The sequence below is a fragment of the Mesoplodon mirus genome (assembly GCF_964341445.2).
Source record: "Mesoplodon mirus genome assembly, chromosome: 20".
Lineage (NCBI taxonomy): Eukaryota > Metazoa > Chordata > Mammalia > Artiodactyla > Ziphiidae > Mesoplodon > Mesoplodon mirus.
Genome location: NC_138996.1, coordinates 33,378,550 through 33,522,728, shown reverse-complemented (window position 1 = coordinate 33,522,728; position 144,179 = coordinate 33,378,550). Strand labels below are relative to the sequence as shown.

Sequence of the window (144,179 nt, the reverse complement as noted above, 5' to 3'; positions counted from 1 at the left end):
GAGTCCGCCTGCCGATGCGGGGGATACGGGTTCGTGCCCCAGTCTGGGAGGATCCCATATGCCGCGGAGCAGCTGGGCCCGTGAGCCATGGCCGCTGGGCCTGCGCATCCGGAGCTTGTGCTCCGCAACGGGGGAGGCCACAACAGTGAGAGGCCCGCATACCGCCAAAAGAAAAAAAAAAAAAAAAAAAAAAAAACCAGTACAAACTGTTAGTACATTTACCTCAGCTGGGAAATTGTTTAATCTCTTTTGTCATTATATCTCCAGGACCCAGCACATTGCATTGTGCAGTAGATACTTAATAAATATTTGTTGAATAAATAAGATAATTTTCTGTATCAGCTTGAGTTTCTCACTCTGAGTACAGAATGTGAGCAGAAAGTCTATTGGGGAATGTTCTTGGGAGAAACATCTGGAAGGGCGAGAGGAAGGCAGGATTGCGGGGGAGAGTGCTGATCTGACCTACGTTTGCACCTGAGGCCTCAGCCAATCCTGTAGGGAGCTCTGGAGTTGGGATGGTCCCAAATTAAGGCAAGGGGTCAGGCCATTTATCCTTGCTGGTTCTCAGCATGGACTACCATCTTGGAGGAAACGTAATCTTGGGTGAAGCTACCGAAGGCACTTTCCACGGAGAGGCAGCTGTGAGCCGTCAGCAGCTAATGTTTTCAGTGTCGGGGAGTGTGAGTGCGAGAGGGAATCTGGGTGCAGCACCACAGCACACATTCTTTTTTTTTTTTCCATTGAACTCTATCTTTTAACTGAAGTATAGTTAATTTACAATGTGTTAGTTTCAAGTGTACAGCAAAGTGATTCAGTTATACATATGTATACATATGTGTGTATATACTTTTTCAGATTCTTTTCCATTAAAGGTTATTTCAAGATATTGAGTAGAGTTCCCTGTACTATACAGTAGGTCCTTGTTGTTTATCTGTTTTATATATAGTAGTGTGTATCTTTTAATCCCAAACTCCTAATTTATCTCCCTCCTCCCATCGTCCCACTATCCCCTTTGGTAACCATAAGTTTGTTTTCTATTTCTGAGTCTGTTTCGCACAGTATACATTCCTATTCAACTTTGTTTCTTCCATACTTAGGAAGTTTTTAACTAGAGAAAACACAAACACAATACACCCATGATATGTTCTCTTAGTCCTAAATGACTGCCCTTATTCACTGAAAAGAGCTAATGCTTCCAAAGCAGACATGATTCTCCTTCACTGGAACACATAGGGATTGGAACAAAGGACTCTGGAATAGTGAGATATTCCGTACATACGTTCCAGAACATACAGCTGCAGGGATGAGAAGTACAGAATGCTTATCCAGGTTGACTCACTGACTTGTCAGCAACTTCACTTGCAATCCCCCATTTATTCGTATGTGAAGATTTTTCTTAATGGCTGCATAAAGGCATTGAAGGTGATCGGTGTTGAATGCAGTGCGTACCGTGCCCACAGATTACACATTATTGCTTCATGCACAGTCAATCCCCATTCTTGAAAAGCACCCCAGTAGAGCCCGTGCTCCAGATTGGAGCTTCTGCTGCTATGCCTTTAGCAGGTGGCTCTGACCTTTTAGCCATGTAGATTCAAGTAGGGATGTAATATAATCAGGTTTTCAAGTGGTGTGCCCAGATCATCTCTAATTATATATATATATATATATAGCATATATATTGATATACATATATAGACAGTTAAAAAAGACTTCTTAATTTGTGAGTGCTCAATTCAAGTATTAAAAAGCAATATATTTCATTTATTAATAAAATAATAAATAGTAACAGAGAAAAGACATATAGAAAAGCTGTCATTCATTGAACACCAGCTAGATATTGGGAATTATTGTGGTCATTTAAAATATTCACTCATTTAATACTCTACCTACGAGGTAGGTGTTATTATTATTACCTAGGTGTTATTATTATTTATGTTTTTTACATGAGGAACCTGGGATAAATTACCCATGTAGAATTAGTTTGCTAATAAGTGGAGTGGTTGGGAGAAGGGAAAAAAATGCTGCTTTCTAATTTCCTTATAATGCCCTGATCTAATATTGATCAGCACTTCTTTATCCTAAACATTTGGGGATAGATACCTTTCAGGATTCTTGACCTTCAAGAAAGCACTACAGTGTATATATCATATAAAACTCTAATAACCCCCCCAAATATGTCTGGGGCGGTACCCTTTAATCACATGCATTATTATGTCTACAATGGAATGCAGACATACATTATATTGGATAAATAAAGGCAATAAATAGCCTCAGAGCAAAACAGGTCCAGTCAATTCATGATGATATGAATTCTGATTTCAGAATGTTTTGGATTTTATAATTTTGAGTAAGAAATTTTGGTCCAAACTTATATGGAGTTTCAAAATCTATAATTTGTGAAAACTGTCTGGGGAAAGATGAGACTGATTTCTGCCAGAGTCTGCAGGCAGTAATAGTAGATATTCATTGTCCTGAGCCAGGGTTTAGATTGTTCTTAACATGGGCACTATAGACATTGTGGCCCAATGTGTCTTTGTTGGTGGGGTCTGTCCTGTGCATCATAAGATATTTAGCGACATCTCTTGCCTCCACCCACCAGATGTCAGTTGCACACCTGCCTTGTAACAAATGAAAATATCTCCAGACACTGCCCAGTCTACCCTGGGGAGGCAAAAACTGCCCACCAGTTGCAAATAAAATGTAAAAACATGTTTAATTTTAAAATGCCTGCTATTCCTTTTTTTGAAAATATTTTCCTATTACTTGAAATTTTTGTGTTCCTTTTCTGATATGAAAGCAATGGTACCCTCAAATTGGGATGTTTCATTTTATTTTTATGAATGAAGAAATACATGCTTTGTGTTGCATATGATGTTTAGAAATTTGTATTCCATGGGCATTTAAGTAGATAGAGTTAAAACGTCAGTGTGACTGACAGCAAATGAATTAAATGGAGTGAGAAAAAATCGAAGGCTAGCTTCATATGGGAATGCAAACCATGTTTCCTACATAATGGATTGTGTGATTCATTAACTCATTTAATATTGAATATTTGTAATAATCTCATGTTTTGGTTGGTATTACTTATCTCATTTTGCACGTGAAAGAGTCACTTCTGAGGGAATTTAAATAGGTTGTTCAGTATTACACACTAAGTTTTTTTTAAAGTTCCATGTTTTAAGCTGGCGAATCATTGACAGCAAATACCCTTATCGTAATTAGGTGTACAGCTCAGCCATTTTTACACACAGGTATTGACCTTTATAATCACCACTCAGACCAAATATGGGGCAATTCCAGCCCCCAGGAAAGCTCCCTCACACCCACACCCACTCAGTACAACCTCCCCATGGGTGTCATGGGGCGTCACTCTTACCCCTGTTACAGTAGATTAGTTCTTTCTGTTCTTGGGCTATATATGAGTAAAAGCACATGGTATGCACTCTGTATCTTACTTATTGTACTCAGTAGTATACCTAGGAGATACATCCATGTTGTTCTATGCTTTAGTATATTACTCTGCTATTCCACTGTATGACTATCCCATGATTTGCTGTTCTACCATTGATCATTGTTTGGATTATTTCCAGTTTGGGGCCATGACAAATAAAGCTAGTATGAGCATTCTTGTCCTTTGTACATCTTGCATTTTCATGGATGTAATCATTTGTCATGTATCACATAGCCAGGAGTGAAATTGCTGGTCTGTAGGTTATGGTAATATTTAGTGTTTTAGTAGACATTACTCACATTTTTCCAAATGCTTCTAACTACTCATCTCACATCAGAAATGTCTGAAGGTTCCCATGGTTCCACAGCCTTGGTACTGCCAGTCTTCTAAATTTCAGCAATTATGGTAGGATTAATGGGTATCTCATTGTTATTTTTAATTTCCATTTGTCTTATGAATAACGATGTTTAACCATATTTCATATGTGAATGGATATTTTGATAGTCTCCTTTGTAAAGCATTTTACCCAATCTTAATTAGTTTCTCTCTTTTTATAATTGATTTGAAATAGTTCTATATTTTGATGGATGTGAGTCTATTAAATAAATATGTTACAAATATATTATCCCATCTGGGGCCTGACTTTTTACTTACTATATGACATTTGTATGGGTGAAAGCTTTTATTTTTGAAGTAAAAGTATCCAATTTTTATTTTATACAAAGTGCTTTTTGAATTCTGTTTAATAAATCTACCTTAATCACGAAGTGATTCTCTTCGGTTTTCTTCTAGAAGCTCTAAAACTCTAGCTCTCACTTTTACATACATACTCCATCTCAAGTTAAATTTTGTTAATTTTCTAAATAATTGTGCAAGTGATTCAGTGCCATTAATTGAGAAGACCATGCTTTCTGAACTGATACGAAGTTATGCCTTTCTGAAATCATGTTAACTTCTGTGAGTGAATCTCTTTCTGGACCCTCTATTCTGTCCCCTAGTCTATTCGTCAATAACAAATGCTCTCCCGCTCTGGGGCTTTCCAGAAAGCTGTACTGTCTTATCATCTGGTAGAAGATTTGGTAGAGTAAGACCTGTAGCTTCCAACTTAAGGCTACCTATAGCTCTCCTTGGGTCTTCGTGATTCTGTATGAACTTTACAGTAAGAAAGTTAATGTACTCAAATCCTCGTGATTTGAATGACATTGCACTGAATCTGACAGTAAGTTTGGAAGGATTGATATATATCAAGTTTTCTGGCCTATGAAAACTACATTGCTCTCTCCATTGATTTAGGTGTTCTTAAATCTCTCTCAAGTACATTTTCCAAATTACAGTGTAGGAGTTTTGCGCATGCTTTAGTTGATTTATTTCTAGATGTTTGATCTTTTTTCTTCCAGTTTTATTGTATGTCCATCATTGGACATACAGCACTGTATAAGTTTAAGGTGTACAGCATAATGATTTGACTTACGTACATCATGAAATGATTATCACAAGTCAGGTGAACAGTGTCTCATATAGATACAAAATAAAAGAAATAGAGAAATAAATTTTTTTCCTTCTAATGAGAACTTTTAGAATTTACTTTCTTAACGACTTTCATATATAACATAGAGGAATGCTGATTATGTTTGTCATATTATACATTATGTCCCTAGTACTTGTTTATCTTATAACTGGAATTTTGGACCTTTTGACTGTCTTCATCCAATCCCCCTTCCCCTATCCCCCCACTTCTGGTAACCGTAAATCTGATCTATTTTTCTATGAGTTTGTTTGATTGATTGTTTTTGAAGTATAATTGACCTACAGAAACTGTTAGTTCCTGTTACACAATATAGTGTTTTGATATTTCTATACATTTCAAAATTATCACCAAGATAAGTCTTACCATCTGCCACCATACAAAGATATTATATTGGGTTGGCTAAAAGTTTCCATTTTTTTTTTCCCTAAGATGGCTCAAGTAGCACTTAGTTGTCTTTAACTTAATTCAAAAAATTTTTGTTAGATTGTATGTGACAGCTGTCATATCAGTGTGCATTTAAAAGAAGACTTATCAAAATTGGTGAATTTTTGTGTAGCCATTTTAATATTGAAGATGGAAGAAAAAAGCTACATTTTCAGCATATTATGCTTTATTATTTCAAGAAAGGTAAGAACACAACTGAAATGCAAAAAAAGATTTGTGCAGTGTATGGAGAAGGTGCTATGACTGATTGAACATGTCAAAAGTGGTTTGTGAAGTTTTTGTGCTGGAGATTTCTTGCTAGATATGATGATGCTCCACAGTCGGGTAGACCAGTTGAAGTTGATAGTGATCAAATCGAGACATTACTTGAGAACAATGAGCCTTATACCATGCGGCAGATAGCCAACATACTCAAAGTATCCAAATCAAGCCTTGAAAATCATTTGCACCAGCTTGGTTATGTTAATCGCTTTGATGTTTGGATTCCACATAAGTTAAGCAAAAAAAAAACCATTTTGACCATGGTTTCCACATGAGATTCTCTACTTAATGTAATGAAAATGTTCCATTTGTGAAACAAATTGTGACGGGTGATGAAAAGTGGATACTGTGCAATAACGTGGAATGGAAGAGATCGTGGGGCAAGTGAAATGAACCACCACCAACCACACCAAATGCCGGTCTTCATCCAAAGAAGGTGATGTTGTATATATGGTGGGATTGGAAGGCAGTCCTCTATTATAATCTCCTTCCTGAAAACCAGAGGATTAATTCCAGCAAGTACTGCTCCCAATTAGACCAACTGAAAGCAGTACTCGGTGAAAAGCATCCGGAATTAGTCAACAGAAAATGCATAATCTTCCATCAGGATAATGCAAGACCGCATGTTTCTGTGATGACCAGGCAAAAACTGTTACAGCTTGGCTGGGAAATTCTGATTCATCCGCCTTATTCACCAGACATTGCACGTTCAGATTTTCATTTATTTAGGTCTTTACAAAATTCTGTTAATGGAAAAAAATTTCAATTCCCTGGGCAGACTGTAAAAGGCACCTGGAAGAGTTCTTTGCTCAAAAAGATAAGAAGTTTTGGGAAGATGGAATTATGAAGTTGCCTGAAAAATGGCAGAAGGTAGTGGAACAAAAGGGTGAATACATTGTTCAATAAAGTTCTTGGTGAAAATGAAAAAAATGTGTCTTTTATTTTTACTTAAAAAACCAAAGGCACTTTTTGGCCAACCCAATATATTGATGACTATATTACCCACACCGTACATTTGATACCCATGACTCATTCATTTTGCAACTGGAAGTTTGTACCTCTTAATCTCCCCTCCCCTCTGGAAACCATCTGTTTACTCTCTGTGTCTATGAGTCTGTTTCTGTTTTGTTATGTTTATTCATTTGCTTTCTCTTTTAGATTCCACATATAAGTGAAATTATACAGTATTTATCTTTCTCTCTCTGACTTTTTTCAGTTAGCTTAATGCCCCCTATGTCCATCCATGTTGTTGCAAATGGCAAGATTCTTTTTCTTTTGTAATGACTGAGTAATATTCCATTGTTCTCACTCAAGAGCATTTTGCAGTTTATGGTGTGTGAGTCTTACAATTTAGTTGATTTATTTCTAGATATTTGATTTTTTAAATACTATCATAAATTATATTTTGTTTTGCCTTCCTCTGTCTTGCTAGCATATAGAAATAAAGTTGATTATTTTTCTGCTGACTTTGTTTCCAGGAACCACATTAAGTAAGTACATGTGCATTATTACATTAGCTAGGGGCTTCTGTACAATGTTGGATTGAAATGGTGATAGTACTCATCCATGTTTATACTCAACTATAAGGGAAAAGCTTTCAAAACTTTATCATTAGATATTATGTTACCTGTAGCTTTTATAGCATGTTCTTTATTAGATGAGAATGTCCCCTTCTATTCCTGATTTGCTACAAATTTAATTAAGAATTTTTTTAATTTATGAAATGTTTTTTATATCTATTAAAGTGATCATTATGTCCTTTATTCTAATAATGTGATGAATTATATTCATTATTTTCAAATATATTCAATCATCTCTATATTTTTGGAATGAATCTTATTACTTGAATCTTTTTTTTCCATTATTATGTATGTAATTGGATTCCATTTGCTAACGTTTTGCTTAGTATTCTTGTATCCATGTTCATGAGAGATATTGGTTGTTTATTTCCCTTAATTGGAATGTCTTACGAGACTTTGATATAAAGCTTCTACTGGTCTTGTAAACTATGTTTGAAAATCTTCCCTCTGCTTACTGTCCTCCGCAGTTTTCATGCAAAATTGGTATTATCTCTGTCATATATTTTTGAGACTTCACTTCAAGAACATTTGAGATAGCAGTTTTCTTTATCAAAAGGTTACTGATTAAGGATTCGCTTTCCTTAAAGATATAGGTCACTCATGTTGTATATTTCTTCTTGTGTCAGTTTTATGTTTATGTTTCAAAGGATCTGAAAATGTCGTCAAAATATTCACATTTATTGTCATAAAGTTCTCTATCATAATCCCATTACCATGCAACTGTCCATAGGGTCTGTAGTAGAGATCTTTCTTTCAGTCTTGCTATTTGTAATGATTGTTTGCCTTTTAATATTTTTTGGATTACTTATGCTAGTGGTTTATTAAGTTTATTAATATTTTCAAAGAATAAATTTCTGTCTGTATTGGATTTTGCTTCTATTCTATGTCTGTTTTCTATTTTTTTTTCTTCCTTTATTTGTATTAATTTTATCCGTCTAATTTCTGTGTATTTAATTTGCTGTTATTTTTCTAGTTCCTTAGCTGAAAGCCAAGATTCTTTATTTTAAGCATTTTTAAATTTTCTTTACCATTACATGCAATTTAAGCTATACATTTTCTTCTAAGCCACTGCTTGACTGTTTGTCGTATACTCATTATTACTTAGTTGACTTGCAATCATCTGTTGATCTTCTAGTTACCTTAATATTCTTGATTTTAATTTAATTCTACAGAAGTTTAAAAAAAAATCACTGAATTATTTAAATAATTAAAATATATGGGCCTTAGCTTTGTTGTCAGATACCCAGTCCATTTTGGTAAATATTTTATTTACACATTAAAAGAATTTGTATGCTGCAGTTGTTGGATGTAGCCCTTTATATATGTCAATTAATTCAAGTTACTCTTTATGTTTAAATCTTTTATAGTATGAATAATTTTTGTCTGCTCTTCTATCAGTGACTGGAGATGTGTGTTAAAAATTCCAAATATAATACGAGGATTGTCTATTTCTTTAATTTCTTTCAGCTTTCTATATATTGAAGTTACATTATTAGGGGTCTGTACTTATAATTGAGCTATACCTATATATCTATATATCTCAATTTTACATATATATATATATATATTTAATTTGAGCCACTTAACATTATTTTCATTATCTACCTTAATGCTTTTTGCATTAAATATTTTTTCTGTCTAATACTAATACAGCCACATCAGATATCTCTTTCTGGTTAGAGATTGCATGATATACCATTACATACTTTTACTTTAAATTTTTCTATCTTTATATTTGAAAGTATATCTTATAAATATTATATAATTGGGTTTTATTAATTAATCTAGTCTGACAATCGTTTTAATAGCTTTACTGAAGTATAATTGATATACATTAAACTACACATATTTAAGCTAAGCAACTGGTAAGTTTTACTATAATTATAGTAATGGAAAACAGATTAGTAACAATCTTTATTGACTTACATCTCCTTTTGTCTCCTTATGTTCGATTATTCAAATATTGTATTATTATTACTATAATTTTTATTATTATAAAATCCTTCTGTCCAGTTGTTGTGGTTACTCCACATAATAGAATAAACCCCAATCCTCAGGTTCGACTTGGATATGGAGACCAATGATGTCACACATGGGACAAGATATTTAGTATTTACATGTTAAGTCTTTCTTGTGAGAACACAGTGAGCTTCTAAACTGGTCTGAAGTGGCTTGAGAGAGCAGGGAAAAGGGACTGGCTTGGACTTTTATAGTGGTTAAAGGGTGGGGCTGGAAGGAGGGTTTCCACATGGGGGCTGGGTCTGCACAGTTGGATGTCCTGCAGCGTCAAAGGAAGAGGAAAACCAGGGTTTTCTTTTTAGCTTGCTGAGATATGGGCAGATGGAGAGGAGCAGAAAGAGGGATGGTGAGGCTTGAAAGTCATTACCAACCCAACAGGAAAAATGGAGTTGTACTGTTTATTACACCAGTATTATTTTTTTGGTTTAACAAACTTTCACAATATTAGAATAGTTTTATTTGATGTGCTACACTCTAATCTTTTCCCTAATAACACAAGAATCTCTCAAAAGTGCTTCTGGGTATTCAGAGCATGACACTTATGCCCAGGATATTATCTTTCTTGGACCTTAAGTGAAAACCTGTGGTCTCCACTATGGGGAATCCACTCTGCCCAAGTCTAAACACTGATATCTCCCATTCGCTGCACAGCTGCTGAAATCTCTACTCGGCCCTCACTGTCCATGTCTAGCTTAAGGGTCAGCCAGAAACCCAAGAGGAAACTTTTCACATATTTTAGGGGCTCCTTCTTTGTGTCTTTCTTCTCTCCCTTGGAAATTGCCCTAATGTGAAAATTGCAGTGAATAATGATGTTCGTTTTTGCACCCTGAGCCGGATCCTGTCTGATCAGTTTTATAAAGCCAGTTGTTTCATGTAAGTTGTCAAGTTTTTATAGTTGTTTACTGTGAGAAAGTAAGTTCCTTGCAGCTGGACTCTGAAGTTTGGATTTTAGATTAAAGTGTAGTTGAGTCCTGATATAATATGGCACCACAAAGATTCAAAGTTAAGTTCTCAACATCATTTTCAATACATCCACAGTCTAAATTCAGTTTCAAAAATCAGGGGAGTGAAATAGTGGAGGTAAAACAAAAGCCTGTCTTCCTAAGGGAAAAGCTATAGAAGTAGTAATTTTTCAGTGATATCCCATTTTATCCCTCTCTAGGGATATTCCTGGATTCCTCTTTACGAATACATCCTGTATATCTTTTGCTAGTCAGATGTGTTCACTGACACAGGTAGACTAAATCCTGACAATGACTAAATCCTAACAGTGACTGTGAGAAGAATATTCTGTTATTATTCCCATTTTGCAGATGAGGAAACTAAGCCTCAATTTATCGAAGGTCTCAAATAAGCAGTAAGCAGGGCTAAATGTGCAATCAAGGTGCCAGTTTCCAGACTCAGGTGCTTTCCATTTTATTACATCACTTCTTACCTCCCTCCTGAATAACTATTGTTTTAAGATTCTTCTCATATTGTTGGCAAAAAAAAAAAAAACCTCCTTGAAAATTTAGGCTCATATTCCAAATCCACTGATATTTAAAAGATAATTTGTAAGTAAATGAAGTAAATGAGAGTGCTGTTTTAATTTCATGATCCCCGTTTTCCTGATTTACGTGCATTCAAGTGTTTAGTCATTATCACTATGATGTTCAAGGCTGACTTAGTTTTTAAATTTAGGCTGTGTGGTTTTCCGAGTTTAAAAAAAAATCATTTGTCTAAATCAATATAATGTTAACATTTGGTTTGAACCAGATTTAGCCTGTGGTTCTCCATAATATGTTTCCTTTTTTTAAATGTTTTCTAGCTAAAGTAGATAATATTATAATGAAACTATTTTGAGGGAGGAATAGAAGATTAAGTTGGAGTGGATATAATGTTTTATTTTTTAACATGATAGATTACCGTCAAGACCCTTCATTAAGGCTAAATACACATCTTAACTCCCCCTGTCGTTCTCTCTCATCTTTCATTTCTATGTTCTAAGAATTGAAAGCAATGTGAAGAATAGGATGACTGGGAGCTAAAGAAATTCATAATCTAGAAATTCAGTAAGGTCTTCCTTCCCTGTGCTTCTCAGGGTGAATTTTAATGATTTTTTTGTCACTAACAGAAGGATAGTTGAATTGTCACTGAGACACACATTTCTCAAAGATATTTTATGTTAAATTGGTACATAAATTAACACCAGCCTTGGATTAATATACTGCCCCTTTACTGGACACCTGGAGGGTGAATCTCAGTTCTTTTAAAGATAAGTGAATCATGGGTAAAGTTAGTTACAGATTTTTTATTCATTTAACTCTGGTACAGCATGAAGTGTTGAACAGAATATAAATAAATAGAAAGTTCTGGGATTATTTCCAACTAAAATCTTTGGCAATGGTGGTCGGTTACCATGAGTACCCAGTGTCTTCTGTTCCCAGGAAACCTAATTCTACCACAGGCTAATATATTTATCTATATCTATCTATCTATATCTATCTATCTATCTATCTATCTATCTATCTATGTCTCCATTTTTGAAGTTGTAGTTACTCACAGATTTCTAAAGAGGAGGGGAGATTAGACAAATATACACTGAGAAACACAATGATGGTATTGTGCTCATGAATGTGATGCATCTGAGGTTATTTTTCCCACAGCTTCACATGGGCAGTGGTACCAAACTACCATGCCTGCTCTATTAATCCCACTTTTGAATCACACTGCATGGAATCCAGGGCTGAATGAGCCTTGGCTGTAGGAGGAAAGCAGTAAATAATCTGGCCCCTCAAACATTTCACACAGGAGCTCCCCTGGAAGTCTCCTTACAAATCAGCACACCAGCAAGTCACATCAGAAGCCTGGCAGCCGTGAATGACGGAGAAAGCCCTTGCTTGGGAATGTCTTTCAGAAATTGGTGCGCTGGCCTTCTACAGAATGTCATTTATGTCAGTCAACAGGGGAGAGAATTTATTTGGGAAGCAAGACAGATGTCAGCAGCCAAAACAATGGCCAACAGTTGTGTACTATAGTATCTAAGCAGGCATTCTAAATCTTGGCACTGGACGTAGTTGGTAACAAGTGCCACTTGGCCTACTGCTACCAAAGTCTGATACTCCTAAGCTAATGGCCGTTTCTTCAAATTGTGAGTAAATTAAGGCTAAACAGACAGTGAAATTTGGCTGGAATTATTTTTCCAATCCAGTATCGGAATCCACCACTAAATTGAAATGCTGCCTCTCTGGGTATCTTTTTTCACATATATTGCCATTCACAGGATTTCTTTATTCGTCTGGTTTCAGTTCCTAACATGGAAAAAGCTTGGAAGCTGTCAGTCACATCGTTACAAAAGGAAAACACCAAGCAAACTGAAAGTAGATGACCATTCCTGAGCATATCAAACAACTGTGGTTGCAGGTAAAGCACCATTCTGGAGGCACAGGGGACCCCAAAGCATCAGGGCTGATGTTTGCTTACTTGGAGCAGGAGCTTCAGGAGCCAGGAGCTGGTAGGAAGGCACAAAGAGTACATTTGACGAACTGCTGGACGCTGAGTGCGGAAAGAACTCCTGGGACCGTGCTCTCTGGAGGTGGCCCTACTCTTGTAGGTTTTACCTCTGGGAACTGTACTGGGTTTCACAATGAAGAACCAAGAGGAATCTCCAACTGACCCTGGAAGGAGGAGAGAAAGGGTTATAATTGTGAAACACACCAAGTGTGTTCTCTATAACAAAGACTTAATCTCTGGGGAAAGAGATTTAATGGAGCCTTCTCCCAGCTGGAGGGAGAGCACTGTTTCTAATCCACCCCCCTCTAGCCTTCCTCATTCACTGTAGAGGCTGAGGGAAAAGCCAGGACAGTGGAGAAACACTTGCGAAGGTCACAGCTCAGAGGCACAGACCCATTAAAAGACTAAATTTAGTTGTAAACTTATAGAACCCTTCCCCTCCACCCATTTCACCAACCTCCAACAGGGACCCAGTATAAGACAGTGGGTTAGAGTTGAAAGAGCTGTAAAACACAGATTCTCCAAGAAAGAGGGTATGCAAATGTCAACATTGTGGATGAAAACTAGGACACTGGAGGAAGTTGGTGTCTCTGATATCTACAGCTACGGCAAATATTGAACAAATACCAGAATAGCATAAAACCTTGTGCTATAGGCCTGTTCACCTTAGCTCCTATCGCCTGATACATCATGTCCAGGTTTCCACCATGAATTACAAGGCATACTGAAATAAAAGAAAAGATTAAAAAAAATTGAAGAGGCAAAGCAACATCAGAAGCAGACTCAGACTGCATGCATGTTGGGATTGTAAAACCAGATATTTAAAATAACCATGATTTATATGTTAAGGGCTTTAATGGAAAAACATGTAGACTACATCAAAGAACTGATGGATTTAAGTAAGCTAAGAAATGAACACCCTAAGAGAGAATCAAAAGGAAATGCTAGAAATCAAATGCACTGTAACGTAAGTGAAGAAAGCCCTTGCTGGACTCATCAGTAGACCAGGCACAGCCAAGGTAAGAATCAGTGAGCTTGAGGATAAGTCAATAGAAACTTCTCACACTTAACACACAAGGAGAATAAAGAATCCAAAAAATAAAAAATAAAAGATCAGAACATCCAAGAACAGTAGTACAATTTCAAAGGAGAACATATACATAATTAGAATACCAGAAGGGCAAGTAGGGGAGAGTGGAGTAGAAAAAAATATATATGAAGTAATCATGACAGGAATTTTAAAAATTAATGGCAGACACAAAACCACAGATTCAGGAAGCTCAACGAATACCAGTCCGGAAACGTAAAAGAAATATACTCCTAAGCATATATTCAGTGCATGTATCTTTGTCAATCTTTGTCAAAAGACAAAGGAAAAAATGTAAAGAAGCCAGACTTAACAGGTAGTTGTTTTTTTTTTAAGGACCCAAAATAAAAATAATAGCAAACTCTCATCAGAACCATACAAGGAAGAAAAGGGTAAACTAAAACATTGAAAATGTTGAAGAAAACAAAAACAAATGAGAATTCTATATCAAGTGAAATGAATCTTTGAAAAAGAAGGAAATAAGAAGAGTTTCTTAGACAAACAAAACTGGCCTGCAGGAAAGAAATGTTAGTTCTTTAGGGGGAAGGAAAATTACATAGATCAGAGTCTCAGATCTATAGAAAGAAAGGAGGAGCATCAGAAAGGAAAGTGAAGGTAAAATAGAAAGTTTTATTTTTCTTAATATTTTTCATTTAAAATATTTTTTAAATTGTAAAACACATAAAAGTTATCTTAATCATTTTTAAGTGTGCAGTTCAGGACTGATTGAGTATATTCACATTGTTGTGCAACCAATCTCCAGAGCTCTATTCATTTTGCAAAGCTGAAACTATATTCATTAAAAAGTACCTCCCAATCCCTCTCCCACCAGCCACTGGTACCCACCATTCTACACTCAGTCTCTATGAGTGTGACAACTCTAGGTACCTTGTATAAATAAAACCATACAGTATTGGTTTTTCTGTGACTGGCTATTTCAATTAGTATAATATCCTCATATTGTTTTTTCTGTGACTGGCTATTTCAATTAGTATAATATCCTCAAAGTTCATCCATATCATAGTGTGTATCAAAATTTCTTTCCTTTTTAAGGCTGAATAATATTCTGATGTTTGTGTGTGCATGTGTGTGTGTGTGTGTTTGCCACATTTTGGTTATCCATTCATCTGTGGATGGACACTTGGGTTAAGCTGCTTCCTTTTGGATATTATAGATAATGCTGCTATGGACACAGAACATTCTGGAACTAATAAGTGAGTACCGTAGGATCACAAGATACACAAAATAATATACAATAGTCAATTAGTTTCCTAAATATCATTGATAAACTGTTTGAATTTGAAACTAATAAAACATGATTTACAATAGCATCAAGAAGTGGAAATTGTCCTTGAATGGGATAATGGTTAAACAAACTGTGGCATATCCATACAATGGAATATTATTCAGTGATAAAAAGAAATGAGCTATCTGGTAACAGACATCGTGAAACCTTAAATGCATATAACCAAGTGAAAGAAGTGCTGCAACTGGAATGATTTGAGTATAATAATAATCACTGGATAATAACCTCAAGTATAAAATAAATATCTTTGCATCCATACTGTTATAAATTAAGGATCAAAGAATTAAAATACATGCTGAAAAAGGGACAACTCTCCCATGCAGAAGAATTCCAGATAATTTATGCATATTTTCTGCCCTAAAGGAGGTGGAACATAACTCCTCATTCCATAAATTTCACTTGTTTATAGTAATTTTCTTTCAAAAGGTGGAGTATTGAAAGTTGGGGGAAAAAGCATGACTTTTCAGTGGAGAAGCCTAACAAACACTCCTTCAGTCAGGTGATCAAGTTAAACATCAACTGTGATGAGTCATGTTGATGCTGTGTACCCTTGATGTGATGTGGTGAAAATGGCAAAATATTAACAATTGAAGACACTTCAAAAAGAGTATACAGGCAAGTAAAGGAGAGATTATTCTATGAGGCTGGTTAGACATAGAGAATGCCAAATATTTACTGTATGTAGGTTCATATTTTATGAAACTATTCTAGACTATTTCTATTCATCTTTTAAAACTATGATGATATGCAGAAATTTTCTAATTCATAAATATCCGTCTTCAGGGAAATAAACTGTTGTAGGTATGTCCTATAATTATATATAATTTTATATTAATCATGTAACAATATATGTGTGATGTCCACATTTTGAGCAATTACAGTATTATTTTTAACTTATTTACTAAGACACCCATCACTACCATTGTGTGGTCAGTAGCCCCTTATTACTCACTTTGTATTAAATACTTTCCCTTCATTTTTGTTTATTTTCAGGAATTCTACCAGATGATGTGTCTAAGCATTTAATTTACTAAAAGCTAGTATCAATTTGGGTGCTGTCACACTAATATGAAATTTTCAAATAGTACTTAGTTATTGAAAGTAAATGAAGTATCTTGTATTATGAGGGATGCAAGGACTTATAATCACACACGTATGGACTCATATCAGTGGTTTTCATCACAAAACATCATGAGTCTTATTCATTTCCTTTGCTCACAGTGTTCATCTGCTTGGAAAATATTTATTCTGCCAATTCAGTTTCATATATTTTGTCCATCCATCAAAGGTTTTTTCAATTTAATTTTTTTCATGTGAAGGATACCCTAACTACTTCAGGCTATAGGAATAGCTTGTTTCCTTTAACTTTTGCTGCACTGTCTTGGTCATTTATGTGGAGCTCAAGCTATGTTACCATATTCAATAATTTATATTTTTTACAAACATTTTTAAAACTCTGTTTTTAAAATCTCACTCTCCTTAGAGAGTATCCTTGGATTTTTGCTGATTTTAAAATATATGCAAAGACACATATGTTAATTTAATGTAAACTTCATCTGAGAAGCCCTTGAACTATTCACACAGATTCAAATAATATTACAGGTAAACAGTTTTTTGTATGATTAACAACGACAAAACCCCACAAAAATCTACTCAAGGATTAGCACTAATATGAATTTAAGTCAAGTAAATCATCTCATCACATGATTAAGCTCAAGAGGCAGCACTTCTGCCGTGTATATGTTTGTGTGCTGTTGTTTTGTTGACATCAAACTTAGGTGGTAAATCATCTTTGTTTTGGTGGTTGGGAGCTCTAAGCATGGGATTTGAATCCAGGTGACAGGGTATTAAACTCAGCACTCCATTTGCTTAACTCTGTGGCTTTGGATAAGTGACTTAAAATTCTTCCCATCTTGGTTTCTTAATTTACAAAATAGAGATAATAATAGCATATATTTTGTAAAGTCATGTTAATAATTACATAAGTCAACATATATAATGCTCAGGACAGTACTTCCCACACACACAAGGATTAGTTTTCATTATTGATGCCTTATTAGATTTTATTCGCAGAGCACAGGAGATCAGCTCGGTGCTTTGTGACCGCCTGGAGGGGTGGGATGGGGAGGGTGGGAGGGAGGGAGATGCATGAGGGAAGGGATGTGGGAACAGATGTATATGTATGACTGATTCACTTTGTTATAAAGCAGAAACTAATAAAAAAAAAAGAAAAGAAAAAGTAAAAAAAATAAAAAAATAAAAATAAATAAAATAAAATAGATTTTATTAACATTTTGGGCCCAACTGTGTGTTTCAGAAATTGTTCCTCCAAAAGTAATTATGGGATATCAAACCATCTAATTCACATAGTTTTTAAACTACCAAAATATTATGACTACTCTGGTTGGATCCTTCACTTTGAAATCCTTTATTATCAGGAAAACTTAATTTGGTATGATTATCAGACAAAGATGATGCATTTGAAGACTGCATGGAACAGTGGGTGTGAGTTCTAGTGAACTGAAAACAGAGACTCAGGACTTCTAGAGTTAAAGGAAACTTTAAAATAGATAGACTGGCTTTTTTTTCCCTCATTGAATGTTGATAAGTTGACTTCTCGCTATTTGAACGAAATTGTTTGCTGACCTGGTACTCTGCTGGCAACCAAGGATAAAAGACCTTTTGCCTTTTCCCTCTAATCTCTGTATTATGTTACTTTAAAATCCTGTGGAGTGCTTCAGAATTCCAAAATGGATCTAAAATTGAATTTTGTTCATTTACATAAGCTTTTATTTAGAAAATGTAATTTTTCACATAATCAAACCAAATTATTTTCTTTGTGACATAGAGATTTTTAGGGGAGAAAATCATGAGTTTTCATGATTTAGTAGGTTTTGCCATAGTTAGTAGCAAGATAGAGATTTCTTGCTCAAATGTGAGGAATTTGTATGTAGGCAGGATACCACCACTGCAGGTCTTACCATGCAGTTTCATACCAATACATAAGTCTATAAGCTATTGGAGGAAAGAGATAATTTTTATATCTCTCACATTACCTAGCAGTGTCCTTCTTTAAGTAGGTGGGAAATAAATTCTTATTTGGTGAATGAATCAGTGCATAGTCAAACAGTAGTTTTTGAGTGAAACTGTGGTCTTTTCTTTCAGTAGTCTTGGAGAAACATTTAATCCAGATACTATATAGTATGGAAATCATGCTGTCTATTCCACTTGGGTGCAGGTGTGTGTTTATATTTAAATCTGTCAGTTATCTAATCTGGTTATTCTTAATTCATAGCTACTGAATGCTAAAATTTCGAGTCTGAGAAAATGTCTCAAACGTGGCAGAGGGTACAGATTACACAGATGGAATTTCATTACAATAAGCTTATTGGGACCCCCCAAATATCTTCAGTGATATTTAATGAAATTTAAAGAAAACCACTTTTCCAGTGAACTTTTGGCTTTACTCCATTCAGGAAAAAAACAAAACAGAGGGTCAAAAGTTAGAAGGCAGGGTTGAACAGTGGTCCCTGTCACCCTAGTGCCTTCAGAGACCTCAGTCCTATCATGTCTATGCCATCCAGGAATGGAATTTCCAAATGCCGGAGACTCTTAATCTAATTAATTAAATTTAATTTAGCTCACCTAATGCTCTCCCATCCCTTAGAATATTGTTTATAAATATGCCACAGAGTTCTCATCTTGACATTGCGATGTGACAACTTACTGGCAGTTAACACACCACCCAATACTTTACAAGTTGAACAATCTCTAAGTAATCATTTGGCCCCATAAAACCATCAAATGTGAGGCAAATCTAGGACTGAAATCATGTAACAGTGCTTAGCTATACTGTAATTGTCTTTGTCAGTTTGGGCTGCTGTAGCAAATGCCATAGACTGTGTGGCTTAAACAATAAGCATTTACGTTTCACAATTCTGAAGTCTGGCACTCTAGGATCATGGTGTCAGCATGATCAGGTTCTGGTAAGAGCTCTATTCCTGGTTTTTTTTTGCATGGTGGAGAGAAAGAGAAAAAATAAAAAAAAAGCAAGCAAGCTCTCTCCTGTCTCTCCTCATAAGGGCACTAATCCCATTGTGAGGCTCCACCCTCCTGACCTAGTCACCTCCCCAAAGCCCCAAGTCCAAATACCATCACACTGGGGATTAAAGATTTAACATGTGAATCTGGGGGAGGGGGTACAGTATTCAGTCCTTAAGGGTAAACTCTAACTACGGTTAAACTTTTATTTTAAACCAAAATACAAATGTTTAAATTATTATATAGGACCCTAGTTTGATAAACACTGTCTGATAGAAAGAAATATAAATATAAATGTAATTTGGTCACTAAATGTAATTTGAAAAGCAAAATGTTTTATGAAGAATATTTTCATTGCATTTTTTTTTTCTTGTAGTAGTCATTGCAGCTTTTCAGCAAAGTCCAGTTTCTTTTCTATCTGGGACATGGAATACTGAAATTCCTAGACCTCTTGTGTTTCCTGAACCCATGACAATAGTTCTGGTTTGTCTCATGTCAAATATGTTTTATTTGTAGGAAATAAACCCCCCAAACGCTCTATTATTTCTCTGTTGGCCTCCTGGGGGCTGTCTTGCATTACTCATTTATCCGAAATTAACTGAGTGCCAACCACTCATTCAGGCATTTAATTAAATTTTATATATGTGTATATTTATATATTTGCTCTCTCTCTCTCTCTCTCACACACACACACACACACACACCATTCCTTCTAGGACTGTGCTAATGTTATTCTGTAAAATCTCTGATTTCTGTCCTTAAGGAGTTATGTTCTAGGAACATCAAACGAGTGTAAGCCTTTAGACAAGGATCCTGATGAATTACAAAGGGTGCAGTGATAGAGAATAGCATCGTGACCTTAGTTGGTAATACTACTGTATTGTATACTTGAAATGTGCTAAGAGAGTATAATTTGCGTCCTTACAAAAATTTTAAAAAAGGTAAATATGTCAAGTGCTGGATGTGTTAATTAACCTAATGGAGGAGATCCTTTCACAATGTACACATGTATCAAAGCATCATATTTAGACTTTAAATATAATGCCATTTTATTTGTCAATTATACCTCAAAAGAGCTTAAAAAATGAAGCAATGTTAAGAATTTACAGGTTTAGGGAATTCCCTGGCGGTCTGGTGGTTAAGACTCCGTGCTTCCACTGCAGGGGTCATGGATTTGATCCCTGGTAGGGGAACTAAGATCCCACATGCCACATGGTATAGCCAAAAAATTAAAAATTAAAAATAATTTAAAAGTATATTAAAAAAAAGAATGTACAGGTTTATATTAGAAGAAAAAATAGGACATTTAATTAATATTTAATGGTGGAACTATATACATTCCTTAGATACAACCTAATATAGTTTCAAAAAGCTATTTTTGTGTTATTTATAAAATTAGCTTCCTATGTGAAAAATTATATATAATAATCATAAGCTGGCTACAAATTTAATGGTCATACTCCCTGATCTGGATTTCATGTTTCCAGTTTGAAACTGTTTCCTGTTGTCTAATTTGAGATAGTCTATTGTTTTTAACAAAAACATTTATTTTTTGTAAGTATAGGCAGAATGAAAAGGGAATCCATCCCTTCAAATTCACCTCTGAAAGAAATACTTGGTAATTGTAATATTAAGAAATATTTTTATCCTATTGTTCTGACTAGGACTTCCAGTAATGTGTTAAACGTGGTGGGAGTGGGCATCCTTATCTTGTTCCTGATCTTAGGGAAAAAGCTTTCAAATTTTCTCTATAGAATATATGATATTAGCGGTGGGCTTGTAATACATGGCCTTTGCTATATTGAGGTATGCTCCTTACATACTCAGTTTGCTGGGAGATTTTATCATGAAAAGATGTTGATTTCTGTCAAATGCTTTATCTGTGTCTATTGAGAGAGGCATATGATTTTTGCCTTTCATTTTTTTAATGTGGTCTATCACATTTATTGATCTGTGTATGTTGAACCATCCTTGCATCCCAGGAATAAATCCCACCTGATCATGATGCATGATCCTTGTAATGTACTGTTGCATTTGGTTGGCTATATTTTGTTGAGGATTTTTGCTTCTGTGTGCATCATGGGTGTTGGCCTGTAATTTTCTTTTTGGGAGCATTCCTGTCGGGTTTTGGTATCAGGATAATACTGGCCTCATAAAATTAGTTTGGAAGTATTTGCTTCTATTTTGTTTTTAGGAAGAGTTTCAGAAAAACTGGTATTAGTTCTTTTTTAAATGTTTAGTGGAATTCAGTGAAGCCATCTGATCCTGGATGTTTTTTTGTTGGGAGGTTTTTGATTACTGATTCAATCTCCTTATTAGTAATTGGTCTGTTCTGTTTCTTTATGATTCAGTCTTGGTAAGTTGTATGTTTCTAGGAATTTATCCATTTCTTTTTGTTGACATAACATTTTTCATGCTCTTTACTTATGATCTTTAGTATTTCTTTATCAGTTGTAATGCCTCCATTACATTCCTGATTTTGTTTATTAGAATCTTCTCTATTTTAATCTTGGTTCATTTAGCTAATAAATGTTTTTCAATTTTATCTTTTTAAAAAATTCTTAGTTTCATTGAGCTTTTCCATTATTTTAATTTTATTTATTTATTATCATTATTATTATTTGGTTTGTATCTCTTGATCTCACTCACCTATTTCACTCATCCTTGCCTACCTTCTTTCCCTCTGGGAACTACCAGTTTGTCCTCTGTATCTATGACTCTTTTTCTGTTTTTTTATGGCTGGTTTTGCTTTTGTTTGTTTGTTTTGTTTTGTTTCTTAAGAGTCCACATATAAGTGAAATCATACAGTGTACGTCTGATTTATTTCACTTAGCATCATACCCTCTATGTCCATCTGTGTTGTTGCAGATGGCAAGATTCCATTCTGCTTTACGGCTGAGTAACATTCCATTGTATATATTTCCACACTTCTTTATGCATTCATCTATTGATGGGCACTGAGGTTGCTTCCATATCTTGGCTATGGTAAATAATGCTGCAGTGAGCATAGGGGTGCATATATCTTTTCAAATTGGTGTTTTTGTTTTCTTTGGAAAAATATCCAGAAGTGGAATTGCTTGGATCATATGGTAGCTCTATTTTTAGTTTTTTAAGGAACCTCCATACTGTTTTCCACAGTGGCTGCACCAATTTACATTCCCACCAACAGTGCACTAAGGTTCCCCTTTCTCCATATCCTTGCCGAAACTTGCTATTTGTGTGTTTGATAATAGCCATTCTAACAGATGTGAGGTAATATCTCACTGTAGTTTTAATTTGCATTTCCCTGATGATTAGTGATGTTGAGTGCTTTTTCATGTGTCTGTTGGCCATGTGTATATTTTCTTTGGAAAAATCTCTATTAGGTCATCTCATTTTTTAAATTGGGTTGCTTGTTTTTTGGTGTTGAGTAGTGTGAGTTCTTTGTATATTTTGGTTATTAACCCCTTATCAGATATATTGTTTGAAAATATCTTCTCCCATTCAGTAGGCAGCCTTTTCATTTTGTTGATGGTTTCCTTTGCTGTGCAAAAGCATTTTAGTTTGATGTAGTCCAATTTGTTTATTTTTTGCTTTTGTTTCCCTTGTCTGAGGAAACATATCCAAAAAAAATATTGCTAAGACCAATGTAAAAGGGCATACTGCCTATGTTTTCTTTTAGGAGCTTTATGGTTTCAGGTCTTAATTTAAGTCTTTAATCCATTCTGAGTTTAGTTTTGTATGTAATGTGAGAAAGTCGTCCAGTTAGCTTCTTTTGTATGTAGCTGTACTGTTTTCCCTATTCTTTTTAGTCTCGTTTCATTTATTTATGTTTGATCCTTGTAATTTCCTCCCTCTAACAACTTTTGGTTCATTTTTTCTTCCTTTTCTAGTTCCTTGGGGTGTAAAGTTAGGTTGTTTATTTATCTTTCATTTTTCTTAATGTATCAATAGATATTTATAGCTATAAACTTCTCCCTCAAAACTGCTTTTGCAGCATCCCGTACATTTTAGTATGTTGTGTTCCCGTTTTGATTTGTTTCCCTCCCTCCTCGGAATGCCTGAAGAAGGCAGTTTTGAATTAGACCAGACTTCCTTGTTTGTTGAATAGAAAGACCCATACTAACTCATATCACATATGCAGTTGGTGTTTTTCTGTCACTCAGAAACCAAAATGTGTCCTGCCTTGATAACGTGGACTCAGAGGGTTGCCGTTGGTGTCTGTGGGAGAGGTAGGCCAAACAGAATGTCACTGGCTGTGACTTCTTGTTTTTATTTGACGTTGGGTAAAAGCTACGATTTCTTGGAGTATGTGGCAATGCTTCATAGAGAAGTAGAATCCCAGGTCGTTAAGGGAGAGGGGATAAGAAATTCAGGATATTTCCTGCTTTTATGAACAACCTCCATATCTTAGCACAGAGGAAGTTTATTTTGCACATGCACTGGAGTTTAGCTGGGGGAAGGGATCTCCTCCACTCAGTCATTCAGGAGCTCAGGATCCTTGTCTCTGTGACCCCACTTTCCTTTATGGTCATTGAGTAGTCCTTCTTTAGCTGGTATTGGGTTGGCCAAAAAGTTTGTTTGGTCAGTAAATATGTTGTTCAGTAAAGTTCTTGGTGAAAATGAAAACTGTCTTTTATTTTTACTTAAAATGGAATGAACTTTTTGGCCAACCCAATAGATGGGAAAGTGAAAGCATGTAGGATTACCAAAGAGGTTTTAGGAGCCAGGACTGTAAGGGGCATTCCATACATAAAGTCTATGGATCTGACTCATTTACATGGCCTCGCTTGTGTGCAATAGAGGCTGACTCTGCAGAGGAGAGAGGAAATGGAATATGAGAGCAGTTTGTTCTGTATTACAATTAACAAAAGGAAGTAACTACTAAATACTCTACTTTTCTTCATGATATATGTATATATATTTTATAAATTTATTTTATTTATTTATTTACTTATTTTTTGGCTGCGTTGGGTCTTCGTTGCTGCACGCAGGCTTTCTCTAGTTGCAGCGAGTGGGGGCTACTCTTCATTACTGTGCACGGGGCTTCTCATTGCAGTGGCTTCTCTTGTTGCAGAGCATGGGCTCTAGGTGTGTGGGCTTCAGTAGTTGTGGCTCGGGGGCTCTAGAGTGCAGTCTCAGTAGTTGTGGTGCACGAGCTTAGTTGCTCCACAGCATGTGGGATCTTCCCAGACCAGGGTTCAAACCCGTGTCCCCTGCATTGGTAGGCGGATTCTTAACCACTGGGCCACCAGGGAAGTCCCTATATATATATATATATATATTTAACATCTTTATTGGAGTATAATTGCTCCTATATTTTTTAATTCTTAAAAAGAGTTAAATATAAATCAGTAGAGCAGAATAGATAACTCAGCAATAGATGTGAACGGATATGCCCAGCTGATTTTTGACCAAAGGGTTAAAACAATTCAATTGAAGAATAGCCTTTTCAGAATACAGTGCTGGAGCAACTGCATATTCATGGGCCAAAAAAACAAAAGAAAAAACAAACCTGGACCTAAACTTCACACTTTACACAAATACTAACTTAAAATGGATCACAGACTTAAATTAATACTGTAAGACTCTTAGGGAGAAAGGAAACAAGAATCTTTAAGATCTAGGGCTAGGCAAAGAGCTCTTGGACTTGACACCGTGTAAACAATCCATAAAAGAAAAAAGAAACAGGTAAATTGGACTTCCTCGTAATTTAAAACTTTTGCTTAGCAAAAGACCCTGTCAAGAGGATGAAAAGACAAGCTACAGACTGGGAGAAAATATTTGCAAACCGTATATCCGGCAATGCACCAGTCTGTAGAATATATAAATATCTCTCAAAATTCAGTAGTTAAAAAAAATTAATCCAAATAGAAAATGGGCAAAATACATAGAGACATTTCAATGAAGAGGACACAAAAATTGTAGATAAGCCCGGAGAATGATATTCAACAACATTAGCTATTTGGGCAACGCAAAGCACCACTTCAGTGAGATATCACCACACGCTTATCAGAATGGCTAAAATAAAAAATAGCAATAACGTTTAAACGCTGACAAAGAGGCAGAGAAACCAAAGCACACATGCATTCCTGGTGGGAATGTAACATCATGCAGCCGCTCCGGGAACTAGTTTGGCAGATTCTTAAAAAGCTGAATATGCAGTTACCACATTATCCAGCCATTGCATGCATGTATCCCAGAGAAATGAAAACTTATGTTCATACAAAAAAGAAACTAGAAAATTCGTGAATGTTTACAGCAGCTTTCTGAATAGACCTAACTGGAAACAACCCAGATGTCCTTCTACAGGTGAATGGTTAAACAGTCTGTGGTCCAACCATCCCATGAAACGTTACTTGGCAACAGCTTGTATGAATCTCCAGAAATTATGTTGAGTGAAAAAGTCAATATCAGGTTGTTACATGTTGGATAAACCCACTTACACAGTCTAGAAATGAAGGAATTGCAGAAATGGAGAGCAGATTAATGGTTCCTGGGGGTGAGGGGGAAGTGGGAGGGAATTGAGTGTGGCTTTAAAAGGGCAACATGGAGGACCCTTATGGTGATGGAAATGTCTGCACCCTGAGGGCATCAATGTCAATATCCTAATTATGATATTGTGCTATAGTTGTACAAGATATTACCATTGGATACAGAGTAAATGGAATCTCTTTTTATTATTTTTAACAACTGCATGTGAGTCTACAACTAGCTCATGTAAAAAGTTTAATTTAATAAAAGCTTACTTTGCTTTACTAGACAAACTTTTCACATGTTTTAACATGAAGGCTTTTTTAAAGTGCTCATATTTTAGCATAACTCACACTTAAGTCAATACTTGATCAAGATTAGTTGCCAAACATTTAGATTTTTCCATGTGTTTATTATCTTTTTAGTTTTAAATTAAACGGGTTAAGTTTCCATCTTTACAGTTATGTTTCTGAAGCACTGTTGTATGTGCTTTTCACCTGAATGTTATACACAATTTTAAATTTCTACTAAAATCACATGTTTCTTAAATAAAACCTAAGAAATGTCTTCTTTAATTTCACACTTAATATTTGAGTAATATTGAAAACAAATGGACATATATGTACTTATTCTTTAAATCCCAATGGAATATATATTCTTGAAATGCATTCAAAAATAATAAAATGGGGGGCATTCATGTCACATTGATCTCCCTTTTCAAAGTAAGTAGTTTCTCTACTAAGAGAAAAATATTGATATGAAAAGATTAGTTTCTCATTCTCCTAATATTATAATGGAATGTTTGCTCCATTAATTGTATAATTTCATAAAATGGAATCCTGAAAGCTCAGACCCTATTGGAGTGATGTTGCATTATCTGCATTCACAGGACAATAGATTTATAATTTTATACCCATTTTCACACAAAAATATTATATTCCGTCCTGTGCAGTTCTGCAAATAAACACATATTTTGTCACTTCAACATGGTCACAGTTGTTTGTCGTTATCAGTTAAAATTCAAATAATGTGAGAGCAAATTACTTTTCAAATCATAAAAGTTTATGCTCTTGAACGTATTTAGTTATACTTTCTCTGAAATCATCAACTTATGAATCTTGTGACTGAAGTTGGATTGATATTTGGTTTTATTGTTCACAGAGTTAATTGTCCTGCATTTAGCTTCTTTGTTTTCTTTTACTAAAATTGCATCTGGTTTATCTCTCTTACTTATATCAGTTTTTCTCTGAAATAAGGGCAGGGAAAGAAATTTCTGTCCATTTTAGAGAAACTACCCACATACAGTGGTATTTACATTCCGAGGCATCTCCATAAAAAAACAAAATGGAAGAAGTGAGTCTTTGGTTGAAGAAAAAAAATCTTTAGTAAAGATTGATGGTCATCAAATACAGAAGATTTGTCTTAAGAGAGTTTTATTGCTCAAGACACCAAAATCTTAGTCTCAAGACATGTTTGTGACTCTTTAGTCTGCAAAGCAAAACTGAGTCTTCCCATGTCCCATTGGCAGGAAGCAGCCTGGACCACCTGCTCGGACCCCAGGAGAGCTTCTTCTCTGTCGTCTACTGCAGATGTGGCCAAGGATGAACGTGGAAAAGTAAGGCCTCTCCCGAGGGCAGACCCTGGTCCCCTGAAGGTAAGCATCCGGTGTAACCAGAGAACATTCTCCACCCCAGCAGTGTCTCCCTGTGGTATTTTAGAACTGCCAGGGACTGGTGATATCTGTGACTCTTACATCTCTCCCCATTCCAAAAGGGAGGTGTTTGTTGTGGTGATCTTGTTACTGTTCTATTACTATGGGCTGTATGAGTGCGGGGGAGGTTTCTTTTCATTTTGGCTCGGCGGCTCTCTACCAAGAGCGGCACCCGTAGAATATCATACGAGAACAGAACACTGCTTCAGATCCCAGACTATGACCTTGACACACTGGCCTGATGGGAGTGATGATGAACATGAGGAGTGTATCTGACATAAAGGAAATGCTCAGAAGGCCACACACTGCTTTTTATTACTGTTGCTCACAAAAAATCATTTCTCTTTCTTCTGGGTAGATGATAGAAGTGCACCTCTCAACCTTCTGTGAAATTAAGTGAAATAATGTCATATTTTGGTCAGTGAAATATGAACAAAAGTACCTGAGTCTTTTCTGGACAGATACTTTAAAAGGCAGTGCAGGGGCTTCCCTGGTGGCGCAGTGGTTGACAGTCCGCCTGCCGATGCAGGAGACACGGGTTCGTGCCCCAGTCCGGGAGGATCCCACATGCTGCGGAGCGGCTGAGCCTATGAGCCATGGCCACTGAGCCTGCGCGTCCGGAGCCTGTGCTCCGCGGCGGGAGAGGCCGCAACAGTGAGAGGCCCGCGTACCACAAAAAAAATAAAAATAAAAATAAAAGGCAGTGCACAATTCACCTTAATAAGTGGATGCACTGAATGAGATAGATCCCCTGTCACCATGAGCCCTGATGACAGGGAGGAAGAGAAGGTTCCCGTCACCCTACATTAGCCGTGCAGGGTGAGTGCAGGTCAGGAAGACCTCACCTGTCATGATGAATAAACTCGGCTTACATATATATTGCACGCAAAGAAGAAGTGATGCAGTCGTTATTCTCATAGATGGAAATACAGTTATAGCAAATCCGAGAGACAGAGGTTTTTATTTTGAGGAGTTGGTTCCCGTGATTGGAGGGGCTTGCATCTCCACATTCTGCAGCGCCAGCCAGTGGGGCTGGGGGCAGAGGGAGAGGTGGATGTCAAAGCCCAAGTCTGGAGACAGAATTTCTTCTTCCTCTGGAGGAGCTCAGTCTTTTTCTTTGAAGGTCTTTTGCTCTTAAGGCTCACCCACAGTTTAAAGGGTAATGTGTACTCTCAAGGTCTACCGATTTAAATGTTAATCACACCTAACAAAATGCCTTCACAGCAGCATCTCGACCGGTGTCTGACCAAGTATCTGGGTACCACAGTCTAACCAAGTTGACACATACATCGATCGTCACGGGCAGAATGGGACTCATCTCTTTAAGACTCAGTGTTTTCTTCCCTTTCCTGTGTTTTAACAAATACCTGAGGTGGAGAGGTGGTCATTTCTGGGAGGTAAAAGTTTCTAGGTAGAAGCAGCACATTTCACACCTATAACTTCTATCAGCCTCAATGTGGGAGCTCACAAGAGAGAAGCTAGGGAGCTTCCTTCTCCATCTCCGGGCGCAGACCACCCATGAGAGTGACTGCGATTAGAATCTGGTGTGACGGTGCAGTTTCACCTTCCTCCTGTGTTAAGACTGAATGCCACAAGTCTGACTATGCACCCAAGAGTGCAATCTTTTCGTGAGAGTGTGTCTTTTAGAAGATGGCGTAGGACTCATGGCTCTTACTGGTTGGACTCAAGAACTTCACAAGTAGCTCTTCTTGAGGTCCAAGCGGTATTCCCGAAGGAAGAAAAACAAACAAATATCCAAACAAACAAAAAATACCTTGTTGTTTGTAAATGCATTTTCTCTCCTGGTCTAAAAAGATGCAAAAGATACGATCTTTTCCTTGCTGTCCTTCTTGTTTAATGAAGGGTGATTTTCACTGGAATCTACTATAAATATGAGATTCACTTGGTATATCATTGTGGAAAATAGTCATAAACCATCTGAAATGTTACCAGGTTGGATTTGGGTTATGATTTTCTTAGTTTGAATCCAGGAAGGATTTGGGCTTTTCATTTTCTTAGTATGAAATCCTGAATTTTTTTATTTTAAAAATAATTTTCAGAATAACTTATCCTATTGATGAAAGTAAATAAATATCCTTATAACTATAATCAAGTTAATCATCACTAAATCGATATAACATTTGAAATCCAAGTGATAGATGCATGTAATGACATATATCTATATACATGTATGTATATGTATACATATATACATATAATTCTATTCTGGATTGTGGCTATTTCTTAGCCTAGGTGTATCGATTTTGAGATCATAACTCAAGCTATACACCTGTAACTTTTATTCTATACTTCAATACTAAAAAGTCTAATCTATAGGACTGATTATTGTGCAAACAACAGTCTCTCACCAAATCACCTTTCACCCAGTTCCAACTTTGTTTATTGTCTCATTTCCTTGTTTTAGGTGGACTGTCTTGAATGCTTGCGAGCATCCTTCCTAGATGTCTTTTCTCCTGTCTCTTTAACTCTCTCAGTCTGTAAGGGCTGAGTCGTTCGCTCACCTTGTTCTTTTCTGCCTTTGCTCTCTGTAACGTTATGTTTTCTCATGTGACTGCACATCTCTGGTTGTTGTGCTGTGCGCCGTTGAGGTGGAAGGATGCTGTGGGTTTCCAGGCACAGACATAGGTTCACATCGTCTCTATGGACTGTGCAAGCATGCATATACCTTAAGTACTTATGTTGGGATGTCCACTGCAAGAATATAGTAACAAGTGTTCCGCAAAAGTGGAGATGGAATAAGACAGTAGGAGAGTGGGAATACTTCTCGAGATCTTGGAGTGAGGGAGCCTGGCTTGAGTGCGGAATCTGCTATTTACTTGGGGTGGAAACTAGGCTGTTCTTAACCTCTCAGTGCCCCTGTTTCTAAACCAGGCTAAGATAATACAGGCCAACTCTCTTGGGCTTCTGTCACTAAGTTCCAGAGACTGGATGGCTTATAAACAACAGAAATCATTGCTCACAGTTCTGGGGACTGGGGCGTCCAGGATCAAGGTGCTGACACATCTGTATCTGATGAGAACCCACTTCCTCTTCGTAAACATTGTCTTCTCTCTATGTCCTCACCTGGCAGAAGAGACACGGAAGTTCTGTGGGGTGCCTTTTGTAAGGGCACTAATCCCATTCACCATAGCCCTACCCCTCATGATCTATTCACCTCCCAAAGGCCTCACCTCCTAATAGCAGCACGTTAAGGATTAGGTTTCAACGTATAAATTTTGGGGGGACACAGATATTCAGTCTGTGACACTAACATTTTTGTCCTCTGTTTGTCAAGTTTTGTACTAACTTTTTTCATTAGTCCTTATTTATTTATTATTGTAAGAATATTAGGTAAGTTCTATTATTACATAGATTGGGGAACTTGTAATTAGAGAGATTAAAAACATTTCTCCCGAGGACGTGAAGAAGAGGGGTGAGAATTTCAGTTTCGATCTATGTGGTCCAAGAGTCTGTTGTTAACCACTAAGCTACACTGCCTCCGTTCATGAGGCTCTGTTATAATGGCATCAGCTCTTGTGTCTCCAGTACTCAAGAATCCAGTTCTGCTGAGGAACTAAAACTTGCCCTGACTTCAGTCCTTGAGCATTTCTCCCAAACTTTCTAATTACCCACCCCTATGACCATTCATAATCTTGGTACTTTTATATCAAAAACAAGGTCCCATTTTTCCTGAGTATTGTGAATACATGGATATATCACAGGTAGATGCCACTTGGGAGCTGGCCCTGTCTTCAAAATACTGATTCTTTAATTTACTCCATGAAAATTCCTCACCTGGTCTATGAGGGTTTCCTTAGTGTGATGTGGATATAAGGAATTTTGTACGAGAGTGAAATTGGTGTGACATATTAAATCCTGTACCTTTCATAGTCATCAGTTTTTGGATAAGTAGAATAAAACCTGACACATACAGAGATTTGAAAAGGAATGTTATGGATAACAGATTTTCTTAATGTCTCTGAAAATTTTGCAATGAAAGAATCCTGGAAGACCATTAGGTATATGTTTCTATAGATAGAGGAACTTTTCAGTATGGAGTAATAAATGGTAATATACCAAGTTAGCCAGTAAGACATGGATGATTAAGTATTCAATTGGATAAAAATGTACCCAAAACACATTTGGGGTTGTATTAAATGGTTATGGACAATTTTGAATTATCTTTCCCTGAGGACCAGTGGTAAAAGAGGTCCATTATATTGTGTGTGTGAGTGCGGAGGTGGAGAGATGGTTCAAAGAGCATGGTATGGACAGGTAATCTATGAAATTGGAAAAACATTAAAGTGCCTTTTAAATAAGGAAACAATCTTCAATAATATATTTTGAAAGAAATAGAAAGGTGCTAAAAGCTCAGGTATTAGCACAGCTGAAAATCGTAACAAAAGACCTAGAAGTCCCATTGAATGATTAATCATTCATCTCTTGTTCTTTATATTTCATATATTTTATTTTCATGGTGTATTCTTTGTTCCACCTTACTGTTGTTGTAAAAGGTATCAGGAACAGGTAAACAGTAGCTGACGGTGGTGGTCATATGTCTGATAGTTCCTCCTCTTCTCTTATGCAAATTCTTAACGCAAGTACTTGTTTAGTGCACATGATCGATAGTATCTAAATCATATCTGGTGTTCGTGATGGAAGGAATTCTGGTCAGTAGTAGTCACAGCATTTTAGAGTTGACACTCTAGAAAATGAATGGATTTGTGCTCAGAAAACTTAGTCACAATAGCCACATATCCTCCAAAAATATACCAGTTATCTCTTCTGGTGTAAGGAGACTTGATGGTGGGCCAGTTGGGGAAGGGTGGTCCTGCACATATTCTTAAAGCAGCAAAGTACATTTGAGAAGAGCAGCCACCTCTAAGATTATGCAGGTTAATAACAGGAGCACTTCCAGGATATGTATTTCCATAAGATTAAATACTTTTTGGACAAAGAATACAAAGTTATGAACAGAAAAGTGAATATTTACAATAAAACATATTAAAATGTTAATAAGCTATTAAGAGAGTAATAAGGGAATATCACAGACAACTTCAAGATGATAGATATAACAACATAGATGAAGTGGAAAACTTTCCTAAGGACACAGACTATCAAGGCTCACACAGACAGATAGCCTGAGTCACTCTACAACTATTAGAGAAAGGGAATTTATTGCTGAAAATCTTCCCCTGAAATATCTGTATATCCAGATGTCTTCACTGGTTAATTCTATAAAATATTTAATGAAGAAATAATATCAATGCTATACAAAAACCTTCCAGAAAACTGAAAAAGAAGGGAAAATTCACAGTTCATTCTATGATGCCAGAATTACTCTGATATAAAAACCAAAGATATAACAAGAAAAATACAGAACAATATGTCTCATAAAATAGATGCAAAAAGTTTTAACACATTTCCAACAAATCTAATACAACATTATATATGTATAATATATTATAATATAGTTTATATTATAATACAATATATATATGGTGCTAGCATTAAGATAAACATATACATCATTGAACAAAATAGTGATTCCAGGTTAACACCTACGTTTGTATGGTCAATTGACTTTTAATAAAAGTGCAGTAGCAATTCAGTGGAAAAGAAGATAATTTTTTTAAGAATCAGAGGCAAAAACAAGCAAGCAAACAAACTTTACTCTGTATCTCGTCCCATATACAAAATATTAATTCAAAATATGGCATAACTAATCTATAAAACCTCTAGAAGAAAAATATAGGAAAAAAACCTTTATGACTATAGGTTAGGCAAAGATTTTATAGGTACAATACCAAAAGAATTATCTATAAAAGAATAAATTGATAAATTGGAGTTTATCAAAATGAAAGCATCTCTTCTTAATAAGACTCTGCTTGGAAATGAAAAGACAAGTCAAGGACTTGGAGAAAATATCTGCAAATCAGACAGCTGATAAAGGACTTTGTATCCAGAATATGTAAATAATGATCTAAACTCAGTAATAAGAAAATAGCCCTATATATAAATGGGAAAAAATTGGAACAGACACTTCACCAAAGAGGATATCCAGATAGCAATTTAGTACTTGAAAGATACTCAACTTATTAGTCATTTTAGGTAAATGCAAATGAAGCCACAATGAGAAATCACTAACCAACTGTTGGAATAACTAAAGAAGAAAGAAAAGAAAAAGACTGTCCAGACTAAGTCTTGGCAACGATGTGTAGGAACTAGAACTCTCTCACAGTGATGGTGGGAATATAAAATGATACAATGATTTTTGGAAAACGGATCAGCAAATTCTTAAAAAGCTAAATACACACGTGCCAAATATTCAGTCATTCCACTCCTTGGCATTTGCCCAAGAGATATGAATGTATGTGTCCATATAAAGACTTAGACGTGAATGTGCATACCACCTTTGTTTGTGTTACCCAAATGCTGGAAATAATCTAAATGTTCATCAAGAGGTGAATGTTTAAACAAACTATGGCCAATTCACACAGTGGGATATTTACCAAAAAAAAAAGGAAAAAAGGAATAAGCCATTGCTACAACAACATGGATAAAAGAAGCCACACAAAAATGAGCAAATAGGTCATTGAATTTATGTAAAATTCTAGAAAATGCAAACTAATCAATAGTGATAGAAAGCAGATCAGTGGTTGCTTCGTGAAGGGGCCATGGGTAGGCAGGCGTGGGAGTCAGGTTCAACAAGGGTAGGAAGGTTTTTGAGATGATGGACCTATTCGTGTTTTGATTATGGTGTTGGTTTCATGGGTGTATATATGTATCAAAACATACCAAATTATATACTTCAGACATGTGCCATTTATTTTATGGCCATCACACCTCAATAAAGCAGTTAAAAAAGAAATCTGAAAAAATAATAAATTTAAAGAATTAACATGTCCATAAATACCACACACACACAAATATATATATAATTTCTGATATACAGTAATAATCTTTCTTATGTATTTTACAATTTCTTTGAAGTGTTTGTATGGTACTGATTTTGCTGTATTTTCTATAGAGAAAATAGAGATTACAGTTAGTCTGTACTATTACTGGTCAAAATTTATTGGGGATGCTTGGATTCCTAAAACATGCAACTTTACACTTAGTACCCTTTACTCCAATTACACTGTTCTCAAACGTTTCAGTGCTAATAAACTTATGTCATACAATCTCCAAAAAGGGAGTGATCATATTGGATCATTTATCTACTTCCATAACACTGCTGCATGACCAAACTATGCCAGACTTAGTGGCTTAGGTAAGAATTATTCATTCTCATGGATCTGTGGGTTGCCTGGTGCTTGGCTGGTCCAGGTGCCTCAGCTAGATGGCTGGGACAACCTAGCTTCTCACTGAAGTTCTGTGGGTCAGCCAGGTGGTTCTACTCTTTTTTTTCTAGAAATGGGAGCTAAACAGGGCATATTTTGCTCATGGCAGTTGCGGAGGTAAGGCAGGCAAGCAGAACTATGTTTTGGCTCTGAAAGCCCAGGCCAGAATGGACACATTGATATTTCCACCTCATTCCTTTGGGCAAAGTATGTCACTTGGAAGAGTGAAGAGATGGCTGAGCAAGTGTGATTTCCCTGTAATGAGAGTGTAGCGAACTGTGGATGGATAGAGACATGAAGAAATAAGGCTAGTTGTTCAATCCACCACCTGCATTTATATTGATTTATATACTGGATTACTAAGTATACTCCTTCTAGGAGGTATCTTCAGGTCTTCTGTCTATGGTTTTTACACATCTGATGATGAGAAGACTTTTGCAAGTCTAGCTGTTGGATGCACACATTTCAAACTTTGTTTTTTCTCTACTACCCATGTATTTACAATGCCAGGCTATGTCCAAACAGTGACTCATCTCCTTTCCCTGAAAATTTGTCACAGTGCTGTGTAGGTTGGCACCATGGGCTAAAGAAGTGTAGCTGGAAACCATTTACATAGTGGAAGAGTTGTTCACAGAAGTAGCTGCAAACCATGTAATCGGATTAAATGTGTTCTCCGCTCAACTTCCCCTTGACTGGATACTGAAAGTATCTGCATCCACTGCCATTTACCCAATAAAGGCAAAAGTGAGGCAAAGGACACATTGGAGAGGAAGTAGAAAGGCTTTTTAATCAACTGTGATTTTACAAATTTACAAAAATATATGACAGTGTGAAAGATGTAGTACATTCATCCAGGTCTTTAGAAATGCCTAAGCAATCGAGGCTCTCTTAAACTCAAAACTCATGCCTGGTTCGTTTCACAACAAAACAGTCTTTGTGTTAATTCCTGTCTTGCCTGTTTAAGCTATTTGCATATTGAACTCACTCATTAGTTCAATGAAAAGTCTGTGCAAACTGTTCCCCAATCATTCTTCAGCTAAAAGTATCAGCATAGTCTCAGTATATCAAACTTAGCAGAGTCAATTTAACTCCAACATTTACTAATAACTACTATATGCAGAAGCTGGGTAAATATGCAATGGTGACTAAGTTGGGAGTTTTGTCCACAAAGAGTTCACAGTCTTCGACAGTAAAGAAGAATGGCCCACCACAATTAGAAGACTCATCAAATTGTGTGCATTAAAGAGGTCCAGGTCTTTGTATGTTAAAAAAAAGAAGACATTTAAAAGCATGTTGTTAGGGCATAACAAAGTGTTGGTAAAAAGTAGAAAAAATAGGAAAGGGGATTTTTACTGACTGTCTAATATATGCTTTGTAGTGCGCTAGGTAGTCAACATACCTTATTTTATTTATATCTTCACAGCAGTCTTATGAGCTCAAGACTTACCTTCTATCAACCTTAGAATTATCTCACCTCTTGGGAAAGATCTTACCTTATTTTATGTGATTGCAATAAGTTAGAAACCTTAGGACAGTAAGAGTCAGTTACAAATAGAAGGGTGTAACTTACAAGATTCCTTATTGAATGAAATGTCCAGTATTGCTGGCCCCGTCATCAGTCTGAGGGTGGGGTTTGTCCCCCATAGGATAATTTGCTTTAGAGCTGGCGTGGCATGGCCCCTGTGCTCGGAGAAAGACAGAAGAGGTCATTTCCTACTTACTTCATTTTTTGTCGCTTTTGCAATCATTTCTTAACTTGGTACACTAGAAGACATGCTTTTATCTAATTTTTATAAAAATAATAAAACAAAAGTCACAGCTAAAAAAATTATTTGAGCAGAAGATTTGGCGATGACACTTGCTTTTCTTCCTTGTCTTGTTTGTCTGTGAGGACGGGCACAGAGGTCTAAGTGTAACTCACTTAAGGACACTATGTAGTCATAGTGTGCTGACCTCATCTGCTTTCAGTGAAAAGCGGGAATCATAACATGATGAGGCCAGAGCTCTTCAGGTATCTTGTTCGGAGTTTTCTGAGGGGCTCACTGATTTTTACATAAAGACCCAAGAATCCTGGAGATGATATAACTCATCCAAAGGCACACACAATGCATGTGACAGATCCAGAATCCAACTTAGGCCAAACCCTCCCAAATCATTAAAAAGAAGAAAAATACTTCTACTTGGGAAAATTCAGGAGGTGATTATGAGAAGATGTATTTAAGTGGGGCCTTGAAGAAAAAAATATATGATTTTAAGAGGTGGAGGTGATAGGAAGGGATGCTTTATGAGCTGGGAAGGAAGGAAATGTAGAGTCCTTTTCAAGAGAGAAAAGGAGTCCAGGGTTCAAGAATAAGATTGTTTTGGGAGGATGGGATTATGCGGGAAAAAAAATAAAGGTACGTCAAAGCACAATTATGGATGGTCTCACGCACCAGCATAAAGTGTGTGGATTTTATACTCCATGCACTGAGGAGACAGTGCAGACATTTTTATCAGAAATTTGACTTGAATTTACCTGGGTAAAAGGAGAGAGTCTTTGATAAAATGTGACAAGGTTATATAGAGATTTGAAAATGTCAGAGGCAGATGCAGGAGTTAGCTGACCTTCACAAAAATTAAGCAAAAGGAAGGGGGGAAAGTGGCGGGGGGAGATGATGGTGGTGGGGTGAACTGGGAGACTGGGATTGACATATATACACTAATATGTATAAAGTAGATAACTAATAAGAACCTGCTGTATAAAAAGTAAATAAAATAAAATTCAGAAACAAAACAAAACAAAATAAATAGTGTCAGAGCTGACGAGGCTTCTTCAGGATGAGCCGGGCCAGGCCAGGCTGACCCAAACCCTTTAAAGATCAGAGACTCAGAGTACCCATTAAAGCTGCACCAAGAGTACTTCATTGTTTATAAATAAAATAATAAATTAAGCAAGAGGCAGGGAATTAGGGCAAACTGGTACAGTTGAGACAGATGTAAAAGGTAAAAAAAAAATCACAAATAAAATTAAACAGAAAGAAAAATTACAAACTGATCTCACTAGAGACAGGAAGTCAGTGTAGTAAGCAGCTCCTGGTAACTGAAAAGGCAGAGAATATAGTTGTAACAAACATGGTCATCAGGAGTTCCCTGGCGGTCCAGTGGTTAGTACTCGGCGCTTTCACTGCCGTGGCCTGGGTTTGATCCCTGGTGGGGGAACTAAGATCCTGCAAGCCGCATGGAGCAGCCAAAAACAAAAAACCCAAACAAACATGGTCATCGTAGCCTGTGTGTTCTTCTGCCCTGTAGCTTGGGAACCTGCTACATTTCCTGCTTCACCTCTATGCCATTTTTTCCTCATCTGTGAAATGGTACCATAAATACTACATGCCTCTGGGGATTGTTATGGTAATTCAAATAAAGTATTTCACATGCTGAGAACAGGACCTGGTTCATAACTATTTTTAAGGGCCGGTTGGAAAAAGGGACTCGCCCATAGTGTGTACTCAAAACTCTTTTGAAAGAATGAACCCCCTTGCTCTCCTTCAGCCCAAACCATTTAATCTCCAAAATGTGTTGGTCCAGCGACCCTAATATTCTGTGTAGCGCCAGCTCAGATCTTGTGTGAGAGTTGATATCAAAGCGGTCCCAGTCCTCTTTGCTTTCCACCCAAGTCATCACGTTCTTTTTACATAAGGTGGAAATGACAGAGGTTTAGCGGCAGGATAGAAGTTATTTATTGAGCATATCCTGTGTCCAGAGAATTTGAACATTAATTTAATTCTCACATTGGAGTAAAGGGATGCTGACTTTGTGTGACTTAACAAATGAGGGAAGAGAGGTGTGGAAAAATTAAGGTACATGTCCAGAGTTGTCTACTTAGTAAATGTTGGAATTTTGGAAGGCGGTTTGAACCTAGATGTGTCTGGTGGCAACACCCCTGTTCCTTTTCTCACTGATCCATACAGCCTGCAGGGCCAGCTTGGGCTGGGAATTGCATTTGTGTTATTTCAGTGGCCATTCGATTTGTTTTCCATTAAGTTGCTTACCCTGAAAGAAGCATGCGATGTTGAGTTTCTTGCACGATGTTCGTATCTTCATGGAGGGTCATTTGCCAAACTGGGCTGCCTGATTTGCCAGAACAGGGCATCCAAACTTGAAAAAAAGACAGACAAACAAACAACAGGAACAACTTTTTTTTTTTTCTCTCTTCATAGAGAGGCATATAGTTGGAAGATGAAAACATGACAGAAAACTTTTCCAGAATGGAACAACGCATTATGTTAAACCATACTTTGTAAATTACTTGACAAGCTCTGTAATCATTCTCCCAGCTTATTCATTGAAGCCTTTAGATTGAGAATCTGTCACACGGAAAGGGTGGGCTCATGTGGCCAAAATGTTCACCAACACAACAGCCCTGAGGAATTCAGGACTTTTGTCAAATAGCAAAGTCTTCTTTGAGCCCAGTTCCAGAGACAAACCAGAAAGCTGGCCTGAGTCCTCCATGTCAGCTGGCCGGTCCCTTGCCTGTTCTGGTATCCAAATTTTACAGGCTGAAACTTTGTGGCATTTTGTCTAAAATGGGATGAGTATGGCTTCCTAGACGGTCTGGTCTTCGCTCTGGCATTTTAGTTGGATGTTAGGCGCTGTTCTTGTACAAACGGAAAAGTCACACCAGCCACTCCTGGAAAAAATGTTCCTGTGAGTAATTATGTTTATGAGCAGAAACCGTGTCTGGAGAACTAATACTACTTTCTGAACCATGCACTTTAAACCTTTGCATGACATCTTACCATTTACAGAAACTGTGGGAAAATATTTGGAGACCTGAAGGTTAGCCTGCCCCTAAGTTGACACTAATTACGGAACATGCTTCCCTTGATAAACTATGAAAGTAAGGAAGAGGAGAAAATCACAAACACAACCACACAACCACACATTGAGCATAGTATCCACTTTCCCTTACTCAAGAAAGCTGTTTTGAAACATAAGGTCTCACCTTTACATTTTCCCTTGTATCTTCATTTTTTAATATTTTTAGTAGGTTGTAAAGATACTTCATTGGTCTTAACTCAGGGCTCTTTTTCAAATGCCCATGTTTGCCCTTAGTGCTAGGTTGCTAACAGAAAGTGGTAAAGACTTTCAGTTTTCGTGGAGATAAGGTAGGTGTGACACCTATGTGTGATGTTCCTTTAATTCTCCTACCTCTTTTCCTGGGCTTTTGTTACATGTCAGAGGGAACTGATGGATAAAAGGCAAATGAGCATCAGAGAGAAGATGGTACCCAGAGTTAGATGGGATGACATTTTCCCAATGGGATAACAGAAGTGCTGAGCTCATAGTATCTTTGAGAGGATTGAATGTGTTTGTGCTCATAAAGGTCTTAGGTCAGTTTGGGGGTCATGGTACATGTCCGGTAGGTACGTGGCCTTAACTACCAACTACGAACACCAGCACCACCACCCGGCCTCCATCTCAGCACCATCTTCATCCAGTCATGGGAGTGATTGCCACGATGGCTTTCCACAGCAGCCAACGGAGACAGAACCCGAGGGCCGGTGGTCACATCCTGACGTTTACCGTCTCCATTGCTACAGACTGTATTGTCAGTCCTGTGATGCACTTTCACACATGCAGAGAGCACAGCCCATTTTTTAGAAATATTCTGAGGTTGATCCATCCATTTTCACACAGGGAGAGATTCCCTTATAGCATAACAGATTCTCCAGGGAGCAAGGCAAGCAGGTGCGCTGATGATCCCAGCAATGGGCCACCATAGGGTTCAGGAGATGCACATATTGTGAAGATGTTTCCAGAAGAATCCTTGTAAGTTCTTTCCCAGGAATGCCTGCCAAGCATAGGGCTTGTGCCTGTCCCCTTACCGGGAGTCTGTGATTAGGCTTTAGGCCAGCTGTGATGAGTGTCTGAAACTCATCACAGAAAGTGCCATGTCACTTAAATCCCCCAGCTGACCTGCATACAAGAAAGGTGTGAAAATTGCTCCAACTCCCATCATTTTGAAAATTGAGACAACAGAGAATTTGATTTACTCTCCCCCTTTTACGCTGCCAGGATTTTTCCTAAACTGCAGGTGGATGCTACAAGCCAAAGGGCGACACCTGAAATGCTCAAGCCGTGGTTCACACTCTGATGCTCTTGCACCTACAGACAGGCCAGCAGGGCTGTGTTGGTGGGGACATAGTGACCCCGACTCAGAGCTCTGTTTTCCCCTCTTGCCCTCCTCCACACTGCTGGAAGACACATTTGCCTCTTATTCTGAAGGAACAAAATTAAAATTACGGTAGGCTCCCATAAAAAAACAAAAACCTGAAATCTGGGGCTACAGGGAAATGAAATTTGCATTTATTCATAGGTCATGATCAAATAAAAATGTTTTCACAAAGCATTCATTTGAAATCCATGTATGATCTATTAAAAAGATAATTTTTCAGATCCTATTATTAAAAATTCCCCACTGTTTTGAAGCCATCTTTATCATAGGCAAGCTTCCTTTGTATTTATGACTGAATGGGAACTCCTTCCTTTGTATATAATCAGTTACGTTTTCTTCTTTCTGTGCTAATTTGTCACTGTTTTTAATACTGTTCCTATGAATGGTATCTTCTATTCAGGATGTTTTTGTAATTCATGGTTGGAGATCATCTTGTAGCTGTTGAATTTGCTGAACTCTAACTTGTTTAACATGTTTATCTGATGATTCTATTATTGTCTTTTCTTTAACAGTGAGCATGTTGTGTACACATAATGCCAATTGTTGATTCCCTTTTCTTCTAGCCTGGGATTCCCAGGAAGCAGCAGCTAATGCAGTGGCTTATGTGCTAATAACATATTAGAGAGGACAATTCCAGAAATAGGACTGAGGGCCAGGGAAGAGGGAAGCAGAGGACGGAGAACTCAGTCAAGCAGCTGCCCCCAAGTGCAACCCAAGGCTAATCCTTCACTTTGTTTACCAAGAAGTTGTTTGAATTGCATTTTAGGGCAGTGCATCCAGAGGAAGAAGGGAGAAAAATGAGCCCACTGGCTTACACCTCTTGCTTGGCTAAAGATTTACACCAATGTGCATTAACTTCCTTGAACTTATAAATTTCACCTCCTTGGGCACCAAACAAGCTTCATGCACCATCATAACCAGTAAAGGAAGAGGGAGGACTACAGTTTGGGCAAGCAACAAAGCCCTCCCCAGTTGTGTCTGAGTGGAAATTGGTTAAATCACAGGTGAGTCCATCTCTAGCAATGGCTAGAACTGGCTGTAGGTAAGGAAGGCCAAGAAACTTTGATGTGACTCGTGGGATGTGTCTGACAGACCCCGTCCTGGGCACCACTTGTTCCTTCCGCTAGAGCTGGCCCCCTTGTTGCAATATGGGATCTCCAGAGGGGTGAGAACAGGTTCTGTCACTCATTCTCGGAGAAGAGATTGAAAAGTTCAGTTTGTCCCAGAGCCTCCTCCAAGATGGCAGCCAGAGCCTCCTCCAAGATGGCAGCCAGAGCCTCCTCCAAGATGGCAGCCAGATGTAGATGCTGCAAAGATTTCAGACAAAATAGAGAGTGCAACAAGCTACAGGTTGTAACTGATGTTCATCCTCTAACCCTTCAACATCCATTTCGGTTTTGTCTCACCATTGGCCAGTATTTTGGCTGATCTTCGTTGCTTAAATGGTGGAGTAATCCAGCCTTCATCCCCAAGAGAATTGAGTTGTTCGTTATCTTGTTTTATTTGCCAGGTGATAGTTTTGCACATATATTCCTATTATTCACTGGAAAAACAGAAGAATAACCCCAGGGTAGATCTTCGGATCCATTGGTCCTACTATGAGCCAGGCCTTAGCTAAAACTCCATTGACCACATAACCTCCAGATGCCCCCACTCCATCCAGAGGATCACGGTGGTAATGACTATCTCCTGGTATCAGTGTCAGCTCAGGCTCCATTTCTGCTAACCCTCAAAATATCTGGGTATCCTTATCTCCATCCCCAGGGCACAGGTACCCAGAAAATCGTCATAGATCTCTTTGAGAAAAATTGAAGAAGTATTTGGGCATATACTCGTGGTGACACTGCAGAGAGCTTTTGGTCTGTGGACTGATTTTTATCTGGAAGCTTGGTGAAGAATCATGATTTTCCATTTGTCAGCTGATAATAGCCTTCAGTCCACCAGGCTGTGTAGGACATATCAGCACAGAAAAGTTCTATCTATCGATGAATCGATGGATAGATAGCTTGACTGAAGGATAGATCTATCCATCAATTTATCGTCCATCTCACCCTAATTGGCTGTCCATCTCTCTTAACCATGAAAACACTATGGTCAAATATCCATTGCCGGCCCATTAGCCTTACTCACCATTGCAGTAATTATGTCGCTTTGCCTCAGAACGTGTTGCGTGTCGCCATGCCATTTTTGGAATCCTATCACCCTCAGTGCTATTAGGGAACTCAGTCTATGGCAGCACATCCTACAGCCACCTTGGCCTACAAAAAATAGCCTCCAGGGCTTCCCTGGTGGCGCAGTGGTTGAGAGTCCGCCTAACGATGCAGGGGACACGGGTTCGTGCCCTGGTCCGGGAAGATCCCACGTGCTGCGGAGCGGCTGGGCCCGTGAGCCATGGCCGCTGAGCCTGTGCTCCGCAACGGGAGAGGCCACAGCAGTGAGAGGCCCGTGTACTGCAAAAAAAAAAAAAAAAAAGTAGCCTCCATTTCCTCAGATATTATATGACTTCTCTCAAAAGTATATTCCTTATTTCCTTAGTAAAGGGCGTGTCCTTGGACCATCTCGAGGAACATGGTTGGCTGTAGTTTCTCAGTTCTTACATAGTAAGTCTGTTCTAACATTCTCACTTCCCTGAGACGACTGATATTTCCCTCAATACTGTGCCAAGAAATTTCTGGCATATTTACCTTATTGACTGGGCAAGGCTTTGAGTGTCAGAGTTGGTTCAAGGAGCAGCTCAATGAACTGTTAGGATCGTATCATGGTGTATTCGCCAGAACGCCGAACCCTTGACCATGTGCCCCGTGACCTGCATACCCCGTGTCAATAAATGCACCCTATTTAAACGTCTCTAACCTTCAGTTCAATACCCTTAACATCCAGCCTCGTGATCCATATGTGCTCTCCTATTCCCATGGGTATCGATGAACCAGTTGCTTCAGTTTCTTTGGCCATATAGCTGTTTCCTCTCAGAGCAGAAACTATAATTCCCCTCTGTCTCTGCTGTGTGTCCTGCCCCGCGGTTTCTTGTTGATGCCAAAGCTGGGACATGATGGGACCCTACCTGGCAGGACAGTTGTGAAACTCAGAACTGTGGGTTATTTCATGTCCCGTGGGCCAACCCTTGACTACTGAGATGTAGGAGCCAGAAGATAAATTCTTCCTTTTTCTCATCTAGACAGTCTCTCCAGAGATGCAGTTTATTCCACTTCTTGGAGGATGTTGCAGTAGCTACTTCATTGCTTCTCCATATTTTCTCCTTCTCTTTGAGATTATATTCCCTAGTGAAGGAGCAGCATGGGAGCCTTTGCCTGAGATTCTTTCCGAGAAACTAAAGCTAAGACAGAAGTTAATGTTTGGCCCTAGAACACAGACAGTCACGTCGGGATTTTGCAACTGTGTTATTTAACAATCTCAACGTTACACACAAACCAGATCCTGGTGCAAATGTGACAGTGATAACTGCTGGATTAAGCAGTGTTGCAATTATGAAGGCTTTTATCTGTGGTTAGTTGCGGTGAGAAACAGGTAGGAAGTGAAACATGAGTGTACAATGGCACCTGAATAGCATGGAGAGCAAAGCAAAAAGCGAGGGTTGTAGAGTGAGTTGGTTTAGATTAACTACGTTTGGAATCTTGGACAAAAGAAAATAATAGGTTTGGGGCCGCGAACTTCCATCACAAGGTGCACCATGAAATCCATCCGAGGGACGTTTCATGACTGACTCAAAGAGCTTTTCTTGTCTGTAGGAGCGGAGCAGGCTGTGCTAAACCTCATGGGCAGAATTGCCTTGTAACTGTGGTGGTGAGGCTTCAAGGGAGACTCATACATAATGCCCACGTACACCAAAATGAGAATCATTTTGGGTGGATGAACCCATATCTGGGTGGATGAACCTGTGTGTCGTGAATCTTGAGATACTCTTGAAACGTCTGATTGGTAGAAGCCTTCTACTGATTTTTGGCAAAGAAAAGTAGCCTCATTTTACCCAGAGACGATGCAATGAATTCCAGACGTAGGGGTGTGCCCCAGAGACGCAGACTTTCTTTCCTCAGGATTTGCTACCCGGCTTCTCACCGCTTCCTGGCCAAAACCAGAGGCAGGTCACAGCTCATTCAGAGCGGGGACTAGCAGTCTCTGCTCAGGGAGAAAATAGCTGTATGGCCAAAGAAACGGAGGAAACTGATTAAAGGAGACCCATGGGCAAGGGTGAAGTTTCCTCAGAGAGAATTCGGTTGGAGTTCACACAAAATTAGTCACTGTGACAGTGGCTGGAACACAAGCCAGAAAAGGCTGGGAAGATAGGAAGGGTGTATACTAGGTGTCGGATACACCTACCTGTTTTAAACTTCACTTGTCTCTTTCTCTTGTTTTTTTTCTTTCTTGATTTTCTATTCTAGACTTATTATATTGGGTGATAATGGTAACAGTATGTGCTTTGTTCTGAGTAATAAAGGAAGCACAACCAAATTGTTTCTATTGTTTGTGAGGTTTGCTGTAAGATTTTTCTCATGAATTATTTTTTTTAAATTGAGGTATAGTTGAATTACAATATTGTGTTAGTTTCAGGTATACAGCAAAGTGATTCAGTTATGCATATATATATATTTTTTCAGATTCTTTTCCCTTACAGGTTATTACAAAATATTGAGTAGATTCCCTGTGCTGTACAATAAGTCCTTGTTGGTTATCTATTTTATATACAGTAGGGTGTATAAATTAATCCCCAACTCCTAACTTATCCTTCCCTCCCCCTTTCCCCTTTGGTAACCATAAGTTGTTTTCTATGTCTGTGGGTCTATTGCTGTTTTGTATATAAGTTCATTCATATCTTTTTTTTTTTAGATTCCACATATAAGCAATATCTCTCTGTCTGGCTTACTTCACCTTAGTATGATAATCTCTAGGTCCATCCATGTCTCTGCAAATGGTATTATTTCATTCTTTTTTATGGCTGAGTAATATTCCATTGTATATATGTACCGCATCTTCTTTATCCATTCATCTGTTGATAGACATTTAGGTTGCTTCCGTGTCTTGGCTATTGTAAACAGTGCTGCAGTGAACACTAGAGTGCATGGGTCTTTTTGAATTATGGTTTTCTCTGGATATATGTCTAGGAGTGGGATTGCAGTAAGATTTTTGTACATACTTTTTTTTCCATGTGAGGCAGTTTCTATTTTTTTCAATTTATATATATCTTGTATATTAATTTCAGTTTTAAAATTTACCAATAATTGTATGCATCTATTCAGATAATTATGTGATTTTTATATAGTTGATCGAAGTGATGGATTCAGTTGTTGGATTTTTCAGAAGTTTTATTAAAGTCTTGCATTTCTGGAATAGACTCATGTTGATTATGATGCTTTGTTATTTTTTAATGCACTGCTGGATTTGGTTAGATAATATTATACTTTGGATTTTTCAGAGCTATGCTGTGAATCTTTGCTCTTTATCTGGCTTTGTAATCAAGGTTGTATTAAACTTACAAAATCAATTGGGTGACTTTTGTTTCAGTCTATTGTGAGGAAATAAACCTTTTATGAGTCAGAGGGTTTTCCCTTCACGGAGGTGTTTGTTGAGCATTCTCAGGGAAAGCCACATAGGAGTGGAACTTTTGATGGAGTAAGGTCGTGCTTTGATCCTGGCTTAACATTTTTATCTGCAGTTGGTCCTTTGAAGGTTTTTACTTTCATTCACCAATTTTGACCTTTTTTTTCTTTTTACAAAACCTATTTTGCTTAGTTATGACCACCTGGCCCCCAGGGTGTATGGTGGAGCTCAGCAAACATCCTCACCTGTTAGCTGTGTCCTCGCCACCCATTCTCCAATGACCCCTTGACCTCTATTGGCCGCTCCTCTTTCCAAGGAACCATTTCAGCATCAATAAGAAAACAACAAACTGAATGTGTATTAAATTAAAAAAAATAAAGTAATGATTTTGTTATTGAAGAAGATTCCTGACAAGCATGTAACTTGCAGAAAAGATTTGTCGACATTTACCGTCTGCTCTGGTGCGCCAACTGATTGACACCATTTGCTCACCTAAAACCCAGAAGGTGCAAGTCAGAAGCAGCAGCACGTACTTCAACAGTGTGTGGTCATTTTGAAAAGTCTGTGCCCAGAGAGGTGGTTAACGTGTTGAGCAGAAGAACAGATATGGAAGGACCTCTCTGTGCATCATCAGTTTTCATTTAGATCAAATGACTCTTCTTGTCAATTAATTCATCTCATTTCCATTTCAAAGTGTGTGTGTGGACAGTGGTGCATACGTGAAAGGTCAAGAAATAGACGCTGGGGGCTTCCCTGGTGGCACAATGGTTGAGAGTCTGCCTGCCGATGCAGGGGACGCAGGTTTGTGCTCCGGTCCGGGAAGATCCCACGTGCTGCGGAGCGGCTGGGCCCGTGAGCCACGACCGCTGAGCCTGCGCGTCTGGAGCCTGTGCTGCACAACAGGAGAGGCCACAACAGTGAGAGGCCCATGTACCACACACACACACACACAAAAGCAGTAGAATGGTTAACTCTACTGCAATGGATTCTGTCTGTCTTCCATTGTTTGGCAATGTCTTATTTATTTCCATTACGTAAGGCTATTTTTGCTGCATATATAAATCTGAGTTGACGTTCTTTTTCTTTCAACAATTTAAATATACTGTCCCCATTGTTTTTAATGGGACATCAACAGCCATTCATATGGTATATTCCTGTATGAGATTTATTGGTTTTATTCTGGGAAGATTTATATGCAGTGAAATGCCCAGCTGTTAAACATGGATGAAGTTTTACAAACTTATACAGCCAGTTAACCACCACCTTATCAAGACCTAGAATATTCTACTCAATTGAGAAAGTTTATTTACGCTCTTCTTAAGAAAGTACTCACTGCCATAAGCCACTATACTGATCTGTCACCTTTTGTTTTGATTGTTATTCTATTGTTTTTATGCTTTATAATTCATCAGTTATTTCCCTTTATATTTCCATCATCCTGCTCACCCTGTGTTTAATTTGCTCTTTTTCTTGTTGTTATTTTACATTGAAGGTTAAGTTATTGATTAAAAATCATATCCAGTAGAATGACTATCATCAAAAAAATAAGAAATAACAAATGCTTGAAAAAATGTGGAGAAAAGGGGACCTTGGTTCACTGTTGGTGGGAATGTAAATTGATTCATCCACTATGGAATACTGTGGAGGTTCCTCAATTAAAAATTGAACTACCATGTGATTCAGCAATTTCATGTCTGGTTATATATCCAAAGAAGATAAAAGCATTATGTCAAAGTGATATCTGCATGTCCATGTTCATTGCAGCATTATTTACGATAGCCAAAAAATATATATGGAAACAGCCTATGTGTCCATTGATGAATGAATGGAAAAGAAAATGTGTATATATATATATGTGTGTGTGTGTGTGTGTATATATATATATATATATATATATATATAAATAATATTATTCAGCCTTAAGAAGGAGATCCTGCCACTTATCACAACATGGATGGACTTTGAATGTATTATGCTAAGTTAGACAGAGAAATACTTATACTGTATGATAGCTAGTCTGATATGTGGAATTTTAAAACATTGAACTCATATAAATAGAGAGGAGAATGGTGGTGGCCAGGGACTGAAGTGTGGGGGAAATGTGATGACGTTGGTCAGTGTGCAAACTTGCAGTTATAAGACAAGTAAGTTCCAGGGATCCAACATACAGCATGGTGACTATAGTTAACAATACTGCACATTTGAAGGTTGCTGTGAAAGAGATTTGATGTTCTTCCTCTAATAGCAAGGACAACATAACGGTAATTACGTGACATAAATAACATATTAATTAACTGTACTGTGGTAAACATTTTGCAGTATATATGTATGTAGCCCACCCTGTTCTCAATAAGTGTCTACCAACTGACACAGAAGACCATGAGGTCACTTCTGACAGGTGCTAGATCTGCAGTTCCTCAATAACTAGATTCCTTGAGGCTGAACAGCAATTTCTTTTTGTTGAGGAGAACCAATTAGCCTAGTTATGTGGTGGCCACATCTTGTGATCCAATGCCAAAATCTCTTTCTCGAACCTACAAAAGTAGGCTGTCTGGAACACAGTTCCTGGTTTCCAAGAAGGAGTACTTCTGCCCTGGGATTCAATTTGATTTTTATTGAACTCAAAGCTAAGAAATTCTACCTGGCCATTTTGTGCACCTCTTCCAGTGGACCAGCAAGCAAATAAAGGAGTTACTCTTTTTACAGAGTTCCTGCCTTCTCATGATTGATTCATAAGAGATTTTTACATAAGATACAAGTCCTTTGTTAGACACATCTTGGAAAGACAGTCAACTACAATGTGGAGACTTGGGTTCTCCCTAGCAGTATGTCTGCAAGCAAATAAAGGGATCATGACATAGATGAGGTACTTGGGTTATATCTTTGTCCATCCTTTTAACCTATTTGTGTCTTCATATGGAAAGTTAGTTTCTTGAAAACAGCAAATAGTTAAGATATGCTTTTTCATGCAATCCGACAATCTCTGAATTTTGTTGAGTTGCATAGACTATTTATATTTAATGTACTTATGCATATCTTGCTATCTGTTTTCTGTTTTTTCAAGTGTTTTTGCTTTTTTCTTTTTCTCTGCTTTTTTGGTAGATTGAACATATTTTCAGTTTTTTTCTTTACAATTGGCTTATTAGCTATAATTGTTTCCTTGTTTCATCTTGTTGTATTTTAATAGTGGCTGCTCTAGGATTTATAATATACCCCTTTAACCAATCACAATTCATCTTCAAACAACATTATACCATTTCACATATATTGTAAGAACATTATAGAAGCATATTTATATTTCCCCGCTCCCATCCTTTATGCTATTATTGTCAAACATTTTACTATTTTTACACATGTTTAAATCCCATAATACATTGATCTTATTTTTTCATTAAATTGTCAGTTATCTTTTAGAGATTTCAAAACTGGGGAGGAATGTATTTTATAATATTTAGCCACATTCAAAATATTTATGATGTTTTAATTAGTTACAACTTTTCATCCCTTAAGCTTTTTCTTTTGGCTTGAAGAATACCCTTTATGATATTCTTGTAGTACATGTGATGGTGATGACTTCTCTCAGCTTTACTGTGTCTAAAAATGCCCCTTTTTGACTAGTTTTTTAAATGTATTTTTACTAGATACAGACTTTTGTCTTTTAGTACTCTAAAAATTGTTGCTCCATTGTTTTCTAGCCTGTACAGTTTCTCATGAGAAGTCTGTGATAATTCTTATTTTTTTAATCTAAAAGTAAGTTATCCCCTCCACCTTTATACTGTCTGCTTTTTAGATCTTCATTTTTATTACTGTTCTTCAGCAATTTTATTCTGATACATCTTTGTAGAATTTTCTTATGTTTTTGTGGTTGGAGGTTGTTGAATTCTTGGATCTGTAGGATTATACTATTCATCAAATAAGTTTCTATCCACTATTTCTTTATATATGTATATATTTTTTGTTTTTAGCTCCTTCTCTCCTCCTAGGGCTCAAATTGTATGTATTTTTGACTGCTTTATATTTTACCATGGGTCAGTGATACTCTGTTCATTTTAATTCAGTCTTTTCTTTCTGTGTGTTTAATTTTTGAGAGTTTCTATTGCTATTTCTTCAAATTCACTAATATTTTATTCTGGGTTTTTAATCCTCTGTTCATCATACCCAGAGTACTTTTTATTTTAGATGTTAAATTTTCATCTCTGAAGTTCCACTTAGATTTTTATAAGTATGTTTTCCAATGTTTTTCCTCAACATGCTCATGTTTTCTTCTACATTCTTGAGCATATGGATTATATTTATACTGGCTTTGCTAACTGCCACATCTACTAATTTTATCATCTCTGTCATTTCTCTAATTTTATTACTGATTTATCTCCTGGTTATGGATCATATATTTCTGTCTCTTCATATGCCTGGTAATATTTTATTGGATGACAGACATGATGATTTTACACAGCTGGGTACTGAGTTTTGTTCTGTTCCTTTAATGGTGTTGAGCTTTGTTCAGAAATTCCGATAACTTAGAGTCAGTTTTACCCATGCAGTGCTTAGGTTAAGCTTCCTCAGGGCTGAGCCAGAGGACGCTTCAGCCTGGAGCTAATGTTGCCTGCTACTATCTTTGGGAGAATTCTGCTAGATGCTGTGTGTATTTCAGGGTCTCTACATTCTGTCTGGTTGGACACAGAATTCTTCCAGCTCTTTGTGGCTCTGGGGGTTTTTGTCTGCATCATTGAATTTCACCTCATATGTGCTGGATTAAATAGTCAGACAAAACTTCAGGAATTCTTTTGCATATGTCTAAGGTTCTCTTTCCGTCCACCTGTCTCCCCTCTGATGTTCTCATCCCCAAATCTAACAAGCTCTGACTCGGTGAATTCTGATCTCTGTCTCCTCGACTCAGAGAACTTTGGGCTCTATTAGTTTAGCTTTTTTGTTTTTTGGTTTTGTTTTTATTTTTCCCCATGTACTCTGGCTTTGAAGCTTTCTCCTAGCCTTAAGGGGCTGGCATAAGACTTATATCATTGGTTTCTTTTCTCTGAAGAATGATAACCCTGTATTTGTCTTTTGCCCAAATAATGAAAAAAATCAATTTAATATATTCTGTGTAGCTTACTAGTTGTTTACTACAAGAGAGCATTTTCTACCACAGATGATTGTTCAGGAAAGCAGAAGTCCATGATTATGTATTTTGATTTGACATATATTGTAAACCCTAATCAGATGTTTCAGTTTTGTAATTCAATATGCATTTAAAGTTTAGAGGGGATTTTTAGAGACTTTATTTTTAACGTAATTGACAAAATTGAGAACGTATGTATTTTAATGGACTTTGTTTTTTAGAGTAGTTTTAGGGTCACAGCAAAAATGAGCAGAAGGTGTAAGATTTCCCATACACTCCCTGTCCCCACACACATGCATAGTGTCCCCCATCATCAACAACCCCACCAGCTGATACATATTATTTTATAACCCATGAACCTATTTTGACACATCATTATCACCCAAAGTCCATAGTTTACATCAGTTTACAACATCTTGGTGGTGTACATTCTATGGGTTTGGTCGAATGTATAATGACATGTATCCACCATTACAGTGTCTTACATAATAGCTTCACTGCCCTGAAAACCCTTTTTTGCCCAGCCAATTCATCCTTCCTTCCCACTCCCCCACAAATCCTGGTAACCACTATTGCTCTTTTACTGTGTCTATAATTTTGCTTTTTATAGAATGTCACATAGTTGGTATAATACAGCATACAGCCTTTCAGTTTGGCTTCATTCACTTTGTCCCATGAACTTAAGCTTTCTCCATATTTTTTCATGGTTTGACAGCCCATTTCTTTTTATTGCTGAATAATATTCCATTGTCTGGATGTTTCATAGTTTATCCATCACCTACTGAAGGACATCTCAGTTGCCTCCAGGTTTTGGCAGTTATGACTATATCTGCTATAAACATTTGTGTGCATGTTTTTGTGTGGACATAAGTTTTCAGCACCTTTGAGTAGATACCAAGGAGTATGATATATTATATGATAAGAGTATGTTTCGTTTTGTAAGAAGCTGCCAAACTGTCTTCCAAGGTGGCTGCACCATTTTGCATTCCCACCAGCAGTGAACGAGAGTTCCCATTGCTCCACATCTTCCCCAGCTCTTTGTGCTGTCAGCACTCTGGACTTTGACCATTGTAATAGGTGTGTAGTCGAGTCTCATTGTTGTTTTAATTTGCACTTCCCTAAAGATGCACAGGAGCATCTTTTCCTGTGCTTATTTGCTTATTTGCCATTGTCTTTGGTGAGGTGTCTGATAAGGTTGTTAGCCCATTTTTAGTTAGTTTGTTTTCTTATTGATGAGTTGTAAGAGATCTTTGTATATTTTGGATAACAGTCCTTTATCAGATGTGTCTTTTGCAAATATTTTCTCCCAGTCTGACTTGACTTTTCAAGAAAAAATTATTTTTTTTGGAAATAAAGATACGGTTGGACATTTCATGTGCTATTATGTATAATAAATGTCCTAAAACTTCATCCATGGGCAATAGTTTATCTTCATTTTTATATATTTTTGCAGTTTGGTGCCCACTGAATTAGAAGGAAACATGACAGTGTCACACCTTGACAGTTTCTTAATTCTTCTTGATTGTATATGCTTAAGATTAGTTAGATTTGGGCATCCTATTACAAGTAGCATTTTTACACAGAGAACATAAACTCAGAGAAGATTAATCTACAAAGGTTTTCTCAGAAAACAGTGGCATGATTGTAACTTGTGAGGCTCAATAGACATCAAAAATAAGAATATAGCAGAGAGGACAACATATGGAAAATTCCCTTCTTGCTGCAGATACCTTTGAAAAGAAAACGCACATTATACATGAAGCCTAGGCAACTTTCCTATACCTATTTCTCACCCTCTCCACCATGAACCCCTCAGCACAGAAAAATATTCTCATAAATTCCATGTTTATGCTTCCCAAAAGCAAAATGCTTAAAACAAACCTGGGCACATAATGCTCAGCCAATGTTCTGGATATTTCACTATATATGTATTCAAAATATTACTTGATATTGTATGAGAAGTATGAAAGTTTCACTTTCCTCTGCAATTTACATATCCTTAATCCATTTTATGCACTTGAATTACCAAAACTGACAGTCATTTATAGTTTCCAACTTGTAACTGGTGCTCATTTTTACTTTGTATGAAATACCCACTTGTTTTTGCATTTTCCTGTTGAAAGACCTTGGATTGTTTCTTATTCTTGATATTAGAGACAATATTGCCAGGACCTTTCCTATGCATTTCTCGCTGGGCAGGTTTCTGAGAGTTACTCTTAATATAAAAATAATAAGTGGAATTTCCTGAGTGTGGGAGATAATCATCTTCAGCTTGACTCAGTGTTGCCAAACCGATCTCTAAAATGCCGGGCCTAATTCAAGTTTGCACGAGTTGAGTATGAAAGTGCCTGTTGCTCTATGTCATTGCCAAGACATTTTCAGGTTTGTGGAAGGATACCTGGGGCACAGGAATGGAGTGATTATCTCTACAGGTGGGTGTTTCCAAGGAGACTTTGGATGCAGCCAGGAGTAACTAAGGCAGAAACGCTGGGTCTGGAGAGGAGGACTTGAGACATTAGTAAGGTTGTTACTAAATCACAAGTTGATGCTAAAAACTGAAAGAAGAAGAAGGTAGTCCCTTTAAAAGGGTGAAGATACAAGGGCAGGGAGGTGGTCGTCAAATCATGTGAGTAAGGCGTGTAGGTGAGTGTGCGGTCACCAGTCCTCCACACTAGGAAGGAGGACCCGGGGCAGGTGCGTCCTGTGCTCAGAGCGGAATTTGTTTGTAGAATAAATGAATATTATGCATGAAAATCTTGAGACCAAGCATGAGTCAGTGTTCTCAGTGCCGTGAGTTTCTCTTCATCCTTCACGATATAGCCTGAGTGTCCCAGGCACATCCGTGCTTCTAGAGTTCATCCATAAACTTAGATCTTTCCTCAGGTTGGCCAGGGAGACTATTTCAGAATATTCTCTGGAAACGGAGAGAAGATCATGATGTGATTAATGAGATGCCATCCAATCTATACGTAGCACTTGAAGCTTTAAACCCACCCTTCAAGAGCTTCCCCTGTGATGGATGTGATTCACTGGGGAAACAAATAGAAGAGTGATCTTGCTACACTAATTACGTGAGTTCGCACTCTAATTACCATCAAATCATAAGTTACAGTAATGTCCTGTCTTCCACCTGGGAAAATGAAGTTACTTTGAATTATAATGGCAAATTAGATGGTATCATAAAAACAGGAGATGGCATAAGTAATTTGGGTCACTGTCATGTGTGTTATGTCCCCAAATGCATCCTTTTCATTTTCTGATTAAATAAATACCATCTATTCATGCTTGTATTTAGCCTTCCTCCCACCCAAAGTATAGTGGATGATGAGATTCAGGGAGTCACAGAAATAATAAAGAAGGGTTCTACCTGTTGGAAAAGGACAAATCTCATAAATGAGAAAGAGTGAGCAAGGGAGTTGAGTTTGTTCAGCCTGCAGTGTACGTGCTACTTTCATCTAAAGCATAAGCTTCAGATGCAGCTGGGGTGCATGACAAATAGCCCTGTTTCCATTCGTAGCAGCTGATGTAATTCTTAAAGTCTGGTCCAGCAGTAGCATTACCATCCGCCCCATGAAGTCTATGGAGCAGAGATCTGAGGCCTAATAGAAAGACAATAGGGTTTTTATTCAGAGAAACCTAAATTTGAATCCTGGGTATACCTGACTCTCTTGAGTTTTAAATTCTTTATTGATTAACGTGGGTATGTTATTCCCATTCACAAAGCTACTGGGGTAACTAAGTTACAACACACCAAGTGCCGAGCAGCAAGCTTATTCTTGCATGGTGTTTTTAATAAGCATTATCACCTCTCATGGTCCCCCAAAATCTCCATCCAAAAGGGGCAGGATTGCATAGTATTTTTCTCCTTAACAAAATCCCAGGCAGGATTGGGCTGATCACCACGCAGTCTTTTATAAAACACTTTCTCATTAACCACTCCTACTAATGTTACGAGGAGCATGTAAAATGGTTGTGGAAACTGTCATGTGCTTTATACCAAGAGTTATTATCAGATATTACATCCATCCCCCTCCCCCATGTTAACCTCCACGTGAAAGAATTCTTTACTCGGGTGCAAACAGAGGTTCAAAATTGAATAATATGTCCACGGTGACACAACTCTTAGACTAGATTTTGAACCCTGATCCTCTAAAACTTTTGTTATATACTACCCTTCTCGTCGACGGCTCTAGAGGCGTGCAGAATAGTTTCACCTGTGGATAGAAGGACACAGTTTTTTATTTATCACCATGAAATAGGGTTTTGGAAACTTGGAGACGATTAGCTTACCTGATCAAATGTGATGAAACATGAACACAGCAGATAAGATCAGATGTCCAAAAAAGTAGATGCCCCCCTTTCAGAGAATAGAATTATTGCCAGAAAAGATTTGGGACTTTATGTGTCAGGCCCCTTGTATCTAGTTGTAGTTACGTGACAAACTGTCAGCAAAGGAAGGTGAGAGTGACAGTGACTTGTTTCTCTTTTGGGTCAGGGCTTGTAAGAAAGTCTTTCTCTTCTCTTCTTCTCTTTTCTTTCTCCTCCTCTTCCAGAGTCAGCAGACAGATGGCAGTGAGGACCTTGGAGATGGGGGTGGGCATCAAACTGGAAAGACCCAGGACACTAGGTTGAAAGCCGCCACCCATGTTGCACTGTTGCTTCACTAAAAATAAGTTTCATACCTATTTCCAAGTTATAAGATAAAACAAATTTCCAGCTATTAGACAAGTAAATCCCAGGATGTAATATACAACATGATGACTGTAATTAACACTGCTGTGTGGTGAATTGGAAAGTTGCTAAGAGACTAGATCCTAAGAGTTTTCATCACTAGAAGAAAAAGTCATTGTTTTCTTTCTTTTTCTTTTTGTATCTATATGAGATGATGGATGTTAACTAATCTTATCATAGTAATCATTTCACAATATATGAAAGTCAAGTCAGTATGCTGTATACCTTAAACTTACACAGTGCTTTATGTCAATTACATCTCAGTAAAACTGGATAAAATAATGAAAAAAAAGTCCATTATCTTATAAAGTTAATTTGAAGTTTTTTGGTTTTGTTTTTAAATTAGCTAGCGTTTCCCTTGTATAGCTGAGTTCCACTTGGACAAAAAATCCTAAGCGGATCAATATATGTAATATGGGACGATGCCTCATTGTTTATAAATTACTGGTACTTGATGACTTATGATTTTAAAAAGATTATACGTTGTACAGGATTATTTTAGTCATAGTAAGATGGCATCTGAAGCTCAGTAACATTATTTTAATGTACTTTATTTTTTTAGTCGGTGGTTCGTAACAGACCTTCAGTTGTGTTACATTTTCTTGGGAAAGGAAACATATATTATAAAGAGCCATGTAAGAGGAACAAAAAGACCTGAGTTCATCCCTGGCTTTGAAACTTTCCAACCACAGAGTCTTAAACTGTTAATTCAATTTCAACCTCATTTTCTTCATTAGTGAGAAACTATAGGTGGATATATGTCCTTATCATGTACCAGTAGTGAGATATGTAGAAATTAGTGCCTATGCTCTAACTCACATAGATTTAAATTATTCATTTACTTTTGAAATATTATGACTAGTGGAACATTCTGTTTTATAGTCGTGTGACTGTTATGTAAATAGACTTTTAAAATATACACACGTTTGTGATGTTATAAAAAATACAGAATCTGCGAACTCAAATTCTAAGAACTTTGTGAAACATGTCGTATCATTATATTGTGCTAATATTTTGGTTCCACATTAGTTGCTTGGTATTATTAAGGCTTGTGAAGAGTCTTCTATTCTACCTCCTTCCTCTTCATCATTCTTCCTGAATTTGTTTATAAACAAGGGGAATTTTTCATTTGTATATTTTTTTCTTTCTTTGGAGTCATCCTTAGGTTATCCTTATGCAAGTGATTATAAAATAACTGTGTAGAGTTCAAACAAAAAAAAGACCCAGTTTGTTCATAAATCAGATTAAGATCCACTCTCAAATGTTAAAATGCATGATCACAAGTGCTAGATTACTCTCCCTGCTGAACAGGTATTCTCTGGATCCTATAATCATGGGCCTGTTATTGATAAGACTAATACCCTCTCCTTGATGACCTCTGAATGGTTTTGCAAGGTGTTTAGTCCACGGCATAGCCATGTGCTATCAATTAGAATCGGGCAAAGATAATTAACAGGACACACTTGGTCATTGCTGTGGGTTGATGCTTAAAAGATCTGAGGATCAAAATCATGCCTCCAGAGAGTTTATCTTTAAAAACTATGAATCTGTTAGCAATAAAGCCCTCAAGAATGTCACCTCATCGCCTAAGACCTTGCAGCTGTAGTGAATTAGCAATATATATTATAAATTATATATAACTATATATTTGTATACGAAGTTTATATATACATGTGTATCTAGACATGTCATGTACATAACCCTAGGGCCTTAAATTGACTACCACCCTGCTGTACTATGCATTTTCTTTCACCTGTAATGTATAATCTAGTGACCATGAAAGCTGATGAAAACCTGCCATCCTAAAGATAATGTATATATTCTGGATTACTGTAGAATATATTAGGGGGTGGAGAAATCTGTGTTAAGAGGGTAAAGGCAATCCTGGAATTATGAATTCAGTATCTGTTTCTGTTCATTATTATTTTTTTTTTTAGGATATAGCAAACAAGGTGACTTTATTATCAGAAATTAAACTCCTTGAACTATTGTGGTTTTTTTAACATCTTTATTGGAGTATAACTGCTTTATAATGGTGTGTTAGTTTCTGCTTTATAACAAAGTGAATCAGCTATACATACACATATATCCCCATATCCCCTCCCTCTTGCGTCTCCCTCCCACCCTCCCTATCCCACCCCTCTAGGTGGTCACAAGGCACCGAGCTGATCTCCCTGTGCTATGCGGCTGCTTCCCACTAGCTATCTATTTTACATTTGGTAGTGTGTATATGTCCATGCCACTCTCTCACTTAGTCCCAGCTTACCCATCCCCCTCCCTGTGTCCCCAGGTGCATTCTCTATGTCTGTGTCTTTATTCCTGTCCTGCCCCTAGATTCATCAGGACCATTTTTTTTTTGTAGATACCATATATATGTGTTAGCATATGGTATTTGTTTTTCTCTTCCTGACTTACTTCACTCTGTATGACAGGCTCTAGGTCCATGCACCTCACTACAAATAACTCAATTTTGTCTCTTTTTATGGCTGAGTAATATTCCATTGTATATAAATGCCACATCTTCTTTATCCATTCATCTGTCGATGGACACTTAGGTTGCTTCCATGTCCTGGCTATTGTAAATAGAGCTGCAATGAAGATTGTGGTACATGACTCTTTTTGAATTATGGTTTTCTAAGGGTATATGCCCAGTAGTGGGATTGCTGGGTCGTATGGTAGTTCTATTTTTAGTTTTTTAAGGAACCTCCATACTGTTCTCCATAATGGGTGTATCAATTTATATTCCCACCAACAGTGCAAGAGGGTTCCCTTTTTTCCACACCCTGTCCAGCATTTATTGTTTGTAGATTTTTTTATGATGGCCATTCTGACTGGTGTGAGGTGATACTTCATTGTGGTTTTGATTTGCATCTCTAATGATTAGTGGTGTTGAGCATCCTTTCATGTGTTTGTTGACAATCTGTATATCTTCCCGGAGAAATGTCTATTTAGGTCTTCTACCCATTTTTGGATTGGGTTGTTTGGGTTTTTTTGTATTGAGCTGCATGTGCTGCTTATAAATTTTGGAGATTAATCCTTTGTCAGTTGCTTCATTTGCAAATATTTTCTCCCATTCTGAGGGTTGTCTTTTCGTCTTGTTTATGGTTTCCTTTGCTGTGCAAAAGCTTTTAAGTTTCATTAGCTCCCATTTTTTATTTTTGTTTTTATTTCCATTTCTCTAGGAGGTGGGTCAAAAAAGATCTTTCTATGATTTATGTCAGAGAGTGTTCTGCCTATGTTTTCCTCTAAGAGTTTTATAGTGTCTGGCCTTACATTTAGGTCTTTAATCCATTTTGAGTTTATTTTTGTGTATGGTGTTAGGGAGTGTTCTAATTTCATTCTCTTACATGTAGCTGTCCAGTTTTCCCAGCACCACTTATTGAAGAGGCTGTCTTTTCTCCACTGTATATTCTTGCCTCCTTTATCAAAAATAAGGTGACCATATGTGCATGGGTTTATCTTTGCACTTTCCATCCTGTTCCACTGATATATATTTCTGTTTTTGTGCCAGTACCATACTGTCTTGATTACTGTAGCTTTGTAGTATTGACTGAAGTCCAGGAAACTGATTCCTCCAGCTTCATTTTTCTTTCTCAAGGTTTCTTTGGCTATTCGGGGTCTTTTGTGTTCAAATTGTGAAATTTTTTTTCTAGTTTTATGAAAAATGCCACTGGTACTGTGATAGGGATTGCATTGAATCTGTAGATTGCTTTGGGTAGTAGAGTCATTTTCACAATGTTGATTCTTCCAATCCAAGAACATGGTATATCCCTCCATCTGTTTGTATCATCTTTAATTTCTTTCAACAGTGTCTTCTAGTTTTCTGCATACAGGTCTTTTGCCTCCTTAGGTAGGCTTATTCCTAGGTATTTTATTCTTTTTGTTACAAAGGAAATGGGAGTGTTTCCTTAATTTCTCTTTCAGATTTTCATCATTATTGTATAGGAATTAGAGACTTCTGTGCCTTAATTTTGTATCCTGCTACTTTACCAGATTCAGTAATTAGCTCTAGTAGTTTTCTGGTAGCATCCTTAGGATTCTGTATGTATAGTATCACGTCATCTGCAAACAGTGACAGCTTTACTACTTCTTTTCCGATTTGAATTCCTTTTACTTCTTTTTCTTCTCTGATTGCTGTGGCTAAAACTTCCAAAACTATTTTGAATAATAATGGTGAGAGTGGGGCACCTTGTCTTGTTCCTGATCTTAGTGGAAATGGTTTCAGTTTTTCACCACTGAGGATGATGTTGGCTGTGGGTTTGTCATATATGGCCTTTATTATGTTGAGGAAAGTTCCCTCTATGCCTACTTTCTGGAGGGTTTTTATCATAAATGGGTGTTGAATTTTGTTGAAAGCTTTCTCTGCATCTATTGAGATGATCATATGGTTTTTCTCCTTCAATTTGTTAATATGGTGTATCACATTGATTGATTTGCATATATTGAAGAATCCTTGCATTCCTGGGGTAAACCCCACGTGATCATAGTGTATGATGCTTTTAATGTGCTGTTGGATTTTGTTTGCTACTATTTTGTTGAGGATTTTTGCATCTATGTTCATCAGTGATACCGGCCTGTAGTTTTCTTTCTTTGTGACATCTTTGTCTGGTTTTGGTATCAGAGTGATGGTGGCCTCGTAGAATGAATTTGGGTGTATTCCTCCCTCTGCTATATTTTGGAAGAGCTTGAGAAGGATAGGTGTTAGCTCTTCTCTAAATGTTTCATAGAATTCGCCTGTGAAGCCATCTGGTCCTGGGCTTTTGTTTGTTGGAAGATTTTTAATCACAGTTTCAATTTCAGTGCTTGTGATTGGTCTGTTCATATTTTCTATTTCTTCCTGATTCAGTCTCGGCATGTTGTGCATTTCTAAGAATTTGTCCATTTCTTCCAGGTTGTCCATTTTATTGGCATAGAGTTGCTTGTAGTAATCTCTCATGATCTTTTGTATTTCTGCAGTGTCAGTTGTTACTTCTCCTTTTTCATTTCTAATTCTATTGATTTGAGTCTTCTCCCTTTTTTTCTTGATGAGTCTGGCTAATGGCTTATCAATTTTGTTTATCTCCTCAAAGAACCAGATTTAATTTTACTGATCTTTGCTATCGTTTCTTTCATTTCTTTTTCATTTATTTATGATCTGCTCTTTTTGATTTCTTTCCTTCTGCTAACTTTTGGGGGGTTTTGTTCTTCTTTCTCTAATTGCTGTAGGTATAAGTTTAGGTTGTTTATTTGAGATGTTTGTTGTTTCTTAAGGTAGGATTTTATTGTTATAAACTTCCCTCTTAGAACTGCTTTTGCTGCATCCCATAGGTTTTGGGTCGTCGTGTTTTCATTGTCATTTGTTTCTAGGTATTTCTTGATTTCCTCTTTGATTTCTTCAGCAATCTCTTGGTTATTAAGTAGTATATTGTTTAGCCTCCATGCGTTTGTATTTTTTACAGATTTTTTCATGTAATTGATATCTAGTCTCATAGCATTGTGGTTGGAAAAGATACTTGATATGATTTCAGCTTTCTTAAATTTACCCAGGCTTGATTTGTGAGTCAAGATATGATCTATCCTGGAGAATGTTCCATGAGCATTTGAGAAGAAAGTGTATTCTGTTGTTTTTGGATGGAATGTCCTATAAATATCAATTCAGTCCATCTTGCTTAATGTGCTATTTAAAGCTTGTGTTTCCTTATTTATTTGCATTGTGGATGATCTGTCCATTGGTGAAAGTGGGGTGTTAATGTCCCCTACTATTATTGTGTTACTGACAATTTCCCCTTTTGTCGCTGTTAGCGTTTGCCTTATGTATTGAGGTGCTCCTATGTTGGGTGCATAAATATTTACAGTTGTTATATCTTCTTGGATTGATCCCTTGATCATTATTTAGTGTCCTTCTTTGCCTCTTGTAATAGTCTTTATTTTAAAGTCTATCTTGTCTGATATGAGAATTGCTACTCCAGCTTTCTTTTGATTTCCATTTGCATGGGATATCTTTTTCCATCCCCTTACTCTCAGTCTGTATGTGTCTCTAGGTCTGAAGTGGATCTCTTGTAGACAGCATATATACAGGTCTTTTTCTTGTATCCATTCAGCCAGTCTATGTCTTTTGGTGGGAGCATTTAATCCATTTACATTTAAGGTAATTATCGATATGTATGTTCCTATTACCATTTCCTTAATTGTTTTGGGTTTGTTATTGTAGGTCTTTTCCTTCTCTTGTGTTTCCCACCTAGAGAAGTTCCTTTAGCATTAGCTGTAAAGCTGGCTTGGTGCTGCTGAATTCTCTTAGCTTTTGCTTGTCTGTAAAGCTTTTAATTTCTCTGTCGAATCTGCATGAGATCCTTGCTGGGTACAGTAATCTTGGTTGTAGTTTTTTCCCTTTCATCACTTTAAATATGTCCTGTCACTCCCTTCTGGCTTGCAGAGTTTCTGCTGAAAGATCAACTGTTAACCTTATGGGGATCCCCTTGTATGTTATTTGGTTTTTTTCCCTTGCTGCTTTTAATATTTTTTCTTTGTATTTAATTTTTGATAGTTTGATTAATGTGTCTTGGCGTGTTTCTCCTTGGATTTATCCTGTATGGGACTCTCTGTGCTTCCTGGACTTGGTTGACTATTTCCTTTCCCATGTTAAGGAAGTTTTCAACTATAATCTCTTCAAATAGTTTCTCAGACCCTTTCTTTTTCTCTTGTTCTTCTGGGAATGTTCGTGCATTTAATGTTATCCCAGATGTCTCTAAGACTGTCCTCAATTCTTTTCATTTTTTTTTCTTCATTCTCCTCTGCAGTAGTTATTTCCACTATTTTATCTTCCAGGTCACTTATCCATTCTTCTGCCTCAGTTATTCTGCTATTGATTACTTCTAAAGAATTTTTAATTTCATTTATTGTGTTGTTCATCACTGTTTGCTCTTTAGTTCTTCTAGGTCCTTGTTAAACATTCTATTTCCAAGATTTTGGATCACTTTACTATCGTTACTCTGCATTCTTTTTCAGGTAGGCTGCCTGTTTCCTCTTCATTTGTTTGTTATGGTGGGTTTTTACCTTGCTTCTTCATCTGTTGTGTGTTTCTCTGTCTTCTCATTTTGCTTAACTTACTGTGTTTGGGGTCTCGTTTTCACAGGCTGCAGGTTCATATTTCCCATTGTTTTTGGTGTCTGCCCCCAGTGGGTATGGTTGGTTTAGTGGGTTGTGTAGGCTTCCTGGTGGAGGGGACTCGTGCCTGTGTTCTGGTGGGTGAGGCTGGATCTTGTCTTTCTGGTGGGCAGGACCACATCCGGTGGTGTGTTTTGGGGTGTCTGTAACCTTGTTATGATTTTAGGCAGCCTCTCTGCTAATGGGTGGGGTTGTGTTCCTGTCTTGCTAGTTGTTTGGCATGGGGTGTCCAGCACTGTAGCTTGCTGGTTGTTGAGTGGAGCTGGGTCTTAGCGTTGAGATGGAGATCCCTGGGAGAGCTTTCACTGTATGATGTTATATGGAGCTGGGAGGTCTCTGGTGGACCAATGTGCTAAACTCGGCTCTCCCACCTCAGAGGCACAGGCCTGACACCTGGCTGGAGCACCAAGACCCTGTCAGCCACATGACCAGGTATGTGGGTTTCTTGCCTTTTGGGAAGTCTGAGGTCTTCTGCCAGCATTCAGTAGGTGTTCTGTAGGAGTTGTTCCACTCGTAGATGTATTTGTGATGTATTTGTGGGGAGGAAGGTGATCTCCACATCTTACTCCTATGCCATCTTGAAGGTCCTGTTCATTTTTTTTTTTTACCCATTAAAGACAGTTAGAATCAGCCTGAAGTCAAAAGTGTACAGTAGAATATAGGATTAGAAGTCATTTCCCCCATAAAATTTCTCCCAGCTCAAATACTCTTTGTTATCAAAAGGGCTCATCAAATTTATTCAGGTACATAATTACTTAAAATTACATGGACACATCGACATATCTACTCTTGTAGAACTGAAGATTTTGACGTTTATTTTTTAGAACTCAAATTTTCTCTTTTACGTTGAACAGATCAAAGATAAACACTGGGCTGAGTTTTCTAAGACAAACAGGATCAGATCCACCTCAGTTTTCTCATCTGTAAAATTAGGACTACAACTTTCTCTAAAGAGTGTGGATTAAGTTAGATTTTAAAAGTGAAAACATTTTTAAGAAAAATAAGGGAAGAAGTTTATATATCTATATGTGTGCAAATATAATTATAAATAATATATAATAAAATGATATGTATATTTAATTGAAAAATCTGCGATTTTAATAGCTAAGCTAAAGATTTCATTTACAATAACAGGAAGAAAAAATTTTCTTCCCCAAAAGTAACAGGGATTCTGCAGGTAGCATTGCAAACTTCCAATACACATTCGAAAGTTTTTAAACTGTAGGTTATAGCTTGCATTTTGAAATGACAGCTCTTCCCTTGTGGCCAAGCTCTCTCTGTGGCAATGACTTTCTTGAAGACTCATCTCAGCAAATGCTATAATTTTCTCCCAATTTGCCATTTCCCATCCCCTTCGTGTGCACTTTTCTTTGATGGAAAAGTTCCCCTCTGTGGCACAGCCTTAGAGATTGAGTTCAGCTCCTGAACAATTGTTTCTCCGAAAATATTCAAAAATTCATTTTAAGATGATGGAATGTCTTTCTTCCATCTCCAGATACTAGACAGTGAGACAGACAGCCGGGGGGGGGGTGGGGGTGGTTACCAAGGGCTCAGCTGCTTTCATCATCAGAGTAGCTGCTGTTGGCAGTGAACTTGGGGCGGGCCCAGGGCAGAACTGCTGCTCTGTCTGCGTGGTTACCAGATGATGTAGTTAATGAGCACCTTTAAAGTGCCTGCCTTAGGACAGAGCAAACCTGTTTGCGTTTTAATTGCTCTCCTTGGTGGCTTAGATTTCCTCCTGTTGCCTTTCTTCTAACAAGATTTCAAGCTTTCCCGGCCCTGCATATAAGATGCCTATACAAAACCATATTGAGATATAGCTATTTCTCTGAGATAGCCTGATGGGTAGAGAGGAGACAGTAAAGGAATAAGAAGACCTGTGCTCTCCCTCTGATTCAGCCACATGGAAGGGGCTTATCACTGTATTAATACAAAGTACTTTGCACCTGAATCTCTGTTTCCTATCAGTGACATGAAGATTTTGAATTGGGTGGTTCTGAGATCACTGTTAGCTATAAAATCCAAGTTGCCTTTTTTTTTTTTACTGCAAAGCCATTAGAAGATCAGAATCTATGCATTCTCAACCCCACCTATAAAACTTTCCCTCCTATGTAAAATTTTAAATTATAGTTTATGACACTTCTGCAGAATTAGATAGCTCTAAGACCAAATCTGTAGTATACTACGTTTCAGGAAGTTAAAACTCTCCCTAGAATCAAACTACTGTAGTTTCAGTCCTCTTTTCTATATCAGCAGTCTTAACAAGACAGGCATCTTTTAAATGGTTGTGACAAGAAAATACAGATACTTAAAAAAAATGTATGAAAGGAAAGACTGGCTGATTGAGTCAGCTAAAAGGACAAAAAGTCTAGTATCGAGTTTGAGGAACTGTGAGATTGTGCTGTTTGGGGCACGCGGCCGCCCGCCCTGGTCGTAGTAAAAGGGGGTGGGGCGGTAGAGGAACATGCCAGACCGCGAAGGTGGCTCTGAGAGACTCCTCTGCGAATCCGTTCTCAGCTACCAAGTGGCATCTATGCTCAAACAGGTGGAACGTGTTCAGCAAGTTGCTCAGACGGGAAAACTAGCTGGTTTGGTGGAAGAGTTGGAGGCAAATGGGGGGCGATTTAAACCCATCGAGCAGTGCTGGGGTTCACACCCTCTTCAGGTTGCCCTTGCCTGGACGGTCACCTCTGGGGCACAGGCTGCGCAGGTCCAGTGAGGAACTTTTCTTACAGCGCACGTAGCCACGCAGAGCTTCCCAGCTCCATCATGGAATCGTTAACTCACATCCGTGCTTGGTTTCTCTGTATCTATACGTGCTTGGTTTCTCTGTATCTATCCGCAAGCAGCAAATATTTAAATGTGTGATCTTACAGGGAAGTTTTTTTGTTTTTTTGTTTAAAAGAGTATTGAGAATCAGATTTAGGCATTTGGCATCACAGAACCAGGAGGCTTGGGTTTAAGAGAGATTTATAAAGCTTCACAAGCCAGGACACATGCCAGACTTGGCCAATGGAATGGCATCCCTCCTTGTCAATTCATGCATTTCCTAGAATCCTCACCAGGCAAGTCTGAGGTCGGGATCTGGAGTTATAAAATACAGCATTTCTGACCTAAAACTGTTCTTTTTGCAGATGAATGTGATTTCAACTAAGGACCTGTCCAAATGAGGAATTTTTTTAACATCTTTATTGCTTTACAATGGTGTGTTAGTTTCTGCTGTATAACAAACTGAATCAGCTACACATATACATATATCCCCATATCTCCTCCCTCTTGTGTCTCCCTCCCACCCTCCCTATCCCACCTCTCTAGGTAGACACAAAGCACTGAGCTGATCTCCCTGTGCTATGTGGCTTCTTCCCACTAGCTATCTGTTTTACGTTTGGTAGTGTATATATATCCATGCCACTCTCTCACTTCATCCCAGCTTCCCCCCCCCCATGTCCTCAAGTCAAATTAGGAATTTTTTAATGTTTGGGATTTTTTTTCCTATTTTTAGACATCTGATTCTATAGATTCCATCTTTTTCTAACCTCTTTTAGGCATGCCAAATGCTGGCAAAAAGAATTGCTTTTTGAATGTTCAATTTCTGGTAAAAATAAAGCAGTGAGCAAAATCCTTTTAAACACAGAAATCCTGAGTTCATCTTGTTGGTGGGCTCAGGCAATTCTGTAGCAAATAAATCCTTTGAAAGAGCTCCAAAAAAAAAAAAAATTGTGCTCTTTGAAGCTAAGTGAACTATAAACTCATCATAGCTAAAACCTGTTATTGTCACACAAAAATGATATGACTAGAACAGAAAAGACAGGCCAACAATAGACTTTGGGTAGATGAGAACTTTGTAAATGCTAAAAGCATAATGACAAATAAGTAGGGAAAGAGTTACTCTATAATGATGCTAAGAAGAATCAAAATTAATTATTTAGAGAAACAGGAAATTGGAATCTTTCCTCAGACTGTCCACCATACTTAATTGCAAATATGTTTGCAAATGTACAAAATGAAGTCATAAGAACTAGAAGCAATTAAGGGAATATTTATCAACAAGAGGGGTGAGAAAGGACTTCTAAGGATGAGATTGATAGATTTGTAAATTTGGAATCCACTCTGTCAAGAATTACCATGAAAAAAATGATAGGAACTACAATCCCTTGCTCTCCATCCATGTTGTGATGTCATGGGTGTCAGCGGTTTACAGTTTTCTATGCCAATTAGTACTACGTTGGATGAATATAATCAGGGTGCTTATTCCCTTATTGAGGAAGATCTGGTTTGTTTCTAGTGTTTGCCCTTATGGGTAAAGTCACTGTAAACATTTTGGAACACATTGTGTGTTCCAAACACATTGTGTGTGTGTGTCTGTGTGTCTGTGTTTCTATATTTCCTTTCTCTTTTGTAAATACCGAGGACTTGACTTTGTGGGCCGTATGTCAGGTGTAAGTTTGATTTATAAGAGACTGCCAGGCCTTTCTTCTAAGTGGTATATGTATCATTATAAACTCACACCAACGATGTTTGCATGTTCCATTTGCCCTGCATTCTCGCTAACACTTTGTGTTATAATAAGTTCTTTTTTTTCTTTTTAGGTATTCTAATGATGTACATTTCGTAGCAGTTTTAATGTGTATTTCTCTGATTTCTGATGATGGGCCACAATTTTTCACATGTTTATTGGGCATTTGAATATTTTCTTTTTGCAAAGTGTCAGTTCAAATATTTTACATTTTTATTCTATTTGTGTGAGTTTCTTAGTGTCATAAAAGTTCTTTTGTAAATCTGAGGTACCATTCCTTCATCAACTGCATGTTTTATAATCGTGTAATTATTTTCTCTAAGTCTGCGACTTGCTTATTTATTTTCTTAAGAGTGCCTTCTGATGGATGGAAGTTTTGCCTTTTTTAAAATATGTGTGAAGTCTAACTTATCATATTGATTGCTATGATTTGTCTAAGAAAACTTGGCCTACACCCAAGTCATGAGGTCTTTCTTCTATATTTTTCTCTAATGCTTTATGATTTTATATTTTACATTAGTTCTTTGATCTACCTTGACTTAATTTGTGTGTAAGGTGTGACTTGGGGGATAAACTTCTGTTTTTTTTTTTAAATGGATATTCAGGTATTACAGCATTATTCGTTAAAAAGACTTTTCTTTCTCTATTGGACTATCTTGGCACCTTTTTCAAAAATTACATGTGTGGGTCTATCTCTGAGCTTTCTGTCAGCTCCACTCTGTCTTAGCTACTATAGTTCTAGAGTAAATCTTGAAAGCAGATAGTGTAAGTTTCCTATCTATGTTCTTTTTTTGGTCAAGCTTGCTTTGGTTTTTCTAAGCCTGTGTGTGTGCGTGTGTGTGTGATCTTTTAATTTCTACAATAATATCCTCCTGGATTATTAATGCGTATTGATATTGCCTTTTTCTGTTTCTCCTGCCCCTCACTCCCTTGCTTTTACATCTTGCCATCACCTCAAAAAACAATTACATGCATCCAGTTCCTTGTCTCAGGCTCTGACTTGGGAGTGTGGGTAAATGATGTTCTTTGTGTCCATTTACCTTCACTGATCTTATGTCATACTTAATGTGTGCTTTCTCTATCTTAGGATTTTTAATATATTATAAACATACTTTTTAAAAATGTATTTAAATCTCTACCAAGATTACACATTAGATGAGAAGTCAAAAAGTCTTGGATATAAAGCATTGCTACTTAACGATCTGTATTTCCATGAAAAACTTATCTAATTGTGATATGTTTCTACGTTTTTAAAATGAACATAATTACATATATTCTGCCCACAAATGTTTTATACAAATTGTGTTTTGAAATAAGATCATATATATAAGATGACTTAAAAATTGCATTTTATAGAGGAAGATTGACTTATTTAACCTTTGATAATAACACATTTTCTACATATTACCTATAAATAACAAGTTAATATTTCAGTGGGAAGTTAGATTTACTAACACATGCTTGTTCGTCACATGAAAAATGAGTATCCTGGAATATTGCAAGGTTTCTTTCCATTTCAGAAATGTTTCCCATTTCCTTCTCCTACCAAGTATCTTCATGTGTCATGTAGATCATAGTAAGACATGTCCATGAAAGTGGGAGACATGTGTACTTTTTTTTTTCTTAATTACAACTTAAAACACTTCTGTGAAAATTCTGCAGAAGTGTAAACTGTTGAGTGATTTGTCGTAACTCATTCTGAATCCAGGGTCTGAGATTTCCTTTCCTATACGGAACCACATTGCTCTCTGTAAAGACATATAAGATGTTAGGCTGGTCAATTTTCTTGTGACCTAGCTTAAATTTCTACCTCAAATCCCTTCCCTTACCCCTACCTTGCTGCATACCCGGACCAAACATCTCTACCTTCTCCTTCTCCTTCAAAGCCTAGAGAGAATTAGAGATGAACGTTATTTCACCTTTTCCTTTTTCCCACAAACCCTACCACTTTGCTGTTTGCTTCCCTGAATGGCGGACTTCCCAAGCCAAAGGGATGCCAAGAGACGTCTTTCTATCCTGGTCTAAGAGGATGGAACACAGTAACATCTCAACTCTATCTTTAACCTTTAACTCATTCTTTGTAAATCTGAGTTTCTGCAAAGTGGTGGATTGATACTATTCTCTGGTGATCCTAGGTCTGATATGATCCTGGTTCCCTGTCCAAGTAGTTCTCTGAAGAGGTCAAGCATATGCAGTTATTGACTATCATATTTTTTACAGATGTTTTTGGGAGTTTGGACAAGCCAGGTGAAGGGGGTAATCTGTTAATAAGTAAATTGAGATGTGTATGCTAGGGAGCATTTACATAAAAAGCAAGGTTAATCATTACGGTTACTGGGGGATAAAGGAGGGAAGAGGATCTTTCTATATAACATTCATCATCCTTTGCTGCTAAAAGAACAGCCACCTCGTCACCCAGAGGAGTTAATCTCCTAGCGTCTGCTCCCCGCTCTGCCACCATCAAGCAGGATGTGGATCTAAATGGCACTTAGATTTGAGAGAAGATGAGGGTACGGTGATGGCGCAGAGCGAGAGATGAAAGAAGCGTCTTGACGGGAGCATGGCTGGAATGCAGCTGTTCTAATGAAATTCTGCTGCTCCTGGTAAGATCATTGGCTTACCTTTAACTTGTTTTTGACATGATGAATAGGTAGGGATATTTTATTGTTAGTCTAGCAGTTAAAACAAATATAGAAAAAATAGTGTTTTATTGTTAGCCATCTTCTTATAAGCACTGGAGGTGAAGTCATAAAGACTCTCCATTTCCCTGTATTCCTTTATCGTCAAAAACAGTTCAGGACACAACAGAGTTCCTTCCACTTTCCTTCTACTTTTCAGGCCTGAAGAAAGCCTTCTATTTAAATTATGCTGTTTAATCTCATCGTAATTTTGAAGTGTTCATGGCCAAGTTCCCAAAGAAATGAGCTCCAAATCTTCGTATTTGACCAATTCCTTCTCCTCCAGAGATTGCGTTCACTTATTCTTTGTGTGAGTTAAAAATATTTTTTAAATTTCAATTATCTATAAAATTAAAAACAGAACATATTTTAAAGGTTAACGAAAATGGCATGAATATTAATCACATCTTAAGTTGGTTTCAACATCCCACCTTTTTCTTACTTTTTTATACACCATCACTGGTGACTGCAGTAGACACCTTTCAGAGCACAGCCACACAAATCAAGAATTCAGAGGCTGCTGTCCGCCCTGAGTAGGTGAAGTGACGGAAGATAGATTTTTCTATCATCTCACCAAAGGATTGCTTATTTTATTCAGATTTATAGTGTCTGCAGAACCAGAATGCTGTCACTCATAATGGAGCTGGCCATTATTTATTTATCAGTCCAGGCAGGAGTTGTAATTCACAATTCACTGGACAGCTGCCGTTTCTCCCTCCCCGTCAGTCATTCCCTGCTTTTCTGTTAAGTCGGCTTTCTTTCGAAACCCACCTTTTCCCACTCTCAGTCTACGTAGTTGGCTTGTGTTTGACCTTTTCCCTTCAGTCCTAGAAGGGAACATCTGACCCAGACTTTGGACACAAAGATTGACCATACTAAGTTTACAAGGTAATTCTGAACCAATGAGAGAGACCTATAATTTTGAGCTAATAAGAAGGAAGGTCTTCCTTTCCAAGCAAGTTGCTGGCTGATAAGAGGCAGGCATGGGGATGCTGAGGGCGGTGTAGAGAGAGCCTGCCAGGAGTAAATCCACACCAAGGAAAGAAGTCAAAGATGGGGAGGAAGGGATGCCTCAAATTAGGTCTATAGATTTTATTTTATTTCATTTTTTTCCATAAACCAGGGAGAATAGGGTTTCTTGCAGTGGAAAGAATTCTGATGAATAAGCAGGCAATCCTCTTGCTGATGAGACAGGAGGGGATACTAGAGACAGCAAGTAAGTGATCCAGAGAGCTGAACCTGTCAGGGGTCAATTGGCTGATGCCATGGACAGCATGCATTCTTGGCATACCAGACAGACATAAATTCAGACGATCACATTTACAGCAAACGCTGAACCATCCCCCCAGTATCTCCTAAAATAGAGATGGGCAGTTTATTTAAAAAGCAAGGTAGATGTGTGTTAGGCGCATTGTCTGTCAGACTTTGATGACTGCTAGATAGTATTTTTCTTGCTCTAAAAAGAACAAAACCTGGGTACAGAGAAGTGCTGTGTACTCCCCAGGTTGCACACAAAGAATGGGGAATCGCGTCAGGATGTAAAGCCATGTCTGCCTGACCTGAAGGACATGTCCATCCCTACCAGCTTACTAATAGCATGAATGATCCTGGTTATGTACTTTCTCCAGTAGCTCACTTGGGAGAGGTGGGGGGTAACAGACACGCTTGATTAAAGTAGCCTCACCCACCAACCAGCCATAGTACATGAAATCTTCACATCTAGAGGTGCCTCTGAATTCAGATTCTCTTAATTGCAGTCCTCCTAGGCAGAGTACTTAAAATATGTCTAAACATATTATACTGAACACTTTTACAAAATAAAAGGCGGTCAATCTTGGTCAGTGTTGATTGAAAGAGTTTGTGTTTTAGATTCTTATCAAGTCAATCTATGTTTGAGTCCTATTGACTAAATCTCTATGTGTGATGTAGAACTCTTTGGTTTACAGATGTTTTTGGATATACTGTTTAATGTGAATTTCACAAGGTCCTTGTCTGAGGACCACAAGCACACCATTTACATATAAGGTAATCGAGACTTGGAAAATCAAGGTAGCTTAACACATTATTGACTGGAGACATATTACTACGTCTTTTGTTACTGACCAGAGATGTATCAATACGTTTTTAGAGAGTGGTACAATTAACATCACCATGCGAAGTTGTTAGAGCTTAAAGTTGATGAAGCGTTCATTATACAACTTACGATTGTCGTTATAATTCACATTTTGCTCTGTTAGGTTTTTGTTGCGAACTTGTGTATATTATAAACGTAAAATTTTCAAAAATGACGCATCGTGAAATTTTTAGTGAAGAAGAATTTTTTGGTGAATTTTATGCAGATACTTTGTCTGATTGTACAAGCGACCTATATACGAGTGTCTCAGAAGATGACAGTTCTTCACAATATAGTTCTGATTCAGACAGCGTGGATATTAGACCAAACAAAAAGACAAAATCCTTAGTGATTGATTCTGATACGGAAAGTGAAAATGAAACTCATGGTGCTGGAGAATGCTCTTTTGCTTCTACACAAGAGTGGATTGAAGACACTATTTCATGAAAATTAGAAGACTTTACAGGTTTGTTAGGTGTAACTACTGAATGTAATAACCCACAAAGTGTTAGTGAAATAATGGAATTAATTTTTTGGCTAGCCAAAATAAAAATCGCTGGCCACAGGCATTAGTTTCTGCAAAAATCCCCCAGTCAATAATGAGTTAAGAGTAGCAGAGCTGAGCATATGAAATGATGAACTGACAAGGGCAGGAAACATTTAAAGAATCATGCAGCTTCGTGAAGGAAGAGCATTATGAGTGTGTCTCATTAGCAGTCCATGAGTAAAAGGAAGTAAACCTTACAGAAAAAAACGGTTATTTGTAACAAGACTCAGTAGGCTTTGTTATTAAGCGGAACTATTTATGAACTATTAAGTGTAAAAGAAGAGCTATGAATTCACAAAGATGATAAAAACAGCTTCCAAGATACACTCTGGGATTGACATGCTCTGAACTAAATGCAGGAGATTAACTGGGGTTTTTTTATAAGCATTCTTTTTTTTTTTTTTTTAATTTTTTGGTCGCACTGTGCAGCATGTGGGATCTTAGTTCCTTGACCAGGGATCAAACCCGTGCCCCCTGCACTGAAAGCACAGAGTCTTAACCACTGGACCACCAGGGAAGTCCCAGGAGATTGACTTTTACAAAGGAAAAGAAACCCAAGATGGTTGAAGAATTCCTAAGAGTGCACTTAACCCAGTTAATTTACATGATAGGGAGTTAGAAATTTGCAAATTAGATTGCTTAAAATATTGTCAGTGACCTCCGAGGAAACGTGATTATTGGGTTTGTGAAAACCCAGATGAAGTAACACCACTATGCTTCATTCCATATGGATTCTCTTAGACTAAGCCATATCACACTAATTCATTTCTTTTTAAAGAGGACCTGTGAAAGGTATCCATAAAATGGGTTGTTAAAGTTAAGCATGCATCAAATTCACCTGATGGGTTTGATAAACAGACTGCTGGGCTCCAATTAAAGAGTGTCAGGAAGTCTGGATTGGGACTTGAGAATTTGTATGTTTCACAAATTTCCAGTTGATGCTGATGCTGGAATCACATTTAGAACCACTGGAAGAGTCATGGTACACTGTGCTTGACTCCCCACTTGAGGTAACAAACTTTGACACCATCTGGAGAGAGAAGTCCGGATGTGATGTAAGTGCCGTTTCAAGCTGCATTTTTCTTAATCTGCAGACCAGAATGATGTAACGTCTTTCACTAGAATTTCTGTTAACTGTGCTCTTGGTGACCATTAGAAGTCTTGGCATACACAAGCTTTATTCAAGTTGCCAGGTTGAGTCATGCATGCACCATTTTTTCTAACTTCAAAAAAAAAAAAAGGAATGCATTCAAAGTTGTTTAAGTAGAAAATGCATTTTTAAGAGGTTCTTACATGAATCATAGAACTGTTGGGATGGCCAAAGAAATATACTTAAGGATAAAATTGCAGGAATAATGCTCAAAACCATACCATTAAAGCATAGGCCTCCTGCTATCTCCTAATGTGCACACCGTTGTCAATCCTGTAACCTTACTGCTTTATTAGTCCACCTTTGAAATCTTCAGCATGTCCACAGCTGCCATCCCTTCCAGCAGAGTCAATTCTTCCCACGGAGACTTTTTCCTACAGTTTCCCACCTGTACACTGAGGCCTGTAGGCATCTGTGAATGTACATCTCAAGTCTGTATTCTAACCACAAGCAAACTAAGAAATGTACGTTTTTGGACTTTATCTTGGAAAGGCACTACTTAGAATATGGGCACCTTATTCAGATTTAGGGAGATGTTCCAAAAATGTCAGCTGTCCCCTCAGCGGTTATTCTGGTGTATCATAGAAAATAATGCCAAACATAATGTAAGAAGTTTACCATCTCTCGTGGCACTGTGGGTACACTGTCCTGAGCTAGGTGGTTCTTGCTTCAGGTCCCTGTAGTTGTAGTCAAGTAGTTGGGACTACTTCCTCTGAAGGCTGGACAAGACTGGGTGTCCCAGTGGCTCACTCACATGGATGTCAGTCAGTGCAGAGAGTTCACTGGGGCTTCCAACCCAAGCGTCTACACTGTCTTCTCTCTGAAGACATGGACCTCTTATAGCGTGATGGCTGAATTTAGGAGAAGAAAAGTGAAGGGTAAGTGTGAGGCAGGAATAGGAAGAAACTTCCAGTTCCGTAGAGCAGGGGTCCCCAACCCCCATGCCACAGACCGTTATTGGTCCGTGGTCTGTTAGGAACCAGGCTGCCGAGAAGGAGGTGAATGGCGAGCGAGTGAAGCTTCATCTGTATTTACAAACGCTCCCCATTGCTTGCATTACCGCCTGAATTCCACCTCCTGTCAACATTATGGTGAGTTGTATAATTATTTCATTATATATTACAGTGTAATAATAATAGAAATAAAGTGCACAATAAATGTCATGTGCTTGAATCATCCTAAAACCATCCCCCTCCCCAGTCCCTGGAAAAATTCTCTTCCACTAAACCGGTCCCTGGTGCCAAAATGGTTGGGGGCCACTGCTGTAGAGGACTATCCCTCTGTTGCAGGAAAATTGGGCTGTGGAAGAATGGTTACTTCCCAGGTCTTGGGAGAGTCCTTGGGACGGACAGCCAAGTGAGGGTCTTTGGCTTCACACAGGGAAGAATTCTATAGCGAGACAAAGTAGAGTGAAAACTGGTTTATTCAGGGAGATACACACTCCATAGACAGAGTGTGGGCCATCTCAGAAGGTGAGAGGCCCCAGGGTTCAGGGTGGTTAGTTTTTAATGGGCTGGGTAATTTTTTTTTTAATATTTATTTATTTATTTGGTTGTGCCGGGTCTTAGTTGTGGCAGGCGGGCTCCTTAGTTGTGGATCGTGGGCTCCTTAGTTGCAGCTCACCAGCTCCTTAGTTATGACATGTGAACTCTTAGTTGTGGTATGCATGTGGGATCTAGTTCCCTGGCCAGAGATTGAACCCGGGCCCCGTGCATCGGGAGCGTAGAGTCTGAACCACTGCGCCACCAGGGAAGTCCCATGGGCTGTTTAACTTCATAGGCTAACAAGTGGGAGGATTATTCTGTCTTGGAGAAGGGGCAGGGGTTTCCAGGAATTGCACCACTGCCCACTTTTATGTCACGATGCCTGTGGGTGTGTCATTTAGATGCTCGTGTATTATAATGAGTGTATACCGAGGCTCAAGGTCTACTGGAAGTCAAACCTTCTGCCATCTTGATCCTGGCTGGCTCTGACTAGCTTATGCCGTACCCTCAAAGGCTGTGCCCTGCCCCCTGCCCTCCTGTCTGCCCTGCATTTGGCAAACGGCCACTTTGTTCATAGTCTGTGGGTCACAGGATTTGCCCAGGTCCAGAAGGCACAGGAATGGCAGTAAGACACTGCAGAAGAACTTGTAGGTCAGGGGTTGTGGTGGTGAGCATCTTTGGAGTACACCGTCTGCCAGAATGTGGCCTGAAAGTAGAGCCATAGAGCATTTCTGCAGCTAACTCAAAAAACAGACACCCGTCTCATACCACACACACACACACACACACACATCTTGGCATTCAATCAAATGTGTTCCACTGTTGGCTTCAAACACTAAGCTAATAATCTTTACTACCTACTTATCTACACATACCCAGCCAGATGTGAGGTCATTTGCTGTGATGGAAATAGGAAGGAAATTGAAGTGGAGTGGATGTGGGACTTCCCTCTTACAAATCACAGGTGAAGAATAAGGTTCATCAATACAGGTTTCCATAGTGATGCTGTCTAACGACGTACGGCATTTATTCCTTTCTCTTTTGTCCTAAGATAATTTTCTGAAAAAATAGTTACGCTACAAACATGGAGTTGGACTGGACCATCTGGTTGATGCCCTACTCTTTTGAACTCAAATCACCCAAATTGGATATCTTCATGAATTAAGAGGTTCCCATAATTAACAAGTTATATATTAGAATTGATCATGAAAAACTAAGGGATCCATTCATTTTGTATCTTTCTCAAATGTTAGGCTGTTTACTCCCCAGGAAGACAATTGTGTACAAGGTCACCACCACATTTTCCTTCTTGACTGTCAATTAGATGAGAGACTAATGATGCTCATGACTCCACCTGCATCTGAAAAAACAGGGGAAGTGGGTACTGTCACTGGCTGTCTCTGTTGAGAAGCTTTATAAGCACAGCTTTGTTGTGGAATTGCTGTAAAGATAAAAGAATCCTAGACAACACTCAAGATTTCTTCATGCTTGATTGCACGAGGCATTCCAGGGACACCCACCAAGGTTATTTACAGGTACTTACTGAGATCACTCAGAACTCATTCAAAACCCAAGAGCTTCTTTGCATCTTTGGAAACCGCTTCCAAATTCCAACAGTTGCAAAAACGTTATTTCATCTGAGTACTTGTAAAATCATTTAGTGCAATCATGAATACGAATACAGTTTAATATATTGAGTTATACCACCTGGAAACTGTCTTACATCTTGAATTAAAGGATATAAATGTCCAGACTTCCACTTTGCTTTCCGCCTCTTCACAATTTGCCATCCCTTCAGTGTAAATAAAAGGCACCCCTACCCCTAATCTTAAACGAACAATTGGAAACTATGAGGCTTACCTTCTAGAATTCAGTTAGAGGAAGAAGTTGGGAGTCTCAAGATTCCATGTACAAACATTCCCTTAATTTTGCTACTTTCAAAATGAATGTCCTACCCTCACTTAGGCCTGAAGTAGTAAAGTCCAGGGATCCTAAGATCTGCCTCATCCAGAAAATAATTTTCCGGTCTTCGACTGAGGTAAGGGACAGAAACTTCTTGGCCTTTTGGCTAAGCTTATGTGTAGTATCTGTTCTTATCAGTTTAATCACAGGATTCTGCAGTATCACATTCTAAATATAGCTCAACTCCATCCTTTGTTCTTTATCTCTACTTTTAGTGCCCATGGTCAGCTTCTCATCCTTGTTATTTTGTTCTGCTGGAATATACTGACAGAAATGGTCAGACTCCGTGCCTCCAGGCTTGTGCCCTGTGTAACCATTAGAAAATCTACCTTAAGTATGCAACTATCTCATGGTCAAAATTAAATAAAGATAAAGCAAAATGATTTTTTTTAAAGAGTATTTAAAAGCCATGTTCCTTAGCATGATGTAGCAGGAGCCGGGTGACCTGGCATCTCTTCCCCTCTCCATTAACCAGTGATTTGTAGTTTTCTCCCAAGATTGAGAAGGACCCTACAACAGGGTCCACTCTTACTGGAATGCTAACCCACCTGTTTTTGGTCCACCCATCACCTGTGTATTCTCTTTTTAAGGATTTAGCCCTGGATCATTTCTAGAAAATTTCTCTCTTTTCTCCATCCTTCAGTCTGAACTGGGTTCCCTCCTTGTCTCTACTCCCGTTAAACCCTGAGCATCTCTCTAACAATACCCGCAGCATATTTTATCATCATCTGTTTTGTCCATCACAAAGTTTGCAGCCCTCTGCAGGCAAGGACCATATGTTACTTTTATTTTTGCACCCATAGCCCCCAGCATAAGAAAATGATAAATACTTGTTGGAGAAACAGATGGTTTTGTCCTCTACCTGATCATTCGGAAGAAACTTCACATTCTTAAAAAGATGTTTGGTATCCTTTGTAAATGTTTCAGAAAATAATTCACAGAGAAATGTTATACCGTAGAAGTTAAAGTAACTTTGAGTTTATTTCCGTCAATTTTTTAAATGTCAAGGTTTTATACCCACATGCAACATGCAGAAGTAAATTACAAAGAGGCATTGTCAAATTAAAAAAACAAAATTCGCAATACTCGTTAAAACAGTAGACAGACTATCTTCACAGGTGTAGGGACCAGTGCAATGGGGTTTTATAGTAGGGAAGGGAGATTAGGCTCAATTCCAAATACAACAAGGAAAAGTGGGGATTTATAGCTAAAAAGCAGTGTGGAGTCAGTGGCTAGAAAATTACTAAAAGGAAATGTTGGGGATACGGTGGATTCTGCACAAAATGACTTAGCAAGAATCTTGCTGCACTTGGTCTCTTGAGGATGTGCCTGAGGATGCCAGCTCATCTAAAAGGGCTCAGAGGAGTCCAGGGCTAGTTTGGTTGAGGAGGGTATCCATGGCTGTCAGTACCAACATGCCATTAGCACTGGTTCATTTATTACATCAATGCCCCAAATGTCTTTGAAGCAAGAGTAGTTTATTTCCCCAAGGAAGTTGTGGTTCAGAATACGTATAAAGTTTGAATTGGTTCATCTTTCTTCAACACCATAAAAATGATTTCTACCAATAACCATATAATAGAGACATACTATCCCAAAAGGATATTGAAAATGAAAATCACATGTGGTGATCATTTGGCAAAGTCTGTGATTTCCAGTCTCTTGGGTTCTCTGCAGCCCTTGTACCCATCTCTGAGATGAATACAATGTATTCAGGAAAACATTTTTAGTTGCTAAAGAGTTAGCAAAGCTAATTACACAAACATCAAACCTAAATTCATAAGTGAAAATAGCGTGATTTGAGTACACATACCATAGACATTTTCCTTTGTAGACTGGAATCACTGCACAATTTGTGAATAAGCCATAAACAACCATTAGCCAATCTATGAATGTAAAAGCCAAATCATAAGCAATTATTCAAACAAAATGCCCCTGTAAATTACTGGTTAAAAATAACATCTATGGGGCTTTCCTGGTGGCGCAGTGGTTGAGAGTCCACCTGCCAATGCAGGGGACGCGGGTTCATGCCCCAGTCCGGGAAGATCCCCCATGCCGCGGAGCAGCTGGGCCCGTGAGCCATGGCCGCTGAGCCTGTGCATCCGGAGCCTGTGCTCCGCAACGGAAGGGCCCGCGTACCAAAATAAATAAATAAATAAATAACGTCTGTGAGTTTAACAGAGAACTGTCTCTCCAAGTCCTTATTAAATCTACTCATCGATTTTTCTTTTCACAATTTGTTTAAAGGTCATGTGAGTAAAGGGAGGGTTGAGGGGTCTGTTCTTTCTGGCAACAGGTGATGTGTCTTCTGTCCATCAACGACTCTCAACAGAATCCAAACAATGGAAGGGAAAGAGTTTGGTGAGATGAGCAATAACCCAACTTTAATTTTGTCCCCCTGCTTGTAAGTGCTCAGCTGGGACTCTCAGCTAGTTATGGATTCATGGAGACATTTCACAACTGTGGGAGCACACCAATACGGTTGATGTAGACAACACAATAGCTTGAGAGTGGATGGGAAGTGATCCGAATTCAAAAAGGGACAGGACACACAAAATTGAAACTCAACTATTTTTGTGATAACTGAATTTCATTCAGTTTTAGCCATAAAAATGAGCCATAAAAGGACTGTTTCCAATTGCAATTTCAGGAAAAGACTGGGATAGCATGACTCAGAAATACACATTCAGCATGTACATTCACAGTCATCTGTGACCCAATTTTATACATGCGACTTGAAAACAAGTTATGCCCTTATTTTAAGAATAAGAAATCCCTTTGTATCCGAAGGATTAAGGTTGTCAAATCACGTGATTATAGAGGAAAAACAACAGCTTTTCCACGTTTTATACCTCTGGGGCAGCAAACTGTCTTTAGGGACTGTTTTAATAGATGCCTCTCCGAACATTAGTGCAAATGGGCAACTTTTCTAGAGACAACGTTAAGAAAAGCTTTCCTAAGTAACAGTGATGTCTTGACTCATAAAACTTAATCATCCAATGGGAAGCATAACTGGCATTTTGGGAGGTTCCAGCTGGTTGTGCCTAGTGATTTTACTTCCAAGCAATGATTCCCTTTCTTTTCTTTTCTTTTCTTTTTTTCTTTTTTTTTCTTTGACTGTACTGCATGGCTTGTGGGATCTTAGTTCCCCGACCAAGGATTGAACTTGAGCCCTCGGCAGTGAAAGCACCGAGTCCTAACAGGACAGCCAGGGAATTCCCTTCTGTTTTTGTTTTTTTATTTTCCTTCAGTTTTGTTGAAGTATAGTTAATTTACAATGTTGTGTTAATTTCTGCTGTACAGCAAAGTGACTCAGTTATACGTGTATGTGTGTGTATATATACACACACACACATTCTTTTTTATATTCTTTTCTGTTATGGTTTGTCATAGGAAATTGAATATAGTTCCCTTTGCTATACAGTAGGACCTTGTTGTTCATCCATCCTATATATAATAGTTTGCCTCTGCTACTCCCAAACTCCTTCCCTCTCTTTCCCCCTCCCCCTTGGCATTACTTTTGTTTTAATGTAGCTCAGATTCCCTCTGCCACTTTCAACAGTAGTTTCCAGAGAATCTGTGCTTAGAAGTGACAGGTTAAGCAGCTATCGAGAGGCTATTGTTTATTGTTCTCTAGTAAGATTATTAGGCTTCATGACACATTTTGTCATTGACCTGCACATATTTAAATAAGGCAGACATAATACAGAATTTCTATAAGGAAAACCTGAGAATAACTGCTTCAGTTTTCTTTTTCTGTTATTAACTCTTCCCACTTTCACCCCTTTTTCGTATCCTCTATTTTCCACCTTCCATGATTAATGGTTAATAAAATACATAGAATGATTATCGGGATAATACCATGCAAGCTACACTTGCTACTAAATGGACAGTTCAGACAGACTGGATTTTAAGAGGGAATTGCTTGGCTATGAACTGTATACTTTAAATAAAAATCTTTGGAACATGTAGGGGAACACTCCATCTGTTTTGGGAGTCACAATCCTATATACTCCCTGGAGAGTGGGAAATATTATTTAGATATGTAACTAAGAATGGCCATGAAAGGGAAATGAAAAGGTCATTTTAGCTCGTCTTTGCTTTCTTAAAAGCCTGTAATAGAAAAAAATAAATTCTGTTTTTGAAAGGAAACTAAATTTTACCAAACCTCCCATCACTTGCATGAAGCAAGAGGCATCCAGAAATGCTAGAAAAAAGAGTAACACTCACAGGTCTTTCTGAAACTGCATTTACTTTTGTTTTATATTGTTCTTTTCCATATTTTATGAGTATGCTATTAACTTTCAAACGTAGGAGTCCTATTATAAGTTAAGAAATAATTCACGATAGTAGATTTGGGGAAGGACTTAATGATCAAATATGGCTCTTCTTCATGAATGAGTAATTGTTCTTCTTCACAGCTGGTAAGGAGAGTACACAAAAAATGAATGTCCTAAATAGATCTGTATTAGCAATATACACAGAATACATGAAGAGAATGATCCTCTTTGGTCCTCCCATGAAACTTTTATACAGGATTCAGTATGACTAGGAAATACCATACATATAGAGGGAAATCCTACCAGTATATATTTAAGTAGTGGAAATGAGGCCAGTGTTGGTTAACAGGGGTTATACACAAACCTCCTATAAGAGCATGGGGAATGCGGATGGCTGGGGAGGGCACAGTCATTTTGGCAATGATTAGCCTAATATGTGAATGTGAAATCTCTTCTTGATTATGTCAGTATGACACTGAAATCATGGAATTTTATAGTCTAGGGTTCTAATCATTGGTCACCACAAGGCAACTATTTGTCTTAATATGTGGACTCTTACACGCTTAAAATCTTTAGGGCTTTTTGGGTTTGTGTAGATTTTTATTGCTTGGTTAATTTTTTAATGTTTTATATTGTGTATATTTTATTCTCTATCACAGCCCAGGATTTAGAAATGCCTAACACCTAATCGTTACTCAGTAATTATTGGCTGATAAATGAATAAATATTGTTATTGAGAGAAGCATATCAGAGTTTGTGAAACAAGGACTTTCTGGAAAATGTAAGATACTTGGGTACAATTCACAAAGTATTACCATTCTTCATTGGTTTGTGGGAAAGACAGAACCCTTTGCCAGGAGCAGAGAAGTCACTTTTCAGCTTTAACTTTTTAAATGGACTTTTAAAAGCTCATAAGACAGACCACCACCATATAAAACGTCAGAGAAGTGAACTCTCAAGTCTGGTATCTAAGTACCAAGAGAGAAGTTTGGTGAACTGATTGTAGAAGGTTTTACTCCAATCCAGAACATTAGTAAGATGGAAAATATGAAAAAGGCCAGTTTCCTCTCACTTCTCAGGAGGTTCGTGTAAAATCCCTTCTTGATTTCGGGCTGGTGTGAGGAGATATGAAAAGGTCTGAGAGAAGAAAGCTTGGGGGTATGGAGAGTCGTGTGAGACCTGGGCTCCCGTAGTCACTCCTGCTTGAAAGGCCCCAGTGGGTTTCAGGAGGATTAGGAACCCCAGGTACATTTTAGGCGTTCAAAGTCAAGGGAATCTTGTTCTCCACTTTCTGCTTGGAATTCTGGGAGGAGACCATCACACAGTAGGATAGAAGTCACAGTGTGAACTGGTATCACTTGCTAATACTGTAGCAAATCATTCTTTATGTAAAGAGGGATTAAAAATGAGTGATCAGGGCTTCCCTGGTGGCACAGTGGTTGAGAGTCCGCCTGCCAATGCAGGGGATGCAGGTTCATGCCCCGGTCCGGGAGGATCCCACATGCCGCGGAGCGGCTGGGCCCGTGAGCCATGGCCACTGAGCCTGCGCGTCCGGAGCCTGTGCTCCGCAACGGGAGAGGCCACGTCAGGAAGAGGCCCGCGTACCGCAAAAAAATAAAAATAAAAAATAAAGAGTGATCATGAGAAGGTAAATCCTTATTAGCAAGGCCTATTTGGAAGCTTCTGGTGTTTAGGCTCCAGGATATATTATACTATGGACACAGTAAATATTAGTTCATTTTCTTTCCCTCTCAGAGAGTTTCATGCAAGTCTAAACAAGATAGGTGCCTAGTAGGTGATCCTAGGTAAATCAGGGCCAAATTTTAGAAACTTCTAAAGTCAAGCCTAAACACTAGCCTCATGATTATACTTTATCCATAATAAAAACAGAACACTTTATATCATCTTGAACACAGAACCAACTCTTAGGAAAGAAATGCTAGCCAACTTTATATTTAAGGTAATTGGTAGAGGAATTGGACTGACCTTTTTAGTTTTTTAAAGAGTTATTTATTATTTATTTTATTTTATTAGGCTGCATTGGGTCTTAGTTGCGGCATGTGGGCTCTTCGTTACGGAGCATGGGCTTCTCTCTAGTTGTGGCGTGTGGTTTTTCTCCTTTCTAGTTGTGGCGTGCAAGCCAGGGCATGTGGGCTCAGCAGTTGTGACACGTAGGCTTAGCTGCCCCGTAGCATGTGGGATCTTAGTTCCCTGACCAGGGATCGAACCTGCGTCCCCTGCATTGCAGAGTGGATTCTTTACCACTGGACCACCAAGGAAGTCCCCTGACCTTTTAAAGTAGGGATGAAATTTACCTTTTAGTGTACCTATGAAAAAAGATATACTAAGGCTATAATAATAATTAAGACATTTGAGGCAGTTCAGGGAGTTGAAAGAGCTGTAAACTGTTTCACTAAAGAAAATGTATAATTACCCAAGAATATGCAAGTGAAATTTTAAACAGGAAAAATCGTGATCTGAAATCATTAAAGTTTCCCAAGGCGAATGTTTAGATTGATTCCAATTCTGGCTATTTGGACTCATAGAATTTTTAGGCTGGAATCTTTGACCAGCACTATTTGGTAAATAATGCAAGATCCTGTACAATGTGTGCTTTTGTTAAGTTTTATTTTCAGCCCTGGTGCTTTTCTGTGCATTCTGTACTAGATTTATTGAATCTAGTACAGAATTAGTCTATTGAATTACTTCAATTCAATTAGACCTTGTTCTGAACACTAGAGATACAAATGTGATTCAAATAGACAAAATGCTGAAAGACTTTAGAACTAAAATAGTCAAAACTACTCATTCTACAGAGAAGAAACCTAAACCTTATAAGACGGGGAATGTTCAAATGTCTCACAGCTAGTTAGTCACTGAGAAAGGACTGGAATGTAAGATCCCAACTTTTAATTCATTTTAATTTATTTAATTCATTCTTTGACCAGTTCTCGTCTCCCGAGGGAAACAGATTCCTAGTAGATACCTGGAGTGTTACGTCAAAATGGACCTTCCAGCTGTAAAAACACAGCTATTGGTTTCGTTTCAATGTGAAACACTCAATAATACATTTTTACCACATAAAATTCCTGTTGGTGATATATATATATATATTGCCTCTTTGAAAACTTTACCAATCCTATGTATGTTGCTTAATTGGATAAGGGCTAACAGCTTATGACAACATAAATTTGGAATATAGCAGAATGTTGTACAAGATTTATTCACAGTGTACACTGTAAGTTTATTCTCATCTCTCCTCTCTATTTAGGCAAATTTTCAGTACATTTATGAAAGAAGACATATTTATGCATTTTGAAATTTTATTAGAATTTCCTTGTAAGTGACACAGTCTAACATGGATGAATAATTAAATATCTTTAGAATACGTTTTGGAGTGTGTATAGTACACTTCATTATGATCAGGTACAAGCTATGTGGAACTTATGAGCCACATTTTTATCTCTATTTATTGCACTATAAAACATGTCCTAAAAGTACCAACAGATACTTAGCGTACCTTAAATTATCATTATGGAGTCTAATTAAAAAGATGTTTAATAGTACACAGTAAATACACCTGAGGCTAAATCAGGGTAGGGACACAGTTGTTTGTTTTGTTTTGCCTGGCTTCTGAATATTTTCAATTTCTGGGGACTGCTATCAGAGTGCTTTCTTAAAAAGAATGCTTATTGGAATTTTTTTTTTTTGGCTCTTTTCCCCACAAGAGTTTACACTCTTGTGGACTGTGAATTTCACACACGTGTTAGTGAAATTACAGATCCAACCAGCCTTTTACTGGTGAGGAATGGAAAGATTTAGAAACAGAAACAGACTCACAAAGAGAACAGACTTGTGGTTGCCAAGAGAGAGGGGGGTGGGGAAGGGATGGATTGGGAGTTTGGGATGAGCAGATGCAAACTAGTATGTCTAGAATTGATACAAAACAAGGTTCTACTGTATAGCACAGGGAACTATATTCAATATCCTGTGATAAACCGTAATGGAAAAGAATATGAAAAAGAACATATATAACATATAACTGAATGACTTTGCTGTACAGCAGAAGCTAACACAACATTGTAAATCAACTATACTTCAATAAAATAAATTTTAAAAAGAAGGTTTTGTTTGCGATCATACCCTCAAGTTCAAAGAACCCACAGCAGAGAGAAATTCCATGATTAGTGATGATCGTTTTAAGGACTACTTTAGTGTTTTTACATCTTTATGAACAAATTTATATAGACTCATGGGAGACTCTGCAAAGAGGAGGAACCTTATAAATATTTTACAGGGGAAAAAAAAATCTCCTGAGAGAGCAACTTTTCACTCTCGGTGTGTTGAAAAGGGGAGAAACTTCATATGCACAACAGATGAATGTATATTTTCTTTTATTCTTATTAATCATATACTTAATTAAAGAAAAAATATCTATTGATATGAAAACCTAGATATGAAGAAAGATGTAACTACGTGGCCTAAAGATAAACACTCATAACATTCTGACATAAAATTCCAAAAATGTCAAACATGGAGTTACATGTTTATTTTGGTGGTATTATATTGTATAAATGATTTTGCAGAAATGTCCTTTCCTTCTACAGTAGCTTTAATAGATTTCGTATAGTATATTAAGTGAATTTACTACAATATATTCAACATTGTTTATAATTTTCATTTCTGTATAAAATAAGAAAAAAGAATCTTTGATGAGCATTTCTATGAGCAAATATTTGCTCCCTTATTTAACTTACATATCATTGACTAGTCGTTTATATATTCACTCCTATGAAAACTACTTAGAAATATAGTCAGTTAATGTGCTTCTGGATAGTCCCGTCTGATTACGGATAGTAACTAGTAGCAAACATGTATAATATTGCTTGTATTTCTTTATTATGAACTTCTGAGTTCTCCTGTTATGTATACGATCCGGTAGGAGTGGGTGAAAAGCACGGTCTTCTAAACGTTGGAGGCTCTCAATCTACGTGTTTTACCTTTACCTTCTCTACAGAAGATTTAGGACTTTCTCATTCATACATTTAAAAATCACAGTTTTTTTTTTAAAAAAAGACATACATACAAACTTCAACAGACACCTATTAGATCAGATTTAAGCTAATATAGATTTTTTATACAATATGAAGAGATTGGAAATCATGTTGATTCAGTTCACTTGGTTAATAAAAACAACTGCTATTCAATAAGCCACATTCTGTCAGGTGGCTTATCCCAATTTACTCATTAAATGATTAAAATGACACTAGGCAATGCCCATGTATTCACAAGGAGAAAGCTGCGGCTCGGAGACATTAAACAAGGTACCCCAGGTATCAGAGCTAGTAATTGGCAAAGCCAATGTTGAAATTATGTTCTGCTTTACCCAAAAACCGAAAGATTAGTCTGCTGAATCTGCCTGGTTTGTAAACTTACTGACGGAACCTGTTAAACTTTTCGGATTGCTAAATGAAATCATTTCAGTTGAGTTAGTTTCCACAAGTTGTCTCTTAAAAGGAGAAAGGTGATCGTAAATTTTTCCTTGTGCTTTCCTGAAGTTGTGAGTTTTTAAAACAGAAAATACCCTTCCTCAGTGGCTTACCGAGCAATACTGTATCACCACCGGTAAACAAAACTGTCGTAAATATTAGTGAATTACATACACGTGTGCATTCTGATAAGGACCAGACTTCACACTCATCTGCTGCCTGCGCCGACCTAAGGTGAGGACAGCAGCTGCGCACTCTCTTTCTTCTTCCGCCTTAACCATGTCCATGAAACCCACCACCACCGAGTTTCCTGTAATATTCCCAGGCATATCATGAAAACATTTTTAATTTAATTATTTAAACTATTTTTCCAGTGCCCTCACACTTCTAATGTAGCCGTCCAGCCCCTTTACTCTGACACTGAAATGCGTCATTCATCTTTTTTTTTTTTTTTTTCTTGCGGTACACGGGCCTCTCACTGCTGTGGCCTCTCCCGCTGCAGAGCACAGGCTCCGGACGCGCAGGCTCAGCGGCCATGGCTCACGGGCCCAGCCGCTCCGCGGCATGTGGGATCTTCCCGGACCGGGGCACGAACCCGTGTCCCCTGCATCGGCAGGTGGACTCTCAACCACTGCGCCACCAGGGAAGCCCCATCTTACTCTTATTTTCCTATCACTAAAGGGGCGCACGATGTTTTCCCGCCTGTAAGCAGCACCGCCAGCCCTCAAACACCTCGAACCTCTGCGTTTTACAGAGCTCTTGAGGGGGTTCGTCGCCTGTAGCTGCTTCACTACCTGTTGCATTTTACTGTCTTCAGCAATCTTGGGTCTTCCGTTGCTGTTGTTTTCCCCCAGGGCCCACTTTGATCTTTAATGCAGCCTCCGGGGTGAGGGAGCAGTATTACAAGCCTTCTGTTTCTCAGCAACTCATCCAATCAACGGTGGTTTCTGTGTATTTGTCTGGTTCTCCAGTGTGGACCCCGGTGTAGCCTCTTACTGTCTCTAGGGACCCAACTCTTTTCCTTATCAGGTTAAGTGATGATGTGCCCCTTGTATTCTCCGGTGGAGCTGAGCGAGGTGAGGTCGATTCTAAAGGAAAGCATGTCGCCTTGTAAAGCAGAGGCCTCTATGTGACCTTTCAGATGTGAAAGGGGGAGACCACTGGGCTGCACTAGGTAAAGGCAGGGGCAATTCTCCAGGCTCTGGAAGTGTAGGGGGACTTGGGGTTTCAGGGTTCTGTAGAGCATCGACCCTGAAGTCTCCATCCCAGGTCTCAGGATCCCATCCCCAGCCCTTTCCTGTCCAGGGCCCTGACTGGGGTAGCAACATTGCCGGATAGAAATCAGCTTTCTCCAGAGCTTCACTACCCTTGTAATTAAGTCCTGGACCGGATCTTTCTGGCTTCAGGAGACAGCGTTTCTATTTTTATGCTGCCAGACATGTCCAAAGGACTGTCAGACTTTCCTTAAACTGGTCATCAGTAACGCTTTCTCTTCCTCCAGTGCAGCTGTGGCGTTTAGCAGGCGTCATCTACTGCCATTAGTCTTTTTATCATGACTCCCCCTTACCTCTCAGGTGCTGGAGATGCTGCTCATGCCAGAGCACTGTCCTCCACTGTTATCCCATCCCTGTTCACCACCAGTGACATTTTAGCAATGTCATGGCTACAGCATACTGGGGGCTACCCAAAATCCAGTTAGTACCAGTGGTAGCCGAACAATTGGCAAGAGACGTTGTCTTTGTCTGTTCTGGCTAATCTAACAAAATACCGTAGTCTTGGTGCCTTATCAGCAGCACAGACCTATTTCTTAACAATTCTAGATGCTGGACGTCTGAGATCAGGGTGCCAGCCTGGTTGGTTGAGGGCCCTCTTCCTGGTTCATAGCCAGTGTCTTCTCGCTGGGTCTTCACACATAGAAGGAGAAAGGGAGCTTTGAGGGGTCTCTCTTATAAGGACACTAATCTCATCCATGAGGGTCCTGCCCTCATGACTTAAGCCCCTTCTAAAGGCCCCACCTCCCAATACCATCACATTGGGGGTTAGGATTTCAAAATATGGTTTTGGAGAGGGGAGACATTCAGACCATAGCAGATGTGATACAATTTTAAGATCTCATTATAAAGTCTTCGTTATCAGACTACTTCTAGTACCCACTGTCTAAGGTCAAAGCCACTGAGACTCAGTCTTTGAGATGGGGATACTTAAACCCCTGAATACTGAATTTTTTTAAAGTCTTTACTGAATTTGTTACAAGATTGCTTCCGTTTTATGTTTTGGTGTTTTGGCCATGAGGCATGTGGGATCTCAGCTCCCTGACCAGGAATCGAACCCACACCCCCTGCATTGGAAGGTGAAGTCTTAACCACTGGACCACCAGGGAAATCCCTGAATACTGAATTTGAGGCAGGAAATTCACCGAGGAATGATCTAGTGATACATACGATGGTGTGAAGGAAGTTAGAATTAGAGCTAGAAGGTCAACCGTGATGCACTTGTAATAGTGAAATCAGCCAGTCCCAGTGGGAACTCTGGTGCTAGGATGGCTCTTGAAATTTGTCCAGGATTGACTGAGGCACATACCCTGGAGTGGAGCAAGTCACTGTCTGCAGGCTGCTCCTGGGGAAAAACTATAACCTGAACAAAGAAATTCTCTTTGGCTAAGGACAATTCCAAGGAGAGGCTCAATACATTCCACGTGAGACTCAACTGTGAGCCGTCAGCAGCCAGCACTCACCCCAGATTTGAGGATGAAGGCTTCCGTCTGGAACAGAGCATCAGGACGGTACAACATAGCATCCATGGCGTTGAGAGTCCTGAGAGAACTAGCAGAGAAAACTCTTCAGTTTAGGGATACATTAATGTGAGACAGAGGTCCTGTCTGCTCTTTCATCCATAAAGCAATAGTGGCAGAACTTTCTCATACCAGTATAAAAAGCATTCCAAATATTTCATTCAGCCACATTGTCCCCTCTGTCTCAATGCAGTAACAAAGAGTGTTCCCATCAGAGCATAGAGGACTTCGTGTTCTGCCGTGGTGTTTTCAATTTTATTACTATTAATAGTGATTAAAATTGTAAAATGATTTTCAAATGTTGGAGCACAGAGGAAAAGCATCACTTGTAATGTTACAGAAGTGCTGTCTTCCTTTTAACTCCCTGCTTAACCCACTTACTAACTGTGGTCACTTGTCTTTTGCATTGTTGTTATTTTAGGTTATATTCAATTTTGTATCTTGATTTTTTCCATTTAACTTTGCTTTTTAAAAATTCAACTTTATTGAAATATGATTTATGTGCAGTAAGTTGCATCCATATAAAGGGTACAGTTTGATGACTTTGAGATATATACACACTCACGATATTATTACCATAGACAAGGCGTATCCCTCACCCCCAAAAGACCTTAGCTGGTCTAGCCCTCTCTACAGCTAGCCCCAGGTCACCAGCAATCTGCTTGATGTCACCATCAATTAGTTTGCATTTTCTAATATTTTACATCAGTGGAATCATATGGTGTACACTCTTTCAGTTGGCTTCTTTTAATAAGCAGACTGGTTATATGTATCAGCAGTTCATTCTTTTTATTGCTAAGTAGTGTTCTATTTTATGGATACACCACATTTTCATATCCATTCACTGATACACATTTTGTTTCCAGTTTGGGGCTATCCTAAACATTTGTTTACAAGTATTTTGTAGGTTTATGCTTTTATTTCTTTTGCATACATACGTAAAAATGAATTGCTGGGACAAATGGTAAGGGCCTATTTAACTTCTTAAACAATCGCCAGACAATTTTCCACAGTTGTTGTAGTGTAAATTCTCATTAGTGTGTATGAGGGTTCCAGTTGCTCCACATCCTCGCAGGACTTGGTATTGTGGGCATTTTTAATTTGATCCATTCTAATGGATGTGTGGTGGCATTAATTTGAGGTTTCAATTTGCGCTTTTCCAATAGCAAACATAGTGAATGTGCTCGATATGCTTGTTAGCCCTTCATGTTTCTTCTTTTGAATATCATCTGTTCAAATGTTTGCCCATACATTTTAATTTACTCTCTTTATAATATTGAGTTTTAAGAGTTCCATACAAAAGATTATTTAGGTCTTTTTTTTAATTAGTTGTCTATTTTATACACATCAGTGTATGCGTGTCAATCCCAATCACCCAATTCATCACCCCCCCACCCCCAGCCCCCGCAGCTTTCCCCCCTTGGTGTCCATACGTTTGTTCTCTACGTCTGTGTCTCTATTTCTGCCCTGCAAACCGGTTCATCTGTGCCATTTTTCTACACTCCACATACATGCGTTAATATACTCTTTCTGACTTACTTCACTCTGTATGACAGTCTCTAGATCCATCCACGTCTCTACAGATGACCCAATTCCATTGCTTTTTATGGCTGAACAATATTCCATTGTATATAGGTACCACATCTTCTTTATCCATTCGTCTGTCGATGGGCATTTACGTTGCTTCCATGACCTGGCTATTGTAAATAGTGCTTCAGTGAACATTGGGGTGCATGTGTCTTTTTTTTTTTTTTTTTTTGCTGTATGCGGGCCTCTCACTGTTGTGGCCTCTCCCGTTGCGGAGCACAGGCTCAGCGGCCATGGCTCTCGGGCCCAGCCGCTCCGCGGCATATGGGATCCTCCCAGACCGGGGCACGAACCCGTATCCCCTGCATCGGCAGGCGGACTCTCAACCACTGCGCCACCAGGGAGGCCCTTAAGGAGTTTTTTTTTTTTTTTTTTGGCATGTGTCTTTTTGAATTATGGTTTTCTCTGGGTATATGCCCAGTAGTGGGATTGCTGGGTCATATGGTAATTCTATTTTTAGTTTTTCAAGGAACCTCCATACTGTTCTCCATAGTGACTGTATAAATTTACACTCCCACCAAAAGTGCAAGAGGGTTCCCTTTTCTCCACACCCTCTCCAGCATTTATTGTTTGTAGACTTATTGATGATGGCCATTCTGACTGGTGTGAGGTGATACCTCATTGTAGTTTTGATTTGCATTTCTCTAATAATTAGTGATGTTGAGCAGCTTTTCACGTGCTTCTTGGCCATCTGTATGTCTTCTTTGGCGAAATGTCTATTTAGGTCTTCTGCCCTTTTGTTGATTGGGTTGTTTGTTTTTTTAATATTGAGCTGCATGAGCTGTTTATATATTTTGGAGATTAATCCTTTGTACATTGATTAGTCGGCAAATACTTTCTCCCATTCTGAGGGTTGTCTTTTCGTCGTGTTTATAGTTTCCTTTGCTGTGCAAAAACTTTTAAGTTTCATTAGGTCCCATTGGTTTATTTTTGTTTTTATTTCCATTACTCTAGGAGGTGGGTCAAAAAAGATCTTGCTGTGATTTATGTCATAGAGTGTTCTTCCTATGTTTTCCTCTAAGAGTTTTATAGTGTCCGGTCTTACGTGTAGGTCTTTAATCCATTTTGAGTTTACTTTTGTGTATGGTGTTAGGAAGTGTTCTAATTTCATTCTTTTACATGTAGCTGTCCAGTTTTCCCAGCACCACTTATTGAAGAGGCTGTCTTTTCTCCATTGTATATCCTTGCCTCCTTTGTCATATATTAGTTGACCATAAGTGCATGGGTTTATCTTTGGGCTTTCTATCCCTTTCAGTTTATCTATATTTCTGTTTTTGTGCCAGCACCATATTGTCTTGATTACTGTAACTTTGTAGTATAGTCTGAAGTAGGGAGCCTGATTCCTCCAGCTCTGTTTTTTTCCCTCAAGATTGCTTTGGCTATTTGGTGTCTTTTGTGTCTCCATACAAATTTTAAGACTTTTTGTTCTAGTTCTGTAAAAAATGCCATTGGTAATTTGATAGTGATTACATTGAATTTGTAGATAGTTTTGGTCAGTATAGTCATTTTCACAATATTGATTCTTCCCATCCAAGAACATGGTATATCTCTCTATCTGTTTGTGTCATCTTTGATTTCTTTCATCAGTGCCTTATAGTTTTCTGAGTACAGGTCTTTCACCTCCTTAGGTAGGTTTATTCCTACCTAATAAACCTTAGGTAGGTTTATTCCAACAAAAAGAATAAAATTGCCTCATTTTAAGACTTACGAAGATTCGATAAACCAGAAAGCAGTGAATTGCTTAAGTAGAGACATATAGACTAATCAAGCAGATCACTTAGTGAAGAAAAATTGATCCACAGAATTAAATAATTGATTTTGGTGAAGGTGCCAAGAAAAGTCATTGAGGAAAGAAAAGTGTTTTCAACAAAATGGTGGGAGAATAAATTTATGCAAAGTGAATCCTAGACTTGAATATAAAAATCTAAAACTATAAATTTTCTAGAAGAAATATAAGGGAAAAACTTTGGAACTCTGTTTGGCAAGGATTTTGAAGATGGGTAAAAAAATGCATTAACTATTAAAGAAACATTGATAAATTGAACTATATCAAAATCAAAAATATTTGTTCTATAAAAGCACCATAAAGAAAAAAAAAGTCAAACCACAGTATGGTATCAATTTTCAAAATATGCATATGTGATAAAAGACTTTTATATGCAACAAACCCACAGCAAAGATCATTCTCAACAATGAAAAACTGAAAGCATTTCCTCTAAGATCAGGAACAAGACAAGGATGTCCACTCTCGCCACTGTTATTCAACATAGTTTTGGAAGTCCTAGCCATGGCAATCAAAGAAGAAAAAGAAAAGGAATACAAGTTGGAAAAGAAGAAGTAAAACTGTCACTGTTTGCAGATGACATGATACTATACATAGATAATCCTAAAGATGACACCAGAAAACTACTAGAGCTAATTAATGAATTTAGTAAAGTTGCAGGATACAAAATTAATGCACAGAAATCTCTTGCATTCCTATACAGTAACAATGAAAGATCAGAAAGAGAAATTAAGGAAACCATCCCATTCACCACTGCAACAAAAAGAATAAATACAAAACCTTAGGTAGGAAATTTCTTCTTTTTAAAAATTGCTTTGACTATTCTAAGTCATTTCGATTCACATAAATGCAAGAAAGAGTAAGCTTGACAGTTTCCACAAAAGCCTGTTGGAATTTTTTTTGTGATTGCCTTGAACCCGTGTATCAATTTGTAGACAAACGACAACTAACCAATATTGAAGCTTCCCAACCATGCATACCGTCTCTTTTTATAAACATTCTGTTGAGGTCAATGCAGAGGTCTTGCACTTCATTTGTTAAGTTTATTCTAAATACATAACGTTTTTTGATTCTAGTTTAAAGAGGATTATTCATTATTTTCCAATTGTTTGCTCCTAGAACATACATTTTTGTATTAACCTTATAACCTTACTAAATTCACTTGTTAGTTCTAGTAGATATCTGTAGATTGCTTATGATATACTGAATAAACAGGTTTGACATCTGCAAATAATGACATTTATTTCAGTTATATCTGCCCTTAATATGAAAAAAAAGGCACATTATTTTCGAGCACATAATACATTAGAGTTTATCCAAGGTTTACAAGCCAAAGGTTCACAAACTCCATAGCATGCTTTTTTAAGTTAAGAATGATCTCTGGTCATGCTGCCTAATAAGATATTACATCCTCCTTTAAAAGTGACCGCCAGCCTAACTGGTTCAAAACTTCCTTTGAGCTGTACATTCCCTCATTGTTTCTCCAAAGTATCACCCTTTTCTTGATGGATGGAAAATTTTTACTTCCTTTTTTTGTCAGCTAGAACTTTCATCATGCCAGTTCCAGTTTTCTGGCATATCTACACCCAGAGCACAAGACAAAGTGCCTTCTTCTTTGTACCAGGAGAATTTAGAAGGCAACAGGAGATGAGAAATAATGCATAGTATTCTATTACTCCCATGCATATACACAAAAGTGCCATTGCAGAACCTAGCAGTATTGTACTCATGGAACACGGAATGGACCAAAATACTAATAAGAATTTTTAGATGGGGATAATGGATGACTTGTTTCCTTTATTCTTTTTTCTGTCCTGTGTTCTTCAAATTAACTGTCATAAAACATGCATTGTTTTTCAACCATGAAATCAAAATTTTGTTTCCTAGAAGAAACATGAGAAAGTTTACAATCATTGGTTTTCAAACATATCATAATTATTTTATAAAGTTGATAGATGCAGGGCTTTGGGACTCTTCTTTGAACTGAACTTTTAAAAAGAGAAAACTTCTAGTTCTCCATAATGCTAGTTGGAAGCACAGTATCTCCCTTTTATTATCCAGTTAGGGTCATCTTTCTAGTCCTCACAGTCTTATGTGCTGAAACTTTGGATTATCTATGTCAAAGGCTTTTCAAGCAGTAAGTAAATTACAGTATATTATTTGGAGCTGTGTTTGCATACAAAGTTTTTGACAGAGGGTTTCTTTTTTGAAATATTAAACTGAAATATGCAAACTAATATAATGTTACATGTCAATTATACCTCAATTTTAAAAATAAAGAGACAAATATAGAAAAAAATTATATTCATTGCCATTTCATGAGTCGGTAATGCTCTCTGATTAAAAAAATAAAAAAAGATTTTCATATGTGGTATAAGCAACACTTATGTGGTTATTTAAGTTTAAACATGGTAATACAAACTTTTACTAAAATTTCTTCCTGAGTTCCTAAACAGCATATATACTATATGGTATTTAGTTAAGGATATTAAATAATTTCATGGATTTCCAAAATTCAATGCATTGCAAAACTTAATTATAAAAGATAGAATTCCTATTACATTCTATCCTAATGTAAAAACGTTCTAATATTTCTCAGTTTTAGACTTGCATTAATGATGATTGATGTATTCGGGGTACTAGACTAAGGGATGTGATGGGTTCTTGGATAATCTGTCTCTTGAGGGGTTGCAGTTCTCTACTGTGTATAGATTAATGGTTTCTTTTCTTTTTTAATTTGTTCCATTTGATTATAAATCCTTTGAACTGTGATTTTGGATCCCTATTTGTTTGAATAACAGTTTTAAGGGGACACCTTGACTGCCAGCTTCTGATTGTTTCTGTATTACACCATCTCATGGTGGGCGAGTAGAGACATGATAAATCTGGCTTCATGGCAGGGCATTTTAAAAAAAAGGAAAAAAAAAAGGAAAAAAACGCCTCAGAGGTTTTAAGTAACTGCACTCATGAGTCAACTGCTTGAATTAAATGCCACCCAAACTTAGGTGGTATTAATTGTCATTGGGTCTAAATGTTAAAAGCAATGCATAGGGAACAGTAAGGAAGCTGAAGATTGGACACACCAAGGTTATGATGGGTCACCAAATGGTAAAATGAACTATACATGTTGATTTTTGGAAATAGATGTCTTACAAGGGACCTAGCTACTGCCTTTGAATCATGAGTATTAGTCCAAAGGACAGGGCTGAGACCGATCTACAAAACCTGTGTAAGGAATGCACTAAATCTCAGGGAATGGGTTCTTTCCTTGACAGTGCAGAACTGGAGCCTGGGTGTCCTGTGGGGCAGTGTAAAATGGGGTCTCAGTTCATTCTCAGTTGGGGTAGATAACCAGATTCACTGCTTCTGCCTAGATTTCCATGATCTCTGTAAAAGGGGAAGAACTTGGAAGTAATCTGCCAACCTGGAACCCACTAAGGTGAAAGCCATGTTATAGTAGCCAAGAGTCGTATAAGTTTCAGATGACATTACCATAAATGTGGGTTTCTAGTAATTCGTAACAAGCCCCTTTCCACCACAACTGTGTTTGTGTCAGTGAGGTGACTTTTGGAAGGGGAACCAACCTTGAATAGAGGGTTGGAACTTTCGGACCCACCCCCGACTTCCAGGGAGGGGAGAGGGTCTAGAGGTTGAATCAATGGGCAATGGCCAGTGAGTTAATCAATCATGTCTGTGCAATGAAGCCTCCATAAAAGCCAATAACAGTGTTTCAGGAAGGGGGACCCCTTCCAGGGCCCGAGAGTGGGCTCTCAGGAAACACTCGAAAATGAATTGTCTGAGGAGACACGCATGCTGACAAAGCAGGAGGCTTTATTGAGAAAGAGTGCCCGGGCATAGAGCAGCAGGGTAATGGAACCCAGGAAAACTGCTGTACCACAGGGCTCGCAGTCTCGGGTCTTATGGTAATGTGGTTTGTTTTGGGGTTGTCTCTGGCCAATCACTCTGACTCAGGGTCCTTCCTGGTGGCAGGCGCATCACTCAGCCAAGATGGATTCCAGTGCGAAGGACTCTGGGAGGTTGACAGGACCTATGGACTGGCGTCTCCTCTCTCCTTTTGACCTTTCCCGAATTCTTCCTGTTGGTGGTAGCTCGTTAGTTCCACGTTCCTTACCAAGACTTCCTGTTGTAAGATAACTCATGCAAGTGGTTACCTTTGGTCCTGGCCAGGGCAGGCGGTTTCGGTCAGTGGTTCCCCTAACAAAAGGACGGTGTTCAGAGCGCTTCCAGGTTGGGGAAGCAGATCCACATGCTGCCGTGCCGGACCCCAAATTCCAGGAGGACATAGGCGCCTGTGCTCGGGACCTCATCCCATGTATCTTTTGATCTGGCTCTTGGTTTGCATCTTTAAATATCCTTTGTAATAAAATGGTAATCTAGTACATAAACAGGTTTCCTGAGTTCTGTAAGCTGTTAAAGCAAGTTAACAGAATCCAAGGAGGACGTCACGGGAACCTCTGACTTATAACTGGTCAGTGAGAGGCACAGGTGACAAGGTGGACCTATGACTGGCGTTCTGAGATGGCTGGGGGGACCCCCAGTTGGTAGCCAGTTGGTCAGAAACACAGGTGTTAGTTAATCCGGGCTTGCCTTTGGTGTCTGAAGAGGAGGGCGGTCTTGGGAGACAGGCCTTTGCCTGTGGAACCTGATGCTGTGACTCCAGGTAGATGGTGTCAGAACTGAGCTGCATTCTCAGAATTGTTTGTTGGTTTGGAGAAGCTTCCACGCACATTGCAGTGGGGTCCAGGAACTCAAAAAACAAGGGCTGTTGGCTTTCATAACTTTGATCTTGACTCTCTCACCATGCAACTGGACTTGAATTTCATTTGTGGTATTATATGTTTAGAACTGCCTTTGTGGTCAGAACCATTAATTCTTCCTTCTTTATGATCCAAATGCTATATCAATTTTTCTTCTTCTTCTTCTTGCCTTAAACCCATAGACGTTGTCAGGGAACAGAAGTTGCCACCCCAAAATGTGTCTTTAAGCTGGTTATTTTCTAAGAAACAGCAGAAACTCTGAAAACCAAGTAGGAGTTACTTTTTTGTAAGAAACATTTACATTTGTAAGGGAAATTTCCATTTGTAAAGGTGTCTCCCACACCGTACCAGGAAGAGGAGGGTGACCAAATCTTCTAGAAACTTATCAGTGGAGAAGGCAGTATCTTAAATCTGTATCACAATCTTAGCCTCATTTACCATGTGTTTCCTGGTGGCCTCCCATAACTGACTCTCCCAACCCTCAACATCCTCCTTTGTCTTAAGCTGAGGATGGTATTTAAGGTGAGGGCTCTGGCCAGTTTGGTGAGTTATTCAGTTTTACTGGGTCTCTTCCATGTATACATGTTATGAAACGTGTGTTTGATTTTCCCCTGTCAATCTGTCTCATGTCGACTTCATTTTTAGACCATCCAGAAGAACCTAGAAGGGTAGAGGAAAATGTCTTCATTCCCAGCGTCATCCTTTGTTCAGATCTGCTAGTGGTCTCCTGCCTGCACTTCCCTCCACACTCAGCTGTCAGGCTCTGCAGTGCTTCAGGTGACACCCACACCTGTCAGCATCCTTAACTTTCCTATCACTGTCCGCTCCTACCAGGGACACGCAGAGATATTCATCTCAGTTGAATTTAACTTCCCACTCCTTCTCCACCTACACTAGAGCTTTTAGGAGCTACTTTTCCTTGCATCACTCTACCACTAAACCTTAAAGTCCTCAACCTCCACTGAGCATGGAAGTTACTGTGTTTTTTAGCCAACTCTCCCTAGATTCTCCACGGCGGCTATTAAAAACTCTCTGCTCCCCTGAAAACTCTAAACCCCACACTTCCCACCAATCTCAAGAGATGTTATAAATCAGAGAAAAATTAAAATATGCATATTTAAAATTCTCTCAACTTCCTGTCAAACTTAGGCTGACTTTAGAAAAATTCACAGCATGAGAGTTGCGAGTTAAGTTTCATTTGGGGCAAAATGAGGACTACAGCCCAGGAGACAGCATTTCAGATGGCTCTGAGAAACTGCTCCAAAGAGGTAGGGGGAAGGTCAGTATATATGTGATTTGGGGGAACATACACGCAATCAAGCACATATTTTTTTGCAGAACATTTCTGCTTGTCTTGTGAAGGTTACCGCTAGTCACAAGGAGCAGTTGTCACCAAGAAGGATTTTAGCACTTTTCTAGATACAAGGAGATGCAAGAATTGGGCTCATAACATCAGCTCCTGAAAATATCTCACTATCCAAAGCCCTGTTTTGCGAGTTTTTCCCAGAGCACAGAGGGCCTCATTTCTGCTCTCCACCCTGAACTCCTTTCAGGGGGTGTTGAAAGTCAGCAGCTGAAGCAGCACATGATTTACTCCTTGTAGAGGTAGATGGCCAGTGCCAATGGTGAGTGCCAACTTGTAGTTGACACTTAAAAACGTTATGGATTCTACATTTAATTTTTCCTTTTCCATTCTGAGACTAATACTTTCCTGTTTTGAAACTGTGGCCCAGATTTTAGAGCATAAACCATTAATTCTGGTTGAAGTCATTCTTGGGTACCTTGGGTTGATTAGTCAGGAATTTTGGAACAGATTGTAGGGCATGATCCATAACTGAAAGCTGTCCCTCCTTCTTCCTCGAGGTTCACTGAGGTGTCTTGACACCTGAAAGGGTGTTCCTGGCACGGGTGAGACGGTAATCCGGTTGACTGGCTTTCCCATCATTGATATTCTCACTAGATCATGTGTCTTTGCATTGAAGAAAATAAATCTTTAAGGGGAGAAATTTTAGACTCAGCGCCAGTGAACGGGGAAGACGTTGGACTGCTAAAATAAGTGAAGGATTCTGGTTTCATCCAAAGAATGTCATGTAGATAATATCATATAATGAGTTTCTTGAAAATGAATGAGGTCATACTGTCAAATCTATGCCTATAAATATACCCATGCTGCCAGTAGCATTCCTCTAGTTTTCCTTTTAATCTTCATCAGTCTCTCTCTCAAGCTTGGAAACTAGGTGTCTATGCCTAGACTTAACATTATTGATTATCTTGAGTAGTAATGCATGGGTCACCAAGGGAGATACAGAGGGGTCAAATGGGTCTCTAGAACTCCACTCACCTGCTTTATAAAAGCTTTTGTTTTCTTTATAGATTGGGTTTCTATGTGTGGATTCTATGAATATTTTTTAAGTGCTTTATCTAAACAACTTCATTTTGTGCATTGTGGAATTGAAGTGTAAAGAGGCAACTTAACCTAGGTCATGAACGTGGTTTACTATGTCTCTATTTGTTCAAAAAGGAGAGTTCAAGGCTGATCACAGAAATACCTGTGAGATATGATAGAATGTAAAACAGATAAGGTAATAGGGGTAGGGAACACCGACATGTATTTACTAGATATTTTAGGAGCTAAGAATTCTCCATTTCCCAGTGTCTCCTTTCCCATACTTGCTTCCCAGAGTATGACACTAAGGTGATGGTTATCTGACACCACAGGGAAATGAACCAGAAACAGTCCAGATTCTCCTTCCTGAGAACTGAGACTCCTTCCACTTAGTTTTCGAGTGGAATTATGAGATTATGAGGCTATGGATATCATTTTGGGGGGAAACTTTTGTGTTGTCCTTTATTTCTTTTGTATATTGGACTTTTAAGTAAGATTATTTTTTAAAAGAGCTACATGATTATTAAAAAAAACTATCAAAACACAATTATTTAGGGCATTATAAAACTGATGTTAAAGAGGTGATGTAAGCTAACCCATGTAGTTGATTTACTAAGTTCCATCTTACTTAAAAATAGGAGCAGGCCAGAAAATCTAGAAAGCATAATAAAACACATGCACAGAAATGAGAAACCTTTTGGTCCCAGAGATAAATGGCAAGAATGATTGACCTGGTTCCCGGTGGATCCCAATGACAAACTCTAACCAAACATTTCTGCCCTTAGTTTTCTTCAAGTACTTGGATTCCCTATAATAAATTCTTCTAAAGCTGGATTGAACACTTCAATTGGTTGTCTGGCAAACAGTAACTATGAAGCTTAAATTGTTGCTAGAGGTTGGATACAAGGGGATCTTATGGAGTCAAAGAGAAAAAGGAAATAGAATCAATTCTGTTCCTCTTAGGAAAAAAAAAAGTGTTCAAAATAAGTACAACTATTCCTTATAATTATAATAGAGAAATAGATCCCCTGGGTCTTCACAAAATAAGCTTTGTGTAATATGGCAGATATTATCTTCAGGAACATCCTTATAATAATAAACACAACAGTGAGTTCCACAGGGTTCTATGTATTAAATTTCTTAATATAAACCAATCACACAATATCATAGGGAAAGTTAATAAAGGCAGTTCCGCGTGGGTGGTCCTGGCATACATCCTGGGTACAACTAGTAATGATGTTGTGAGAAACCAGGTCACCTAGTTCTTAGTTTATAGCTCTTTTATCCTCCTTACATCTTCTATGAAGGGAAGCCATAGACATATACATACGTGTATTAGAGAGAGACGGGGTAGAGAGAGACAGACTGACTTCCATGTGATGTTTACATGTCAATGCTATGTTCTAGATTGGTGAATAAACACACACACACACACGCATACACTGACTGCACCTGATATATGGGAAGAAGAGTCAGCCTTTTGGCAAAAGCTCTAAAATGTATTGACAGTCATAAGGTAGTTCTATTTTTAATTTTTTGAAGAACCACCATACTCTTTACTATAATGGCTGTGCCAATTTACATTCCCACCAAAAGTGTACAGGTGTTCTAAATTCTCCACATCCTCCTCACTACTTCTTATCCTTTGTGATTTTTTTTTTAATAATAGCCATCCTAACAGGTATGAGAAGATGTCTCATTGTGGTTTTGATTTGCATTTCCCTGAGGATTAGTGACCTTGAGAATTTTTTCATTTACCTGTTGGCCATTTGTATGTCTTTGGAGAAATGTCTATTCAGATCCTTTGCCCAAATGACAATCAGGTTTTTGATTTTTCACTCTTGCAAAGAGTAAGAATTCCTTCTACGTTTTGGAAATTAACCCCTTATCAGATATATTTTTTGTACATATTTTCTCCTGCCCTGTGGGATGTCTTTTCACTCTCTTGATTGTTTCACTTGCTGGGCAGAAGCTTTTCAGTTTGATACAGTCCACTTACATATTTTTGCTTTGTTGATTGTGCTTACGGTGTCATATCCAATAAATAATTGCCTAGATCAATGTCATGAAACTTTTCCCCTATGTTTTCTTCTAGGAGTTTTAGTTTTAGGTCTTACAGTTAAGCCTTTAATTCATTTGAGTTGAGGTTTGTGTATGATGTAAGATAATGGTCCACCTTTATTATTTTGAATATGAATATCCAATTTGCCAGTAAGCCCAATTCTAATTATGTATCTAAAATAATTGTAATCAGGATTTGGAAGAGAATGCCTGGGCTCCCATTATTCACAGTAGCCAAGATATGAAAACAATCTAAACATCCATCAACTGAAGAATGGATAAGAAAAATGTCTTAGAGGTATAGATATGAATATGATTCATCTTTACAAAAGAAGGAAATCCTGCCATATGCAACAACATGGAAGAACCTAAGGGACATTATTCTAAGCGAGATAGGCCAGACACAGAAAGACAAATATTGCATGATTCCACTTACATGAAGTATCTAAAATGTTCAAACTCACAGAAGCAGAGACCGTACTGGTGGTTGCCAGGGGTTGGGAAAAGGGGGAAGGGAGAGTTCCAATTCAATGTGTATAAAGTTTCAGTTCTGAAGAATGAGTACGTTCTAGAAATCTGCTGTACCCCACTGTGGTTATAGTTCACAATCCTGTATTGTGCACTTGAAAGTTCACTGAGGGTAGATGTCATTGTGTTCTTACTACAATAAATAAGTACATTGGCAGTGGAGCTAACTCTCTTAATTAGGAATATGGAAACTCTCAGAAGAACTCTGAAAGCCATCGTGGTATGTATTTCCCTGGGTCCTTGGTTGCTTCCTACTTTACAACTACTCATCAACAGTGAAGGCATCTAAGCTACAGGTTCTAATCTGAGGAAATGCCTAGTCTGAAAATGCATACTTTGGCTTTTTAGTTTTACTTAAACACTTTAAATAAAATAATAAATCTCAATGAACTTTGAGAGAGTCCTACCACAATACATATTTTGTAAATGAAAGCAGCTAATAAAGGGAACCATTTTCCTGGCATCACTACAATATCTGGGATTAACGGAAGTATCTATCTCTCTTTACCAGCTTTGTCTTCTTTCTGCTAACTCTTCCTCCCATAATTCTCTCTATAAGTAGTACAGCTCTGGTTGCATAGGATTAAATACCTGTGGTGTTGACTATACTATATTTCATAAGATGTTAAATCACACAGAGACGAAGCATCTCAATTTATTCCTTAATATTAAAGGTAAGGAAATATGGACTCAGCAAGGTAAAAACACTGACCTCTAGCCATGTAACAAATAGATGACAGAGGAAGAGTGGAACCCAGGGATGCCCATCTTTAGATGGTTCTCGATGTCCCACTTATAGATGACATCAGTCCTCAGATGTTCACTCCCTGCCCCCCAACATTCTCTGGTAATTAAGTGAAAATCCGACAACCTCAAAAGGTACACTGGGGACTTCCCTGGCGGTCCAGTGGCTGGGACTCCACACTTCCACTGCACGGGGCACGGGTTCCATCCCTGGTCAGGAAACTAAGATCCCACATGCCGTGCAGAGCAGCCAAAAAAAAAAAAAAAAAAAGCTACCTACCTCCATCATCACCATGTTCAATTCTCTGTCTTTCTTTGTTTCTGTGTCTATTCACTAATTTTCTCAGGTGTCAATGTCTGTAGTGTTTTATAAACTGTAATTAAGTACTATTAACTTGTTCAGGCTGACTTGCCTTGATTCTGTGTGTCTCCAGTTTCCCGTGAGCCAGTCTCTTCTTTGTCATATCCCGTGATGAGGGGTATTTCACCTGGAGATAAACTCAGAGTTAGAGAGTTCTCCTGCGTTGTGAATTTAAATGGTTCTCTGTGCTGTCCGCTTACTGGTCCTAGTTCCTTTCTGCACTATAAAGCTGATATGAAGACTCACATCTGAGGCACTTTCACCTCTTTGCTGCCAGAACTCAATTCCCTTTTGAGCTTACTGTTTATGCTTGTAGCATCTGCCTATATTCCTGAAAAATCCCGAAGACACATTTGTATTGGGCACTTACTCTGTCCCATGATGTGTAGGTAAAATAAACACAGTGGTGGAAGACATGATGTCTAAATGTGATGTCTGTTCCTTCACTAATCTTTTAATAAAAAGAGCAAATATTAAACAGATAAAAATGTTTACTAAATTTGTTATAAATTATAAAGAAACACAGAGAATTGCAAGAGAGTAAACCAGGGAGACCTAAACTAGTCCAGAGAACATTCGAGGCGTTTACTCTTCTCCATCTAGCCTGCATTTCAGTTTCTTTCAATTACGAGGTTAGGAGATACTTCTTCGAACCTTGTTCCCCTCTAAACAATACCCTTGGCTAGTCATTGATCTAATTTTTCTGTGTCTGCGTTACCATGAGGTTCCTAGAATACAACACAAGTTTTCACACGATGATATTCTGAACGACGGAGTAAGATGTGGCTATCACAGGAGCACTTGCACATGCTCTATCCTCACTTATGTTTGTTATTTTAGAATTATGTTTTGTGTTTAATGTTGGATGTAGCATTAAAAATACAGTGTTATTATAAAATACATCATGCTAATTACGTGTAAACTACTGTATCATGAAGAGACGAACGAGGACCTTCCAATGGGGCAGGCGCTCCTGAACAGGGAGCAGTGGAGGAGTTCTAGGGGAAGCTGCCCGATACTTCACTGGAGCTGCTGTTACTGGAGCAGCTTCAAAGGCAATGGGTAAACGTAGTGGGCAACTTGTACCTGCTTCCTTAGTGGGTCGTGGTTTCCCAAGTCTTTACTGAATCTGACACATGAAAGCACTCTGTGAAGGCAGGTCGTGTGTGGATATGGAACAGACATGGGACAGAGACATGTATTGGTCAGAAAGGACCAGGTGATAACAACTTTGAAATCCCAAGAGCTTGAAGAGGTCACTCTCTTCATGCCTTATGTGCTCTGTCTAGGGACTGTTCCACTCTGGGACCCGGGCTGTGGAGGGACCTTCTGATGTAAGTGGCTTCCGGGTCTCTGGGGGCAGATAACGAATGAGTCTCGGGGTGTCTTGCCAGTTCCCTTATGCCTTAGGATGGATGAGAAACAAAGTCCGTCTGTCCTCAGCCCATGGGCCAGAACTGGTCACTTGACTGCCTATCAGGAGTCAGGGAAATCTGGGACAGCAAAGAAAATAATTGAAGAGAACAGTTGTCCCTGGCCCCAAATAGTAGTTTTTGTTTGGTTGGTTTTTTTTGCTTTGGTTTTATAATTTCTTTATAAAGATCCTTTGTCAGAAAATGTGTCAGAATTTTAAACTTTTTATGGGTGATTTTGAGGCTTGGGGATCCTCCAGAAAGTGTAAAAATTTTGTTGACTCATCAACTGTCAGTTTCTAAAGTTATAAAGGGGTGTATCGACTCATCAACTGTCAGTTTCTAGAGTTGTAAAGGGTGGAGCACATGCTTTTTGTGAAGCATTTATGGCAGTGTCTTGGGCACTGAAAACTTCATCTCTTGAAGGTTCCCCTTACCTCCCTCTGATGTCTTCTGTGAGAGCAAGCTTAACTGTCACCACTTCTTGGCTAATTCCACAGAGTTTTGCATTTTATAGCTGAACATATATATAAGTCCTGCTGTAGGGCCGACATGTTAAGAGGGTGATAAATAATTTAAGTTGCTTCTAATATGAATACGCCAGCGTTTGGGCAACCCCTTGACATGCATATGTAACAGTTCATTGGATGATTAACTCCGAAAACATGTAAAACTGTTTTCCTAAAATGGAATAATGTCATTAGAGGATCTATAACTTCAAAATAAAGCTGCACAGTGGCTGTGGTTTGATATTTAAGGTTTAGCTGATCATACATTATACAAACATGATCTCATGTTATATCCTTGTAGACATGAAAATAAGATTAGGGTAAGAATGACAGATTTTATGTTTACACAAAACAATTTAATTCTAAGTAACACATTTTATCCTTTGGAATGCAGCCTCTACTTTTTCATCATTAAATGGTGAGTATTGACCATTTATATAAAAATTAGGATTCAAACTAATTTTTCAATTGTCGAGCCAGTGTTTGTATAACATAAATTTGAAGAACAAAGGTGAACTCTTGAAAGATATATTTTTGCAGGACATTTTAAAAAACTTAGTTTTTCACAAGGTTTTAAAATAAGTAATACAGCAAATGCTGTACGATCAGATAGCACAGGAGAATTAACTCTAAAAAGTCTCTTTAGGGTCTTTATAAAACCACAATTTGTGGACATAATTTTTTTCTTATTCTATATATTAATAGTATCTCAGGAAGAACAGTGAATAATTAAGGTAATTGTGCCTTAATTTCCACACACACACACACACACACACACACACTCCTGTCATAACAACAACCAGATATTCGTTTGAAGCTGTTTTATCAAATGATGGATTTTATCAAATGCATTTTAGCTCCTGCAGAGATATGTTTATCCTTTGATATCTTATTCTGAATTATTTTAATAGATTTCAAATATTATTATATTGATTTTATTCTACGTCAAGCTTTACTATCTCATTTGGAATATTTGCATTATTAATCATAAGTGATATCAGTCTAGAAATTCGGTATATGTATCATCTCTCGGATTTTGTGTCAAAGTTTTTGCACTGCGTACCAAAAAAAATATTGCTTTCCCTTTCCTGTACTCTGAAAGAGAATATCTCTTCTTTAAAGTCTGCTAAAATCACCTATGAAATTCTCTAGAGCTTATTTATTTATTTTGTGTGGGAGGAACATAGATTTTTAAAAAACTGTCTCTTTTTTTTCTATGGTAATATTACTTTAGACTTTAGTAACTTCTCAATAACATAAAATATTTATGTATCTTGAAAAATAGTCAATTCCATCTTGGTTTTCAATCCATAAGCATCAATTGAAAAAATCATAAGCTTTTTTTTTTATATTTGGGTTTATTAGCCTATATTACTTCTAATTTAATGTATGTGTACACTCTCCTTCTGCCTTTTTTTCTTGACTAAGTTAACTAATGATTCTGGTTCTTTTTACCTAACAATTCCTTCTTCAATTCATGTCGCTTGATTCCAGGAGGAATCAAGTTGCTCCTTCAACACTTTGCTTAGAAAACTCCTCAGCTAAATATCTACTTTCATCTCCAGCCACTTCTGACTTCCACAAAACACTAGAACACACACACATTTCAGCAAGTTATTTGCCACCTTGAAACATTAACCACATTTTCTCCATTGTCTGATAACGTTTCCTCATTTCCATCTGAGGCCTCGTCAGAATGGCCTCTGCCATCCGTACTTCTACCAACATTCTGTTCATGATTACTTAGTATTCTCTCCAGCTCTCCTCTTTCTCTCTGAGCCCTCACTAGAACCACCATGAAAAGTCCGTTCATGGCAGTAGTGTCTCCTTCTACCACGCACCTCAAAACTCTTCCACCCTCTCCCCATTGTCTAGTTCCAAAGCCACTTCCACATATTTAGGTATTTGTTATATTTGTTACAGTGGCACCATACTTCTTGGTACCGAAATCTGTATTAGTCTGGTTTATCCAGGAAAAAAAAAAAATAAGACACACACACACAAGAATTCCAAGATCTGCAGTTGGCCAGCTGGAGATTCAGGGCAGCCGATGATACAAGTGCGCTCTGAGTCCAAAGGCAGCAGCCCAGTGTCTCAGCTCAAACGTAGGCAGGCAGAGAAGCAGAATTCTTTCCCACTCAGATTTTTATTCTATTCAGGCCTTCAACTGACTGGATGAGGCTCACACACACCCTGGGAAGAGCCATCTGCTTTACTCAGTCTCCTGACTCAAATTCATCCCATACAGAGAGCCCTCACCAGGGAACCTAATAGGCAGGCACCTTGATCTGAGATGATCAGCCTTCAGAACATTGAGAAATAAATTCTTGTTGTTTTAGCCACCTGGTCTATAGTGTTTTGATATGTCAGCGCAAGACGTCAGCACAACTGAATTGTGCCTTAAAAATAGTTAATATGGGCCTCCCTGGTGGCGCAGTGGTTGAGAGTCCGCCTGCCGATGCAGGGGATACGGGTTCGTGCCCCGGTCTGGGAGGATCCCATGTGCCGCAGAGCGGCTGGGCCCGTGAGCCATGGCCGCTGGGCCTGCGCATCCGGAGCCTGTGCTCCGCAACGGGAGAGGCCACAACAGTGAGAGGCCCGCATACCGCAAAAAGAAAAAAAAAAAAAAAAGTTAATATGGGGCTTCCTTGGTGGCACAGTGGTTGAGAGTCCACCTGCCGATGCAGGGGGCACGGGTTCGTGCCCCGGTCTGTGAAGATCCCACATGCCGTGGAGCGGCTGGGCCCGTGAGACATGGCCGCTGAGCCTGCGCGTCCGGAGCCTGTGCTCTACAACGGGAGAGGCCACAACAGTGAGAGGCCCGCGTAGCAAGCAAAAAAAAAAAAAAAAAAAAAGTTAATATGGTAAATTTTACGATATGGATACTTTACCACCATGAAAAAGAAACAAATAACCAATAGAAGTGGAAGGAGAAATAGGTGATACCACTATTACAGTTGGAGACTCTAACACACCTTTATCAGTAATTGACACCACTGATTGATATACATTGTATTATTCTAAGTATACAGTATTGTGGAAAAGGAGGAACAGTAAAAGATGGGTGGTTGTCAGGAGTTTGGGGGCAGGGAGGGACGAATAAGAGGAACACAGAGGACTTTTAGGACAGTGAAATCATCGTTATGGTGAATACATGTCATTGTACATTTGTCGGAACCCATATAATGTACAACACGAAGTGAGCCGTAATGTCAACTATGGAATTTAGTGAAAAATAACCTATCGACGGTGGTGCATTAGTTGTTACAAACGTACTACACCAAGGCAAGATGTTAGTGACGGCAATAGGGCAGATGAGATGATGAGGTGAGTGAATATATGAGAACTCTCAGTACTTTCTGCTTTTTCTGCAAACCTAAAACTGTCCTAAAAAGTAAAGTCTGTTAATAAAACAAAAATCAGGAGGGAAAGACAAAATTCATAACACATACAACTAGAAAACTAGTATTCATCCTGAAAAATTTCAACCTACTTTCTGTGGAACCCTAGTGTTTAATAAAGGGGTCTAGGAGACAAAAACCATGGAGCATGGAGATTCTGATGGGCAGGTGCAGTTGAGAGGAATATAACAATATCACCAAGCTGACTGCATACCACTTCATTTCTTACTGGTTTTATGCTTGAATTCCATCCTCGATTTCATTTAATATGAGTTTAACCACTAATATTTCTGAAAACAAGGTGTATTTCTCAAGATAAGCTGGGCTTCTCTTCTGTAAAGACTAAACTTATAATGGTCTCCGACAGTAAGAGTTTATTTCCTGGTCATGAGTCAGTCTGAGGAAGGTGATGTGGGTCACCTCTAAGCTATAACTTAGGTCTTTAGGTTGCTTCTGTTTTGTTGTTTCAGTATTTTGAGGGGAGAGAAGGAGCCTGGTATTGGCTGCTGGAACTGCCATAGGTCACCTCTGCTCACTTTCCACTGGCCTTTACCAGTGCTTTGTCCCAATTTAACTGCAAGACAGGCTGTGAAATATGCACCTGTCAGGGGCCCAGGGAAATGTCAGGTGATTGGTGACCACATATCTAGTCTCTGTCACTTGACGGACAGTCTGTACTTAAAATAGTTACAAACTGATGGGAATTTGTCACAGAAATAGCATCAAAATATCAAAATTATCTTGATGGAGAAAATCCAATTTAGGATCTTACTTATGTTTGTGAAGGTTGCGAGTTTGTATTGAGGTAAGAGCAAAACTTTTCAACTTATAGACTCAGCAGAATCAGAAATCAAGCTGCGTAGAAATCTGTGAAACATCGTTTTTTGTTTGTTTGCTTGTATTCTGTTTTTCTGTTTTTTTCAGACTCCATGATACGGTTCTATGAATGAATGATAAAATGAGGTTCTGGCAGCTTCTTTTGGGGGATTCTAAATATATAAGTTTGGTGTCATATGAAGTGGTGTAAGCTTGGACTATCGTTTAACTAAAATATCACCCTAACCATGTTCTTTGTGCACAATGCAGCCAAAGTTTAAAAGAAAACAACACTGGAGAAAAAAATATGACCCATTCGAGTCAATTAACAGCTTTTACTTGGGAACCTGATCAGAAGTGACAGTCTTCCCGACCAGAAATAACACCAGGTTTTGTCTAATTAACATCACCCCTTCACTATGCAACACGTTAAAATTTCTTCCTAGAGTTGGTATAAGTTCAAATTCAATGGAAAAAAAACAGATCTTTTATACGAGTGCCAGGATTCCAAGGGGGGTGAGCAGCACAGGGAAGATGGCAATGAATCTGGCCAAATCCAAGTGTCTCCTGACGGATTTGAAAAGTTGTCAGAACCCAGTATACAAACCTCAGTCTTCAGGCTCAGAGAAAGAAACTTTTTTTTCAGGTTACCAATTGTGGGTCTATTTGTTGGTGAATATTTAAATTATTTGTTGTAGCTTTAGTCAGGTGTAATTGGTATACAATACATTGCACCTATATAACATGTCTGATTTCATAAGCTTTGAGATATGTATATACTCTTGATACCATTACCTCAATTAAGACAAGGAACACATCCATCACTCCAAAAAGTGTACTCAAAATCCTTGTAATCTTTGCCTCCAACCCTTCCCGCACCTGCTCCGCAGCCACTGACCTGTTCTCTGTCACTTTAAATTAGTTTACCTTCTCTAGAATTTTTGTAAATGAAGCCACCCAGCATGCGGTCTTTTTTTGTGATCCTTCTCTCACTGAACAACTCTCTTGAGATTTGTTCACGTGTGTATTCATTATTCATTCTTTTTATTGCCGGATTTGATTTCATTGCGTGGGTATACCACAGTCTGTGTATCCATGCCCTTGTTGCAAGACTGGGCTCCTCCTAGTATTTGATGACTACAAAGAAAGCTGCTATGACTGTTAATGCGGAAGGTATGTAATGGACATGTAATTTCATTTCTCTTGGATAATTACTAAGGTGTGGAATAGCTGGATGATACAGTATGCATGTCTAATATTGTAAGAAACTGTAAAACTATTATTCAAAGTAGTTATACCATTTTCTGTTTTCACTAGACTTGTCTTAGAGTTCCAAGTTCTGCTCAAGTTTGCAAATGTTTGTGGTGGTCAGCTTTTTAATTTTTTTAATTTTAATCATTCTAATTTGGTTAATGATGCAGAACTTGTTCTCACTATCTATTTGCTATCCATATATCTTTGATGAGGTGTCTATTAAAATTGTTTGGCCATTTTTTATTGGGTTGTTTGATTTTGTTTTTACTAATTTGCAAGAGCACTTTGTATGTTCTGGATACAAGTCCTTTATCTGATATATAATTTTAAAATGTTTTTCTAAATATGTGTCTAATCTTTCCATTTTCTTACTAGTGTCCTTTGAAGAGTAGAAGTATGTAATTCTAATGAAATATCTTTTATACATGTGTTCCCATATGAATAGTGCTTTTTTGTGTAGTATCTAAGATACCTTTATCTAACGCAAGGTCATAAAACATGTGGTTGTTTTTTTCTGCAGAGGTTTTACAGTTTTAGGGTTTGCATTTAGGTTTGTGATTTATTTTGCGTTAAATTTTGTAAGTGGGGAATAATACTTATTCATATATATATTCAGTTGTGCCAGCACCCTTTATGACAGAGACTATCCTTTATCTACTCAATTGCCTTTAAACTTCGTCAGAAACTAGTTGTCCACATATGTGTGGGTCAGTCTCTGGATTCAGTATTATATTTCCTTAACCTACTGTCCATCATTAAACCAATACCACATGTCATGATTACTGAGGCTTTAAATAAGCTTGAAATCAGATAGAATTATTACTCTATATTTCTTCTTTTTTCAAGATATTTGGTGTTTGGGGTTCTTTGAATTTTCATAATAATTTTAGAATAATTTTGTCAATTTTTACAAAATTTTTTATTTTTCTACTTCTCCAAAACCTTCAACTAGGACTGAATGAATGTATAGACCAATCAGGGGAGAATTGACATACTAACTATATTGAGTTTACAGTCTGTGAAAATAGGATATTCCTCCACTTATTTAGGTCCACCTTAGTTTCTCTCTCTCAGAAGTGCTGTAGTTTTCAGTGTACAGGTCCTTCATATCTTTTGTCAGAATCTGAGTCAGGCAGCATCTGAGGTGACCCCCATGATCTCCAGCTCCTGATATCCTTGCTTGTGTGTGATCCTTGCCTCTTGGGTGTGGTTGGGACCTGTAAGTTGATTCTAACCAACAGAATACTGCCAAGGTGACAGGCTGTTAAGTTATGTTTGTGTGATTATGTTATATAAGATTCGGTATCCGTCTGGCAAAGACACTCTGTCTCCCTTGCTGACACTGAGGAAGCAAGTGGCAACACTGGAAGGTCCACCTGGCAAGGGACTGAGGTTTGCCTCCAGCCAACAGCCAGGGAGACACACAGACCCTCAGTGTCAGAGCCCTCAAGGAACTGAATAGCACCAACAACCACGTGAGCTCAGAAGCAGGTCCTTCCCCGCTTGAGTCTCACAGGAGACCACAGCCTCGCTGACATCCTGCTGCATCCTCGCAAGACCCTGAAGCAGAAAACGTTGCTAAGCTACGCTCTGACATTCTTCTGTCGTTCCTGGTATTAGGGCTTAGCTGTACATTCAGGCTTATATTCATCAGCTTGCGGAACTTTCCTTCTATGACCCATCTGCTGAGAGGTTTTGTTTGTTTGTTTGCGGTACGCAGGCCTCTCACTGTTGTGGCCTCTCCCGTTGTGGAGCACAGACTCCAGACATGCAGGCTCAGCGGTCATGGCTCACGGGCCCAGCCGCTCCGCGGCATGTGGAATCTTCCCAGACCGGGGCACGAACCCGTGTCCCCTGCATCAGCAGGCGGACTCTCAACCACTGCGCCACCAGGGAAGCCCTGCTGAGAGTTTTTTTAATCAAGAATTTATGTTGGATTTTATCAAATATGTTTTCTCTCTGTTTATTGAAATAACAACATGAATTTCTTTTAATTTGCTAGTATAGAAAATCTCATGGACTGATTTTCAAATTTTTACTTGACCTTGGATTCTTAGGATAAACTGCAACTGATTATTATATGTTACGGTTTTATTTATTTTTGGATTCCATTTTCCAAATCTCTTTAAATTTTTGCATCTATGCTCATGAAGGAAATTGGTCTGACATTTTTGGTTTTTCCTTGTGTTATCATTGTCTGCTCTAGGTATTGGGGTACTGCTAACATCACTGAGTGAGTTGGAAAGTATTCCCACCTCTGTATGTTCTAGAAGAATTTGTGTAGGATCGTTTTCACTCTTACGTGAATGTTTGGTATAATTTTCAGTGAAGCAATTTAGACCTTGATTTTTCTATGTCATGAGGCTTTTAACCACAAAGTCAATTTCTTTAACAGACATAGGACATTCAGTTTATTTGTTTCTTCATAAGTAAGCCTTGGTGTTTGTGCCATTGAGGACTTTTTCTGTCTCAGCTAAGTTGCTGAACTTATTTACATAGAGTATTCATATGATCTCTTCATGTTTTTATATCTGTAAAATTGAGGTGATTTCACCTCTGATTTGGGTAATTGTGTCTTCTGTCTTTTTTTCCTGATCAATTGGCTAGAGGTTTACAAGTATTACTGATCTTCTCAAAGAATCGGTATTTGGTTTCCGTGATCGCTTTCTATTATTTTTCGATTTTCTAAGTGTTGACTTCCACCATCGTCTTTATTATTTTCTTTCTTTTATTTACATTGGTTCAATTACCTTTTGTATTCCTAGTTTCTTAAAGTGTGAACTGAGAATGTTGATTTGAGATCCTTCTTCTTTTCTAATATGGATGATTCCCCTTAAGCCCTGTTATAACAGCATTTCACAAATTTTCAAATGGTGCATTTTCATTATAATTCAGTTCAAATACCTTTTAATTTCCTTTTGGCCCATGAATTATTTACCTTTTGAAAAATCAGGGACTTTCCACTGACCTGTTGTTGATTTCTAATTTAATCTCATGTCATCAGAGAACATTTTTTGTATGATATGAATTATTTCAAATATATTTGAACCTCGGTTTATAGCCCAGAAGGTGGTTTCTCTTTAAATCTGGTCTTTATGAACTTGAGAAGAGTGTATTTTCTGCTGCTAGGGGGTAGAGTATCCTGTAAATAAATGTCAGTTAGGTCTGTTATGCTTCTCAACTCTTCTATATCCTTGCTAATTTTCTATTTGTTCTAGCAATTGTTGAGAGAAGAATATTGAAATCTCCAGTTGCAATTTTGGGTTAGTCTATTTCTCTTGTTTTTCTGTCAGTTTTTACATCATGTGTCTTGATGCCTCATGTCTTAGTCTCTTTGGGCTGCTATAACAAAATGCCACCGACTGGGTGGCTTATAAACAAAAGATGTTTATTTCTCATCGTTCTGGAGGGTGGGGAGTCTAAGATCCAGGTGCCAGGTCCTGTTCTAGTGAGAGTCTTTCTTCTGGTTCATGGCTGGTGCTTTCTTGCTGTGTCCTCACATGATGGAAGGGAGAAGGGTCACTTTGCAGCCTTGTTGATAAGGCACTAATCTTATTCAGAAGGGCTCTACGCTCATGATTTAAATACCTCCCCCAAACCATCACCTTTGAAGATTAGGATTTTAACCTATGAATTTGGGGTGACACAAACATTGAGACCATGGCACTCTATTATTTAGGGTTGCTTTCTCTTCTTGATGACCTGACCTCCTCATCATTATGAAATTACCTTTATCCATGCTAATATTTTTTGTTTTGAAAAATATTTTTGTTTGTAACTATATTTTACTATAGTTACCCCAGCTTTGATTTAATTCATATTTTCATAGTATATTTTAACATTCTTTTACTTTTAACCTACTTGTTTCTTTACAAAGTTAAAGTTTATTGTAGGCAACCTATAGCTGGGTCTTGCTATTTTTAGCCAATCTGACAATCCCTGCCTTTTATATATGGTATTTAGATCACTTAAATTTAATGTGATTGTTGATATGGTTCAATTTAAATCTGTCATTTTATTTGTTCTATATTTGTTCCTCTTTTTCTTATTCCCCTTTTCCTTCTTTTCTGCCTTCTTTGAGATCATCTGTGTGTTTTCTTTTAATTTTTATATTTTATCTCCTTTGTTAGCTTATTAGGCATAAGCTCTTATTTTATATTTTAGTGGATGTTTGGGGGTTTAAAGAATACATTTTTAAAATACCACAGACTAACTTCAAATTATATTATACCATGTCAGTTAGAATAAGAACTTTATAACAATATGTCAATTCCATTTCTCTCCTCCTGATATTTGTGTTCCTGTTGCCATACAATTTATGTTTACAGGTATTATAAACCCTACACTTCATTGTCACTTTTCCCTTAAAACAGTTAGTCCTTTTTTTAAAGAGATTTAAATAGTGCCAAAAAACTTATGTATTTAATCACAAAGTCATATTTTCATTTCTTTGTGTAGATCCATATTTCCATTTGGTATCACTTTTCTGCTGTTCGTATAATATTCCTTAACATGGCTATTACTGGAGATCTACTCACCGTGAATTCTTCCACCTTTTCTATGTCTAAAAAGTCTTTATTTTACGTTCATTTGGAAGCTATTTTTGTTGAAATAGCATTTGAGACTGGCAAATGATGCGAATTTTATGTGTTGTGTTGGGAGCAGAACCTCCCCCAAGCCTCACTGTTATGTTCAAAGAGCTCTTTCCTTTCCCAGCTGTTTATCATGCTGTTCACATTCCTTTAGTTGTGACATCTGGCATTAAACAAGTTTTCTTTCTTTTGCTTGGTCTTTCATCATGGGCTTCTATTTTCACTCTCTTTCTCTCTTAATCCTGAAAGAGTTATCAAAGGGCAAGTCCCTGAAGTGACCCTGTGCCCCCCACATGCACCACTGTGGGCATCACCTCCCTTTCCTGTCAAATGAGTTTAAGGAAGTCTTAAACCTTACTTTTACTTGGCATTCTCTTTTTCCTTGCACGGTCATAATGAACTTTCCTCAATTTTTGATTTTTCTCTTCTTATTCACTTGTATCTATTCTATAACCTTTATGATCTGATTCTGTAGTTGGTAACAGGTATTTTGCTTTTTGAAATTAGTGAATTATTCCACATCTTCAGAGTGTTTCCCACGGTCATTTTATTAAAACAAGATATTTCACCCAATCAGAGTACTAATAATGAAAAGAAAGTCTTTATTTCCCGTTCCATGGCCATTCTAACCACTGTTAGCTGCCTTGGATTTTTCACAGTTGCTTTGAAATTTTATTGTACCTCTGCTTCCTTTGGCGTCTCACGGGTAGAGCTGTCTTTCCTCCAGTCATGTCTCAAGTATTTTTTAATTTTTCTTAAAGTGTGGTGGCTTCCCTAGATTTCTTAAAAATTAAGTTTCCCATCTTAACAGCACTCTTAGCTGTGAACTGCTTTTCTGATCACATAGTGGCACAGTTTGTCCTTTATGTTTCATAAGTTTGTCTTGGTCCGTCTGCTTTAAATGAAATAATATCCCCTAAAACTATGACTTTTGAGTCATTACCAAGAACAGTCATCTCGCTAACTTAAACCAAGAATTTTCCCCTCTGAAGGAAAAGAAAATTGTCAACACTTATTCTGTCAAAAAGGCACCATTGATAACGGATTTAGGTGTTTTCTTTCTTAGTGATACATATCTATCACTTAAGTCAAATCCTTGACCTAAAACTGTTCTATAAGCATATATCACTTTTCTCTCCACAAATATGACTCCTAACCATCTGCTTATACCTAAAATAAAACCCTACCCTCTGGATTGAATTATATTGCCTAAATCTTGCCTAACATCGTAAGCTCTCTGTGTCCTCCCTTGTTTATTCTCACGCTTGACCTCATGGTTTCCCCTTCTCTGTCCAACAAAGCTCTCCTCTCCCTGGGAAGTCTCACCCCAATCCTCTTTGGCTCCCACCACTTGGAGCCCACTCTTTCCCTCCCCTCCCCACCACTGTTCACTTCCTCCACCTCGCCTGCTTGCTAGGCAGCTCTTCCCCTCTTGACCACAGGTGGTCACCAAAGCCACTGCTTTGGCATGGTCCTCTGGTTCTCCAGCCCCCAATCTGAGATCTGTGCCCTTTCCTTTTCCTGTGAAGCCTCTCTCTCTAGCTTGATTGAAGAGCAATATTGATCATCAGTATCTCCTCTTTAATTTTTGCTGTCTTCAGTCCAATCGTCTTTTTCTGTTTTTATGTCTTTTCAGTTTGCCCTGTTTCTTCCTGTTTTGCAAGACCCCCATTTTCCAGCAAAAACCAAAACTTGGAGAAAAATTTCTTCACTTGATACAATCAAACCCCTCCAGGGCTTTCTCTGCTATCATTACCTATGCAGGGATTTTTTGTTTTGTTTTGTTTTGTTCCAATTTGCTTCTCTTTGCAATTTGCTTCTCAATATTTGGTTCCAAACTTCCCCAGTCTTCTGTCCATCATGCCCCCATAATTCCCTTCCTAGGATGTTCAACTCAGATTTACAGGTCCTCACACCCATCCTTTAAGTTGGATGGGGCTGGGAGTGTTATACCATTTTCAAGAAGCAGAAACTGGTCAACACTGCATTTCACTTTGTTATTTGATCAGTTTAAAAACTAAGCAAACATTCTGACTATGTTGCACATAAGAAACTATTTTGTTTGCAATTTTGTTTGCAATTCCTTTGAATACAAATCTCAAGGTGATACATATTTTTTCCTTCTTTAAATTAGTATCATGGAATTGGTAAATGAGCAGACTTGGTAGTAAATTCTATAGCCCTTGACAAACTTCTGTTTAATCCCTACAGCTATGGCATCAATTGGGCCAAGCAGTAATATTTCCAACTTAGCATTTCATTTAAAAGAGAAAACACATGCTAGAATTTTCTCACATCTGCCTTCACAGCCTGATCAATTCGGCAGACTGAGATTATGGTGAGGGACAGTCACATGAGAATACTTCAGGGAAGCCATTTGCTCTTTTTGAGCTGTAACTTCTAGAAATTAGTTTTAGGTGCAAGATACAAATGATAAGAAAAAAGAATTGTTTTAAACATCGTCACTTTTTTTTCAATAGCCATGTTATTTTCAATTCTTTATAAGTACTCAAACAGGCATTTGAAGATAAAATAGGCATATATTCAATAAGACAAAATTTCTAAAACCCCCTTATAGTTACCTTATTCCCACTCCTTTTATATTGTTTCTTCTGCGCCTTTGATGTACTTATTTTCAAGACCCCTTTTTCTTCGCACTATTGGATGACTGCCACGTTAAATTAGCTGTCTTGTGTAAAGAGGTAATTCAGGACTCTGTGAGAAAATACTTCTTAGGGATCAAATTCTTCTATCATGTCTTTTAAGGTGTATGTACGATTTTAAAGGTTGAAAGGTCAATTTATGATTATTATTACTCCAAAATAATCCTTTTGAGCAAGCAGTCGACAAGTTCTCCTAAAACTGTGTTCTATAATTAGTTATGGAGTTTCTGAATAGAATCTCTCCATCATCTGCCTTTCTTGTAACAAGTACGTATTAGCTCCTGTATTTTAAGAATCATGTGTAGTATTACACTACCGGATCGGTGGATATTTCCCCATAATTTATTTTAAAAATTAGAAGCCAATTTGCCACTGCACTCAAGACTTGTCAGTGATCTCTTGAAAAAAATGGTGATTCATTTCTGTGCTACCTGTGGGATCTGACTTCAGTCCAAAGAAATGAGTGATTATTGACCTTTTCATCTACTATGTCGTGTTTTCTGATAATCCTCAAAGTATCAATTGATTTTCACATTCAAAATTCAGCTCTACAAATAAATATACATTAGATGTTGTGTATTTAAACATTTGGAAAGCCCCATCCTGGAATTGAGCCTTTTCTCTGTTTCACATCCACAGAAACTGTGAGTCATCTTTAGCTCCCTGTCTGCTGTGTCCACCGGCTCTCAGGGGAGCTCATTTTCCCCAAAGGGTGCTTTAGACTGTAGTCATTAGAAAGATGTGAGAGTCCATCCAACTCTGCCAGCTTTGAGGCTTAGTTTTAATCACTGTTAATGAAGGTAATGATTTAGTGGATGGAAAAAATGAATATTAGGATGATTAGACTCTACATGAGTTTCATAAGCAATCTCCGTAGAAGCTTTTTCTATGTCTGTGCTGATCCATTTAATTCCATGTTTGGAAATTATCCCTGAGAGTAAAGAGAGATTGAAAAATCCTCAAACCCAAGATTTATTCAGGCAATTTTTTTTAAGAGCTATAAAATTTTAGCCTTATTTTTTCCAAATTCCAAAATAATGTTAGTGTGCCATTAAGGTTAAAAATAACTAATATTTAATGCCAGACATAGGACTTTCTGGATAATGATAAACTATGAGCTTTCTGTTGAGACCTTCATACTTTTATTTTTATTTATTTTTTTTGTATATATTTATAAGATAAAGAATTTTGAGCAAATATCTATGAAATGTTTAGAGAAATAAAAGATTCCATTACAAAGATAACCAATTAAAAGTTATGAACCCATATATTTGAGGGGAGAGTGAAACATCTAAAATTAAAATATAACTGTTGAAATTTAAAAATCAATGGTTAAGCAGTAAACACATCTAAAGAGAGAATTAATGATATTTCTTGAGAAATTACACAGAATGTATCACAAACAGACAAGGATATGAGAAATATGAAAGAGATATGGAGGACAGAAAGAAAAGATTAACATAGACCTAGACAGAATTCCAGAATAAGAGAATAGATAGACAGGAGGAATGACAAAATTTAGAGACATCATGGCTGTAATTATTGAGATTTAATAAAAGCACAAATCCCGACTGATTCAGGAATCACAATATGTTCAAAGTAGGCTAAATTGTTTTTTAAATCCTGGAAGCATGAGACAACATAGAAAGAAATGACAGTCAGAATGACAGCAACAGCATTAATAGAGAGAGTGGGATAATGAGACCTTCATACTTTTAGAAAAGCAATAAGAAAAGCAAGAGTTACAGGTAGAATGCACACACTGCAGATCTGGGAAGAATTTATTGCGGCCCAAATAAACAACTGGTTCTGTCACAGGCTGTGGGGAAATCTTCCTCCTTGCCCTGCAGTGCTTCCTGCAAACCTCACTCTGCCTTGTTGATTTCTCAGGTGGTAAGAGATGTCTGAAAACACCATTATGATCAGAGTGGAAGAATGATAATAAATACTCAGAAGTCTGATTTTAATGCCAAATAACTCAGCAAACAAAACAACTTTGGAAGAGCTGTAAAGGGCCAATGCTTGCCTCATGGTCTCCTGCTCTTAGTATTACCTCCAGGATTATTTTTTCACGGGGAAAGAAGAGGCATCTCTCTGAGCCTATGAGGTTGGGACAGTCTCTAAACTCAAGATGAGTGACTGTGAGCTAATGTTTCTGTTATATTAAACAGGAACTAGTGATCCAGTGTTTGCTAGAAAGCTTGACTGTCTCTGCTGGAATGGGTATGGTTGGAACAGAAGAAAGAATAGACTTCTGTAGGCTTTTAAACTGGCTAAATTTGTATAGCGAATTCTTCATTAAGGAAAGACATGGCTCATTTGGGAAAAAAGCTTTGCCCGTCTTTAACAATTTTAATATGTGCGTGTTTGAATACACAACTGCAAGAAGTATTTGCTTGAGTATGAGAAACGATTCTTATTCTTTCAAATATTAAAGAGTAATTCATGAAATTTTAGTTAATGTTGGATAATTCATTATTATGAATGATATGTTTGTGAGAACAATGAAGTCAACTACATTCTTTGAAACAATTTTTAAAGTGTTTGGGGCGAGTGAAACATCATTGTTTTGAATGGTGTGTGATTTAACATAAAAAAGCCATGTTTAGGATGTTATTTAAGGAAATTATTTTAAATGCCTTTTAGGTCTAGCTCTGTGTTTTGTCTGAAGGTAAGACCAAGCTTCTCACTCTCTAGTTTCAGGAAGAAGGCTAGATTACCTTGTGTGAGGGAGACAAACGGTGGAGAGAGTGGTCCAGGAGTTTTGGGGAGGAGAGATGCTCAAACATGTAGCAAGTCATCATTTTCAAGAAGTGTCCTAAAAGTTGATTGTTCTCTGGGGTATTTCTGGAGCCCAGAATAAGGGAGAAAGTGTTAATACTGTTTTTGTCAGGATTTATTTTCTTCTAAAGATTGGATCTTATTGGGAAAAAAATCATTAACTGAAGACTGTTGCTTTTTTAGATGTGGTCAATAGAAAAAGGACTTATTGTAGTTTACAAGAAGTAGTAGAGAGACATCATATTGGGTTAAGGCTGCTAAGGTCAAACTAATAAGCCTTACTGATTTATTTTGTTAAACTGCTAGTTGAATTTCTGAATTGGCTTTTTCGTGTGTCAACCTTAAATAAAAGTACAACAGTCCATGTGGGTTTAATTGGTCATATAAACTGAGCTCCAGTGAAAAAATCATAGATGATTACATTTCTACACACAGGAATTTATCATCTTATGGGTTGAGTTGAAATTGGGAAAACATTTTATTACTATATTATGTCTTTCTTCCTGGGTTTCTATGTTGTGAAAAGGTACAGTCTTATTTTATTCCTTTGGTGGTTATATAGTTGCCCAGGACACAAAATTGAGAATGCATACATGGCTATTGAATTAATGCAAAATAAAGTTGTGTGTATTACAGGCACATGGAAAAAAAATATATATATATATATAGAGAGAGAGCCATTGTTTGATTGGGGAATTACTTTGAATAGTATTTCAACAGGAGAAGAGATGCAAATGTGAATAGGAAATTTTAATCAAGTATACCCCAGAGTGTAAGACATACCAGCCTAGAGACTGTCTTCTTTTTTCTGTGTGACCTGATTCATGAGGTTTTGAGTTTTACTGTAACTTTTTCATGATGCAGTATAATTTATCCAAGTTGCACTGTACTGTGTGGAAACATTCTGTGGCATGTTTGCTTCCTAATAATATTTTTGTGGGATTTTGGTAGGTTTAAATTGAAATAATAAGTAGCAATGTAAATTCAAATATCTCTGAGAAATTATACAAAATTCAGAGTTTTGTAAAGGAATAGGCAGTTTCTAAAATGGTTTCTGAGACTGGATTGTTGGTTACATCAAAAAGCAAGAGGTTTGCTATGTAACACGCTTGTATGATCTGTATGTGTACCTCACAGAACCTAAGGAGGAGGTGTGTGTGTGAGAGACTTCATACTGAGAATCAGTGATGGCTCAGCGTCCTCAAGAAATGGAAGAGTTGATACTTGTGCCCCAGTGAAAGGATGTGGCTGTAGGTGTGACCTGCCATTTAGCTGAAGGATATAAACAGGGACCGGGTGGATGTTTCTAAGAGAGAGAAAAACAAAAAAGAGTCAAAGACAAGTTGTATACAGTGAAAGGAGCAATGGCATTATGGAATTAAAACATGCAGGAGGGGCCTTTCTCACCTTCTGAGAGGGCCCACACTCTGTCTGTGGAGTGTGTTTCTCTCTAAATAAATCCACTTCTTAAAAAACAAACAAACAAACAAACAAAAAACATGCAGGCGGAGGAATCAGGCTCAGGTAGAAGAGTGGACCAGTCTGTTTGGCTAAGCTCTTTCCATGGGCAGGCCTCGGTATTGAATGTCCTTTCCCCATGCATCTTTGTTCTTTGCCCTTGACTGGCCCTCTTGCATCTTCTGCCTTCCATAGGAAGTCCTTCTCTGCAGGCTCAGTCTAACCTGATCCGCTCCTTAACCTCCTTTGCAAAAACACATCCAGCGACTCCCCATCACGCCTTATCACCTGCCCTCCCCTCTTTTCTGCTTATCCTCCCCCAAGGCTGATCCAAATCCAGTTTCTTGGCTTTTAATGACTCCGCGTCTACTCCTCCCACACAGCCGTCTCTGAGGAACTCCAGAAGCCTGTATCTAGGCTGCGTACTTGACACGTCTGCTTGACACAGGCATATCGACTTGAGGACATGGGGAGGGGGAGGGGTAAGCTGGGACAAAGTGAGAGAGTGGCATGGACATATATACACTACCAAATGTAAAACAGATAGCTAGTGGGAAGCAGCCACATAGCACAGGGAGATCAGCTTGGTGCTTTGTGACCACCTAGAGGGGTGGGATAGGGAGGGTGGGAGGGAGGGAGACGCAAGAGGGAGGAGATATGGGAACATATGTATATGTATAACTGATTCACTTTGTTATAAAGCAGAAACTAACGCACCATTGTAAAGCAATTATACTCCAATAAAGATGTTAAAAAAAAAAAAATGGAGTTAAGAAATAATCTCATCAGTGAGGTGACTGTTGCTGAGAAATGAATGAGCACAGCTGAGGAGTTTAGCACCAAAGGGAAAAGTGAAAGATGCAGTAAGTGAAATAAATTTGCTAGAAGTAAAAAAAAAAAGCTTTTAAAAATGTTTACAGAACATACATTTAATAATACAAGCTGTACAGATTTTATTTTTTTCCTTAATATAGAAAAAAGCTTTAAGTGTGTGTTAGCTAATATGGAAGGGCAAAAATGTTAGGTGATCACATAACAACTGTTATCCTTTTAAATGTGATAAATCTTGCTTTCTTCAAAGAGCGTATGCTCAAAGCCATGGCAGATCTCAACCATCAGTGTAAAGACATATTAAGTTATTCATTGTTTCTGGCAAAGAGTGAGAAAAACAGATTTCAGAAGAGAGTCATCTGACTAAACATAATTTGGTCACTTTTAAATAAGCTATTCTTTACCTGATTTGAAATATGGAATCAATTCCCATTCTAGACATTACAGCAATTCCATTTTCAGTGAACATGTCTCATTTCATTAAAAGTTAGAGACTCACGGGCTTCCCTGGTGGCGCAGCGGTTGAGAGTCCGCCTGCTGATGCAGGGGACGCGGGTTCGTGCCCCGGTCTGGGAAGATCCCATGTGCCGCGGAGTGGCTTAGCCCGTGAGCCATGGCCGCTGAGCCTGCGCATCCGGAGCCTGTGCTCCGCAACGGGAGAGGCCACAACAGGGAGAGGCCCGCGTACCGCCAAAAAATTTTAAAAAAAGTTATATACTCTCCTCATTCCTAGAGTGGTCTTTGCTAGTGCAAGTGGCTTAGTAAGAGTTTAGTGGGGACATTACTAAAGATTAAATGTTGGAGTGCCTACATAAAAATAGTCAACTGCAAAGTGGATATGTTCCATCTTTATGTCTCACTGTGTGTTTTAATTCTCTTCATTCAGAACAGCAGACAGGAAACCATCAGAGGGTTTACTATGTTCCAGACATTGTTTTGAGTGCTTCGGACCCATCCTGAGTGACTTAGATAAGATGCTGTCTTGTGAAGCTAACATTCCAGCATAGAAAAGGGCCCTCAAACATAATAAAATGAATCCAAGAAACCTGAAGAGTACGAGTCAAAGCCATTTCATACTTAAAATCAAAGATTAGAAGAATTCTAACATTTGTTTCATTCCTATTTTATAGGTGTTAAATAATATAAAACATGTTTTTCAGAAACACCTCCCCTCAAAAGAAGGTAACAAATCAAGTTGTTTATAGTGTTTAATTACTCCCTTAATGTACAGTGTTAAAATTTATGGTAATCACATCACACTTGTACTTGGGTCAAACCATGAAGAATTCACAGGAGTATGTTTTTGTAATTTACATACATATGATAGAGAATTGATACTTAACATGGTTAAAAAAAACCTCTTTCCTAGCATTCTTAGCTTAAGTCCTAAATACAATCCAAAATGATATTAGCATAATTTACAACATTATAAATGGAATATTTGCTAAAACTGAATCAACAGGACCAATTAGTTAAACTGTTGAAAGTGTTAGATTAATTTCCTCACAAAAGCAAATGCAGGACCGGAAAGAAGAATAAGACAATTGTAAAATAACAACAGGATGAAGTATTTTTACTGAAAAAACTTTTTGTAAGGAAAATGGAAGACAAAGGATGCATTTTTTTAATCACAAGAGAAATGTGTGCACCTTTCAACTACAGAAGTCTTCCATAATTACTGTTTAAGATAAATTTATCCTAGTAATAAGCTTCTAAACATTGATGGGATTTTATAAAGACTTAAAATCTAAGTGTATGATTTAAAAACTTGAAAATCAGTTTCCTTTCTAGTCCATAGTTCTTTAGCTCAATATGAAAATCTATCTTCACTATTGTTAATAAGTATAAGTTCTATTTCTTTTGATTTCTTTTTTTACTTTTATAGCAGACCTGAAAGGTTGTATATAAAGTTCTATACTTCTTAAATTCTATAATACTTGATGAATTTTTAAGCTATTTTTTAAAACATCTTTATTGGAGTATAATTGCTTTACAATGTTGTGTTACTTTCTGCTGTATAACAAAGTGAATCAGCTATGTGTATACATATATCCCCATATCCCCTCCCTCTTTCATCTCTCTCCCACCCTCCCTATCCCACCCCTCTAGGTGGTCACAAAGCACTGAGCTGATCTCCCTGTGCTATGTGGCTGCTTCCCACTAGCTATCTATATTACATTTGGTAGTTTATATATGTCCATGCCACTCTCTCACTTCGTCCCAGGTTACCCTTCCCCCTCCCCGTGTCCTCAAGTCCATTCTCTACGTCTGCGTCTTTATTCCTGTCCTGCCCCTATGTTCATCAGAACCAATTTTTTTTTAAGATTCCGTATGTATGTGTTAGCATATGGTATTTGTTTTTCTCTTTCTGACTTACTTCACTCTGTATGACAGACTCTGGGTCCATCCACCTCACTACAAATAACTCAATTTTGTTTCTTTTTATGGCTGACTAATATTACATTGTATATCTGTGCCACATCATCTTTAGCCATTCATCTGTCGTTGGACACTTAGGTTGTTTCCATGTCCTGGCTATTGTAAATAGAGCTGCAATGAACATTGTGGTACATGACTCTTTCTGAATTATGGTTTTCTCTGGGTATATGCCCAGTAGTCGGATTTCTGGGTCATATGGTGGTTCTATTTTTTAGTTTTTTAAGGAACCTCCATACTGTTCCCCATAATGGCTGTATCAATTTACATTCCCAATACAGTGCAAGAGGGTACCCTTTTCTCCACACCCTCTCCAGCATTTGTTGTTTGTACATTCTTTGATGATGACCATTCTGATCAGTGTGAGGTGATACCTCATTGTGGTTTTGATTTGCATTTCTCAAATAATTAGTGATGTTGAGCATCCTTTCATGTGTTTGTTGGCAGTCTGTATATCTTTGGAGAAATGTCTATTTAGGTCTTCCGCCCATTTGGATTGGGTTGTTTGTTTTTTTCATATTGAGCTGCATGAGCTGCTTGGATATTTTAGAGATTAATCCTTTGTCTGCTGCTTTGTTTGCAACTATTTTCTCCCATTCTGAGGGTTGTCTTTTTGTCTTGTTAATGGTTTCCTTTGCTGTGCAAAAGCTTTTAGGTTTCATTAGGTCCCATTTGTTTATTTTTGGATTTATTTCCATTACTCTAGGAGGTGGGTCAAAAAGGATCTTGCTGTGATTTATGTCAGAGAGTGTTCTGCCTATCTTTTCCTCTAAGAGTTTTATAGTGTCTGGCCTTACATTTAGGTCTCTAATCCATTTTGAGTTAATTTTTGTGTATGGTGTTAGGAAGTGTTCCAATTTTATTCTTTTACATTTAGCTGTCCAGTTTTCCCAGCAACACTTATTGAAGAGGCTGTCTTTCCTCCATTGTATATTCTTGCCTCCTTTATCAAAGATAAGATGATCATAGGTGCTTGGGTTTACCTCTGTGCTTTGCATCCTGTTGCACTGATGTATATTTCTGTTTTTGTGCCAGTACCATACTGTCTTGATTACTGTCGCTTTGTAGTATAATCTGAAGTCAGGAAGCGTGATTCCTCCAGCTTGGTTTATCTTTCTCAAGATTGCTTTGGCTATTCGGGGTCTTTTGTGTATCCATACAAACTGTGAAATACTTTGTTCCAGTTCTGTGAAAAATGCCACTGGTACTGTGATAGGGATTACATTAAATCTGTAGATTGCTTTGGGTAGTAGAGTCATTTTCACAGTGTTGATTCTTCCAATACAGGAACATGGTATATCTCTCCATCTGTTTGTAACATCTTTAATTTCTTTCATCAGTGTCTTACAGTTTTCTGCATACAGGTCTTTTGTCTCCTTAGGTAGGTTTATTCCTAGGTATTTTATTCTTTTTGTTGCAGTGGTAAGTGGGAGTGTTTCCTTAATTTCTCTTTCAGATTTTTCGTCGGTGCTGTATAAGAATGCAAGAGATTTCTGTGCATTAATTTTGTATCCTGCTACTTTACTAAATTCATTGGTTAGCTCTAGTACTTTTCCAGTAGCATCTTTAGGATTCTCTGTGTATAGTATCATGTCATCTGCAAGCTGTGACAGTTTTACTACTTCTTTTCCAATTCAGATTCCTTTTATTTCTTTTTCTTCTCTGATTGCCATGGCTAAAACTTCCAAAACTATGTTGAATAATTGTGGTGAGAGTGGACAACCTTGTCTTGTTCCTGATCTTATAGGAAATGGTTTCATGTTTTCACCATTGAGAATGATGTTGCTGTGGGTTTGTCATATATGGCCTTTTTATGACAAACCCACAGCAACATCATTATGTCTCTATGCCCACTTTCTGGAGAGTTTTTATCATAAATGGGTGTGGAATTTTCTCAAAAGCTTTTTCTGCATCTATTGAGATTATCATGTGGTTTGTATCTTTCAGTTTGTTAATATGGTGTATCACATTGATTGATTTGCGTGTATTGAAGAATCCTTGGATTCCTGGGATAAACCCCACTTGATCATGGTGTATGATCATTTTAATGTGTTGTTGGATTCTGTTTACAAGTATTTTGTTGAGGATTTTTGCTTCTATGTTCATCAGTGATATTGGCCTGTGGTTTTCTTTTTTTGTGACATCTTTGTCTGGTTTTGGTATCAGGGTGATGGTGGCCTCGTAGAATGAGTTTGGGAGTGTTCCTCCCTTTGCTGTATTTTGGAAGAGTTTGAGAAGAATAGGTATTAGTTCTTCTCTAAATGTTTGTTAGAATTCGCCTGTGAAGTCATCTGGTCCAGGGCTTTTGTTTGCTGGAAGATTTTTAATCACAGTTTCAATTTCAGTGCTTGTGATTGGTCTATTCATACTTTCTGCTTCTTCCTGGTTCAGTCTTGGAAGGTTGTACTTTTCTAAGAATTTGTCCATTTCTTCCAGGTTGTCCATTTTATTGGCATAGAGTTGCTTGTAGTAATCTCTCACGATCCTTTGCATTTCTGCAGTGTCAGTTGTTACTTCTCCTTTTTCATTTCTAATTCTATTGATTTGAGTCTTCTCCCTTTTTTTCTTGATGAATCTGGCTAATGGTTTATCAATTTTGTTTGTCTTCTCAAAGAACCAGATTTTAGTTTTATTGATCTTTGCTATCATTTCTTTTTCATTTATTTCTGCTTGATCTTTATGATTTCTTTCCTTCTGTTAACGTCAGGGTTTTTTTTTTATTATTCTTTCTCTAATTACTTTAGGTTAAGGTTAGGTTGTTTATCTGAGATTTTTCTTGTTTCTTGAGTTAGGATTGAATTGCTCTAAACTTCCCTCTTAGAACTACTTTTGCTGCGTCCCATAGGTTTTGGGGCACTGTGTTTTCATTGTCATTTGTTTTTAGGTATTTTTTAATTTCCTCTTTGATACAGTTGTTATATCTTCTTGGATTGATCCCTTGATCATTATGTAGTGTCCTTGTTTGCCTCTTTTAATAGTCTATTTTAAAGTTTATTTTGTCTGATATGAGAATTGCTACTCTAGCTTTCTTGTGATTTCCATTTGCATGGAATATCTTTTTCCATCCCCTCACTTTTGGTCTGTATGTGTCCGTAGGTCCGAAGTGGGTGTCTTGTAGACAGCATATATATGGATCTTGTTATTGTCTCCATTCAGCCAGTCTGTGTCTTTTGGTTGGAGCATTTAATCCATTTACATTTAAGGTAATTATTGATATGTATGTTCCTATTACAATTTTTTAATTGTTTGGGGATTGTTTTTGTAGGTCTTTTACTTCTCTTGTGTTTCCCACCTAGAGAAGTTCCTTTACCATTTGTTGTAAAGCTGGTTTGGTGGTGCTGAATTCTGTTAACTTTTGTTTGTCTGTAAGGTTTTAATTTCTCCGTCCAATCTGAATTAGATCCTTGCTGGGTAGATTAATCTTGGTTGTAGGTTTTTCTCCTTCATCACTTTAAATATGTCCTGCCACTCCCTTGTGGCTTGCAGAGTTTCTGCTGAAAGATCAGCTGTTAGCCTTATGGAGATTCCCTTGTATTATATTTGTTGCTTTTCCTTTGCTGCCTTTAATATTTTTTCTTTGTATTTAATTTTTGATAGCTTGATTAATATGTGTCTCAGCGTGTTTCTCCTTGGATTTATCCTGTATGGGACTCTGTACTTCCTGGACTTGGTTGACTATTTCCTTTCCCACTTTAGTTAAGTTTTCAACTATAATCTCTTCAGATATTTTCTCAGACCCTTTCTTATTCTCTTGTTCTTCTGGGACCCCTATAATTCAAATGTTGGTGTGTTTAATGTTGTCCCAGTTGTCTCTGAGGCTGTCCACAATTCTTTTCTTTCTTTTCTCTTTATTCTGCTCTGTGGCAGTTATTTCCACTATTCTCTCTTCCAGGTCACTTATCTGTTCTTCTGACTCAGTTATTCTGCTATTGATTCCTTCTAGAGATTTTAAAATTTCATTTATTGTGTTGTTCATCATTGTTTGTTTGCTCTTTACTTCTTCTAGGCCCTTGTTAAATGTTTCTTGTATTTTCTCCATCCTATTTCTGAGATTTTGGATCATCTTTACTATCATTACTCTGAATTATTTTTCAGGTAGACTGCCTATTTCCTCCTCATTTGTTTGGTCTGGTGGGTTTTCACCTTGCTCCTTCATCTGCTGCACATTTCTCTGTCTTCTCATTTAGTTTAACTTACTGTTTTTGGCGGTCTCCTTTTCTCAGGCTGCAGGTTTGTAGTTCCTGTTATTTTTGGTGTCTGCCCACAGTGGGTGCAGTTGATTCAGTGGCTTGTGTAAGCTTCCTGGTGGGGTGTTCTTGTGCCTGTGTTCTCGTGGGTGGGGCTGGATCTTGTCTTTCTGGTGGGCAGGGTCACGTCCGGTGGTATGTTTTGGGTTGTCTGTGAACTTATTATGACTTTAGGCAGTCTCTCTGCTAATGGGTGCAGTTGTGTTCCTGTCTTGCTAGATGTTTGGCATGGGGCATCCAGCACTGGAGCTTGCTGACCATTGGGTGGAGCTGGGTCTTAGTGTTGAGACAGAGATCTCTGGGAAAGCTCTTGCTGATTAATATTATGTGGAGCCAGGAGGTCTCTGGTCGTCCAATGTCCTGGACTCAGCTCTCCCACCTCGGTGGCTCAGGCCTGACATCTGGTTGCAGCACAAAGACCCTACCAGCTACACTGCTCAGAAGAAAAGGAAGAAAACTAAAAAGAACAAATAGAACCCTAAAACAAACTGTAAAAACAAACTAAACAGACAAAATCACACAAAGAAACATACACACACACACACTGACAAAAAGAGAAAAAAGGAAAAAAAAAGGAAGAGAGCAACCAAACCAATAAACAAATCAACCAATGATAACAAGCACTAAAAGCTAAACTAAGATAAACATAAAACCAAAAACAAATCAGACACAGAAAGCAAACCCCAAGTCTACAGTTGCTCCCAAAGTCCACTGCCTCAGTTCTGGGAACATTCTTTGTCTATTCAGGTATTCCAGAGATGCAAGGTACCTCACGTTGATGGTGGAGATTTAATCTGCTGCTCCTGAGGCTTCTGGAAGAGATTTCCCTTTCTCTTCTTTGTTCACACAGCTCCTGGGCTTCAGCTTTGGATTTGGCCCTGCTTCTGCATGTAGGCCACCCCTAGGCATCTCTTCTTCCCCCAGACAGGACGGGGTTAAAGCAGCGGCTGATGAGGGCTCTTTTGTTCACTCAGGCCAGGGAGAGGGAGGTTACAGTAGTCATAATTGGAATGCGGCGCAGGCCTGTGGTGGCAGAGGCTGGTGTGACATTGCAGCAGCCTGAGGCACGCTGTGTTCTCCCAGGGAAGTTGTCCCTGGATCACGGCACCCTGGCAGTGGTGGGCTTCACAGGCTCCTGGCGGGGGGCCGGGGGTGTGGGTAGTGACCTGTGCTTGCACACGGGATTCTTGGTGGCAACGACAGCAGTGTTGGCGGTCCATGCCCATTTTGGGGGTCTGAGCTGATGACCGTGGCTCACGCCGTCTCTGGAGCTAGCTTAGGCAGTGCTCTGACCTCTGCGGTCATGCAGAGCAGGAAGCCCCTCTCCTCGTGCACCACAAAACAGTGGTCTCCTGCCTCTGCAGCAGTTCCAGACTTTTTCCCAGACTCCCTCCCGGCTAGCTGTGATGCACTAGCCCGCTTCAGGCTGTGTTCACACAGCCAACCCCAGTCCTCTCCCTGGGATCCACCTCCGAAACCTGAGCCTCAGCTCCCAGCCCCTGCCCGTCCTGGCAGGTGAGCAGACAAGCTTCTCGAGCTGGTGAGTGCTGGTTGGCACTGATCCTCTGTGTGGGAATCTCTCCGCTTTGCCCTCCACACCCCTGTTTCTGTGCTCTCCTCCGTGGCTCCAGAGCTCCCCGCTCCGCAACCTGCAGTCTCCACCCGCGAAGGGGCTTCCTAGTGTGTGGAAACTTTTCCTCCTTCACAGCTCCCTCTCAGAGGTGCAGGTCCCATCCCTATTCTTTTGTCTCTGTTTTTTCTTTTTTCTTTTGCCCAATGCAGGTACATGGGGAGTTTCTTGCCTTTTGGGAAGTCTGAGGTCTTCTGCCAGCATTCAGTAGGTGTTCTGTAGGAGTTGTTCCACTTGTAGATGTATTTTTGATGCATTTGTGGGGAGGAAGGTGATCACGTCTTACTCCTCCACCATGTTGAAGGTCTCCCTGACTTGATGAATTTTTAACACAATATACTCCATCTAATTTTTTAGTTAGAATTACATCTAGGCTAGAAATTGTTGTCTTTCTTATTCAGGAGAGGCAAACAGAAAGATCTAAGCAATGTGTTGGAAATATCTTTCAGCATTGTGAAATGTCTGTCTTATGTAATTTCTAATTATATTTAATTATAGATTGTGACTGACTGTATATATTTAACTATATATAATTATATAGGTATATACATTTGTTTAATAACTTTTATTTGGAGAAGAAAGGGATGCTAAATTATACTTAAAGGTTAGTGAAAATAAATATGTAATTATATCCGCCCCTTGAGTTCCCCAGCCTGGTGAATTCTATTCAGGCAAACTTCAGTTAAGTAATCCTGATGGAGTGGATGTAATGATCCTTCTTAGCATAGCTTGCCTAAATGAAACACCACAATCTTGATTCAGTCTCTTGATTGTTATCACAGACATGGCACTGGGGTATTCTTAGTAGTTTTATTCATGTTTATCTTTATCCTCAGAAGATCAGTATCAAATGTAGAGGTCCAACACCTCATGCCATTGAAATCCTACATAAAACACTTTTTTTTCTAGACAATTTCTAGAAACTTAGTTTCCAAGATCATCGTACTGTAGGAGACACTTCCAGATCATATTTTATTTCAAAGTAGGTACAGCCAATTGAAAAAGTACCTTAAGTTTCAAAAACAGTATAAGACATAAAGTCCTCTTTAAGATGAATCATGTTTTAATCTCAAAGACAGTTATGTTATTTTAACCACGTGACATGGAACTTTAAAACCTTGAAGATATTTATTATTAGAATAGCATTTATTGAGACTTTATGAAGTACTGAGCAGTATGCTAGATATTTTAAACCTCACAGAATTCTGCAGGGTCAAATGAATGAGACTGATTGTACAGATGTGGAGACTAAGGCTCAAGGTTTTCTGGCTCCATTGGGGAGATTCTGACTCTTAGTGCGAAAGTGCTTTATAGAAGCCATGCCTCAGGGCTTGCAATTAATTCTATTGTGGTAAAGAACCAAGTGGGCAATAGCATATGGCAGGACACACAAAACCCCTTCTTCTGTTGGAGTATATTTTGCAAGCAAAGGCTTACTGAGGAAGACTCATTTCAGGTCCCTAAAATTAACATCAAGTACAGAACATCAGAACAGCTTGACAGCTGTTCTTTGTTGATGATACATTTACATTTATTTTTACTGAGCTGAAGGTCTTTATGGAGAGCCCCTCATCTGACTTGTCACTTTCTGTTTTGTCTCCTAGATGCTGGGCTCGATGTGGTGAACACTTAAGGCGGCCCCAGATGTTGAAGGTAGGTCTGGAATTTCTCCTGGCTGTTACTCCAGTTTCATTTTCTCTGTTTGACTACATCAAGTTCTCAGGAGGGAGAGGTCTCTCTTTTTCTCTCCGTATTCACCCTTATTCTTAAGAGATTTCATCAGTCCTTTTGGACTGAACATTCTATTTGTAGGCATCACACTCTCAAGTTTATAATGTCAATCAAAACCTTGCCTCTGGACCCCAGATGGGCTTATATTACTTCATAATTATCTTTTGCCTGGGATGCCACTTTTTCTTTTAGCCAGCCATATTAACTTCTACCGCAAACTGTACTCCTTTTCAGCAAATGTGCCTTACACCTGGTCAGAAAAATCATGTGTTAGTAATCTTCTTTAACTCCTCTTCATTTGTCTTCTCCTCCAAATATCCACCAACAATCCTGGCAGTTCTGCCTCCAAAAGATATCTCAACACACTTGGATTCTCCATCTCAAGGACTAGCAACCTATTCATGGACCCCCACATTCATTCATTTCAAGAAATGTTTCTACAACACCTACTTAATAGATACCAGATACTGTTCTGGCCACAAGGGATTCAACACAGAACAAAAGCAAACCTGGAGTCTCATGGACCTTGTAATAAACATTTATTGATCCCCTTCTGTTTGCATAATGCATAGCAATAACTCTCTTGGAAGAAAGAGTGTATTTCAGTGATACTTTGTTCTCTATGTGAAGTTCTATTACTAATTATTCTCATGTGTTTGAACATAACAAGGTAGAATCAAAGTCCCTTCGAGTCATTTAGCTAACTGGGTTTCATGTAGGTTGTAATGAATTATTAGCAAGTGAATCATAACCTAAAACACAGATATTCACAGCCTTTAAAATGTTCTTTAGAGTTACAGAACTTGACGTGAATAACATTAGTGCTTGTTCCACCCTGATTATTTAAATTATATGTCGTTTCTGAGAACTGTCTTGGTGTAATACTCTTTCCTCTGTTGATTACAACATGATTGTTTCAAAACTACTTGCGTTGTTGCCTATCCTCACAATGTCTTCTTTACAAAAAGGTTTAGTATTCCAGATATCAGTCAACTTAGAAAATATGCCCAGTTTCACTGTTTGAGATCAGAAAAACAACAAAAAAATTAAATCAACTTTTGAAAAACTCTTAGAAACTTAGACAGATATCTTAGCAGAATTGTTTCTTATTTGGCAACAATGTGATTTAACAACCATTAAACCATTAGGGTTTTGATAAACATGATTTTTTTGCTTTTCACGAGAAGCACAGAAGCTAGTAATTTGATAAGGCAAAAACAGTATTCACATTTAAAACTATAATCTCTAAATATTTCTTCTACTAACTTTTAAAATACTTTTAGTAGTTCTGTCAATGATTGATCAAACAATAAACTAATCCCTAATAGATGATGAAAGAGAATTCAAAATCTGAGAGTAACTGATAATTTTGAAATAAGGAAAATACCAGAAATTTAATTTTTACCTATACATCTCTATATGAGGTGTAATTTTAATTAATAACATTATGTTTACAGAGTCCTGAGGAAGATTATATTTCCCAAAATGCATGGGATATTGTCATGCATATGATCCTTAAAGATTCTTAATATAATACACATTTTTCATTTTATTTGAATATTTATTTTAATAAGTTCTTCATGTGTTAATACTTGCATTGACCAAATTGTTAAACTTTATAAGGTATCGTTTCAGGATGATTTGCTATTTTTACAAAAAGCATGTACATTCTAACCACATCAATTTCCATGAAAATACAACTTTCCCAATTTTATGAAAGAGAAGATGTAGCAGAAGTTAAGCAACCAATGGCCTAGCATGGCAATATCAAAAAGTAAAACAGAATTCCTCTCCCTGTTTTAAATACTTAGTGTTATTAATGTTGGAAAATGATCTTATTTATCTCAGTTTCCTCAGAATGCCTCACCCAGTGCCTCGCAGGTATTCAGAGCTTCATAATTATCTATTGAATAAAGGAAAACACCTAGAGTTCATTTAATTGTTGACATGCATTATTTACACTTTCAAATGACATTCTTTTACTTTGTCAAGTATACAGAACACAACTGTGAGTGATAAGAGGGGTGTGCATGTTACTTTCTAACTTTTAAACATAATTGCTAAAGCATAACATGGTTGATGATAGATCATTTGATTGGACATTCTGTTTTCAACTTTGTTTGGGCTTCATTTCCACAGTCTTTGCATAATGCCTAACAAATTTAGTAGGCCCAAATATGAACAATTTTCTTGATAGTCAGTATCCATTTCTGCTTATTTTCTGATTTTATTCTCGTTTGATGTTGTTTTGTTTTGTTTTGTTTTCAAAATTTTAACCAACAGGAATTATGGCATTAAAAGTTCTGGAGAGTTTTATCTCCAATGGATATTTTATCTCCCTCCTCAAATTTAGTGATTACCACCCTAGTAGAAATAGTGAAAAGAAAGCTCTTTGGTGCTTACTCCCCCTCCTGGCTGAGTTCCATATTACAGTCTGAGGTCTTTCTATTATAAATCCACATAATTTACAAAAAGCTTCTACCCATAGGGGTATCCCTATCTTTCTACTAATACCTGTTTATGTTCAAGTTCATCTTTCATTTAAAAATGCCTTAGTATTGTGATATATTTGTTTTCATACAGATTCAAATAAACCCATGTTAAAATAGCATAATATTAGATATCTCAAACAATGTGATTATGGAATGGGCAACAAGGAATTCTTGTTAATTTTATTAATTTAATAATTACATTCTGGTTTAGTTTTTAGAGGTGTATGTTGAGGTATATAGAGGTAGAAGAATGTGATGTCTACGATTTGCTTTAAAATACGTTATCAACGAATCAATAAAAGAAACATTATATACTTGAATCAAACATAGCCAATTTTTAAAGGAATTGATTCAGAGTAATAGGCATATGGGACTCATTATACTATTCACTCTAATTTGAGGCCCATCTAGTTTATTTTTCAAATTAAAGTTTGAAACGTGTACTTCAATGTGATCATTAGAAAACTTCGACAACTATCCCCAGGTAGATATAAAATTCATGCACATTTGGGACTAGAGAAAGGAATTTAACTAGAACTGAAGGTGGAACATAAAAAATACAAACAACAGAAAAGGTGTCTGAGATTTGAGGGTAATTTGAATCATTCAAATGGATTTAAAATGCCCAGGCAGCCAAGCATTTCCTTAATATCAGTTCACAGCTACATCGTAAAACCCAGTCAGAGTGAAACGAGCCTTGCTTATGAGGAAAAAATGGATACATATATGAGAAAAGGGTGCTGCCTGGTCCAGGGGAGGATGGGAAGCCCAGGGCTAAGTGATGCTACCAAAACCCTGGGCTTTCAGCCCCTGTACCTGCTTCCTGGTCGTCTCACTGGCTCTAAATTTATAATTCATTTTCCTGTTAGATGTAATGGAATTTAAACATACATATTATTTCATGGCATTCATTTAAGCAAATCCACAGCAACCAAAATCCTCTCAGGGTAAGTTTCAAGAGGATTTTGAGACCAGGATCTAGATTAGAAGTAGCACTTGCTTTAAAAGATGTCCAGAATCATGATGATAATGGCCGCAGTTACAAGGGGCTTATTCTATGTCAGGAATTACACTGAATACCTATTTATCACTGTACCACTACATGCTCACAACAGACCTAAGCAGAGGTTCTTTTTTAAGAATTGTTTTATGGAGAATGATTGATGAAAAGCTGTTCATATTTAGTCCATACAACGTGATGAGTTTGGAGATAAGTTTACACCCATGAAGCTAAGTGGTAATAAATATCAGCTCCCAGTTTCCAGATGAGGGCACTAAAATGTAGAGAAGTTAAATGACTGTCCCAAGTTCACACCACTAATAAACAGAGAAGGTGAGCTCAAGCCAGGCCTGCCCACCATCAGAGCCTGAGTTCATAGGCAGCAAACTGCAACCCTTGTGGACCAGGACAAACATCCCTGGATCAATGATGAGAACTGACTTGCTCATCTCCTTAGCCATCACTAGTTATAGTCCTTGTTTCTTTCTTTTCCTTTTTTTTTTAGCAAATCTACAAATTAACCACATTGTTTAATTACATCTTCTGTGGTAAATGCTAGTTGTTTCTTTGGTTGCAACTGTGCATAACTACTCTCCGTCTTATTTTGGTCTACTTTGGTTTTTTTGTCTTAAAGCATCGCCTTTGATTAGAATCAATCACACAAAAAGGCTTTCTCAAGCCACAGCCAAGTACAAACAGCTTCTCTGCTTCAGTAATAAGTAAGTACATTGATGTAGATACTACTTTTCAAAATAAAAAAAAAGGTACACTTTTTAAAGTGTCCTGTACATCTAAAAGCCTTGGGTATGTACAACCTGAAAAGCTTAATTAGGGTTATATTTGGAAGAACCGGAGGATATATTTTAATTAGGTAGCTTTAAAAATATTCCTCATTACAACATTGTATTCACACATAAGTCCTCAGGTACTGTATTTATAACTTGCATCAAATTCAGAAAACGAGGAGCACATTTCTAGAGCACTAAAATGATGGATAACATGAAATGCTAAATTCTGCTTCTTTCGTTAGCATCGGCAGAAGCTGAGTGAAGAGAACACGAGTCTCTGTGTACTATTTTTTGTACCTTGCTCTGAGTTTATAATGATTTCAAAATTTAAAAGAAAAGTTTTGAAGTTTGTTTCTTTTTAAAAATATTATAAATGTAAAGATAAAGAGAGTCAGATCAGGTCGAGACAGTGAATATTTCAGTTTTACTTAACTGAAAAATAAAACAATAAATAACAAAAAAATAAAACAAATAACTAAAAAACACTTAAATAACTGAAAAAATGTAGGACGCCTAAACCAGCTTGTGTCAGAAATTGACAATATTTATGATGAAAGCAAGAGACTTTACTGACAGTCAATTGAAAATACAGTTTTCAAAAAAGTTCTGTGCATGTTTTGTGTGTGTGTGTGTGTGTGTGTGTGTGTGTGTGTGTGTATTTTGTGTCTGGGTCAGAGAAGCGAACAATAGAATAACTTCTGACTACAAGACCAAATTTGCAAATAAAAGATTTTGAACGCAAGGCAGTTTCTCCACAAAGGAGATAAAATCAGAAGTCCCTAGTGATGGCAGCTTTATCTCTATTTCTAAGGCTCAGACAAGTTTAATCCTAGCCTCTGTTTTAAAAGTATTTGAAAAAAATAACAAGGGAAACAAAAAGAAAACACTTTGTTTATTCCAAGAGGTACTTTTTTTTTCTTTAAAAAAAAAAAGTAGGGCCTCCCTGGTGGCGCAGTGGTTGAGAGTCCGCCTGCCGATGCAGGGGATGCGGGTTCGTGCCCCGGTCTGGGAGGATCCCATATGCCGCGGAGCGGCTGGGCCCGTGAGCCATGGCCGCTGGGCCTGCGCGTCCGGAGCCTGTGCTCCGCAACGGGAGAGGCCACAACAGTGAGAGGCCCGCATACCGCAAAAAGAAAAAAAAAAAAAAAAAAAAAAAAAAGTAAAACAGGCTCACTAACTGAAGTTCAGTGTGGTGTTAAGAGAATGGTAAAGTCTTCTGAAACTTTCCCTTTGATGTTTCCCAATTAAACACTTATACCTGCTTAATCATTTAATGTCAGGAAGATCAGGATTTGTCTGATCAACACGGGAATTCAACCTTGAGGATGGAGAAACTTCTAGTGTTAAATCGCAACTCACAATCCTTTGAGGATGGAAATGTCTCATAGGTAAGTAATTGGGATGATTTTGTGATAACTAAGACACTAAAGAAGCAGCTGATGAATTTACTTAAAGGTCTCTTTTTGTCAGTGGATCAACTAAGAGGAAGGCTTTTCCGTTATAAGAATGTCAGGAGAAAATGCACAGAAGAATCAAAAACAAAAAACTCCGCTTATGTGGTCCTAGTTAGGAGTTTGCTTTGGAGTGGACTTCGTGGTGAAGACCCTGTTTTTACACCTCAGTAGCTGTTTGTCTTGGGCAAATCATTTCACTCCTTCATGCCTCAATGCTCTCCGCTATAAAAAGAGAACAATAGTAGTACCTCTCCTCCTGGGTACTGTGAGCATTCGGCAGATGGATATTTGTAAAATACCTAGCAGAGGGTCTGGCACATAGTAAGTACTCAATAATTGTAAAATCCTCTTTTTCGGTGATGCATTTCCAATAGCTGGTACTAAGTTATCTGCTGGTAGGCTCTGCATATGTTGAGATGTTAGACCTTTTCTGTTCGAAATACAATTCTTCAGTTGCCTGTTGCCCTGGCTGTTCACTTAGGGAAAGTCTCTCTCTCTCTCTCTCTCTTTCTCTCTCTCTCTCTCTCTCTCTCTTTTTTTCTCTCCAGCCTAAAGCTTACATGGAAAATTAGGAGACTATCAGCTCTGTCCTACCTGCTAGTGAAAACCTATTGTAACTTTTCTTGCCTTTTACCCCCTATATTATTCATCTAATAGTCAATAGATTTGATTTGAAGGGAAGGTACTTAACATCAGAAATGTTTGTCCATTTTGCTTATGCATGTCCAGGACCATGGCAGCCATTCAATGAACCCTTGTTAAATGGATGCTGTTGTATGAAAGAATGATTCTTCGGGCTGGTTAGTTTTTGAACAATTTGTGTTATCAATCTAAAGAGGGTGTACTTCCAAGAATCATCTGAGAGGCATCTTACCCATTTTCTCCTACCTTCCCCTTCTTTCTTAAATTCAGGCAGGGATACACCAAATTCCCCGCCTAACCAATGAGTATCACAAAGGCTGGTCCTGAAATACACAAGTGTTTTGAAAGAGTATTAGACAATAAGGGAAGCTCTAAGCCTCAAAAAAGTCAAGAAGTCTCAGGAACAGAAGTCTGTGTTGTCATTTCCTTCCATTAATTCAATTTCTAGTCAAAGTTTACTTGTACCTATTTGTACGCTGGTCGTACAAACATTGACCAACATTTATTGACCACCCCCCATGATGTGATCGAATGTATAAGTAGGTTAAAGTTGACTCTTTCTCAACTAAGTTTTCATTAATTTATTTTATGAAAGTTTTCTTTCTTTTCAATGTGTTCTGCACATTGCCGGCTATGGCTATATACAACCAAAATGACACCTCTTCGCCTGCCCAACAGGAGCAGGAAGTGGTGGTACCTCTGTCAGATCAGGGTCCCAGGGGAGGGAGGATCACAAGGGAGGGAGGAGGGAGGATCACAGGGGAGGGACTCCACATCCATCAGGGAGGATGCCTTGCTTCAGTGGGGAGCATGGAAAAAACAGGGTGTGCGATGCTGGTGTCTGGGTTTGCATCCTGAATCTGCCTGAAGGCAGTCGCTTAATCTCTCTGTAGCTCAGCTTCCTCATCTGTAATATGGTGCTAATGCAAATTTTGTGAAGGACAAATTGATAGTACATTTTATAAAAATCTATGTGCTAAGGAGCCATACAAAGGTGGTTGCTCTCTTTGTCAACATTTTCTCATTCTTAGTTTCTGCTGAGTCTCAAGTAAAATATGACTTTTGATCATAAAGCCTGGTCTATTAAATTTGGCAAGTTGGTCTGTGTCTATATATACATCAACTGTGTAAAAACCTGGGAGAGTCTGTTGAATTGAATTTCAGGAGAAATAGAAAGTTTTCTCTGGGCGGCAAGATAATTCCAAGGCCTGCTGGTGAGGCCTGCTATCTTTCAACATGAGAGCAAGGTCTCTTTTTGTTTGTTTTTCTTTCTGTGATGAAAGATACAGTTAAAACTGCAGATATTTCCGGGGAAAGGTTGCACAGTATCTGAAGTTCTCAAAAAAGATAAAAGTCTTAAATCTTCTGAAGAGAGCAGATTGCGGGAAAGACAAAATTAAAGAGATCACGAGTCTGTCTAAAGGAACAGGGAGAACTCAAGAGGAGAGAAGCAGGACAGAAAGGTGGAGGGTGTAAAGTCAGGGTTGTATCAAGGAAAAGTGTCGTATGGGCCGCCTCGGGGTGGTGACCGTCACGACCTCTGACGTCCTTCGGGTCGTGTGCTGTTCCCACTCCTCCCCGACATTCTGCTCCTTTCCCGTGCTGCCCCTCAATTTCTGAGCTTCCCACTCTGTTAGCAGGAGGAAACCATTGTGTTCAAAGCCCTGAGTTCCATTGGAGCTTTCCTTCAGGCTGGTCTTGAATGTCTGCTAAATGTCCAGTGCTGGGCCAGGTTCTAGGAACTCTGAGATGAAGTAAACAGACATAGTTCCTGCTCTTCTGGGGCATAGATTCTAGCAGGAGAAATAGACATTCATATTTCCAGCTAATACTTATCGGACACATACTGTGTGTCAGATGCCTTTCCAAGCACTTGTGTGTGTTAACTCTTTTTATTGTCACAGTAGCCTTATAGAACGTGTTATTTTACTGTGATCATCATCCCCATTTTACAGACGAGGAAACTGAGCCACGGAGGGATTGTACACCTCCCAAGTGTGTCTTGCTAGCAAGCAGAAGAACACAAGCCATCTATGCTATCAGTCTGTTCTAGAGTGCTCCTGTTTTAAAGAAACATTCATCAAATAATCTCACAAATGTATATATAAGTATATCATGGCGTGTTTTCCATTGCAGGAAAATGCCTACGTACTTTACTGGGGATGAATATTTATAATATAACTTGATTTGAATATCATTTTAATATGCAAAGTAATGTTATATGCCATCAGATCTTTGCAAGCAACTTACATGTAGAAAAGGCTGATTTATGAACTACAACACAGGTGGTAAGACTTGTAATGCGGTCTTCTGGCTTTAAACCCGCTGTCCTTCCTCTGTGGATTTCACTTAGTCTTGTCTTTAATGTCCAAATAGTACTTATGTTACACCAGTGCCGAATGAATTCAGCACAAAAGAAGTCTCGGCTGTACCTAAGGATTAATCTTTATGAGAAAAGCAGTTGCACTGCACAGAGAGAATATGCATTAAACCTTGAAAAGGACTACCTAAAGACGCTAGCTAGTGTTCATTACGTTTACAAACCTTGTCATGAGCTTCTATTTAGATATAAAGATGGCGAACTATAAAATATCCTTAATAACTACCTTATAAAGGTAGATCATTGATAATCAAGAAAAGAGAAAAAATGAAAAGAGAGGAAGGGGAGAAAAGATAAAAAAATTACCCTGCCCAGCCTCCAATCACTGACCTTACAACCCAAGCATACAAAACAGTTCACTTCAAAGTATACAAATCAGGTAAAGTGGCAAGAAATCCCATAAGAATACCTGCTTTGCATAAATATCCAAGAACTACTCAGGTAACTGTCCTGCTTTGTCAAGTACAGAAAACCCTTTTATTTCCCTCATTTTTCCCTACATACTTATTAAAGGAGATGTTAAATTTTACTCTTTCAACTCATTCAGGATTATCCTTTTAGATACAAATTGATAGCTTTCAGGAATTGCATTCTTTTTTTAATAATTAAACGGATCCCAAAACTAGTCCCGTATAATACAGTCCAACAAAAATAAGAAGCAAATTTTATGTGCCAGATCATAAGGATAAAAAGAAAAATATCATCCTTACCCACCAGGAGTTCACAGTTAGAAAAATAAATAAGCATAAGTGTACTGCAGTCTGATGAGTGCCAGGGCACAAAGGAAATGCATTTTACAGGTACCTTGCTTGTCAAAGTGGAAGGGTCACAGGAGGTGACAGTGGGAGGAGAAGATGGCATTGAAAACCCTACAGGGAAAGTCAGGCTGAGACATGAAGGATGAGTCAGTACAATTAGCTGAATCAGGAAGAGGATGGATTTTGAGGGGGT

The 144,179-nt window shown here is 38.1% G+C and overlaps 1 long non-coding RNA gene across 1 annotated transcript; it reads left to right on the top strand.

Annotated features, from left to right (window-relative positions):
• Positions 1–27,200: 27,200 nt before the first annotated feature.
• Positions 27,201–140,107, top strand: LOC309795985. The gene is made up of 4 exons (XR_014292396.1): positions 27,201–27,316; positions 134,346–134,394; positions 138,599–138,683; positions 140,033–140,107. It is a non-coding gene; the product is annotated as an uncharacterized lncRNA (long non-coding RNA).
• Positions 140,108–144,179: the final 4,072 nt, after the last annotated feature.